Source organism: Erpetoichthys calabaricus, chromosome 7 (assembly GCF_900747795.2).
Source record: "Erpetoichthys calabaricus chromosome 7, fErpCal1.3, whole genome shotgun sequence".
Lineage (NCBI taxonomy): Eukaryota > Metazoa > Chordata > Cladistia > Polypteriformes > Polypteridae > Erpetoichthys > Erpetoichthys calabaricus.
Genome location: NC_041400.2, coordinates 68284920 through 68429098, shown reverse-complemented (window position 1 = coordinate 68429098; position 144179 = coordinate 68284920). Strand labels below are relative to the sequence as shown.

The 144179-nt window shown below is 37.5% G+C and overlaps 2 protein-coding genes across 5 annotated transcripts in view; both read left to right on the top strand.

Moving 5' to 3' along the window:
- Positions 1-32563, top strand: part of rasgrf2b (Ras protein-specific guanine nucleotide-releasing factor 2b) — a 511409-nt gene extending 478846 nt beyond the window's left edge. For all 3 annotated transcript variants that reach the window (XM_051929617.1, XM_051929616.1, XM_028804694.2), the window contains 8 exons: positions 3374-3434; positions 13737-13840; positions 15365-15449; positions 19810-20007; positions 23162-23241; positions 23718-23835; positions 25569-25637; positions 30458-32563. In XM_051929617.1, coding sequence (XP_051785577.1) covers positions 3374-3434; positions 13737-13840; positions 15365-15449; positions 19810-20007; positions 23162-23241; positions 23718-23835; positions 25569-25637; positions 30458-30550 — 808 coding nt within the window. In that variant the 3' untranslated portion in view covers positions 30551-32563. The remainder of the gene's footprint in view (positions 1-3373; positions 3435-13736; positions 13841-15364; positions 15450-19809; positions 20008-23161; positions 23242-23717; positions 23836-25568; positions 25638-30457) is intronic.
- A 41763-nt stretch (positions 32564-74326) lies between these two features.
- On the top strand, positions 74327-132968 carry LOC114654270 (creatine kinase S-type, mitochondrial). 2 transcript variants are annotated; one of them, XM_028804696.2, is made up of 10 exons: positions 74327-74445; positions 95365-95526; positions 101238-101436; positions 109617-109712; positions 110724-110945; positions 112569-112654; positions 124288-124411; positions 125170-125304; positions 128487-128612; positions 132732-132968. In XM_028804696.2, the coding sequence occupies exons 2-10, from the start codon at positions 95378-95380 to the stop codon at positions 132846-132848; spliced, it is 1254 nt and encodes a 417-aa protein (XP_028660529.1). In that variant the 5' UTR covers positions 74327-74445; positions 95365-95377; the 3' UTR covers positions 132849-132968. The 2 variants fall into 2 exon arrangements, with proteins under 2 accessions (XP_028660529.1, XP_028660528.2); XM_028804695.2 differs by lacking the exons at positions 74327-74445; positions 95365-95526; positions 101238-101436; positions 112569-112654 and adding an exon at positions 117924-118009 and having other exon boundaries at positions 109608-109712.
- The last annotated feature ends 11211 nt before the right edge of the window (positions 132969-144179 follow it).

The following is a 144179-nucleotide window of genomic DNA, read 5'->3' as shown; positions in this document are numbered from 1 at the left end:
AACAGTGCAGCAGATGAAAGACACATCAAGCTTATTACCCTTCGAAATCGGAAGATGTCCAGCAGTGCCATCAGCTCAGAACTGGTAGAAACCAGTGGGACCCAGGTACACCCATCTACTGTCCGGAGAAGTCTGGCCACAAGTGGTCTTCATGGAAGAGATGCAGCCAAAAAGCCATACCACCAACGTGGAAACAAGGCCAAGCGACTGGGGTGACGAAAAATGGCAGCAGGTGCTCCAGACTGATGAGTCAAAATTTGAAATATTTGGCTGTAGCAGAAGGCAGTTTGTTCGTTGAAGGGCTGGAGAGTGGTACAATAATGAGTATCTGCAGGCAACAGTGAAGCATGGTGGAGGTTCCTTGAACGTTTGGGGCTGCATTTCTGCAAATGGATTTGGAGATTTGGTCAGGATTAATGGTGTTCTCAATGCTGAGAAATACAGGCAGATACTTATCCATCATGCAATACCATCAGGGAGGCGTATGATTGGCCCCAAGTTTATTCTGCAGCAGGACAACGACCCCAAACATACAGCCAAAATCATTAAGAACTATCTTCAGCGTAAAGAAGAACAAGAAGTCCTGGAAGTGATGGTATGGCCCCCACAGAGCCCTGAACTCAACATCATCGAGTGTGTCTGGGATTACATGAAGAGACAGAAGGATGTGAAGAAGCCTACATCCACAGAAGATCTGTGGTTAGTTCTCCAAGATGTTTGGAACAACCTACCAGCCGAGTTCCTTCAAAAACTGTGTGCAAGTGTACCTAGAAGAATTGATGCTGTTTTGAAGGCAAAGGGTGGCTACACCAAATATTGATTTGATTTAGATTTCTCTTTTGTTCATTCACTGCATTTTGTTGATTGATGAAAATAAATGATTAACACTTACATTTTTGAAAGCAATCTTTGTTTACAGCATTTTTTCACACCTGCCTAAAACTTTTGCACAGTACTGTAAATATATATATATACAGTGCATCCAGAAAGTATTCACAGCGCATCACTTTTTCCACCTTTTGTTATGTGACAGCCTTATTCCAAAATGGATTAAATTCATTTTTTTCCTCAGAGGTCTGCAGACAATTCCTTTGACTTCATGCTTGGTTTGTGCTCTGACATGAACTGTCAACTGTGGAACCTTATATAGACAGGTGTGTGCCTTTCCAAATCATGTCCAACCAACTGAATTTACCACAGGTGGGCTCCAATTAAGCTGCAGAAAGGATGATCAGGGGAAACAGGATGCACCTGAGCTCAATTTCGAGCTTCACGGCAAAGGCTGTGGATACTTATGTACATGTGCTTTCTCAATTTTTTTATTTTTAATAAATTTGCAAAAATCTCAAGTAAACATTTTTCACGTTGTCATTATGGGGTGTTGTATGTAGAATTCTGAGGAAAAAAATGAATTTAATCCATTTTGAAATAAGGCTGTAACATAACAAAATGTGGAAAAAGTGATGCGCTGTGAATACTTTCTGGATGCACTGTATATATATATATATATATATATATATATATATATATATATATAGTAACAAAGGCTCTATATTGCACCCGACTTGACACAGATTGGACACGGGAGGCACGTATAAAAGTAAATAAACCTTTATTTTCTTCAGCTGGAGGGCACGTCTTCCCCATGTCCCCCAGCAACAACACAGTCCCAAGCACAAACTAACACACCAAAACACTTCTCTCTCTCTTCCACCCCAACTCCTCCTCAAGCTTTGTCCTCCTCCTCCTGACTCTGGCTGTTGAGTGGTGGTTGCTGGCTCCTTTTATGGCCCACCTGGAAGTGCTTCCGGTGCTTGATCACCTGTTTCCGGTTGCACTCCCAGGTGGGGCTGAAGATTTGTTCAGATGGACTCAGGAGCCCATGCAGTGCCCCCTGGCGGCCACCCCAGATCCCAATAGGGCTGTGGAGAACTCCATCTCCCATGGAGCCTTGCAGGAGGCTGAGGCACTGCTCCAACCCAGGGGGTTGGCCATTCAGCATCCAGGGGGAGGCACTGCACCGCCCAGGGCTGCTCCCACTGATGATTTATATATTTGAACTGACCTATATATTCACATGGATGTATCTCAACCAATTTATATATCTGAACAGATGTATATACCTAAACCAATCTATTTTAAACAATGTATATATCTCAACCAATGTATTTTGATGGACAGCTTTCATGTGCAGGCATCCTGGTCGGGATGAGTTCCAATTCTTTACCTGACCAGGAGACCAGTAGGATGTAAGGACAGGGAGACAACCTGGAAAGGCTATGGGCTCCTCCAACAAAATAAATGGCAACCTCCCTGGGTGATGCTACCAGTGTGGAAACCAGCAAGGCACACTGGGAACTGGAGTCCGATAGAGTAGACTTGTCATGTCCCATGGGTACCACCAAGGGGTGCTGTAGGTATATGTGATTCCAGCTCTCTGGTATTTTCAGTTGACCCAGAAAAGCTTCCATCAGGCTATGCCATGGCACTGGAAGTAGTTAAAATAAAAGGAACCACCCTGCCACTTTCGGGCAAATCGGAGTCGGAGGAAGGAACTAAGCTTGCCTGGAGGTGCGGAGAAGAGGAAGGAAAGAAATAAAAGAGGCATTGTGTGTATTGGAGACCCTATATATTATATATATATAATTGACAAATACAAAACAATGTATATACTGTATATCTCAACCAATATATCTGAACCAATGTATATATCTGAATGGATGCATTCAAACCAAATTATATATTCAAACCAATGTATCTGAACTGATATAAATATATATCTGAGCCGATTTATATACTTATGAACCAATCCTTTTTCCTGAATGGCCCCTCACATATATATATATATATATATATATATATATATATATATATATATATATATATATATATATATATATATATATATATATATTTATATATTCAATATCCTTCTTTTTGGAAATTTGTAAATGGCCACCCTAACATCCACATTCCTGCTCACTAAGCCAGTACAGAGTCATCAGCTTGCTATTGGCCAAAGGCAGGAAACGAGAGATACCCAGAGTAAAATCACAAAATAAAAAGAGAGAACATACAAATTCTAGCATGTTTCTGTTGTTTCTTCAAATTTTTAAACAATATATTATCTAATGAATTATACATTTAGCTCTATGAGTATATGGTCCAACAATATTTGTAATGAATTAAAGTATTTATGCTATGATACAGAAAGTAATATATCAATATATTTTGAAAGTCTTGAATGAAACTAAATATTAAGGGCATTTGGTGAGAGTAAAAGCCAAGTAATACTGGCTAAATAGTCAGTAAGGCAATCATGCTGGATGACCTTAGAGAGGTTAATTGTATTCCTCATTGATCCTTTTGTCAGTGCCCTTTCTCAGGAAGACCAAGATGATGCACAACTGAGAATTGAAGACATACTTCAAATGGTAAGTGTTAGTGGTTTATATTCCAAGAATGCCTTTCTTTCCCTTGAGCTCTGAGTGAGATTTTAATAACCTTTGGTGACAAAGGTCATGATCTATTTTTTTTTCTTTACATTTTGTACTTCCTTTATTTTTATTTTATGTGATCTTTGAAAAGTTAAAAATCCAACAGGTAAGCTGCTAATTCTATCCCTTAGAGTTTTCTTTATTTTAATGTACAGTTTGAAAGCCAATTAATAAAGGTCAGATTTGATCAAGAGGAGTAAAGCATTATCAAAATTGAGTATGCACAGAGGCCCCCAACTAGCACAATGTTGAATTGCTTAGTATTGATACTTCACAGTTCCACCAAACTGGAACCACATTTTCACATAGATACTGTACAGTATATGGATGTATCTTCAGGTACTCCAGTTTTCTTCCTACATCCTTAAGATATGCAGCTTAGTTTAAATGGCAATTGTTAACTGAGCTGGAGTTAGTGACTATTGGTGAATGCATGAGTGTGCTCTGTGATGGACTGATACCTCAATTAAGGTTTCATCATGACTTGAAATCAATGTTGCCAATATGAACTCAGGTTCCACAATCCAGAATTGAATAAAGAAAGTCTTTGAATGAATGGATTGATGCAGAGACCCCCCAATCTATACCTTATAGTCCCAGTTTATATAAAATTAAATATTTGAATTGAAAATGCTCTTTTGGTTAGAATTTATACAAGAACAATTTGTAGTTGAGACAAGGTAAGTGTAAATAAACTTCATTATCTCCGAGGGAAATAGTTTGCAGCAAAAATATCTAAACATAAAATACTGTAGCGACCCTACTGTAACAGGTTTAAAAAAGGAAGACACAGCAGGACAAAGAAGTGCTTGCAGAACAGTTTATTCTGAACAGTCAAAAGAAAAAAAAAAGGAATGCACAAATGTAAAACAAAACGAGCGACCTTTAACTTGTACTATTTACAATTATCTATGAATGTCTCATTGTTATGGCCAAGAGAGATGCCGTCAAAGGAAACTGCGGTTCATCACACATAGCCCACCTCCCATTCTGAGGTCATCCATCATCTATCTAACCCACACCTTTTCATTGTCCCTGAACCACCCAGAAGTCCTCGCCTTCATTCCCATCCCCTCTGTTCAGGGTACCACCCCTTTTCTTCCTTTTAACTTCCAATAATATCCCCGACGCCAGCCCTCCGCACCACTCTCCACCCTCCCTGCTAAACCCAATAGCCACCTCCAGGCCTCAGCCCAGCCTAGATGCCACAATATCATTCTGCAGATGCAAGATGTAAGTCAGAAGGAAAAAAAAAGATCTTTTTGTGCAATCAGAAGACAAGCCGTGGATTTCTAAGGGCTCAGAGAGTACAATGTAAAAACTTATTAAAATAATTATTAACTTAATCAATAATTAAAATTATATATTACTAGTGTATCAAACTTTCAGGTTAATCATATGATTCTTAAAATGATGCATTTACCTATTTTTAAATAGAATGTACTTATATAACCCTAAAACATATCTTATTCCAGGTGAAACTGAAAATATTTTTCATCAAAAATTATAACTCATTATTTTATGCATTAATAGCTTTAGGACTGAAAGTTTATCCAGATATTAGCATTATTCCCAAAAATGAAAGTCCTCTCACACAGATGTTATTGATTAAATGGCTTTCCAAGCGGTGATGCATGTTGAGGCTTTAAATTATAGGTTTCTAAGAAGATGAGCCTCTTCATTGCTTTTGGAAATTTGATTTCTCCATTTTACCCTAATTCTCCTAGTGCCTTTTTCAAGAAATGCAACAAAAGAACAAGAATATTTTAAAGCCTCATGCTTGGCTGCATACAATTGACAGACAAGGCAAATTTGTGATCTTTTAACTTCCTCAGTTCATAAAGGAGATGGCGCAGTATAATAGCCATCTGGTGTCGCCAGTGTTACTATGGCAGGAAAGATCATTTTAATTAATTTTAATTTATAATGACCATCACTTACTGAGTAACTTTGAACAGTTTGTTTTCTTTAATGTCACATTTGACTATTACTATCTTTCTGCGATTAATCAAATTCCTTACTACTGATTTAATATTGGTTAAAATCCCATAAATGCAGTAAATGTCAATCACCATGAAGGTAAGAAAGGAAAACTGAAAGTTGTGTCATACTATTGCTTCAGTGAGTATGATGTATTTGATATTTTACACCAATCCAATTGGTTTATACTAAATCAACTTGATTTCATTAAAATCCTAAAGCAGTGAAATTCTGCTTCACATTTCTGTAATATTTTATCTAATACAACACATTTTTCTCCAACCTACTCTTTAAAACTGAAGGACCAGAAAAGCTTCCCCTTTCTATACTTCATTATGGTAAGATCTATGTTTTGTGTATAGTTAGAAGTGATCAAAGTTATCTTCTAGTTAGTTTTTTTCTTTTCTGCTAATTTCCTTTCCTCCATTTTTTCATCCTATCTTGCATAGATACAATGTTCTCTTATGGTTTCATTTGATTTTGCATTGAAAACTGTGATGCATGATTTTACAAAGTACATATTCATTTAAAACCAGGTGAAGTTCTTTGGCAGAGGTTTAAAAGGTTTCATTACTGTTTGTTTAAGAAGAAGACCTAATAAACTGTTTAATAAAATAAACATTTTTTCATTCGTTTCTTAATTTTCTAGACCTGATTGAATTAATCTGGGTCGTGAACATTCACTCACTCACTCTCACTGGGCCAATTTAGATTCACCAGTCAGTCTAACATGCATCTCTTGGACATAGTGAAGGAACCACAGTGACCCAAGATAACTTAATTGTAGAAGGAGAGTCTGTGTATACTCCACAAACAGATGCCAAACGCTTCAGTGAAGCAAGAAATGTGGAAATCAGCACACGGATCTGGTGTTTCCCAGGATTGGTCTGTAAATTGTATGTCATATCATTCAGCCTGCACTGAGTGGATTTAGGATGCCATACAAATGAACTATTTAGTACTGTTAAAACTGCATTATTGTCCCATCCAAGTTGACCAAAACCAGGGCTTCTTCAAATATGTTTCAAGGTCTCCGTTTACCCATACTGCCCCTCTAAACATTTGAACTACTGTCTCAACCTAGTGTTTGTCCAGACACCATATTTTATCCTGGAAAGGTTTTGGGGTATCTTCTCCTTAAAACAAAAATCCCTTTAGAAATGCACAGATAAACCTAGAGTTAAATGTCATACCTCCATCGCTATTTTCATCTGCCTATTTTTACACTTAATAGCCTTTGGGAATATACAGTTCCCAGTTGCAATGTACTTGCACCTATGACTATTATCCAATAGAACAGTGTAAATGTGCAAGTGGGAAAGCAGGCTTAATAAGTTTGAACTATTAAGCATTAAATACCTAGTGCCATAAAGCAAATATAATGTGACAATTCACACCATAAAACCTGAATCATCCTGTGGTTCATATTACGTGACTTTTCCAGCAATTTTCAATCCTAACCTTCATTTACATAATCTTTAAAGCAATTGGCGGTGCGCTCCTGTGAAGCTGATCACCTAATGTGATATACCCAATGACTCACTGAAACTAGTCTGTAGCTCCCTAGGATAAAATCTGTTTGATTTTTAGAAGGGGTGGGCTGTATGTGCAGGAGAGCTGCTCATCTGAAAGTACAATGCACAGAATGTAGGAATAAAGGCCATGTGGTTTTAAACCTCACAAACAGAAGAGAAGCTCATTATGTCTGATTTCTCATATTTTACATGTTAAAACATAATGAAAAAAGAGAAAAAAGGGCAAAAATTGTGGCTGAACTTGCCACAGCCATTAGCCGTTTCTACAGTGCTGGCACAGCAGCAGCTCTGTCAGGCAGCATGCTATTGACTGTCAGAAAAAGAGGCGAACATGACTACGCTGGAAAGTTGGAGCTCGGTTGATTAATATGACATGGGCTTCAGTTTTCAGTCATGTAACTTGAAATGGTGCAATGACAAGATTAGCAAGTCTAACATACCTCATAACACAAAGTCATATAATGTGACATTGGCTTAAGCAGACAAAGATCAGTAACACATCAAATATATGTGCTGATTACCAGGGGCCTCATGCATAACGCCGTGAGTAGAATTCACACTAAAACATGGCATAAGGACAAAAGCGGAAATGTGCGTCCATAAATCCTGGTCAGTGTGAAAAGTAATACACGTGCGCGCGCCTGCTGCCACTCCACCGGACTCCTCCCAGAATTACGCCTCTTTGATTATGCAAATCAATATAAATACCCCTTAAGGTCAGCATTCTGTGAAAAGGCAATGACAAAAGCATGGGGGGGAAATAAAAGAATTTCAGCGAATACCAAGTGGAGGCAAGGAAAAACGTACTATTTGTTGGTTTAAACAGTGGTATAAACAACAAAAGGAAGTTGATCGAGTGACATAGAGTGTCGGAGAAACTGAAAAGCTCAAGTTCACAAAGTCGCACAGTGCCCGAAATAAAAAAGTTGTCAGATATCAAACTCGCCGTGAAAACACGAGTCGTAGCCCACCGTCTGAGTGTCATATGAAAGCTTATTAGGGTACAGAGAAAAAAAAATAGGCACACAGTGAGAAAAAAGCACGAAATATCAACTTTAATCCTGAAATTTCCACTTTAATCATGTAGTTTATTTTGTCATTAAAGTAGAACATCATAAACTTCATCTTAAAATCATTTAATTTCATAGTTTCTCAAATTCATTATAACTAAAGTAGCACGTTAAATGCTTTGTTTTGTATTTGATCTTCTATGTGCTCTATGTGTGTGAATCACTACTGCTTCTTAAACGGGCTTCTCTTCCTCCGACAGGACACAGAATCCATTACATTCGTGATATTACAGCTCTCTGAATAATTAAAATACTGAGAAGTATACGTGATATCATTTTCATGATGATAGGAGTTAAAGCATGTTATTAAACATGGGAACACGATGGCGCAGTGATTGTTCCTGCCTCACGCAAGATGCTTGCTGTGCCGTGCATGACCTTCGATGAAATAATTTATTGCAGCAGTACTGTCTCTTTCAAACATACTAACCCCCAATTCCTGTCCTTACTTTTCTTTCTCCAAATACCCAATTGCCACACAATCACCTCTGTCATAGACGTTAAGCCATCTGTAAGCTTACAACGCTGATTCTTCAAAACTTTTAAGGAACATTGAAATATCTTCGTAGTACATATTTAATTATTCTATCCATCTATCCTTCCAGTATCGCGCCAGTCCCAGCAAGAATACAGCGCAAGGCAGGAACAATCCGTGAACGGAGCGCCAGATCCTCGCAAGTGCTGCAGCACCGTGTCTTTACATGTTTAATTATTAACAATATAGATTATTTAAATGAAGTTCAAGTTTTATCTCTATAATATAATAAACATATTTTGCTGCATTTCATCTTAAAAATTATATCATCATCATATGTAAATACGCGCTTTATAAAGTGGCTCAGGTTGTGCAATATTCTAACTGTATCGCAAGTTTACAGTGAGGTAATTGTACTTATAAGTACAAAGCGTTATACAAGGAGCACTTGATAGACTGATTGAGTGCGTTTATAGTTCTTGGGATGGAACTGTTTCTGAACTGCGAGGAAAGGCTCTGAAGCGTTTGCCGTATGAGAGCAGTTCAATAGACAGCATGGCTGAGGCAGCGTGAGAGTAATATGGAAAAAGATGATCCACTGTGGCAATCCCTAACAGGAGCAGCTGAAAGAAGAAGGTGCAGTGAGAGTAACAACATTAAAGCAGCTGTGGTATTTAGGATAGTTTGACCATTCTGTGGACAATTATATTGTTACAGGTTAATTATAATCAGATGCATTAAACTAATAAACAATATGTGGTTAATTTCAGTGTATTTATGAAGTCAGGGAAGTGGATCTAAAAAAGAAAGGGAAACCACACTTTGAAGAGTAGCACTGCTTTGATGCTGGGTGCTGCCATTTGCAAAACCAAGCAGAGAGAACTTGCGTACACCAAGCATTTAGCTACCGTGAAAATGTGTGTGGCTTTACGCCAAGTTTAGGTTTTATACATTGTGATTTGAGCGTAGAAATGGGCTTACGCAACATTTTTGTGCATACACACCATTTATGCATGAGGTCCCAGGTGATATTTATCTTGTAGTTGCTTAAATTCATGGCAATGACTAAAAGCATTCTTAAGTTTGATTTCTCTCTGTAAACACCTTTTTTATCTGACCTTATATATACTTAGACATGTTTCTAACCTCATTTGATTGGGGCACATGAATCTAAGTCCTGCGTCTATCGCGCCATTTGCCTTTTGGAGTTCATAAGACTAAATTACATTTCACACATGTAATAGTACTTTAAACCCAGAAACGAAGGGTTGAGGTGAAGTTCAAAAGTGAAAATCACACAAAAGTGGAATGATACAGCAAAATGTGCCTGCAAAAACCTTGCACCCAGAAGCTTGTGGGTTTGGGTGATTTTCTGGTGCACTTGTAGTACTATAAACTTTGCAGTATATGTGCTTTGTGGCAGCATGTCACTTATTTATTTGATTTTACTTATAACATAACAGGCTGTTTTAACATAGGAAAGAGAAATAAGGTATCTTTTGTAAAAGTTCTCAGTGACACATTTAAGTGTTTTTGCTACTTCTTTACAAGTTCATCTCCTTTCTTATCTTTTTCCAACAATTTTTCTCTCAAATTCAAATTTTGTGAATGGATAATAGTTTAGAACAGAGGTGTGCAACGTTAGCTCTGAATGAAGGTTTCTGTTCTAATATGAATACACAATTAAAAATCAATCACTTGCCAAAAACAGATTTTATTTAATTGTATGGCCTGTTACTGTTTTCATTCTGCAATATCCGGTCATTTTTAAATCATGGATTTTTATCTTTCCAAGGCTTCTGAAAATCAAGTTAAGAAAATTTATAGATGGATATCATCCAAAAGATTTGTAGCCTGAATCTGATTAGTAATTCTCAGTCACCCTTTTTCTCTTCCATTTCCAAATATTTAATTAAGACAGACAGTTCACAATAAATACACACAGGTGTAAATGGAAACAAGTTAGACAGAGAACTTGCTGGGTATTTTGTCATGTGTATCTTATTGCTAATAAGCAGCAATTAAAAATAGTGGATGCGGCTGTTTAAGGTGAAAATAAGAATTTTCAGGGTGCTGAATATTAACAAATGTGACATCTAAAATAAAGCACGAAAAATATTACATGTACAATAAGTGCTTCTACAGCAACAGTTGAACAAAAACAGTCCAGGACCAGCTTTACAAACCCCTGGTTTAGAATAGTGACCACATAAAATTAAATTTATTGAGCAGATAGTGCAAAATGTTGCTAGGACAAGCACATTACTGGGTTGGCACAAGACAGAGTAGGTCTCAGGGTAAAAAGTGTGAGTCATACTAGCATTATCAAGAGAGATCTAGTCTAGATCATAGAAGATGCTTCTATGAGAGCTATGTTTGTAGGGAACATTGTGCCCTGTCTGTTTGCTGCATACACCAGAAGGGCATTTTTGGGGTCACAAGAATAAGCCTTACAGAAAAGAGAGCGGGGGAGAGAGAGAAGGAGAGAAAAAAGAAGCAGCTTGTACAGAAGAATGCAATTGCCAAAGAGAGGGTAAGGCCAAGTGTAATAATCCGGGTCAGAATTCTTGGTATCATGTTGACCCTTTAAGAAGTCAGACAGAAGAGTGTAATGCTTAGTGATTACGGCCATTCAAGGCCTACTAAAGGTCCTCTGGGCAAAGGGATACTACAGTAGGTATTGCTCAAGGCAGTTCTAGCCTGGTATCCCTGTACTGCCACCCCTCAGCCCAGAAGTTATTCAGAGACTTAGTCAGAAATTTTCGCAGGAAGGGGTTTAATGTCATCTCAGTGTGAAACTCAAATTGATTCTAGAATTGAGAGGCACGTTTATGGTGGTTGATTTTGAGTCCAGGAGCAGTAAGCAACTTGGGAAGCCAACCTACCAGACAGATAAAGGAAGAACACTTGTATTGTAAGGGATGGAGAAGTACAAGGTTATTTTTACATACTTTGATTTGGAGCTAGTTTTTTTTCTCACTCTGTTTCTCCCTTCCTATAGATCATTTAGTACAATAAAGGTAATATTCTAGTTTACCTTTTGCTTCCTTGGACTTATTTAGAAAGTAGATTCCCACCATCACACTTATTAAACAGTAACTATTAGCATTTAAGGTAAATATGAAGTTCTTTCTTAGCCATGGCTGCTTATTATTTTACATTGCATAAAATTTGAATTACAGTCATGGATGAAATTATTGGCACCCCTGGAATTTTCCTTGAAAATGCACCATTTCTCCCAGAAAATTGTTGCAATTACAAATGTTTTGGTATACACATGTTTATTTCCTTTTATGTGCATTGGAACAACACAAAAAAACAGAAAAAAAGCCAAATCTGACATCATTTCATACAAAACTCAAAAACCGGGCTGGACAAAATTATTGGCACCCTCTACTTAATATTTGGTTGCACGCCCTTTGGAAAAAATAACTGAAATCAAGTGCTTCCTATAACCATCAACAAGCTTGTTACACCTCTCAACTGGAATTTCCAACCACTCATCTTTTGCAAACTGCTCAAGGTTTCTCAGATTTGAAGGGCGCCTTCTCCCAACAGCAATTTTGAGATCTCTCCATAAGCATTCAATCGGATTTAGATCTGGACTCATTGCTGGCCACTTCAGAACTCTCCAGCGCTTTGTCTTCAACCATTTCTGAGTGCTTTTAGAGGTATGTTTGGAGTCATTGTCCTGCTGGAACACCCATGACCTCTGACGCAGACCCAGCTTTCTGACACTGGGCTCTACATTGCGCCCCAATATCTTTTGGTAGTCTTCAGATTTCATGATGCCTTGCACACAGTCAAGGCATCCAGTGCCAGAGGCAGCAAAACATCCCCAAAACATCTTAAAACTTCCACCATGTTTGACTGTAGGTACTGTGTTGTTTTCTTCGTAGGCCTCATTCCGTTTTCTGTAAACAGTAGTATGATGAGCTTTACCAAAAAGCTCTACCTTGGTCTCATCTGTCCACAAAACGTTCACCCAGAAGGATTTTGGCTTCCTCAAGTACATTTTGGCAAACTCCAGTCTGGCTTTTTTATGTTTCTGTGTCAGCAGTGGGGTCCTCCTGGATCTTCTGCCATAGCGTTTCATTTTGTTCAGATGTCGACGGATAGTTCGAGCTGACACTGTTGCACTCTGAGTCTGCAGAACAGCTTGAATATGTTTTGAAGCTGATTGGGGTTGTTTATCCACCATTCGGACTATCCTTCGTTGCAGTCTTTTATCAATTTTTCTATTTCGTCCACGTCCAGGGAGATTAGCTACAGTGCCATGTGTTGTGAACCTCTTGATTATGTTGCGCACAGTGGACAAAGGAACATGAAGATCTCTGGAGATTGTTGATATTTTTCCACAATTTTTGTTCTCAAAGTCCTCAGACAATTCTCTGCTCTTCTTTCTGTTCTCCATGCTTAGTGTGGCACACTCAGACACACAACAGAAAGGTTGAGTCAACTTTTTTCCATTTTAACTGGCTTCAGGTGTGATTGCTATATTGCCAGCACCTGTTTCTTGCCACAGGTGAGTTCAAACAAGCATCATATGCTTGAAATAAAACGATTTACCCACAATTTTGAAAGGGTGCCAATAATTTTGTCCGGCCCGTTTTTGGAGTTCTGTGTGACATGATGTCAGATTTGGCTTTTTTTCTCTGTTTTTTTGTGTTGTTCTAATGCACATAAAGGAAATAAACATGTACTGTATATACAAAAACATTTGTAATTGCAATAATTTTCTGGGAGAAATGGTGCATTTTCTGGGAAAATTCCAGGGGTGCTGATAATTTCGGCCATGACTGTATATAGAATAGAGTTTATTGCTGTATTACCTTTTTACAATATATTTAATATTTCAAGTATTATATAGACTCTGACAGTATCCATTTTATGCAATGCAATAAAACATGTTTGAGAAAGGAACGGACAGTATTTTGGTAGTACCCAATGAAGAGCATTTTGATAAAAATAAGTGGTAAAATCTTTTATGATTAATTTCTTTCAAGGATGAATTAATCAATAATTAATGAATTATGAATATTATGAATTAATAAATAATCTCAGGATATGACTTATTTTGAAAAGAACTAATAATGGAGCACAGAAATATACAAACTAAATACAAGTTGGTCTCTTTATTTCATAGGTAGACTAACAAGGATTTGTTCTGTACCTTTAGGCAGAGTATCCAAAAGCAGAATGTTTTGAAAGCCTATCTGCTATGGAGCTCGCTGAGCAGATCACTCTCCTTGACCACATTGTGTTCAGGAGCATACCATATGAGTGAGTATTTTTTTATTGTCTTTCTTCATGCCTTCCTTTATATAAATGTTTGTAGGAGCATTTGACCCTTAAAGGTGACAGATAATGTGAATAGTAATTGCCCAAGTGTGCTTCATGAAAGGAACTGGCTAAGTGGGTAAAAGAGACACTGCAGTAAAATTGATAGCTATAACTAGCTTAATTTCTGTTAGGCTATTAATAACTTAGAGATTTATTATTCTTTATTCTCCTTAGGTTCACTCAAGAACAAAAATAGAACATAGTAATATATAATTTATGTGAAGCTCTATAGTTTATGACAAAGAAATCAGCGGACTCATATATCTCAGAGAATCCTGAAGAAACAGATAAATGAAAGTTGAAAAATAGTACATGCAGTTTTAATGACAAAGACGTATTAGTTTATAAAAGACTTACATATAGACACGTCCAGTCAGAAAATTTTAATTTCTGTTAAAGAGTGGAAGAATAAACTTGAAAGAGAAAGCAAGAAGGATAATATTTCTATCTTTAGATGGGCACACAGAGGATTTTTAGATTTCTGTTGTTGTCTTACAATTATTCACTTTCTACCTTTGTTCTCATTCTAGTGTGCAAATAAGCAATGTGCTAGAAAAATAATGTTGAGCTTTTAATAAAAGTATTCTTTCAAACAATATTGTATGCCACAAAAGATGTGTCACAAACTGAATTTAAATACTTGCACACTGGACTGTATATATATCACATGTATAAAGAACACCGACAGAAGAATACAAAATGAAAATATGGAAACATAGGCTGACTCAAAAGTCAAAGGAAATAGACTAAGAAACAATCAGAAACATTCAGATAAGCAAATCACTAAAACTTAGAAGATTCCTGTCCTTATTAAAATATTGTATAAGACAATGTAATAGTAGTCATTGAGCAAACTGTCATCATAATATCAGAGTAATTGAATTCTGAGCACTGTAAATTTACTGATATATGCAAGTTGAATTATTTATTTGAGATATCCCCGGTACTGTGATGCGAACTATAGAAATTTAGCAAATTTCAAAGCAGAGACATTAAATCATAATTTTGTGAACTTATTCAAAATTTCTGAATATAAGTCCCATTATTGAAAATGCTTTTGAACTTAAGTCATTTTTCATAATTTCCGGATGGCTGTTGATATTTGTGTTGGTTAATATTTGCTCATTTTCTTTTACTGTTTCGAATTATCTTGAAGGAATAACTAGTGGTAACAAGGAGCTTGATCAGAGAAATACTATTGTACTTGAATTAGAATGATGAACTTTTATAACAGATAGAAACTTACAAATCACCTTAACCCAGCTTCATATTTTCAATGTATTATTTATCTATTAGGTCAAATTACAGTTAGTAGTAAGTCATAAGAAAAATGACATTCTTCTCCAACTGACTCTTTTGTGAAACCAGGATCATTTGTGCAGCCTTCCCATATTACCCTCAGGCTACCTTTTTCTGATAAAGTCAGTGCTAGTCAGAGCTTAAAGTCTTACTTTACATTTTCAGGGAATTTCTTGGCCAGGGATGGATGAAGGTTGACAAGAATGAACGAACACCATACATTATGAGGACCAGCCAACACTTCAATGATGTAAGTTTTTCTTTTCTTTATTTTAAATAATATAAGAATTTATCAAATAGTGTTGCCTCAAGGTCAATAAAATGTTCATTTGGTCATCCACTTGACCTGTGACCAAGGCCTTAATGCAATGTTACTAACCAGTTAATTTCATTATGTAAATTGTTATTTGTTTTGCCAAGTAGACATTGCATCTTTAAATATACAGTGCATCCAGAATTCACAGCGCATCACTTTTTCCACATTTTGTTATGTTACAGCCTTATTCCAAAATGGATTAAATTCATTTTTTTCCTCAGAATTCAGCACACAACACTCTATAATGACAAAGTGAAAAAAGTTTACTTGAGGTTTTTGAAAATTTATTAAAAATAAAAAAACTGAGATATCCCATGTACAAAAGTATTCACAGCCTTTGCTCAATACTTTGTCAATGCACCTTTGGCAGCAATTACAGCCTCAAGTCTTGTTGAATATGATGCCACAAGCTTGGCACACCTATCCTTGGCCAGTTTCGCCCATTCCTCTTTGCAGCACCTCTCAAGCTCCATCAGGTTGGATGGGAAGCGTCGGTGCACAGTCATTTTAAGATCTCTCCAGAGATGTTCAATCGGATTCAAATCTGGGCTCTGGCTGGGCCACTCAGAGACATTCACAGAGTTGTCCTGAAGCCACTCCTTTGATATGTTGGCTGTGTGCTTAGGGTCGTTGTCCTGCTGAAAGATGAACCATCGCCCCAGTCTGAGGTCAAGAGCACTCTGGAGCAGGTTTTCATCCAGGATGTCTCTGTACATTGCTGCAGACATCTTTCCCTTTATCCTGACTAGTCTCCCAGTTCCTGCCGCTGAAAAACATCCCCACAGCATGATGCTGCCACCACCATGCTTCACTGTAGGGATGGATTGGCCTGGTGATGAGCGGTGCCTGGTTTCCTCCAAATGTGACGCCTGGCATTCACACCAAAGAGTTCAATCTTTGTCTCATCAGACCAGAGAATTTTCTTTCTCATGGTCTGAGAGTCCTTCAGGTGCCTTTTGGCAAACTCCAGGTGGGCTGCCATGTGCCTTTTACTAAGGAGTGGCTTGCGTCTGGCCACTCTACCATACAGGCCTGATTGGTGGATTGCTGCAGAGATGGTTGTCCTTCTGGAAGGTACTCCTCTCTCCACAGAGGACCTCTGGAGCTCTGACAGAGTGACCATCGGGTTCTTGGTCACCTCCCTGAATAAAGCCTTTCTCCCCCAATCGCTCAGTTTAGATGGCCGGCCAGCTCTAGGAAGAGTCCTGGTGGTTTTGAACTTCTTCCACTTATGGATGATGGAGGCCACTGTGCTCATTGGGACCTTCAAAGCAGCAGAAATTTTTCTGTAACCTTCCCCAGATTTGTGCCTCGAGACAATCCTGTCTCAGTGGTCTACAGACAATTCCTTTGACTTCATGCTTGGTTTGTGCTCTGACATGAACTGTCAACTGTGGGACCTTATATAGACAGGTGTGTGCCTTTCCAAATCATGTCCAATCAACTGAATTTACCACAGGCGGACTCCAATTAAGCTGCAGAAACATCTCAAGGATGATCAGGGGAAACAGGATGCACCTGAGCTCAATTTTGAGCTTCATGGCAAAGGCTGTGAATACTTATGTACATGTGCTTTCTCAATTTTTTTATTTTTAATAAATTTGCAAAAATCTCAAGTAAACTTTTTTCACGTTGTCATTATGGGGTGTTGTGTGTAGAATTCTGAGGAAAAAAATGAATTTAATCCATTTTGGAATAAAGCTGTAACATAACAAAATGTGGAAAAAGTGATGCGCTGTGAATACTTCCCGGATGCACTGTAGTTATTTGTTCATAATTTGAGAGGGTAGTATATTAATTGATGTTGCTTCATTGTTTTTGCTGTTTATTCAGTTAGCAATGTGTGTCTTTTGTGTCATTGTACCTTGCACTGTGTTGCCACTAAATGTTTCTCTGCATGATTTCAGCTTCAGCCTGGTCAGTGGTATTGTTGTGCTGGAGGTATTCATTTGTATGAACTGCAAGCCCCATTTCTTTGGGCTGAGACAGGAACAGGACACGGTGCCTATGAATACCCCAATTGTTACAGCATTATTACCAAAAAATACTGACAAATAAAAGAAAAAGTGTCACCTAATATTCTTTTTTCTATAACTTCACCAAGTTTCACATTAATTATTCAAAGTGTTTTTGATACAAATATTTTGGGGGGTTTTGTTTTTCTATTGGGAGTGATGGGTTACCCCTAAATACTGATCAAAATGTCCTTTCTTAGTGGATACCTACAACCCTACATGCACTATGCTGCCAAGATTTCATTTTTTTAACTAAACAGGAAATTGGGCTTTTGTTGATGAGTGAATGAGTGAGTGAGTCAACTTTGTATGATATTTATCATTTATAAATGATAAATTAGGGCTCCGGTCAGTATGTTTTTCACTGTAAGCATCATGTGTAGTATTTGTAGATACTACTATTTTAGTACCAGCATGGTGTGATGTGACAAAAGAGCACCAACAAATAAACACTGGCAAAAGGGTAAAGTGGCAAATAACGTGAAACAGTAATTACTGACATACAGTATGAATAGGCAGCACATTTAGACTTTTTGCACAGGAAGGTATGTGATGTGCCACTATAACTTGTACAGTACAGTTTTTCTTTATTTGACATAGTATTGTGTTGTGGTTTCATTTGTGTGTTCTCTTTCACCTAGTGATATATGTTTTTTTTGGTCAAATTTTGTTTGTAGCACTATACACTGCACAGTACAGTGACCCTTTGCTTGATGCTCAAATTTTTGCTTCTGTACATTTGTCACAGCACATTTCTTGGCGTTCTTTTCTCCCACATGCTTTATTCAGTGCCAGTGACCACAGTTCAAACCACAACTGAACGAGAAAAGAGTATGTAGCATATGGATCAATCATAATAGCATGAAGGGAACCACAAATGAGGGAAATTTGCAGAGACAGTATATATATATATATACACAAAAAGTCATAGATTGAATGATAACAGTATAGTAGAACATAATAAATAAGTAAAATTATGTGAATAAAGTAGAATTAAGTGTTAAGATGCAATAGTGTAGTAATTATTGTGCAAAACCAAAGTTAGACTGGTGCATAGTTAAATGAGGCAGTTTGTTTGTTTGCGCTACTGCGATCTTTACTTTTTTATATTTTCTAATTTTCCTACTTTCATTTCCTTTAACTTTCTCCACATGTGTATAGCGCCAACGTTTTTTTTTTTTTTTTTTGAACCTTTCTAATTTCCCTGGTTTCATAGTCTCTAACCTGCTCTGCATGTGTTTAGCACCAACGTTTGTAAACATCTTTATGAAGTTCTACTTTGTCTTTTACTCACTGTCATTTAATTCTGAGCTGGATTGGACGTGCTTTTTTTTCAATTACACATGTTCCGGGCTGATAATTACTTTCCTTATTTTCTGAATTTGCACCTCGATTATTCTTTTTTGCTCTTTTTTCTGTCCAGCGCATTTGAGTCTCTTTTCTCCGCGCTGCTTTCTTCTTCGCTTATATGTTGACATTTAATTTATAACGTACTGTCCTTATACGCTTTATATGCGCTGAGTGCCCTGGATCTGTGTGTGCTCAAATCCTTCACAAGACTGAATGTTTTGCTGCCTATTGTCCTATTTGATAGATTGTAAGTAGGGTGTGTCTTTGGTCTCGCGGGTCTTTGAAATGTCTCCCGAGAAGATCACATATTGTAGACTTGCTTTTTGCTTTCCAGGACAGGATTTCTTTTTATAATAGATAGATATATATGTTTGAAAAGTTAAGTTAGCTGTGTTAGGGACAGATTCAACTTAGAACAAAAGTAATGTGTGCTGTTGTGCTGCAAGAAGTGTCAATTTAACCATGGTTGAATGAATTACTAGCTACAGACATGGTTTGAATTCTCCCGAAATGTATTTTATACAACTTTCAACTGACGGAACTATGATTCATGTATGTCCCCTCTGAAACTGATTCCTGGCTATGCCCTTGCTTCTAATATCCTAGTGTTCCAACTGTGAAAACATAAACAATACACTTGCAAATTGTAGGTCACCTAGTATGAAAGTATCAGCTAAATAAATACATGTAAATACATGTAAATAACAAAGATCCATGAAGCAATTATAAAATGTGTGTCCACACATTAAATGCATTGGAGCTTATTCTGTTTGTTTTAAAAAGATGGATGACTTGGACTTAGTGCATGAAATTCAAATACTGTAAAGTTACTTCATATAAAGTTATTTTTTCCATTACTTAAGATAAACAATGAGAGCTATGGTTTATTCTATCATCTCTTTCTTCCCCTTCTCTTAAATGTTTTACAGATGAGTAATCTTGTAGCCTCTCAGATCATGACACATGCTGATATCAGCTCTCGTGCTAACTCCATTGAGAAATGGGTGGCAGTGGCTGATATTTGTCGATGTCTACACAATTACAACGGGGTATTGGAGATCACGTCTGCCCTCAATCGTAGTGCCATCTATAGGCTGAAGAAGACCTGGCTTAAAGTTTCAAAGCAGGTACTTCCCACTCTGTTCTTTCTTCATATATCTGTTCATATTTCAACACTTGAAGGAGACTGCAGAGATCAAAAGTACTGAGAAGGGCCATAATGATACTAAAACCTCTAAAAGGAAGGCAAGTTGTGAGAAGTATGTACAGTATGAGAAATATCTCTGCACCAAAAATGGATAAAATATGGAAAAAAATGGAGATGCAAAATTATCCATCTACAGTATATACTGTATATATACCTTTAACAGCTCTGACATCTGAGTGTCTCTTATGTCTTCTTCAAGTTTAAATCTCTAGGAAGAATTTGAAGTTGCACTTTGTAAACTTTGTTACTTGCACCCTGACAGCAAACTGAACAGACTTCTCTGCTATTACACCAATCTCTACACAGAGGAGGATATCCTATTTGGACACTTTGCTGCCAAGTTAGCTGCACTGGAACTGGAATAATTGGAAGGTTCCTGAATCTACTGTATTTCTAAAAGCCTTACTTTTAAAGTCTAGTGTTTCTTGAGCTAATTTCATCACAGATTAATAGGTTATCTAACTCCAATATTCAGAAATGTATAAAGTGGATTCAGAAAGCATTCTGACTCCTTCACTTTATTTTGTTGTAGATTTAATTTTAAATGGATACATTTGTCATTTTTGGCATGAAAATCTACACGTACACTACTAAAATATGTTTTCAGAAATGTTTGTGCATTTATTAAAAATGAAAAAAAAACCTGAAATCTTTCAATCATATAAGTATTCATACCCCTAATTCAGAACTTTGTAGAAGCCCCTTTGGCAGCAAGTACAACTCTGAGTCTCTTGGGTTAGTGTCTACAAGCTCTGCACACCTGGATTTGGGCAGTTTATCGATTCTCTCTGGCAGATTCTCTCAAGCTCTGTTAGATTGGATGGAAACTGTCTGTAAACAGCCACCTTCAGGTCTCTCCATAGATGTTCTAAGGAGTTTTTAGTCTGGATTTTGACTTGGGCAGTAAGAGCTTAATCCCAAAGGCACTCCAGCGTTGTCTTGCCTCAATGCATTGGTCATTGTCATGCTGAAAGGTGAACTGTCTTTAGTTGTGTGCACTCTGGAGTAGGTTTACTTCAAGGACATCTCACTGTTTGGCTGCATTCATCCTTCCCTCAATTCTGATTGGTTTCCTTGTCCCTGCCGCTGAGAAGCATCCCCATAGCATGATGCTACCTTCTTCATCACAGGGATGGTATTAGGCAGGCAATGAGCAGTGTTTGTTTTCACCTGACATAGTGCTTGGAGTTCTACCTTCAGTTCAGTTTTTCTTTCATCAGAACAATATGCTTCTTCATGCTCTCAGAGTCTTTTAAATGCCATTTGATAATCTCCAAGTTGGCTGTCATATACATCTGATTAATGGAATGCTGCTGAGATGGTCATCCTTCAGACACTTTCTTCCATCTCAGCAGAGGACTTCTGAAGTGTTGGAGTGACCATGGCTCTTGGTCACCCCTCTGGCCAAGGCTCTTCTTCCCTGGTAACTTAGTTTGGCCAGATGGCCAACTCTAGGAAGAGTATTGGTGGTTCCAAACTTCTTCCATTCCACCATTGTTATTGTGCTCCTGGAAGCATTCAAAGCTTTACAAATTATTTTATACCCTTGCCCTTATCTACTCTTCACCAAAAATTTATGGTGGAAGTCTACACAGAGTTCCTTGGATTTCATGGTTTGTTTTTTTTGTCCTGACATGCAATGTGAATTGGGGTACCCTATATACATAGGTGTATCCCTTTCTAAATGTCCAGTCAATTCCGTTTGCTACAGGTGGACTCCAGTCAAGTATTAGACATATCTCAATGGTAATTAAAGCGAATAGGATGCAGATAACCACAATCTTCAGTGCTACAGCAAAGGTTCTGAATGCTTATATAAATTAGGCATTTCAGTTTTTGATTTTTAATAACTTTGCAAACATTTTTTGAAAACATATTTTCACTTTGTCATTAAGGGTTATTAAAGTGTAGACTGTTGGTCAAAAGTGCCAAATTTCTCAATTTTAAATTAAATCTACAATGTAATAAAACATGCAGAAAGTGAATGGGTCTGAATATTTTCTGAATCCACTGTATCTGCTGCACGATTGATGCAAGCTGAATGGTCACTAGATGTTGATATACAGTAGATATCTTAATATCTTTTGTCTCTCTGAACCTTTATTCTTGAGCCAGTGGTTGGTCTACAGTTTTCCTGTTTTCCAGGCCTTTTCCTAATCTATGTTCTTTCTTAACATCTTCATTTCAGAGCTGGAAGAGGATGAGAGCATGGGGGAGGGCGCCAATGGGGTGTTTCTGTTTTTATTTGTTGCTCTTTTAAAGTAAGTTGTAGTTGTGCTCTTCTGACTAGTATTTGCTAACTCAATAAGGATTTCCTCCCAAAAAAGAGAAGAAAATCAGAAGTAGTTCAGATGAAACTGGTGATTTAATTTCTATGCCCACTCATTTGTTTCCTCTACAATGCTCTCCAGGATATCTGTTTCACTGTGTTTTAATAGGTTTATTAATTCATATTGAAACTTGTTAAAATGGAGACATTTCTGCAGGAGATGCAGTGACATCATCATCCCTGTAATCTTCAGGGGAAGTAATATCTTATCACTGGACATAATATCTCCTATCACTGCACATAAAAAGTAAAGGGAAATAAATGATATGATCATGGGTTTGATCATCAGAAGGAAATGACAATCAGAATATACAGATTATTGGCGATTCCACACTCTCTGTTTAACGTCCCACTTTCATTTCCAGTACTCCTCCTATTACGTGACCACAGCACGTAATAACGTGACTGATTAATGGTGTATGACAACAAACACTGATAGGTGCCTGAATTTAGTCTACGTGCTAAATTCATGCATTACTTTTTAGACCAAAAATCTTTTTAAAAGCCACAACCACAATTCATTCAACAGAAAGGAATCATCCGTTTGGCTTCTGTCAGCTTTAAGAAGGATAAGATCCATAATTAGCACAGTATTAGACAACAATATATTTCATGATAGGAGGAGAAGGTTGGGAGCATGCGCTGATAGGGGAATAGTTGAAAATGTACAGCACTGCAAATCTGAAAGTAAAATGTAGAAAGCTATTAGTATACTTTAGATATTAACTGTTTTATGTATTTTCAGACAAAAGCTCTTATGGATAAGCTTCAGAAAATTGTTTCATCAGAAGGAAGATTTAAAAATCTCAGAGAAACACTTAAAAAGTAAGAATTCTTCATGTCTGTAGTAGTGTTAATGTGTGTTACAAGGGTGGAGTAACAGTAATTGTTAAATGTATTTTCAAGTTAAAAGGAAAAGTAAGACTAAGATATCTGATAACATGCATAGAATGTTTTTAATACATTCTTGTTTATCATGGTGATGTTACATGTTGTTCAGACATGCAAGTAAGAACTTCAGTGTACTCTATACACATGACAACTCTGCCATTATTAGTAGTTGTCATAGCTGGTCAAGTATAATACAAATTTCTGGACTTGACTGACAGTGTAAGATGGGAACCTAGAACTAGTGAAGGGGAGGAGAACCAAGAAGTGTGAAGCAATTTTTTTTCTGAAACTTTTCCCAGTATGCACTTCATTTTTAAGGTGTCAATGCAGTTGTTCTTGATAAAGATATAGCGAGTTTTCCTGCCTACTCCTGATTTTATTAAATTATTTTTTTCTAACATTTCTTGCAGTTGTAATCCACCATGCGTTCCTTATCTAGGAATGTATTTAACAGATCTAGCATTTATAGAAGAGGGAACGCCAAACTTCACAGAGGAAGGTCTTGTAAACTTTTCCAAGATGAGAATGGTGAGTGCAGCAAAAGGCAAACCGAGAGTCCCAATAAATGTATTCGTCATTCTCTCTCTGATAACAGCAATTCTTCAGGTTACAAATCCACTTAATGAGACATTAAGTTTCATTATTCTTTGTACAGAGTATCCATCAATCCTTCCATTATCCAACCCGCTATATCTTAACTACAGGGTCACTTGGGTCTGCAGGAGACAATCCCAGCCAACACAGGGCGCAAGGCAGGAAACAAATCCCGGGCAGGGCGCCAGCCCACCGCAGTGTACACAGTATCTGTGGATGCAATAAGCACCTTCTCAAATTTATATACTGTATATTTAGCAAATTGTTTTAATGATAATGGTTTCATCCTAATCTGAAAATGTGCACATTTAGTGATGATGAGTAATTTCCTGTTTAGATTGTCATTTGTATTTTTGTAGACCTAATATAGTGACCTACTGTATTTAGGAAATAGGTGTCTTTCAGGTTATGCTTTAACCCCTCTTGAAAATTTACAAGGAAACCGTTGAACTTTAATTATGTGTGATGTCATAACAGTTAGCTTCAAAAATTTCAGGATAATGGCAGAATCCGCAAGAATTATTAAAATTGTAAAAAGTAAATAACAACAAAAATATAATAAACCATACTAAAATGCTATGATTTCTGTTTAAATTGTTCCAGTTTCAGCTTGGGTCATCCTGCAGATCATTGCACCAACTCCCATGAGATACTGCGAGCACAATGTAAAAAAAATAAATGCACATTAAAAGGGTTAAAGAAAGACTCTGGGAAATAAATACTAAAGGAACAGGCAGGAATTAAAAATAGACAATAAACCATCTGACAACAATCCAAAACCATGAGCATAAATCATTGGTGCAAGGTCGCATTGTGCCTCTTAAAGCTGCACGTTATTAAAATTATCTAGCTGCAGAAAGAAATACTCAGTGCACAGCAAAGGGATGCATAGGCTATTGTGCAAAACTATGGATGGGCCACACCTGCCCTCTTGTTTACCCATGTGTCTACAAGCTCTTCCCATGTTTGAAGAGATACCCAAATTTACATGTACATTTATATTTATTTTGTAAGCAAACACTTTTATCCAGAGTGGCATACAAAATTGTAAACATTTTACCATTGTAGTATTAGTGTTTATGAGGATTATGTTGAAAAATAAAACTTTGGTGGTTTTTGTTCGTGTTTCTCTTAATAGACCAGACACAAAGCATTTTAGGCTATGCCTTGTATTATTAATGTTCAAAATATATCATGTAAATAACAACTGAAAACAGGAATCTGAGATCTATTTCATAAAAAGTGTGTTAAAAGTGTAATAGCCATAGATTAAATACACAAATAACAGTGTAACAAAACAGAACACAGTTTTAAATTTGAAAACTAATTACATTTTAAAACACACTTTGAAAATAAGACTAAATAATGTCAAAAATAATACCATCCATTATGTTTTTAAGATACTTAACACATGCACAAATGATTACTGAACACAAGTAGCATTATGGGTTTAAGCAAGTATGCAATTATTTGTTTCATTTGTGCATTCCTATGATTTATGAAGTTGTGTAAAAAAGTACAATGGATCAAAATATATGTGTACAATTGTAGTTAACTTTTTGCAAATGAAAGTGAAATACATTTTTCAAACTGCAGATTCTGTAGTTTAACTGAATGACAACATACTATTTTATTCATGCTTTAATATTATGTTTCATTGTTCACAGATATCCCATATCATCAGAGAGATTCGTCAGTTTCAGCAGACCCCATACAGAATAGACCATCAGCCAAAGGTAGGCAGCTATTCTCTGCCTAAACAAGTTGTCACATTCATGCTAAGATAAAATGATCTATGTGGCACAAGTAAAGAAAAAAAAGACTGGTCTGGTTAGTTTTGTTCAGTTTTCATTCCTTCTCAGTTACATTAATTGATGAAAGAATACTTACTGTGTCCTATTGGTACAATATTTGTGATACTTTTACTGCATGTTGTAAATAATGCTTGTTTCATACGGTATGTTTCACAGTGCACACCATCACAATGTTCTTTACATGTCACATAAGGATATAATTTAATGCTATAAAAAGAAAAATGTACAGAACATATGAAAAAAATATCAAAAATGTGATAAACGACAAAATTCTCAACACTGGTATAGACATGAATGATGATGGTGTCACATACCTGTTTCAGATCCTAATCTAAAAGCTTAATATAATTTCCCTGGATGCATTGTTCCTGCATTTTGCTTGAAAATGTTACGTATCAGGTTGAATGGCTAATGTTCCTCTATAAAATGTTACACTGCCTAGTTTGTAATTCTCACAAACAAAAGTATCGGTATCTATTATACTTATACCATAAGTAATTCAAAGTAGGGCTGTCTGTTGTAGACCTTCAGGTCAGGTCAGGTTGGGGAGCATGCACTGGTACAGAACATTGCCACACTCACCACATGACGAAATAGCTCAGAATCCTGGTTGACAACCCCCCAGGCAGACACCCAGTCCAGTCCCACCCTCCAGAAATCACCCTCTATCTGCCGCAGCCAGGGAATTGCACCACATGGCCATTGGGCCATAACTGATGCTCCCTCACGATACAGGTAATGTGCCTCATTCGGGACTCCATGAGCAACTGCTCATTCGACACAAAGTCAAACCAACGATACCCAAGGATTCTCCGAAGAGACACAGTACGAGGAGTCAGTCGGTCACTAGATAGCATCCATGTCTCACAACCATATAGCAAGGCAGGAAGCACTATGACTCTAAAGACTTGGACCTTCAACATTTTGAATAGATATGGGGACCGCCACACAGCCCTTTCTAGCGACATCATGACCTCCATGCTCTCGCAATCCATCTACTGACTTCATTGGAACAGTCACCAGAGACATGAATGTCACTCCCGAGGTAAGTAAACCTTTCAACAACGTTGACACTCTCTCTGCAGACAGACACACTGCTGATGGCTGTGCCCAAGAGGTCATTAAATGCCTGGATCTTCGTTTTTATCCAGGATACTCGCAAGCCCAGACACTCAGACTCCTCACTCAGTCTCTCGAGAGCCCTGATTACAGCCTCCATTGACTCTGTGAAGATCACAGCATCTTCAGCAAAGTCAAGATCAGTGAATCTTTCTTCGCCAACAGATGCCCCACAGCTACTGGACCCCACAACCTTGCCCAACATCAAGTCCATGCAAGCATTGAACAGAGTAGAAGCAAGAACACAAAACTGATGAACCCCAGAATCAACTGGGAAAAATGCAGAGGTTCTTCCTCCACTCTGCACAGCGCTCACAGTACCAGTGTACAGGCCAGCCATGATATTCAGAAACTTTGAGGGGATCCCACGAAGTCTGAGAATGTCCCACAGGCCAGCTCGATCAACTTCACCTGGACATAATTTCATAAAATCTTTGGATTACTACACTACACAGTGCAGAATCAGCATGGGATTTTAATATCCCAGCTTTGATTTTAAAAGCTGAATCAATAACATGTTAAAATGGAGAACAAAGTTTAAGTAACTGCCCAGATTCTTCATTTTGAGCTAGTAGTGGTCACCGAACTGTAAGTCATATGGCAGTCTGCCATTACTAAACACTATAGCATGCTGAGAAGCCAGAGTACAATACATTTTTTGTGAGATGAATGGTAGTGGACCTAGTGCTAAACTGTAAACCCAGAGCATCTTTAAAGACTTGCCAGTCACAGCAGATTGTCTGCACACATGTTCAAATATCAGTAGTGTTGCACTCTAATCTTTCCACTCTATTGATTGCAAACTCCACAGTGAGAAGACTAAGCAGCAGTGGACTGTTTGCCTGTGAGAACACCAGAAACTGTGCTGGGTGACATTGATTGACCAGATTCAACACATAACGACCCACTGTTTTGAAACTGCAAAGGGCATGCACCATTGTCATTACTTAGTCATATCTCAAACAGGTATTATGATTTATCCATGCTGTCATGTGCTGCTTACATCATGTCACACCTAATTACAACTGCACAGCAAGTCGCCATAAACTCCTCTGCTTTTCTGCTGTCCTGACTGCCAAGAACAAAGGTCCAGATGCACACAATTTTAAATTGACAGGCAGAGATTTTTTGAGCCATTACAGAATAGATGGGATGAAGCTTAAGTCAAAACTTTGAAGGTGAGGAAATTGTTAATTAAGTTTAAGGGACATCTGTAAAATCAATATTGCTAAAAAAAACAGAACTATAACCAGAATATTATAACTAGAAGAGTTCTCAGAACCTAATTACAATCTAATAAAAGGTTTTCTCAACAAGTTTTCCCTTATTTTTGCAACAAAGTTTTCTACATATTTAATGCCCAGGACTACAAGTATCATCTATATTGTGGCCACCATGATGTTACGCATCATGTGACGTGTCCATGATGAATCTAGCAACCAAAAAACATCATAATGTTCAGACATACAAAATGGCAGTGCCTAAAACAACTATCAAAGTGTGACAAAGCCACAATAAACTATAATTTTTCACTAAGAAGGGGTTGGATGTTATGGAAACCAGAATTCCTTGCTAAGCTTTTACTTTGAAAAGATTTCCTAGGGTAATATTAAGATAGGAAGCAATTTTATAGTGAAGCAAGGTTACAGGAAGGTTATCATCTTGTGGAAGGTAGAAACAAAAAGAACTGGAAAAAAAGGAAGGTACTTGGGGGGAAAAAAAGAGATCCCCCATCTTGGGAAACAGGCCTGTAAAGTAAACCTCTTGGTCTGATATTAAAGATTACAACTTGGTTGTGGGTTCTAACCTGTTCTTTTGTATTTCTTTGTAATTTAAATTTAAATTCTAAATATATGTAGCTCGGGCGGCACGGTGACGCAGTGGGTAGCGCTGCTGCCTCGCAGTTGGGAGACCAGGGGACCCGGGTTCGCTTCCCGGGTCCTCCCTGTGTGGAGTTTGCATGTTCTCCCCGTGTCTGCGTGGGTTTCCTCTGGGCGCTCCGGTTTCCTCCCACAGTCCAAAGACATGCAGGTTAGGTGGATTGGCGATTCTAAATTGGCCCTAGTGTGTGCTTGGTGTGTGTTTGTGTGTGTCCTGCGGTGGGTTGGCACCCTGCCCGGGATTGGTTCCTGCCTTGTGCCCTGTGTTGGCTGGGATTGGCTCCAGCAGACCCCCGTGACCCTGTGTTCGGATTCAGCGGGTTGGAAAATGGATGGATGGATATATGTAGCTTTGTTACACACTAAATCAAAGGGGGTAAAGCTATTCATTTTCCTTTTAGTATATAGTAGCTCAACTTGTCATAAGTGATGATAGTTACGTGTTACAAAGGTGTAACAAAATGGCATAGCTAAAATAATTAATTAATAAATAAAGGCGAATATCTGTGTTCTCCATTGTATCCACTGATATATACTAGCAAGAAAATGCATAAGTTGGTGCTAAAAGTACAATGAAAAAAAAAAAATCTCTAAATTTGACAAGGAGGCAAAATAATAATAAAAATGAATCCTACTTGGTTTGAAACCCGTAATTCACAATAGATATTTCCTTTTTACCTCACCTTTGGAAGCTGCTTTGCTCCACTTTGTACATTCATACAGCAAAACCAAGGAACTGGTCGTGGATTTTAAGAGACTCAGGTCCCTCCTGGAACCCGTGATTATCAGAGGAGACTGTGTGCAGAGGGTACAGACCTATATATACCTGGGAGTGCAGCTGGATGATAAATTGGACTGGACTGCCAATACTGATTCTCTGTGCAAGAGAGGACAGAGCCGGCTGTACTTCCTTAGAAGACTGGCGTCCTTCAACATCTGCAATAAGATGCTGCAGATGTTCTATCAGATGGTTGTGGCGAGTGCTCTCTTCTACGTGGTGGTGTGCTGGGAAGGCAGCATTAAGAAAAAGGACACCTCACGCCTGGACAAACTGGTGAGGAAGGCAGGTTCTGTTGTAGGCATGGAGCTGGACAGTTTGACATCCGTGGCAGAGCAACAGGCGCTCAGCAGGCTCCTATCAATTATGGAGAATCCACTGCATCCACTAAACAGTGTCATCTCCAGACAGAGGAGCAGCTTCAGCGACAGACTGCTGTCACTGTCCTGCTCCACTGACAAACTCTATCTATCTATCTATCTATCTATCTATCTATCTATCTATCTATCTATCTATCTATCTATCTATCTATCTATCTATCTACCTATCTATCTATCTATCTATCTATCTATCTATCTATCTATCTATCTATCTATCTATCTATCTATCTATCTATCTATCTATCTATCTATCTATCTATCTTACTCTTTCTCCTAATTCTTCTCTAAGTTCCGGTCCTAAGAAGGAATCTGATGAAAGTTTAGTGGTTGACATGTGTTACTAACTTTATTATTTTTCCTGTGTTACTAACTTTATTATTTTCCCGTGTTGAATTAACTTACACATGTTTTCATAAAGTAGCATTATTTTTACTGAAATAAATGCTTTAATGTAAGTTTGTCAAAATATACTGTACATTAGAAAGCAAGCATAAAAGAATGCATGCACAGTAGTGGTTTCAAACATCTTTTCATCATTACATTTGACAGGAGTAAACTAACTATGGTACTTCTGTTGTTTTGCAGGTCACTCAATACTTACTTGACAAAGCCCTTATCATGGATGAAGACACTCTTTACGATTTGTCTCTAAAAATTGAACCCAGGCTTCCAGCATGAGCAAGAGATCACTTTCAGTACTTGTCGCAGGAAGGGCGACAGTTTAAGGAATGCCTTTATGAAATGCATGGCCCTTAGTAAGAAAGGAAATAATGTGAAGAATCAAAGAGCATCTTGAAAGGAGCGCTCAACAGAGAGGAAGACCAAATCATTTGGCCAGAAGAAATGGAGGCGGATGGCAGTAAAGAACCAGGAGCACAGATAACGTGAATGGCTAACTAGTGAAAATTGTTGGCTGAGTCACAAAGAATCTTTATGGCTGAAGGAACGAAGGTAGAAGACCATTTTTAGAAATGGACAAAACCTGTTTGATGAAATATCTATAGGAGTGATGGTGACAGTTTTAGAAACTGCACTGCTTTAATACATTCCGCTCCAGATTTCATTTTTAAATCTCTTCACACTGTGACTGATTCATTTTCTTTTTAGTTCTTCTGCGCTCAGATTTGCAAGAAGAGCTCAGGTGATAATTTTGTTCATCCCACACTTGACCCAAATAAGCACTGATTTATGTTTGTAAATTGAATGTAAAAATAATTTTAGAATAATATTACTTGATTCTAATTTTAAAATATGAAATTAGGTGAGCTAGTTAACAGTTAAATATGGTTGATTATCAGAGTGACTGTTTGCTTTACACATATATTCATTTTGTAGAAGACAGGAAAACTAAACAACACCTTGAAATGTTTTTGAAACTTTGCATGATGATCCCTTCAGCCCCTAGTAAGTGCGATACACTACAAACTGCTCCACCTTTTTAGTTTTATCCAGGGTAATCTCAGTAAAAATAACACCATAGTCTTGAAGAGAAGGTTTTGTTGACTATGGAACACTTACAGCTATTTAATATGCAATGCTTACGTTTAAATAATCACAATGATTCATTTAGCATAAAGACAGAAACAGATACTATACTCTAATTGCCACTGAGTCGCTGGTAGAAACGAAAAATGTTTTTAGAAGTTTCTTACAAATGAAATAGATATTTTGTTTTAAATGATGTTGGTAGCTGTCAATATCAAGAAGCAAGATGGTTAGCAAAATGTATATTAAAATAAATTATTCTAGTCATAAACTACTGTGTAGATACTGTGCAGGGAAGACCAGCTGTACACCTCTAGGATTCCTCTTTAAAATGTAATGAATTCCTCATTTCCAAAATAGAAGTGTGATATTTTTAATCAGTAAAACACATTGCTGAGCATGCATTGTTTAAATATGGTAAATAGTATCGTATATGGGTACAGGATATAGCAATTTGATAATAATGTTTGATACAGTAGTCTGCCAAAGTATTATGGAAATAGAGACTCAGGTCCCTCCTGAGAAGTATGTTTCTTTAGAAAACAAGTGGGGAGTCTGTGATGATCTGACATGAACTTGGGGCAGGTATACTCTAGGTGGTATCCTGTTGCTTTATAGAAATAGAATCTTATCTACATAAATGAACATGTTTTATATGTGACACCCACTTTTTGATGAATATAACCTTAAATAGAGACACTTTCATATTCAAATTTTTAGGATGTCTCGATGAAACTAATTGCATCTATCCATATTGCATGTTTGTACATTTATGAGAAGGAAGAATACATTTGTGTTTTTATCTACAAGCTATATTCTGTACAGCTGGCTCTTTCCTTGTCTCAAGAATATGTATAGTTTTGACATAAATCTTAGTTCCCATCAAAATGAAATCTTACATGATTCGAGTTTGTATATGGTCATTACATTAACCCCTTGAAAAACATTCCCAAATTAATACATTTTGCACATTACAGGCTACTGTTTTAAATTTGCCTATGTACATTTTCTAATTTAAGTTGCCTCTATGTATGGAATGAATTAGCTATCAAGAGTACTAAATATAAAAGGGAAAAGAACTTCAGTAATGTTACAAGAGAAAGAGAAACAATGGCCTGTTCACAGACAATACATGCTTATTGCAGATACACAAAAAATATGTTATATTACAAAAGGAACCCATAAACCAAACTAATTTAACCTGCTTCATTACTATTAGTATCATAAAATATTGCTCTACATGATTTGTAAGCCCAAAATGATTTTAAAGTATTGGGTTAATTATCAGAGAGATAATCAATGGTACATTTAATTAATATGCATCGTAATTCATTTGTTTCTATTGTACTGTACTTGGAAGTTTTTCTTTTTTTCCCTTAGCATTAATCATCAGGTGTGTGTGTTTTTTAACTATAGTGACTGTGCAGTATTTAAATATTTCCGAATTTACAAAATAGCAGAATAGTTTAGAATTGTGCATACCCAGATAAAACCCATCTAACAGTTAAAATCTGTAAATATAAAATATATTTTTGGTCTCAAAAACATATATTGGATTATACAGCATTGAATTTTTCATTATTTCAGAGTCTAGATTTAGAAAATAATAGTGACCTTGCATGTGCTCTGAATTAATTCTTACACTGATAAATAGTTACTTAAACTTTGGAGTGGTAATTCTATCCTGGAAGATAAAAAGAATTAAAAATATATAACTCGGGTTTCATTGGCAAAAAAATGGGATTGAGTTGTAGAGGGTGTGGAGGTTTTTATTTCTGAGAATGATGAATTAAAAAGTAAAGACCAAGGGATGTGGTCACTTGAAGACATTGTCAAAGGTAGGGTATAAATCTGGGTAGGTTTTCCTCAGTCAGGAAAAACAGGTTTGATGTACACATTTGGACTGTGAAGAAGAGATTATCAAACTAAGGTTGATTCTCATTACTTATTTGAAATTCTGATTGTTAGATTGTGTTCTTAACGTCATCTCACATTATCTAAAGTTGTGTTGTTATGGAGGCTCTGGTATAGTTTTACCATAATTGCACTTTCAGGGAACACTTGTAATTATATCTCTTTAGTAGAATAAAGAGAAGTGGTAGAAAGAAAGTTATGTTCAGTTTGATAAAGTCTACATCATACGTATTTATATAGATTTCTTTTTGTTAGAAGTTATATTTGAAACAGAGTACATTATCAACATATCAGTATGCTAATGGGGAGAAATATATGGTTGTTTAATAGCAATGTGATTAACAGTTACACTTCTGCTTTAAGATAACGTGTACATTGTAATCAGTCTGAGAATATGATAACAGCAAGACCAGCATTTTTTAACCTCTGTTATTTCTCATTCCACATAAATAATTATGCTTGCTACAATTCATTTTTATATACCGAGACAGTGAAAGATGTTTAAGATTTTAAATACAGATTTAAGAAAGGCAACATTTGTAAATATATGTGGTTTGAGTTTCTACCTCTTCCTTAAGTCAGAGGGTTTATTATGAACTCCAATATGTAGAGTTGTCCAAAATTACTATGACATCATGACTGCATGGTAAACGTGAAAAAAATAGTTAATTTCAAATAAGTAATAATCACTTCTTGAATAGTTTTGATGTATTAAAGGAAAAGTTAATATAACATTGTACAACTGTAGAAAGTGACACAATGCAAAGATTTAGATACTGGTAATCTTCTTAAAGGAACAGACCATAGTGGGGTTTGAAACAAAAGACAGAAATATTTCCTGAAGGTCTGAAGGTTATGTATAAAAATATCAAATTCTTAAAAATGAAAACTAGTTGTAAGAAAATATAGTTAACATCAGGAAAATACAGCTACAGTCTATGAAAACACATTAATTAAATGCAGGAGAGGAGGAATGACACTGACACTTTTAGACCACAAATCTTTCTTCAGTACATTTTCAGCTCTCTCACAAATTGATGAAACACATGCACAACACAAACATATTTGCCAGCTTTAATATAAAATATGAATAAACAGACATAGTATAAGTAAAGATAACACAGATTAGATAAGTGAACCATCCACAAAAAATCAAGTCCATTAAAGGGTATGTAACATAAAAAAAACCTATTAAAAAGAGTGGGACATAAACATTCTCTTATAATCGAGACAAAAAGACAAGTAACTGCCTAGATGAACAAATACAAAACCAATGTCAAACCCACTGTTGCTGTGACACTCTACCGAAATTAGAAATCAAATTAAATTAACCATAAGTAAGTTTATCCAAGAAAGAATGGATATTCCAATTTATGATAAGAAACTTGAAACTAAAATCAATTTCACTTGAATGCTGACAACAAAAAGCGAAAAGGATATCAGGTTTTCTAAAGCTAACTGCAATCAAAAGTGAAAATGTAAGAATTTTGTCCTTAATGCTTAACCTGTTAATCCTTTGAACATTGAAACTGAACAAAGAGTACAAACATGTCTTTAAATGTAAATGTGGCGTGTTACGAGGCTTAGGGAATGTGAGAGCAGAGCTTGAAAGGTAAAACTAATAGAAGCTACTGTACTTTAGAGACAAACAAGGTTATAGATGTACTAGTCATTTAGCCCGTTACAATAACGGGCGCTAGAACAGTAGCGCATAAACATTAGTAGGAACAGTCTATATTAAATGGCAAGGGACTTTGACCTCATTCTTTCTGTTGGTTGTATTTTTCTTTCTTTCAGCCTTTCTTTTGTTGATGTTTACTTGCTGAGCTGACCGTTCTTCGTGGGCTGCCACCGTGCATTGTGTGTCTTTAATTTTCTGTGACAGTAATGCTGTCTTGTACGTCCGCTGGCTTGTACGTCCGTAATATACCTTTAATTTTCTATGGCAGTAACACAGGCATGCGTGTCGGTAATATGCCTTTAATTTCCTCTGACAGTAATACTGGCTTGTATGTGGCTGTAATATGAGTCACTGTATTGTGTACCTTTAATTTCGTCTCGCAGTAATACTGGTTTGTATTTCCATAAAACACTTGTAACTTTCTCTGACAGTAATATCGCGCATTGCACCGTGACCCGCGCATGTGCACTTCACCAGAAGACACACACACGGACACCTGGATGCACACAGGGATTTTATTAAAGAGGATAGCTTTTTTTTAAATGACGTTGGGAGCATGCATTGCTGGTCTCACCATGTGACAAACCACCTGGGTTGAGATCTAAGTAGAGCCGTGTAATAGCTGACACCTCAGCACCACACTGAAGAGTGTGAGTTTTTTTTACAGTGGCTGGAGTGCCAATTCTAGCACCAACCCCCAAATTTTTAAATGACAGCAAAAGTAAAGCATCTGCCCTATCTATCCTCACCTTAACCTGTATTTCTCTTAATATATCAATGGGTTTCCTGGATAAAATCAATCTAAGTATTCATAGAACAAAAGTGTGATAATATTTTCCTCCTATTGAATTTGTGGATCACCCTCAAGAAATAAGGCTTATACCCTGGTGTCCTGTTTAACAGTAGTGTATAATTGTGATATGTATACATATGATGCAACAGCAAGCAGTTATTTATCATCAATAAGTAAAGGAAATGCAGCACCCACATCTTATAAAAACAGAAAGGAGCACGAGAAATATTTAACAATCCTAAATCCATGCATTTCCCTAACCCCACCTATTTTGCGTTTCAAAATGAAGCAAAGACAGGACAGCTGTGCTTCTTCCTTCTACAGTGAGTTGTATTTTGTTGGTTAATAATTTAAGTCAAAGATTACTTATTCGTAAAGTAGTATGAAATTTTGCTACACATTTATTTTATGACTCAACTTTCCCTGGGGTTTAATTAGTGTTTTTATGAATGATTTTCTTACTTTATGTCAGCTATGTAATTACTACAAGGAACTGTGGGCTTTATGAGTCAATAACAAAAGTTGAGTAAGGCTAAAGTTGTATGATGTAAGGAATAAATTCATCATTTCTGGGACTGAAATGATGATGATGATGATGATGATATACTTTATTAATCCCCAAGGGAAAGTATTCAGTGATTTTTTATTTTCTTCTTTAGTTGAAACTGAATATCATCAAAAATGGTTTTAAAGAGCTGTCACTCTGAAATATACGAAATGGTACAATGCAAATGTCTTTTTACCACTGCTGATAAACAAACCTTAAATGTTTTGATGCTTCACCAATATTTTGGTAGATACTGGAAAAACCAGAATGTCTTGAGAAAACATAAGAACACTTTTTGCTAATTAACATACTGAGTTAACATATTTTACTTTTATTTTAAACATTTTTGTAAGCTTTCAATAATTAAAAATGTAATTATTTTAGACAAATTAAATACGGTAATTAAAATTTTCATAATATATTAAATTATTAAAATAATATATTGCATACATGCATATATTACAAAATGATGCTAGTCTTTTTTATTAGGATTATAAATATATACAGTATTCTTAATATCTTGGAAAACGTGATCCAGCTTGCCATTCCATTGAACTCTCAAGTGAGTCTCCAGCAGGTAATCAAGGAATAACTTCCTGATTAAGGGATTCTCTTGAAAAAAAATCTTTGTGTCATCCAGTCAGAATACCCTCTAGTAAATTCTGTGTTCAATTGATGGATCAGGTCACTATGATCACCAGCCATAACAGGCACTGTAATCTGCACTACATAGGGAGGATTTCATTTGGTTGCTTTTTAGATTCACAAAGGTCTTTCAATTTTCTGTTGTTCCCAAGATTTATCTTGTGGGGCCTCCACTGATAGGGCTTGTTGGTAGCACTTCTCCTCTCATATTCATGACTGGCTAGCCACTTTGAGTACCAGTGTGGTTTCTATGTGGCCCATATATTGAGGAACTGAACATGCTATATACAGTATATTTATATTTATACAAGTCTACAGTATTTTAATAACATAGTATATATATTGTGAACAAACAATGTTGAGCCAGCAAATAATACTGAAGTTTTAACATTTTCTCTGTTTAAGTAGTAAGAAAAACTAAATTTAATTTGAGATTAACAGTACTGCATGATTTGTGAAAGTTCTGGCTTTCTGCGTGAAGAATTTGTTTGGCACAGCACTAAATATATAAAATTATGGAATATTTGTATGATGGCATGGTCTTGCTCTGCACTGGCATGTCTTTTGCTTATCTAATATGCATTAAGTACCTGCTTAATAATTTACTTTTTTACATGCATATCAGAAATACCCAAGTACAGTATGTATATTTCCTTATCAAAATGGAGATACTGTATCTCTCTAATCATGTAAACTTATGGATTCTGAAGTTCAGCTCCTCATATGATTTTCTGGACCTGAAATGTTTGGAATAACTGAAGAGTGTTACTTGAAATGAATGCCCTTATCATAGATGTGTAATAAGTAGAGAAATAACAACAATAAACAGAGTATTCTCATCGTAACATACTAAGATACAACTACTTTAAATGCAGGTCTGATGACTACAGCTGAGGTCACTGTTCAACGATAACTGTGCATTTAAGTGTAAGTTTTGCATTATAACACTGTACTGTAGACTCACTGGCCACTTTATTAGGTTTGCCTGTTCAACTTCTCAGCCAATCACATGGCAGTAACTCAATATATTTAGGCATGTAGACATTGTCAATAAGACCTACTGAAGTTCAAACCAGGCATCAGAATGGGGAACAAGGTGATTTAAGTGACTTTGAACATTACATGGTTGTTGGTGCCAGATTGCCTGGCCTGAGGATTTCAGAAACTGCTAATTCACACACAACCATCTCTAGGGTTTACAGAGAATGGTCCAGAAAAGGAAAATATCCAGTGAGCGACAGTTCTCTGAGCAAAAAATGCCTTATTGATGACAGAAGTTGGAGAAAAATGGCCAAAATGGTTTGAGCAGGTACAAAGGCAACAGAAACTCGAATAACCACTTGTTACAACTGAGGTATGCAGAAGAGCATCTCTAAACACATTGAACCTGGAAGCAGATGGGCTACAGCAGCAGGGGACCACACCTCTCTTATTAGCTAAGAACAGGCAGCTAAGACTACAATTCACACAGGCTCACCAAAACTGAGCAATAGAAGATTGGAAAAACATTGCATGGCCTGATGAGTCTCGATTATTGCAACATTCAGATGGTAGGGTCAGAATTTGACATCAACAACACAGTCTTCCAGAGTATTGTTGCTGAGCATGTCCATCCCTTTATGTCCTCAGTGTTCCGATCTTCTGATGGCTACTTCCAGCAGGGTAACACACCATGTCACAAAGCACAAATCATCTCAAATTGGTTTATTGAACATGACAATGAGTTCACTGTACACAAATTGCCTCCACAAACACCAGATCTCAATCCAATAGAGCACCTTTTGGATATGGTGGAACGGGAGTTTTGTGTCATGGATATGCAGCCAACAAATCTGCAACCACTGTGTGATGCTATCATGTCAATATGGACCAAAATTCCTGAGGAATGTTTCCAGCACCTTGTTGAATGTATGCCATGAAGAAGTACAACAGTTCTGAAGACAAAAGGGGGTCAAAACCAGTACTAGAAAGATGTACCTAACAAAGTGGCCAGTGACTGTATATGTAAAATATATTACAGAATGAAAGCTTTGTCACTTGAAAAGGGTAATTTGCCAGCAGTAAGCCATTAACATCCTTTATGTATTGTGTAAGTTATGTATATTTGGAGAGAACAGCAGACAAAGGAGCTATGTAGTAGCTGACAAAGAAAATGCACCAAAGGTTCAATAGGCTTAATTAATCATTGAGGTAGCCCCTCCAGTTTTCCATCACTCAAACATTCTGATCTCCTCTTCACCCTCTTACATCTGATTGCCCATTTTACATTCACATTAAACAGTATTCCTACATTTCTACAACACATTTTTGCCAAATGCCTAATACAGCCCTGCTTTAAGTGGTATGGGAAGCTTGTAATTTGGGCATTCTCTGAGGGTCAGAGGTTTATCATCTAGATAAGGTTACCTCTGAGAACAGTACCTTATGCATGCTAGATACATTTCCATTTAAATGCATTCATTATTATAATCAGGAATTTATATGCACTGATTGGTCACTTTATTGGTGAAATTATCTAATATTGAGTTGGCACCCATTTTGCCACCACAAAGCCTAAATTTGTTGGGACCTGGACTACATTAATGGTGTATCCATTGACTGATGGGGAAAGGGTATATCTGTGTTATATTACTACAGTATGTGTCAGCAGGAAGTAGTATTTGCTTTTCCAATGTCCATTGTCTCTTTCACATAGATCAGCGCTATTAAGTCTTGATTTTAACTGATAGAAGTGAAACTTGGTTCAGTTGTAGACTGCCATTCCTTACTTATGACAAAATATGACAAGTTGTGAATTCTGAGTTGCCTGTTTTCGCTCTCCTGTTGAATATATTTCTATTGTTAACAATCATTCATCCACTGAGATAATTTGGCTTGATGTTTGTTTCTCTGAATTCCACACACACACAGATCTTTGGGCACTTATCTCCCTGCTTTAAAAAGGACTGTCTGCACATATAATTGTGTCCCTGACTGAACAGTCAAACATGTGTAAAGACCAGGAAAACATAATAGTGCCACTCATTGTATAATTAAGAAAATAATATTAGATATTATATCAGTGAAAGCCAGCATGGATTTTCCAGTGATTATCAGTTGGATCCTTCATTTACTTAATCTTATTGTATTAGGGACAGTCACAGTGCATGCACATACCTACCAGTCATGTAGTGTGACTCAGTCATAGCAGTCACACGTTTGTTTCATGGAAGTGAGAGAAAGAGTTGGCAACCAGTGAATGGGCAGATGGATGCAAAATGCATACAATGTACTCGCAAGGAAAGAAGAAAAGTCGGTGTTTTGGACCTTGTGCATAGAAGAGAGGATTGTCTACTTCATGTCTTTGTCATAATTCAACAGAATGGAAAAAGGACAAAAGATATTGCAGTCGAACACACCATATCTGTCAGTTGGCTGTTATAATGCAGAATACCTGCGATACTTAGGAAATGTGAAACTTCTGAAAAACTGTCATCCCTTGCAATGTCTAGTCATGTAATCTGACTTCCTTAAGGTAACTAAACCCAGCGTTCTCTCAGTTTGATATGCTGTTCAGATCAAAATCATGTAGTGTGCCTCCTGCCTTAAAATACATTTTGAAATTTTAGCCATTTGATAAAGCTAGTGATGATTATCTTGATATCACTGTGGATACATTTTTGATTCCTACATTCATTCATTGTCCCAACCCACTTAGCCCAAAATAGAGTGATAGTTTTTTTTTTTAAATAAAATTAAAGTAGAATTTTAAGAAGAATATTCAACTTATTGGGCATGGTGGCGCAGTGTGTAGCGCTGCTGCCTCACAGTTAGGAGATCTGGGTTTGCTTCCTGGGTCCTCCCTGCATGGAGTTTGTATGTTCTCCCCGTGTCTGCGTGGGTTTCCTCCAGGTGCTTCGGTTCCCTCCTACAGTCCAAAGACATGCAGGTTAGGTTCACTGGTGATTCTAAATTGTCCCTAGTGTGTGCTTGGTGTGTGGGTGTGTGTGTGTGCCCTGCGGTTGGCTGGCGTACTGCCTGGAGTTTGTTTCCTGCCTTGTGCCCTGTGTTCGCTGGGATTGGCTCCAGAAGACCCTTGTGTCTCTGTAATTAGGATATAGCAGGTTGGATAATGGATGGATGGATGGATTCAACTCATTAAGGGTGCAGTGGCATAGTGGTCTCAAAAACCACTCCTTGTTTATTTTAGGCCTAGATGAAGATGGATGTCAAACAATCAATACAATAAAGTTAATGATATTAATGAGTAAAAATGGTAATCAAAAATCATGTTTCTGGGTTCTACTTGCTATAAAATCCTTGGTGTTATATCTTTTGTGATAAACTAAAATTTTATTGGGTGGAGTAGTGGTTAGGACTGCTGCCTCAGAGGTTAAAGTTTTGAATTTGAATTCAGAACTAATTGTTATTTATATTGAGTTTGTACATTTTCCTCATGTCTGTCGGGGTTTCTCCCACATCCCAAAGATGTGTCTGTAAGTTTGAGTGGAAATCAGCCTCATGTGAGCATGTGAATGATTGTGGCCAATGATGACCTGGCACCATACCCGGGGTTGTTTCCCTGTCTTGAGCTCAGTGCTTCTGAGACGGACTCCACCTCTCCAACCTCAGATTAGATAAAGAAAATATGAGAATGTTAAGTAAAAATGATCTTTTCTAATAATTACAGAATTAAATGTCTACATTTAGCAATTTCAGATGCTTACTGCACTCACTGAATTTCTCTTTTTTGTATTGGTGCTTTTAATGGGTTAATTAATGTAACAATATAACAGGTTGTGGGATGTGAACTTAAAATTCCATAACCTCCATTGTGATCAAACACCTGAGACCACAATACTTGTTCTGACAGAGTTTGGTATTTTTAGAGTATCCAATACAACTGCAACTATGTATGTAAAAAGTATACCTTGGAAAATAACTATGCAGTGGATCACATTTCTGGCAATATGATTTTCCAAACTATATCATTTATGATTTTGTTTGTTTACAGCAAAAGTGAGAAAAAACTTTTTTTGTTTGCTCTTTTGATAATGGATGGTGACGCAGTTTGTCCTAACAGATTTTTTTAAAGGCAGACTGGTTCAGACAGTTTTGGGGCATTTTGTAAGCCCAAGTCATCAGAATATCAACAGCTCTTTCAAAGTGTAGAGTATTTAAAATCTTTAATGATCCACAACAACCACCAGAGGGTAGCACTGATGTTCATCACCTTCAATGAAAATCTTCAAGTCTTAATTTTGGTGCTTGTTGCTTTAGTTATGAATTGTCTTTTAACATTTCCGTAACCTCCATACCTTAACAATTTTGAAGCTCATAGCAATTTCTCCAGATCACATATGTTTCTCAAAAGAGCAGAAATGAAACAGTGTGACTAGAAATTAGTGTTATAGTGTTTATTTGCATGATATTTATTGGGTATTTTATTTATTTAACTTTTTTCGTAAAAAGCAGTTCAGAAAATTAGACTACTAAATACATTTTGTTGTTTTTTTCGTTGTTTGTTTTTAAATATTCGTCTGTTTAAATGTAAAAGCAGGTTTAGTGTTTGTGTGTTAAATGTTGCAACCAAAAACATGTAGCAGGTTTAATAATTTAAAAGTAAAAAAAGAAAAAAAGAAAAAACAGATACATTTTGTTATCTGAAAACCGCACGGCCCAGCATGCTGCGATTGCCAATCTTGAGAGACTGTCCTTGTTTTGTATATTTATGTATAAAGTCTTGTTTCTTGCTCATTTATTCTGGACTAAACTTGTACAGATAATTAAACTCCATACTTGTATGTAAAATAAAACTTTACTTTTAAATGAATGAAATCTCTTTCTCCTCTTTATTAATGTGGACTTAATTACTGTTACTGTAATAACACACCTCAACACCTAGAATAATACGAATATAAAACAAAGGTTTTTAGAAGGCTATGTTACTGAATGACAAACCACACAATGCAGGGATGAAAAAAGAGAACAGAAGCATCATCAGTTTTATGAACTTTACAGAATTCTGCCTTTAGCAGGAGAAGCCAGTGAAATCTAGTTAAGCTTACCTACACTCCTAAAAATAACGGTATTCTTTAATGGTGTTTTATAGTTCTTTACTGGGTTGTGTGGTTTCTTGTTGAACCTTTGCTTGACTAAGCACCATTTCATTCTGGAAAGGGTTCTTTGCATGTGGTATTTTTTGTATTTTGAAAAACTTTCTAATATGTAGAAAATAATCCTGAAATCTTTAATATATGGTAGGCTGCAGGGCACTAACAGATTAAGAAAACCTGAACTTAGCCGATGTTATTTTATGCAGCAAGAGTCCTGATGAAATCATGATCCATTGGTACTTCCTAAATCTGTTACTGTCTTTTTACTGTTATTTACTGTATGGAGTCTGCTAATAGATCTAAAGGTTCTTTCTGGAACCTTCATTTAGATGTGTCTTTTAAGAACCAAAAATGGTTGCCCTATGGCATTTCTCTAAACAACCACTCTGGCACCTTCATTTTTCAGGGTGTACTTCCCACTAACATATCGTTCTCAGTCACATTTAGATTTAGTTCTGGGCATCAATTACAGTTATTGGGCATGCCATCCCCTAATGACTTTATTTACCATCTCTGGTCTACTGAGATTTTCACCCTCTGCCAGAGAGGTGCCTCTCTCTGTCTCTCTCTCTTAGTGATCCTTAAACCTGCTGTTGCCTTCATAGAGCCTCACAACTCCTTATAGTTATCAACAGAGTAACATCAAGTTTGGGGACATCATGCATTTCCAAAGTTCTTTCTATAGCAATTTGTGCTGATTTAATCTCCTACAATTAAATTTTGCTTAGTTTTATCTGTATGAGGATCACGGTGGTAACATGCTGAGCTGGACAGACCAGTGCCCCCATCTGCACAACAACATCTTCCAACACGTTCTAGAGAATTCCCAAATGCTCCTAGAATGATCTGGGGCTTCTCATATTGTACTATGCTTTGTACACCTTCTGATAGAGACACCAAGTGAACATCTTAACTGCATTTGCAGACCACTTCAACTGGCTTCTCTCATTCCTAAGAAGCAGTGAGTCGGTTCCAAGGTCCACCCATAATTATTACACCCTAATCCTGTCATGGTGAGTTAGCTCAGCATCTATGCACATGAACTCATTTCAGTCACTACTACTTACAGTTTCATTGTTTTGGTTACTCACCAGCGATTGTGATTCAAATGTGAAGATGAGGGTGTAGACTGGGCAGTAAACTGAAAGCTTCATCTGAACACTTAGTGCTACAAGGAGCTGTGGCCAGAAAGACCTAAGATTTTGCACAGGGCCCATTGAAATTGTTTGTCTCTAACCTTCTCCAGAGATGATGGAGAAAATATTGTAGAAGTGAGGGTTAAATTCACCTTAAACAGAGGAACCTCCTGGTTGTTCCAAGCATATCTTCCAAGGCAAAGAAGAGCCATTCTTCTTCAATTTCAGAGACAAGTATGCCAGGCACCATCCCACTCTTACCAGTTGCCAGACTGATGTTGCAACCTGTTTTTATATTTCATCGTGTTGGTGGTGAGCTTAGATCGTAGTATCATATGAGTTTTTCATATTGAGCCTGACCACCAGGGAACTAGGCACTCACCAGCAAGCACCACTCCCAGCACTGACTCTAGGATTAAGCCTGATATAATTGTTTCAGTGAGGGTCTGTTAGTTTTAATATCATAAGACCTGGCCCCTCATTAGCATTATGTGCCATGCATAAGCATGTACGGAGCACATATCTATAAAAAAATATATCAATGAGTCACATAAACAATCCACCACAAAAATAGTGCAGATATTAATTGGGGGGGGGGGGGGGGCGTAATATTTATTTATTTAATATACAGAGAGAAGCAGTGCAGTAACTAAATGGATAGGGTTACTGTCTCATAAAAATTAGACCTCAGCTCAGTCATTCATCCAGGCTGCATCACAATAAGCTTCAAACTCGGTACCACAGTTTTTAGAGTTTGGTCCAGTTAATTAAAATTACATAAAAATCGTTCTTTCTAAGAATACCTGACTGACTTTAAAAATAAAAGTTGAACTTGGTAAAACATGGACAAAAGACCCCAAAATAGCAGTTGATATGTTACCATTGGGCAGAAGAGGTGAGCAAAGACTGTAAAGAAGAATGTCAATGTCAATTTATTTATATAGCACATTTAAAACAACATAGGAATGCTGTGGCCAAAGTGCCAGAAAGAAGAAAAAAGTAGAATAAAAAAAACATACAATTAACATAAATAACATAAATAGAAATAAAATAAATGAACATAAATAAAATGAATAATAAATAGAAGTAAGATTACATAATCACAATGAGGAAACCATCAGTATTACTGAAGGTCAAGGAAAGTAAGTGAATAGAAATGAGTCTTTTATCTTGTTTTGAACAGTTCAATTGTAGACAACTCCTTTATGTAATGAGGTAAAGAGTTCCACAGACGAGGAGTAGCAGCTGCAAAAGCCCTGTCCCCCTTAGTTTTACACTTGGTACGAGGGACAACAAGAGACAACTGAACAGAAGATCTAAACACTCTAGATGGCTGGTATAAAGCACACAATTCAGATAAATAGGCAGGAGCAAGCCCATGTAAAGATTTAAAAACTACCAACAAGATTTTAAAATCAATTCGAAAACTGACAGGCAGCCAGTGTAAAGTAGCTAATATTGGAGAAACAGAATCAGACTTTCTTGCCCCAACCAGAAAGCGAGCGGCAGCATTCTGGACCAACTGTAACCTGCGTATCAGGGATTTGCTAATCCCAGAATACAGCGAGTTGCAGTAATCAAGGCGAGAAAAGATAAAAGCATGAGTAGCTTTCTCAAGATCCCAAGAAGATAAAAAAGGCTTGATCTTACCTAATAGACGAAGCTGGAAAATGCAACTCTTGACTACAGAATTAATCTGTCTCTCAAAAGAGAGGTTACTGTCAAAGATAACACCAAAATTGCGGACTTGAGGTTTGCAAAAGACAGAGAAAGAGCTGAGAAGTCCAAGACCAACTTGGGCTTTAGCTGATGGACCCACTATAAGCACCTCCATTTTATTTTGATTCAGATCAAGAAAATTATTAGCCATCCAAGATCTTAGTTCAAAAAGACAGTTCTGCAGTTGATTCATTGCAGAGTTGCAGACGGGAATATAAACCTGTGTATCATAGCATAGCAGTGAAAAGAAATGTTATATTTCCGAAAAATAGCTCCAATAGGGTGAAGGTATTGTGAGAGGCGGCCAGCAGCTTATCCCGGCCAACATATCCAGGCCGCTAGATGGAGTCCTCCCTGCAGCATATTATTATTATTTATTATTGTGTATTGTGGTGGTGGTGCTTTGTGCATTTTATTTGAAGAAAATATTAAAGAATTCTTCTTGGTGCTTTTACAAGTGTGTCCTGGATGGCTGTCTGGCGGGTTTCACAGGGCAACAGCAACCCCTAGTGTCACAGTATATAGAGAATAAAATAGGACCTAAAATGGATCCCTGAGGAACACCACATTTAACAGGAGCAGTAGACGAAAAAGAGGAATTTAAAGTCACTGAAAAGTGTCTTCCAATTAGATATGACCTGAACCAGTTAAGAGCATCCCCTTTAAAGCCGCAACAGCAATATCTCATGGTCAATATTGTCAAAGGCAGTGGACAGGTCAAGGAGGACAAGGACAGCAATGCCACCTGAGTCATTAATAATAAATGTCATTGAATACTTTAAGGAGGGCCGTCTCAACACCATGATAATGCCTAAAGCCAGATTGGTAGATCTCAAATAAATTATTGGAGTTAAGGTGATCAACCAATTGATTATAAATATTTATTTCTAATATTTCAGCCCGAAATAACAATTGGGAAATCGGGCAAAAATTGGCTAAATTTTTTTTTTTAATTAAAATTTGTGAATTTCCCCTTGGGATTTGTGAATTTCCCCTTGAGATTAATAAAATATCTATCTATCTATCTATCTATCTATCTATCTATCTATCTATCTATCTATCTATCTATCTATCTATCTATCTATCTATCTATCTATCTATCTATCTATCTATCTATCTATCTATCTATCAAGTCAGCCGAGGAGAGTTTAAAAATGAATAACCTGATGGTACCAAGTCAGTAAAACATGAAGAGTCACCATTTATAATCCAGGTCTCAGTGATGAAAAAGAAATCCAATTTATTTGAGATAATAAAGTCTTGCAGAATAAAAGTTTTATTACACACTGATCTCACGTTCAAAAGAGCAGCCTTGATGGAAGTAGAAGAGCTCGCTGCGGGATGAGGATGGGTGAGCGTGCGAAGATTAGCAGCGTTTGCTCCCCGACAGCACACCGAGAAAGAGTGATGCCGCCTAGAGATGGAGAAATTAAATCTGGTATCCAACGCCCATGGACCATGGAGAAGATGGTTCATAGACGACTCGCAGACATTGGGAATCCAAACTCTGGGACTTGAGTCTGCGTTGTTTAACAGCAATACTGGCTCTTTTTCCATGGCGGTGGCAGGTGCGTTTGCGTCTCCGAGAGGCATTCAGCTCACTGATACAAGTGAACACCGGCATCCAGGTGAAGCAGGAGATGAATAAAACAAAGGTGGAGGTTTACATAATATCCCATCAGGAGATGAAAATTGAAACGAAAGCAAGCAAGAAAATATGTTAAGTAAAGAATTACGATCGTAGGACAGTGGCCGTTGAGATAAACTATCCATCCATCCATCCATTTTCCAACCCGCTGAATCCAAACACAGAGTCATGGGGGTCTGCTGGAGCCAATCCCAGCCAACACAGGGCACAAGGCAGGAATCAATCCCAGGCAGGGTGCCAACCCACCACAGCATTGAGATAAACTAATACATAAAAACGAAGTTAAAACATAGATTATCGAGATGAGCAGACGGCCAGCCACACCAGCCGGCGCCATCTTTATTTGAAGCAAGAGGAGTGTATTTTGTTGTTTAACAAAATGATACAGTAAGCTTTTAGATATGCTACATTTGTTTAATAATCATAATATTTAGTTCATCACAGATTATGTTTATTTGAGTTCTGCAAGTAATACATTTACACTATATGTTAAGTTTAACTTTTGTGACCTACCTTCTTAGGCTGTATTTTGATATTTGTTTGCAGGGTAGTGTGCATTAAATTATACTCAATAATCAAAATGGCTCTATGATTTATATTTTAAATATATGTGAATTTTTGCTATTTGTACATAATTACATATACAGTATCTTGTTTTCTTAGAAATATAATTATTTAGCTTTGTTATACCTTTAAACGGATTTGGGGGGCATCATTCCTCAAAACATATACCTTTATTTTCCTGCACAGATTCTTTTTAAAGTTAACCCACAATATAATGTCTAATTCTCTTTTACTCTGACCTTTAACAGTATCTGCATTATAAAGTCCACACTTTATTCTATAAAATGCTACAGTATTAATTCTACCTTGTCTTACTAGGCTAACCTTTCCAATGCATTTAGTTCCTGGTGGTACAGTAAATATAAATTCAAACAAGAAAATAATCCAGTATAATATTATAATGTAGATAGACAGACAGACAGATAGATAAATAAATAGAAACGTTATTGATCCCAAGGGAAATTTAAGTACCGATAGCCAAGGATTATATCAAGTTGGATGCAAACTTATAGGTACACACTATGTAAATAACATTAAGTAGGTACACTGGGGTTGTAATCTTACACTCCAATACAGGTAATGTAGATGGTGCATACAATAATGCTAGTGCAATGACAATTGTGTAAATAACGCTACTACCAAAGTGACAGGTGGCACATTATAATAAAGTGACAGATACTAAAGTGACATAATATTAAAGTAATAGTAAAAATAAAGTGGCACAGCTTGTGCTGATAGAATAACATGTTTAAAGTGACACATTATGAAAAAAGGTTATGCAGTAGTGACCAAGTAGTGAAATATCGGATGTAGTGCACAGCTAAAATAGTTAAGGGAACCTGCCAATACCCCTTAATCATATCTAAAGTAGTCAAGAATTTGGCATTACCTAGCCGTTCAAGGAGGTCATCCATCGGATAGGCATTGAATTGAGAGACTTGCTTAAGCCAATGGAAGTCATTACAGAACCTCCAACTTCCATCAGGCTTACTGACCATGACAATAGGACTGGACCAGGGACTATATCTTTCCTCAATCACACCAAGGTCCAGCATTTGTCTGATTTCCAGCTCCACTTCAGTCTTTTTTGCCTCCGGAATTCTGTATGGGTGTTCTCGGACTATAACCCCAGGTTTCGTCACAATGTCATGCGCAACCAGGGAGGTCTGTCCTGGATTTCCACTTACTACCTCAGGGACAGACAGGATATCTACTTCAAGCGCCTGTCGTTGTTGGTGAGTCAAATTATCTCCGAAATTTAGGTTTAATTTATGAGCAAAGAGCGAGCGGACTGTCCAGAGGAGGGCTCAAAATCCCTGTCATTCCACAGTTTCAGCAGATTGACATGATAAATCCGCTCGTTGGGACAACGATTCAGTTGTTTCACAAAATAATCGGTCAGTCCCTTCCTCTCCTTAATTTCATAGGGGCCTTACCAATGAGCCAGTAATTTAGAATGTGAGGTAGGAACTAAAACCATGACTTGATCTCCTGGGCGGAACTCTCAAAGAGACGTACCATGGTTATAGCATTGCACCTGGGCTGCTTGCGCCTTTTCCATGTGCATTTTCAATATAGGTCTGATCTTTTCAAATGTATCGCGCAATTGTGCAATATATTCTAATGTATTTGTTGATGAGAGGGCCTCTTTCTCCCAGCCTTCTTTTAAAATGTCTAATATGCCCCGGGGTTGTCGTCCATATAGTAATTCAAAAGGTGAGAACCCCATGGAGGCTTGTGGGACTTCCCAATATGCAATAAGGATGAGGGGGAGGAACTGATCCCAGTTCCTTCCGTCCTTGTTGATTACCTTACGTAACATTTGTTTGAGAGTTTGATTGAACCCCTCTATAAGACTGTTGGTTTGAGGATGATATACCAAGGTTTTTAAATGTTTTATTTGAAGTAGCTTGGCAGTCTCCATGAATGTCTGCGAGGTAAAAGGCGTCCCTTGATCCATCAGGATTTCTTTAGGGATGTCTTCTCTCACAAAGATCCCTACTAATTCCCGTGCAATAGCTTTTGAAGTAGCTGAGCGCAGTGGAACAGCTTCCGGAAACTGGGTAGCATAATCTACCAGGACCATTATATATTTATGACCTCTGGCTGAGGGTTCAAGGGGTCCTACCATGTCGACCTCAATACACTCAAAAGGGACTTCTATTAAGGGTAATGGAACTAGAGAAGCACGGTCCCTCCTAGGAATCTGCCTCAATTGACACTCTGGAAAGGATGTAAAAAAGTGGCGGACCTCCTCATTAATCCCAGGCCAAAAGAATCGGAGTTTAATCTGCTCAAGTGTTTTTTTGGGTCCCAAATGGGCTCCCTGAGATGGGTATGTGCTAGTTCACAGACTTGTTGTCGGTAAGTCTGTGGTACTAACAACAGTGACCTTATCTCTCCATCATGTTCTGCCACTCAGTACAACAGGTCATTATTTAACACAAAGTGAGGACCTTGTGGCATCGGATTTAATGTGTGTTGGCCATCTATCAGAATGACTGCATTCTTTGTAAACTTAAGGGAGTCGTTGTTCCACTGCTCCCTTTTAAATGATGCCGGGTTCTGCCTGAATTGAAACTGCAGGCGTGTGAGGGGATCGGATTCAACCTCAAGGGGCGGGGTTTCATCCCAAGTCGACCCAGCGCTTGTTGATGATGTATCTGGCTGAGATGTCCCGGGTGTTTCCCCGTCATCACCGGAGGCCAAACTCCCCAGCCGGCTGTATACATGGCGTGGAAGAAGCTGAGGGCGCTGATTCCGCGTGCATGACTAGACCTAGCGATCTTGGGAAAGAAGCATCTGTGTTATCGCTTTTAATTTCTACCCAATCTCTGCCTAATATCACAGGGAAGGGATGATTATCCATCACTGCCACTGTCAACTTTTTTAATACACCATCCTGACATATATAACAGTTGGCGGATCTATAATTCCGGACATCCCCGTGAATGCAGGTAATGCGGGTTTTAATCTTTAACCACTGTCGCGGAAACGCCAGATGGTGAGCAATAACAGAAATGTTACTGCCGGAATCAAATAAAGTTATAACTTTAATTCCATTTACTAGCACTTCCCCCATTTGTGAAAAGGCCAGAGGGTTAGCGAGCGCACACCACACCTCCCCCAATATCACTCCACAGACCCCGTCGTCGCTTTGCGGAGCAGGCCAACGCGTCCCAGGTTCCACTTGAGTATGCTTCGCATTGTAGCTTCGAGACTCTATATTAGGGATGCAAATACACCCGGGTTCACACGAGTCCCGTTCTGATACTCCCAAGCCAGTTTCTGCCCTGAGGTGTTCTATTGCCTCAGCTAGCGAGACAATATCAGTATAGCCCCAAGCCGGTTGGGCAATTTTTTCAGGCAGGGCACGGAGCAACAAAGCGCAGGCCACCTGCTCCGTTATTTGATGGCTCAGTTGTTTATGTGGTTGTAGCCACCTAACCACCTTAGCCCATAAAGCCATTGCCTGTTTTTTCACTGCTTTAGCAGGTTTACATGTCCAGGCAATTAGGTTTTCCACCTGCCAGCCTGGGTTTCTCCCACCTTTATCAAAAGGCTTGCCTTTTGTGGGATATTTAGGGTCAGTCCCCATACTCAAGAGACCATAATAAGTCCCCAATGTGTTCCCAGATGTACCAGGCTCTATCCTGTGGGTCCCATTTCTACTCTTCCCCGGACCTTTAACAGGATGATGGGTCGAAGCATACTCAAGCTTTCCCTGACATGCCCCGACTGACCCCCAGTCTTTGTTTTGGTCTGACTTCCGTTCTCTCCAGGAGGTCATCATCCTGCCGACTACACCACTGTAAAAAGAATAGATTCAACACACTTAAAAAGGTTTGGGGCAACCACCCGTATATTATTCCTGGCTGCAAAGGGTTCTTTAAATAGTATAGAGATGTTCTCAATACCGAGTCCAAAACAGGACTGTCGATGGTTTGTCAAGATGGCAGTTTTAAGGAACCGAACAGGAAGTGACGTAAGGGAATCAGACAGGTTTTCCCGCAGCTGGGGCCTCATGTATAAACGGTGCGTACGCACAAAAATGTTGTGTAAGCCCGTATCCATGCTCAAATTGCGATGTATAAAACCTAAACTTGGTGTAAAGCCACGCATATTTTCACAGTAGCTAAATACTTGGCGTACGCAAGTTCTCCGCTCAGTATTGCAAACTGGCGGCACCCAGCATCAAAGCAGTGCTACTGTTCCAGTGTGGTTTCCCTTTCTTTTTAGATCCACATCCCTGATGTGGCTTTATCAAATACACTGAAATTAACCACATATTGTTTATTAGTTTAAGACATCTGATTGTAATTAACCTGTAACAATATAATGGTCCACGGAATGGCCAAACTATTCCAAATACCACAGCTGCTTTAGCGTTGTTACTCTCACTACACCTTCTTCTTCTACTTTCAGCTGCTCCTGTTAGGGGTTGCCACAGCTGATCATCTTTTTCCATATTACTTTCACTGCACCACTCGGAGCAGCTGATCAAAAAGGGAATTATCGGTATACAGCATCAAGCACACGCTGCCTCAGCCATGCTGTCTATTGAACTGCTCTCATACGGCAAACGCTTCAGAGCCTTTCCTGTACTGACATCGCGGTTCAGAAACAATTTCATCCCAAGAACTATAAACACACTCAATCAGTCCATCAAGTGCTCCTTATAGAACTGTTTGTACTTATAAGTACAATTACCTCACTGTAAACTTGCGATACAGTTATAATACAGTGATCCCTCGCTATATCGCGCTTCGCCTTTCGCGGCTTCACTCCATCGCGGATTTTATATGTAAGCATATTTAAATATATATCGCGGATTTTTCGCTGCTTCGCGGGTTTCTGCGGACAATGGGTCTTTTAATTTCTGGTACATGCTTCCTCAGTTGGTTTGCCCAGTTGATTTCATACAAGGGACGCTATTGGCAGATGGCTGAGAAGCTACCCAACTTACTTTCTCTCTCTCTTGCGCTGAAGTAGCGGGGTGTGAGCAGGGGGGCTGTGTGCAGCTGCTTCCTGAAGGACATGCTGCACGGAGCTTCGCATACTTAAAAGCTCAAAGGGCACGTATTGATTTTTTATCTCTCTCTCTATCTCTCTCTCTCTCTCTCTGCTCCTGACAGAGGGGGTGTGAGCTGCCGCCTTCAACAGCTTTGTACTGGCGGTGCTTCGCATACTTAAAAGCCAATAAGCCCTATTGATTTTTTTTTTGACTGCTTGCTTTGCACTCCTTTGAAAAGGAAGATATGTTTGCATTCTTTTAATTGTGAGACAGAACTGTCATCTCTGTATTGTCATGGAGCACAGTTTAAACTTTTGAAAAAGAGACAAATGTTTGTTTGCAGTGTTTGAATAACGTTCCTGTCTCTCTACAACCTCCTGTGTTTCTGCGCAAATCTGTGACCCAAGCATGACATTCTAAAAATAACCATATAAACATATGGTTTCTACTTCGCGGATTTTCCTATTTCGCGGGTGGCTCTGGAACGCAACCCCCGCGATGGAGGAGGGATTACTGTATTGCACAACCTGAGCCACTTTATAAAGCGTGTATTTACATATGATGACGATATCATTTTTAAGATGAAATGCAGCAAAATATGTTTATTACATTATACAGATAAAATATTAACATCATTTAAATAATCTATATTGATAATAATTAAACATGTGAGGACACGGTGTCGCAGCGGTAGCGACGAGCTGTCGCCCCGATTATTCCTGCCTCGCACTGTATTCTTGCTGGGGCTAGTGCGACACTAGAAAGATAGATGGATAGAATAATTAAACATGTACTACGAAGTTAATTCAATGATCCTTAAAAGTTTTGAAGAATCTGCATTCTAAGCTTACAGATGACTTAACATCTATTACAGAACTGATTGTGTGGCGATTGGTTACTTGGAGAAAGAAAAGGAAGGACAGGAATTTAGGGTTAGTATGTTTGAAAGAGACAGTACTGCTGCAATAAATTATTTCATCGAAGGTCACGTACGGCACAGCAAGCATCTTGCGAGGGGGCAGGAACAATCTCTGGACGAGGTACCAGCTCGTCACTACCACTGCGCCACCGTGTTCCCATGTTTAATAACATGCTTTAATTCCTATCATCATGAAAATGACATCAAGTATACATCTCAGTATTTTAATTATTCAGAGAGCTGTAATATCAAGAATGTAATGGATTCTGTGTCCTGTCATAGGAAGAGAAAGCCCATTTAAGAAGCACATAGTGATTCACACACATAGAGCACATAGAAGAACACATACAAAAACAAAGCATTTAACGTGCTATTTTAGTTACAATGGTATTTGAGAAACTAGTAAATTAAACGATTTAAAGATGAAGTTTATGATGTTCTACTTTAATGACAAAATAAACTACGTGATTAAAGTGGAAATTTTGAGATTAAAGTTGGCATTTTGAGCTTTTTTCTCACTGTGTCCCTATTTTTTTTTCTTTTCTCTGTACCCTAATAAGCTTTCATATGACACTCAGACAGTGGGCTATGACTAGCCTTTTCATGACGACTTTGATATCTGCCCCTGTGCTTTTACCCTGTGCTTTTGCCATTATCTTTTCACAGAAGGCTGAGCTTACGGGCTATTTATATTGATCTGCATATTCAAAGATGCGTATTTCTGGGAGGAGTTGGGGTGGGACAGCAGGCGTGTGCACATACGTTACTTTTCACGCTAACTGGGATTTATATAGTGAAAGAACGTGGAAGTTGGCAAATGCACAGATTTATGCATCTGGATTTTTTTGTGCGTACACACATTTCCGCTTTTGTCCTTACGCCATGTTTTAGTGTGAATTCTACGCACAGCGTTATGCATGAGGTCCCTGGTCTGTAGAGATAACAGGAGAAGGTTATGTGACTCTCCGCATGGCTCCCATTCCGTTTCTCTTCCTTGTATGTGTGGCAGGTCCTGGAAATACAAGGAGCATTCAATAATTTGTCTATCTCAATAGGAAAAAAAAGAGTCAAAAATATTTGTTTTATGTTTCAATATTCATTTTTCCTGCAATGACTTGAACCCCTTTGAAAAAAAATCTTGTGTTTGACCTTCAAAACAAAACTGCCTTGACAGATTCATCATTTAAAAACCACTGTCCACGGAGAGATTTTTTCAAAACTAAGAACAGGAGATAAACTGTGGGAGCCTGGTCAGGATGCAGGGTGGATGGTTCCGATGTCAGAACCCACATTCTTGGCAGCCTGTGATTGACATGACATTTGAATCGGCGCATTGTCGTGAAGAAGCAATACATCTGCTGTGAGTTTTCCTCATCCTTTCCCCTTGATTGACTCCCACAAAGCGATCGTTGTGTTGGCATAACTCTCTCCAGTTATAGTTTTCTTATGTAGCAAGAGCTCCAGAAGCAAAAGTCCTTCAATATACCAGAAGACAGTTGCCAAGACTTTGCCTGTAGATTTTTCTGTCTTGAACTTTTTTGGAGTCAGGGATGACTTGTGCTACCAACGCATTGACTCCATTTTGGGTCTATCACAGATCTCTGTGATAGACCCAAGTCTCATCTCTAGTCACCAAATGATGAAAAAGATTTGCTTGGTTTTCACAGATCATCTCCAATTTCTCCTGACAGCACTGGAGCCTTGTGGCCTTTGGAGATGGTGTCAGCATTCTTGGAATCCATCTTGCACTGACCTTTGATATGCCCAATGTTTCATGAATTATTTTCCAAACTGTACCTGCTGAGATGCCCATTTCCAGTTACTCAGGAAACCTTAATTTGTCTGTTTGACAAAATTAAATCCTTGTCTTTCATGTACATTTCTGTGGAAGTTGCTTCCACAGGCCATTCAGTGTGAGGGTCATCTTCAATGCTTGCTCCAAAATTTTACTTTGTAGGATGATGGTGCAGACTCAACATAAATCTCCTTGGGCTTTTTCCCCTCTTTTGTGAGAAATTTTACCACTGAACATTGCTCCATATATAGCATTTTCTTACTTGATTCGCACAAATACTCTCCTGACATCCTGTATCTTAGAATGTTAGACTCGCACTGAGCCACAACTGTGCAGGAGTAACCTAGAGACATGTCACAATGTGCTCAGATTGTTTCAACATGCTTGCTACTTTCTTTCATACTCAGGCAGATACATTTTTGAACACCCCTCATATTTCCAGCCCAACAACAGCTGAAAACCCACCTAATGGCGCAGTAATGCAGTCCAGTGGATAATGCTGTTGTTGATTATGGGGAGTGTTTAGGTTCTAGACATAGTTTTGCCACTGTTGACAGTTTTCCAACCCTGGAGTTTTGTTAATGTCCACATCACTAAAGGAGGGGGGTTCCCGCTGGAGTGTTTCTGCTATCAACATTGAGTGTCACATATAACTTTAAAAATAGCCCAAATCAATTCAAAAATTTTGTCCACACAACAATTTCAAAACTGGTCCAATTTGACATTAAAACCGCACATCTGACAACCCTGCTTGCACTTCCTCCACAACCTGACCAATCACACTAAAGCCAAATTGACCAATAAGATTGTTCAGAGGGACTGGACACACAGAATTTAGTGTTTTATTATACAGCAGATATCTGAATAAGAGGTGCAAAAAAAAAAGAGCAGCAACCTTACCCTGCTACAGGCCTATTACAAACACTTAACATTTGACTTACGCCTTCTAGGAATTCATCAAGCTATCGTGTCTTTGGACGACTTTTCCAGCCAAACACAACTGAAGGGTAGGGAACTGAAAAGACAAGACACTATTTTCCCTGTGGTACTAGAGACTGTTTTTCTTTTCAAGAAGTTAAACCAGTAATAAAAGTCAATCTGCTATCAATATTAAAGTTTTTATTCCATTTTCATCTATTTTGATATAGAGGTGTGTGCAGAAGGAGGGTTGTGTGATAAAACAACCTGCCCCCTTCAAAACACACAAGAAGTTGAAAGGTACTCTGTGACTGAACTGTAGCCAAAATCTGATCAAAAACTAATTGGAGATGATGTTCTGGTTGACCTTGCAATCCTTCTAGTTATTTACATCAGCTTTTACAACATGTTATAAAACTGCACAAGCAACCTCTTTGCACACATAATCTTTCTCTCAAACGGTAATCTCTCTCTTTACTGTAGTTTCCCTCTGCCTTCTTTGTCCCATGTCCTTGGACTTTCCCTCTTTTCTGTAACAACTATATGCGAATGCTGTAAATGTCTAAGATACAAAAATGTTCTTAATGTCTGGTGGCCATTAAGATCAAGTGTCTAGCTATGTCCTTTGTCACTCACAATGTCTAGGCGAGACACCTTCACCCTAACAGTGGCCAGCTGACTGGTGTGATGGCTTCCATCTATAATAGATGTTGCCTTACATCCCTTCACAGTTGTCGAGCCACTACCTGAAATATGCTTATGGTTTGTCATCAAAATGTTCATATAATAAGAATCTCAGCTTGTGAGACTTTCCAGTCAGGCTTTCTAATTTTATTGGCACCATAGTTTATGGCATGTGCACTTCTTTTGGTGTGGATTTTTTCAACTGTGAAGTATTCTCACCCTATTTCCTAAAGCACTGTATTAATGGTCTCAGTGTCCCACTCTAATACATGAAGCATTTCATGCTTCTCTTTATCTCAGCAATGGATGCATTTTCTCACTCTCATGAAGTTTCAACCTTATTAATTCCCCCTTCCTTACTTGTGGTAGTGCACCCTTACTCTTCACTAGCTGTGGCACACTTCCCTCCTCAGTTCAGATTCCTCACAGATTCACTGATAGAGAACTTTTATAAATGAGGTTACACATTTTTCTCACTGGGAAAACACATACTTGTTGTGAGAGAGCAGCAGGCCATCTTCAGTTTGCGTCTAGTCTGAATGAGTATTAGTCATTTATTTAATCAGTTTGTTTCTAATGGTGTAAATGGTTTATGGCAACCATTCTCTGAGTCAAAACCATGAATAATTCATTTTCATTACATGTTTGTGTGTCCTGATCAACTGAATTGTAGTAATTATCCAATATAAGCAAATAATATTTATTTTGGAATATATTTTGATTGTTCTCTTATTTTACCATATATACACTATAAATACATAAAATATTATAGAATTTTACATAATTTAAAGCTTTAATAATCTAAAAGAAATGTTAACTTTCCTTACAGATTTCCAGTTTTTGTTTTGTATTTATGCATTCAATTTCTTTACAAGTTTCCCATGTGTTTGCCTGGGTTTGACTCATTCATTTTGTCTGTTGCATTATCTTTCTGTGAGAGGATTGCTATTACAGTATATTTTTATTTACTATATGTCTAGTTTCTGCTTTTATTTTACTTATCTGCAAGACAGGAAGAATAGAATCCACAGTGTGATTTATTAATTCTTGGTAATAAATAAATCTTGGAAACACACATGGTCTTGTAAAAAACAAAAGAATAATACATAGAATATTGTATGTTTTTCTGTAAGGTTCTGGTATCTATTATATCTACTGTCATGGTACAAGGGACAAAGTCCAAAAAAAAGTTGAGGTGTCGTCCTGGCCACCCTGTTTAATAATTATTCAACAAAAAATAGTCTTTCTTATCAACATTCATAGATCTACAGGCTTCAAATCATTATGACAGTGACAGAAATTCCTTTAGACTTATACTATCTTTTGAATTTTTTCCTATTAAATGTTGCTTAATCATAGAAGGTTTGTATTGTTAATTTGTATCCTTTCATTGTTTTATTGATTTTAATATATGAATAATACGTGGCAAGAAATGGCTTGATAGCTCCATGGGACTAGGCTCAAATTGTGTCCGACTCTTTGTCTTTGTTGAGCTTGCCAGTTCTCCCTATGTTTGCATGTCTATCTAGCAAAAAACACCAATGGGGTAAGCAAAACTGATTTGAATAGATTTCTTAAAATAAGATAAACAATCTTACATACAAATTTTTGGATAAGTCAGTGAATCTTATAATAATGAAAACAAGATTTAACAACTTAAATAAATGCTTTTTGCTTGTTTAGATGTCATTTTTTTGCAGTATTTCCAGATTCTCTGATTTTGCCCAAACATCCCAAAGATGCTAATTGTAGGTTATCAATTTTGTAAAATTTGCAACTGATTTTCAAAACTATTATTGTTTTTGAACAAAATATTATTTTTATTACTACACAAAAATTTAACTAAATATTAATTTATTCTTTGTTTTGTGGTGTGCTTCACTTGTGAATGTATCATGTACTGACGCTATCAGAGAAGACAATGTCACAATTGTTTCAAATTTCCTAAATTTCTTAAATACTTCTTTTGGTTTTCTTAGCTCCATGCTGAGGCATTCGTTATTTTTGCTTGTGTTGTGCAGCTCATTTTGAATCACCAGTTTTATTTTTGATTTTTCATTTTTTCAGCCTTTGCTATTGTTACTAGTGTAACAAATCAATCACAATTGACAAAAGCAGGTTGATCAATATCTCTCACCTTGGTAATCTGTAAGGCAATGACTATAATAACTGGTCAATATCACCTCACACAGCATCCTGCCATACAGCACCTTTTAACACTAGAATTACCAAAGCCTACAAAAAAACTTGTAAATCCAGCCCACCTTAAATCCCTTCGCACCTCTCTGTCAGCGTCTTTTGTCTTGTAAATGTGTCGATAAGCCCAAGGAGCAAGCAGCCTGCTATACCATCTCCCCTACCAACGCAGAAAGGTCCCAGCTTAAGCCTTGATTATCTTAAAGTGAAGTGCTGGAGTTTTAGAGGGGAAATAATAGTTTGTTATTTGGAATAGATAGATAGATAGATAGATAGATAGATAGATAGATAGATAGATAGATAGATAGATAGATAGATAGATAGATAGATAGATAGATAGATAGATAGATAGATAGATAGATAGATAGATAGATAGATAGATACTTTATTAATCCCAAGAGAATACATGCATTTCATGTGTGTTCCGTGTCTATAACAATCTATGTAAACACATCGTTAAAGCAGAAATGTTTTTCATGTTTTAGTAATAAATGACAAAATGTATACATGAACTGTATTAATGTGTGAAGCCTGAAGACCAAATATCAAATAAACACTTTCACAAAAGGTGCAAATGCAATATGACAGCTTCTGTGGTGCAGCGGTAAGAACTGCTGACTTGCAATCAAAAGGTCCCAGGATCAATCCTGGGTGTCTCGCAAATTTACTGTTTTGAGTGGTGAGCTGCTCTTATTGTTAATACTGTATTATACAATAAAAACATACATTTCATTTGCGTCTGTAACAGTGAAAAAAAAAATGCTAACTTTTACAAGTACTATAAATTTACACCGCGCGGCACGGTGGCTCAGTGGGTAGCGCTACTGCCTCGCAGTTAGCGGACCCGGGTTTGCTTCCCGGGTCCTCCCTGCATGGAGTTTGCATGTTCTCCCCGTGTCTGCGTGGGTTTCCTCCAGTTTCTTCCCACTGTCCAAAAGACATGCAGGTTAGGTGCATTGGCGATCCTTAATTGTCCCTAGTGTGTGCTTGGTGTGTGGTTGTGGCTGGCGCCCTGCCCAGAGTTTCTTTCCTGCCTTGCACCCTGTGTTAGCTGGGATTGGCTCCAGCAGACCCCTTTGACCCTGTAGTTAAGATATAGCGGGTTGGATAATGGATGGATGGATAAATTTACACCGGCTATATATAAACTGCTCAAAAAAATTAAAAAAACACATCAGAACTCAAAGGAAAATTAAATCCTGCTGGATATCTATACTGATATGGACTGGGTAATATGTTAGGAACAAAAGGATGCCACATTCATTTTGCCGAAATTTCATTGCAGCAACTCCAAATCATACTCAGTAGTTTGTATGGCCCCCACATGCTTGTATGCTTGCCTGACAACGTCAGGGCATGCTCCTAATGAGACGACAGATGGTGTCCTGGGGGATCTCCTCTCAGACCTAGACCAGGGTATCACTGAGCTCCTGGACAGTCTGAGGTGCAACCTGTCGGCGTTGGATGGACTGAAACAATGTCCCAGAGGTGTTCTATTGGATTTAGGTCAGGCAAGCATGGGGGCCAGTCATTGGTATCAATTCCTTCATCCTCCAAGAACTGCCTGCATACTCTCGCCACATGAGCCTGGGCATTGTTGTGCACCAGGAGGAACCCAGGATCCACTGCACCAGTAAAGGGTCCTTTTAATGGGTCCAAGGATTTCATCCCGATACCTAATAACAGTCAAGGTGCCGTTGTCTAGCCTGTAAAGGTCTGTGTGTCCCTCCATGGATATGCCTCCCCAGACCATCACTGACCCACCATCAAACCAGTCATGCTGAATGATGTTACAGGCAGCATAACATTCCCCACAGCTTCTCCAGACACCATCACATCTGCCACATGTGCTCAAGGTGAACCTGCTCTCATCTGTGAAAAGCACAGGGCTTCAGTGGTGGACCTGCCAATTCTGGTATTCTATGGCAAATGTTAATCGAGCTCCACGGTGCCAGGCAGTGAGCACAGGACCCACCAGAGGACGTTGGGCCCTCAGGCCACCTTCATGAAGTCTGTTTCTGATTGTTTGGTGAGAGACATTCATACCAGTGTCCTGTTGGAGATCATTTTGTAGGCTCCGGCAGTGCTCATCCTGTTCATCCTTGCCCAAAATAGCAGATACCAGTCCTGCTGATGGGTTAAGGACCTTCTACAGCCCTGTCCAGCTCTCCTAGAGTATCTGCCTGTCTCCTGGAATCTCCTCCATGCCATTGAGACTGTCCTGGGAGACACAGCGAACATTCTGGCAATGGTACGTATTGATGTGCCATCCTGGAGAAGTTGGACTACATGTGCAACCTCTGTAGGTTCCAGGTATCGCCTCATGCTACCAGCAGTGGCACTGACCATAGCCAAATTCAAAACTAGTGAAAAAACAGTCAGAAAAGATGAAGAGGGAAAAATGTCAGTGGCCTCCACCTGGTAAACCATTCATGTTTTGGGGTTGTCACGATCACTATCACAGGCACTTTCAAGCAGGATCTGTGACGTGGTTGGCACCAAGTGGTCTTTATGTTCAATAAAAATAACAGCTCTGCCAGAGTTATCTGAAAATGGACCATAAATAAATATGCAACTATATAGTTTTTGAAGTTGTCACAATGCACAAACTAAAACTATACAGTGATCCCTCGCTATATCGCGCTTTGCCTTTCACGGCTTCACTCCATCGCGGATTTTATATGTAAGCATATTTAAATATATATTGCAGATTTTTTGCTGGTTCGCGGATTTCTGCGGACAATGGGTCTTTTAATTTCTGGTACATGCTTCCTCAGTTGGTTTGCCCAGTTGATTTCATACAAAGGACATTATTGGCAGATGGCTGAGAAGCTACCCAACTTACTTTTCTCTGTCTCTCTTGCGCTGACTTTCTCTGATCCTGACGTAGGGGGATTGAGCAGGGGGGCTGTTCACACACCTAGACGATACGGACGCTCGTCTAAAAATGCTGAAAGATTATCTTCACGTTGCTATCTTTTGTGCAGCTGCTTCCTGAAACGACATGCTGCATGGTGCTTCGCATACTTAAAAGCTCGAAGGGCACGTATTGATTTTTGACTGAAAAACAAACTTTGTCTCTCTCTATCTCTCTCTCTCTCTCTCTCTCTCTCTCCATGCACCTGACGGAGGGGGTGTGAGCTGCCGCCTTCAACAGCTTTGTGTCGCGGTGCTTCGCATACTTAAAAGCCAAATAGCCCTATTGATTTGTTTGCTAGAGATTGTTTTCTCTATCTATGTGACATTCTGTGCTCCTGACACGCACTCCTTTGAAAAGGAAGATATGTTTGCATTCTTTTAATTGTGAGACGGAACTGTCATTTCTGTCTTGTCATGGAGCACAGTTTAAACTTTTGAAAAAGAGACAAATGTTTGTTTGCAGTGTTTGAATAACGTTCCTGTCTCTCTACAACCTCCTGTGTTTCTGCGCAAATCTGTGACCCAAGCATGACAATATAAAAATAACCATATAAACATATGGTTTCTACTTCGCGGATTTTCTTATTTCGCGGGTGGCTCTGGAACGCAACCCCCACGATGGAGGAGGGATTACTGTACATATGAAAAATCAAACCATATCAATTTCAAAAATCCAAGTGAAAATGTACAGATTGAAGTGCAATACCTCGGGTACAATATAGAGGACTATCTAATCCATCCCCAAATCGACAAAATGGCCGCAATCAAGGATTGTCTGCACCCTGGAACAAAAAAGCAGGTCCAATCATTCCTTGGTTTGGTGGGGTATATCCTCAATTTTTCTAAGATTGCAGCACCCTTCAACGATCTGTTCAAAGGATCTGCACTACGCAACATCAACTGGAGAGAGTGATGTGAAAATGCTTCTAAATCATTGAAAGAAATATTCGGTAAGAATGTTGTATTGCATTGTCCTGACTTTGCAAAATGTTTTATTTTGCAGGTCGATGCCTCAGAGGAAGGTTTAGGAGCAGCCTTGATGCAGGGGGAGGGTGACAAAAGGAGGCCAATTTTATCTATCAGTAGGAAGCTGTTTGACCGAGAGAAGAAGTACGCTACCTTAGAGAAAGAAGGATTAGTGATAAAATGGACTGTAGAGGGCTTAAAGTACTATCTTCTTTCCAACTAATTCATTGTGGAGAGCGACCACAGAGCTTTGCAGTGGATTCAAAGGATGAGGCATTCTAATGCTCAAGTGGCCGGCTGGTATTTGGCACTCCAACCATATAGGTTTCAGGTATGTTATGTTGCTGGGAAAAAGAAAATCTAGTGGCAGATTATTTATCCCGCACAAATGACCTGAAATCTTAAGAGGGAGGGTGTGGTAATGTGCCTCACTGGCATTACAAGCAATTAAAAAAAAAGTAGTTTTGTGCCCTCTGCAGGGTTATGAGAAGAATTTGTTTGGGGGTAAAAAAAAATAGGTATAAAGGTAGGTATAAAGAAATAAAGCTTGCCTTTTTTTCCCATTTAGAAATAACTTATGTAGATTAATAATACTTTTTGCTAACGGGTTTTACCAGGGAAAAAAATCTTTCTTTTTCCCAGTCCAGCCTGCTGAAGTTCAACTCTTTCACCTGGCATGGGTATTTTATCATTGCACTGTCCACTCAGGCAGAAAACATCTGTGAGAGTATGTAATCATTTTCTTGAAGGTCTTGAGTGGAGTTTGCCTTTTCACAGCTCCAACCAAAATAACGGTACAGCGGGACTATGGGGAAAATAGTCTTCACACTTCTTGTACATAAAGTAACACCAACATTAAATGTATCATTGTGGTTCAGATGGTCTAGAATATTTGATTGCTAACAGTATCTACCATGAACCCCTCTCTTGCTACAGAAGTGGCTCACAATTCATTGAGCGTATGGTTACGGGACGAGGCATTGACCCAACTCACATCAACTCTTGGTTTATTAGGGAAGGGTAGCGTGGAGGTTGGTCACTGTAAGCCATTGCTCTGGTCACGTTACAACACTGCCTCAGCCTCTTGTAACAGCTTGAGAACTCACTTTGCCATTAGCTAGCTATCTAATACTCGTTGAGATAATGTGGTGAGAACTTAAGCGTTCCTGGGGTAGTGTCTGTCATAAATCTCAAAAGCCCAGAATCCTTTGCACCTCAAAATCCCAAAGTTCTCTGCACTTCAGTCTTAAACAAAAATATGGAAGTAAACCTGTTGTATTTTGTTAACATTGATAGCGATTATGTATTTGATTAAGTCTTATTTAAACTATATGGTGATTACAAGTCATTTCATTCATGACATGACAAATTACCTTTTACAAGGTGGTGTAAATATTAAAGCCACCAGTGATCTAAAACACACAGATCTTGGGGTAATGAATGGCATTTAACTGATGGACAATAGACGATGAAAAGAGTGCAGTGCGGATAACTCAGTTGTAAACTCTGTCGGAAGCAGCCCGGACACAGACAGATGGACATCGGTTAAAGTCCAACACATGTTTATTTACAATAATAAGTGCCACACAACCCAGTGCCACAGCACCAATCACCCCAACAGTCCAGGCCTCTTTCCACAATGCCTTTCCTCTCTTCAGGCCGCCTCTTTCCTCTCCCAGACCTCGTCCTCTTCCACCCAACTCCAGCTGTGAATGAAGGGAGGCAGCCCCTTTTATGTTCCCCCGGATGCTCCGGCAATCTTCCATCGACACTCCCCAGTGTGGCGGAAGTGCCGACTGTATCCCCGGAAGCACTCCGGGTGTCCCTGCTCCTCTTCCCCCCAGCACTTCCTGGTGTGGCGGAAGTGCTGAGGTCCAGGGCTCTACGGGCATTGGCCGGCAGGGTACCACCCCCGGCCGCGTGCCACAACTGTTACCTAAATACTTTTCATTTCAATTTAATGCAAGTAATTATGTTGTTTGCACCAAGCTGGTTTCTATTACAATGGTTTTAACACTTCTTATTAAATATATAAAGAAAATGAATACATTTACAGTAAATTTAGTGGAAAAATGTAACAACAAATACTAAATAGGTAATTGCATAATCATGTTAAATATTACATATTTATCAAATGTCTTCTTTGCTTTAGTACCCTTTAAATTTCTAGTTGAATTACCTGTAATTTACCTTCAAAATTTTTAAAAGAAGATACAGCACTAGAACATTTTGTTTTATGGATGTGGAATTTGCCTAAAATAACTAATACAGTTATTTTAAATAAATACTGTTTTTTTATCTCTCTTGTAAAATTCAACATAATATCAATATCCTTTAAAGAAGATTCACTCTTTAAGCATCTTCAGGTAACACTTTGTAAATCAATTTAAAACAATTTACAGAATACACAACTAAAAAATAAATGCTTCAAACAGTTTTTTTCAGTTTCATCAAAAAAAAAAAAAAGTGTTAACTGGGATAAAAAAAAATGATTTTCTTCCAATGCATTCCAAAAAATATGCATGAAGGGTATAAAAAGGAAAACTTCTACTTTGTGATTATTACCACTTTTTTTTGCTTAAACATCATTAACTAGCCAACCCGCGGCGTAGCATACGCCGCATAATTATGTATTGATGGGTGAACACTTCCTGAAAGACACAGTTGTCCAAATGGGGTTGGTTTTGAGGATACGACTGTAGGTGAATGAAAAGATGTTACTCTGGAGAGGGCAACATACAATACAGCGTTTTACACGCTGCATACAGTGATTCACATCTGCGACAAATATGATTCTTCTTAGATGGTGCTGTCGCGTCCACCCTTGCTCTCAAAGCAAACACACTGCCTGGTCATGTGCCAGCTCGCAAGAGCAACTGACAGAGACCTGCCCACCAACTCTAAGACCATGGCATGTAAAACAGTTTGCGATGGTGGACGCGGTCGTGCGTCATAACCGAAAAGAATGCAGTGGAACCTCGGTTCACGACCATAATTCGTTCCAAAACTCTGGTCGTAAACCGATTTGATCGTGAACCGAAGTAATTTCTCCCATAGAATTGTAGAGAAATACAATTAATCCGTTCCAGACCATACGAACTTTATGTAAAACTATATTTTTGTAAGTTTTTAAGCACAAATATAGTTAATTAAACCATAGAATGCACTGCGTAATAGTAAACTAAATGTAAAAACATGGGCGGCACGGTAGCGCTGCTGCCTCGCAGTTGGGAGACCTGGGGACCTGGGTTCGCTTCCTGGGTCCTCCCTGCGTGGAGTTTGCATGTTCTCCCCGTGTCTGCGTGGGTTTCCTCTGGTTTCCTCCCACAGTCCAAAGACATGCAGGTTAGGTGGATTGGTGATTCTAAATTGGCCTTGGTGTGTGGGTCCTGCGGTGGGTTGGCACCCTGCCTGGGATTGGTTCTTGCCTTGTGCCCTGTGTTGGCTGGGATTGGCTCCCGTGACCCTGTGTTCGGATTCAGCGGGTTGGAAAATGGATGGATGGATGGATGTAAAAATATTGAATAACACTGAGAAAACCTTGAACAACAGAGAAAACTAACACTGCAATAGTTTGCGCTATAGCAACAAAAAATGAACATTTGAAAAAATCCATAATTTAATAAACCACCAAGAAAAGTAACATTTCAAAAATTCACACTACGAACCGATCGCTGTAAACAGAAGTAAAAACAAAATCAAGCCCAGTGCATTCTTTAACTGCCTTCCTACCTTATGAGTCCAGCCCTCTCTCTCTTGCGCTGCCTGTGTGTGTGCGCGGCTCTCTCTCTCTGGCCCTGCCTGTGTGTGTGCGGCTCTGTCTCTCTCACTGCCTGTGTGTGTGCCTCTGTCTCTCTCTCGCGCTGGCTGTGTGTATGTGCCTCTGTCTCTCTCTCGCACTGCCTGCGTGCGTGCGTGGCTCTCTCTCTGGCGCTGCCTGTGTGTGTGCGCGGCTCTCTCTCTCTGGCGCTGCCTGTGTGTGTGCGCGGCTCTCTCTCTCTGGCCCTGCCGGTGTGTGTGCGGCTCTGTCTCTCTCACTGCCTGTGTGTGTGCCTCTGTCTCTCTCTCGCGCTGCCTGTGTGTGTGCCTCTGTCTCTCTCTCGCGCTGCCTGCATGCGTGCGTGGCTCTCTCTCTGGCGCTGCCTGTGTGTGTGTGCGGCTCTCTCTCTCTGGCGCTGCCTGTGTGTGTGCGCGGCTCTCTCTCGCGCTGCCTCTGTGTGTATGTGTCAAACAGGAAATGCACAGGGAGAGACTGAACCTCGCAAGAGCAACTAACAGAGCCCCGCCCACCAACTGTAAGACCATGGGATACCCCTCGCAAACTGTTCTACACGCCGCATACAGCGATTCACATCCGCGACAAACATATTTCTTCAGAGGTGCATGTGGAGTGTAGCAGAGACGAACGCGAATGACGCCCCGCTCTGTGAGTTGCTGTGTCCGAGTTGGTGGGCGTGGCTCTGTGAGTTGTCGTCATATCCAATGGTCTTAGAGTTGGTGGGCGTGGCTATCTTGCGTGCTTTCCATGGGTGTCTACTTGTCGGCGGCTTAGTGAATTATATATATAGATACTACATCTGGAATATTCTCTCAGAATAACCAGAATCAGTAGATTTAAGCAGCTCAGCTTGTTTGTTTAATAATTGAGTGGCTTGACAACTTTTGTCCCTAAACACTCTCTCTTTATTTCTTTAATGTCTTTGTTGTTTGACATATAATTAGTATGTGGTTAAAAACTGGCTTTACATTTCAGGGTCAGTAAGAACACTTGTTTGTTAAAATTAGAGAAGGTCATTGAGACTATATTTCTGCCAAAGTTACACTTAAATTAAAAATCAAAACCCCTCTCTTGCACACACATATCAAGTTAGGAATAAAGTTCCAAATCGTATTCTTCTTGTAATACAATTTATTATTAAACCTGTGTAGTGTAAAAATGTAAAACTTTCAGCCATCCCCGATTTTAAAACTCAGCTGCAGTTTTCTTTTCTAAAATAGTGAAATCTATATTGCCATATGATTGTATAAAATAATTTATCGAACTTGTCAATAAAATACAAGGGTACATTCCATGAAAGAGCATAAAACCACCGAGGATGAAAATTACATTGTTTTTGAGAAGTGTGAGAGTGAATGCAGAATGGTAACAAATTGTTTTTCAGTGTACGACTTCTAGAAATGTCACAATTGTGGGCATGATTACAGCTACTGTTCCACAACTGAAGTGAGAACAAATCATTTTGAAATATATGTTGTCACAAACTTGATCACGAGCCATAGCAAGGTTTGGGGCAGCCACCTGTATATTACTTTCCTGGCTGCAAAATTGCAAACAAAAAAGATAGCACTGGTGTGCACAAATAGAACTGTCCAAAACAGAGTCCAAAACAGAACTAAGGGAGTAGGGGAAAAGTGGAGGTTTTTAGGTCAGGATAAGAAGTGACATCAAAGGGGCCGGGATCGGAAGGGTCTTCAACTATAGGCTCGGCCCCAGACATGAAATCAAGGGGGCCAGAACCGGAAAGGTCTTCATCTATAGGTTCGCACCCGGAAGTGACATCACCAGGGCCAGATGGAATTTCCCGTGAATGGTCTGCAGGAAAGCGAGAAAAAGAATCAGTGCACTCTGCCACATTCCGGTCTGATTTGGAATTGCCCTCATTCAAGCCCCTTAGCTGCCTCCCATGTGCACATGTGTGACAATGTGCAATAGGGCACCTGGTGTCATCACTAAGGCATTGATACATCTCACACCCTGTCAACGTACCTCATCCATGTCTATTCCTGTTATTGTGCCTGACCTTAGCTTACCATGTCATCCTGTACCTGCTGGGTCAGTAGCTGTTAGTGTCTTTCACTAAACGCCCCTGCAAACATTGTATTGTTTTTACCAAATGAGGCAGAATAAAAAAACAGAGGTTAAAAGCTTACACTACATTTAAATACTCCTCATGGAGCCCAGATTATCATTTCTAATGACACAGGCAGCAGTACAAGTTCTTACAGACGTGAAGTCTGTGTCCCTACAGGAAGTAAAGGAGCAATATCAGAGCTGGCCAAAATATATTTTAATGTAGAATGAAGATTAAAGAGATTATCACATCATCTACCTCATTATTACCCATTTCTCACTTGATTTTTTAGATATATGACTTTACCAATGGTTTTGCTTTACACTGTTGTCAATTTTTTGACAATAGAAAAAGGTTAATTATTATTATTATTAAGATATTTACACAGTATATGATATTATAGCAGAAATGTTTTATAAGTGTTACTTTGTGTATATAACGATTAGTCATTTAACTTCTTTAAATTGTCAAAATGATTAAATCATTAAAGTCATATTTCTTGATGGAATCATCTGTTGTTTTGCTGACTTGATTGCATTCAATCCATTCAGTCCCCTATCTTCCACAAATCTTCTCTGTATATTTTTTTTTGCCAAGTAGCTACACATTTAGCAAAGGTAATTAAATGAGACATTACAAATAAAGCACAGTGTGCAACAAAGGATAAACAAAAATGATAGCCCCAAATACAGATAAAGAAAGTTTCAAAATATCCAAAGGACACAAAATGAGATCTTCTGTTCAGTCATAGAATACAAAAGCAATCTGTTAAGTATTGCGGTGTTAACTAAAACAGTAGATTTTTTTTTTTTTTGCAAGTGAAAGAGATGAAGAAAGGTAATGCTCATTCATCAAATAAACATGTAGTCTATACTGCCTAGAACATTTGATTGAAAACTAATGAATCACAAAAGCCAAGTGTATAACTAAGGGAATCTTCTTCTTCTTCAACTTGATGGACTGAATGGTCTTCTCTTGTTTGTCAAATTTCTTATATTCTTATGTTCTGATGATGGGAAACATAATTAAAACATTGAATGTCATGTCTTCATCTTCCTTCTGCTGCTCCCGTTAGGGGTTGCCACAGTGGATCATCTCCTTCCATATCTTCCTGTCCTCTGCATCTCATTCTGTTACACCCATCACCTGCATGTCCTCTCTCACCACATCCATAAACCTCCTCTTAGGCCTTCATCTTTTCCTCTTGCCTGGCAGCTCTATCCTTGACATCCTTTTCCCAATATACTCAACATTTCTCCTCTGCACATGACCAAACCAACACAATCTCGCCTCTCTGACTTTGTCTCCCATCCGTCCAACCTGAGCTGACCCTCTAATGTACTCATTTTTAATCCTGTCCTCATCACATCAATGCAAATCTTAGCATCTTTAACTCTGTCACCTCCAGCTCTGTCTCCTGCTTTCTGGTCAGTGCTACCATTTCTAGCCCATATACAGTAACATAGCTGGTCTCACTACTGTCCTGTACACCTTCGCTCTTGCTGATACCCGTCTGTCACAAATTACTCCTGACACTCTCCTCCACCCATTCCACCCTGCCTGCACTCTCTTTTTCACCTCTCTTCCACAATCCCCATTACTCTGTACTGTTGATCCCAAGTATTTAAAGTCATCCACCTTCACCAACTCTACTCCCTGCATCCTCACCATTCCACTGACCTCCCTCTCATTTACACTCATGTATTCTGTCTTGTTCCTACTGACGTTCATTCCCCTCCTCTCTAGAGCATATCTCCACCTCTCCAGGGTCTCCTCAATATGCAAAGCAAATTCTACAAATATCCATTGTCTAAGCAAAAAAGTGGCCAACAGGAGGGATACTTCAACAAAGACAAAAGAATAAAAAGCAAAAAAAAAAACCACAAACCTAAAGTTTTACCCAGTATGATTTCCCAGTTCATGATTTTAAATAGCAAAGAGCAAAATGCAATACAAACAAAGTGATAATTCTATATGTTTTCATTACTTTTAGATCTTAAGTATTCATAAAAAAATTAAAGAAATGGGGTGTCACGGTTTGCTTTGCCTACATCAAAATCCTAACAGTAAAGAGACATCCAGCTTCTAAAAAGTTTATAGAGGGTTGGCAGTCCATGTTAACGTGCATTATCATCATTTACTGAATTCAATTAGTCCTGAATAGAAGTATTTTCATCATATACAGTATATAAAATGGTACTCATTACTGTACACCACCTACCAAAGTCTCCTTGAACCTATATGTTTTCCTACTCATTGTATCCAATAGAAGTATTAATCCTGCCCACTGGCCCACATTAACCTTAACTAAAAACAAACAATAAAAGCATGCATGTTGCGCAAAACAAAGCTAATGTGATTTAAGCCTACAATAATTGCCTGACTCAACGAGAGAGAGAGAGGGTACGTGTGAAAACCCTGGCCAAAACAAATAAAACTATCAATATTTATTAAAATGTATTAAATAAAAAAGGAGAATACAAAAGAAAATATATCAAAATTGCAAATGATTCGAAGTAAATCACTATTATGGGCTCACTGCACCTGGACCTGAAGCTGCTGGTAATGAAATGCCAGCTCAAACTGCTTCTGACTCAGGACAGATGTCATCCCCGGCTGATGCATGAGTCAGCACTGTTACAGCACGATATTGACAACAATAAAAAATGCATTGTTGCAAAGTGTGCCTTTACCATTCCTCTTGGTAAATGGAGTCTGAGTTCATTTTCTACTACCTTTGGTAATACTCATCCTCAGGGCAGTTTGACACATAAATTGTGGTATAGACAGACATATATGCTTAAAGTTGATAAAGCAGATGAATAATTAATGTTAAATCCTTCATCAGGCAACATGATCACATTTGTTTTAATATTTTGAGCTATAACAATATCAAAGTTGAGGTATGGTAAGGGCAGTGGCCCCCACATTCCCAACTGGATTAAGTGAAATGGAGAATTTTATGTTATTCTCAGTTCATATTGCTTAATGTTTTGGCTTAATCAAAATAAAAACAGAATAAACACTCCAAAATATAAGAAGTATTTTTTATCTAAATTACAAAGTGAAGGATTTTCTGTGTCTATGGAACAGCACTCACATGAAATCATTGTTCTTAATCTGTATATTTAAATAAAAAAAGGTTGGGAGCGTGCACTGATACAGCGCATTGCTGCACACACCACATGACGAACCACCTCAGAATCCCAAATTAGAACCCGAGTGCAGCTGTGCAACAGGTGACACTTCAGCAACACTATATTTTGAATGTGGCTGGAGTTTACTGTGGCTGGAGTGGCAATCCTGCCACCAATCCCTAAGTTGTCCTTGCAGGTTGGAGGACCTATTTACAGGTTAACATCATACCCAAGATGGAGCAATTGCAGGTTAAGGGCCTTACTCAAGGGCACAACGGAGTGGAATTACTTCTTTGATTTACAGGGTTCGAACTGGCAACCTTTCCCACTGCCTTCATATCAAAATGAATGAAGGAAATCTCCACTCGTAATATTCAGGTGTTTTTTCACTGTGGTTTCTTGTACATAGTTTCCTTGTTGTTACGACTTGATTTTCTTTTTATAATTTACTTGTAATGCACAGGACCAATTAAACTTCTTATTATGAAGTAATAATATTGCCTTGGCCTTAGCTTAGTTTGCTTACAGTCAGGTACAGCTAAATTATAGAGATGACATGTGCCAAGTTCACTTTGGTACATCTGTGCAAAAAATGATTAATATTCTCAGATTATTTAATAGCTTTCTCTGGTTTTAAACAATTATTACAATGTATGTAACCTCTGCCCACCTACTCTATGGCATACACCACATAAGCCATCCTGAGAAAATATAAACTACCCTTTTATTTTAGCAAACAAGCCTACAATTGGGATTAAGTCACTCTAATGTAAATTTAATTCATTTACCCTAAGTGAAATTTAAGTAATATGTTGTGGATGCCATGCTGGATGGACTGGAATCCCGACCAGGATGACAGCTGGTTCCTTGCCAGTAAGGGAGGTCATACTAGAAAGACAGGAATGGACCAGTGACCTGACCCAAATGAAAGCCAATTCCCTGTCAGGAAGGGAGACTGCAATGGAAGGAGAGGGATGGACTGGCATCCCACCCAAATGGGTGTGTGTGTCATTCCTGGAAGGGAGCCCTGTGCAGGACAGAGGGTGTCTGCTTCCCAAGGGCATGGTTTCCCCACCATACACACAGTGGCAGCATCCCACTGGCAGAACACACATACAGTATGTATACCTACATGTATATTGCAGGCTGGAAATTGCAGTCACATGGGACAACCCTGCCATAGTTCTTTGGTGCAGCCAGGGAGAGTTGCAGGGGATCGCCATACCCTCTTTGAAGGGCTTCTACCTGATCTGGAAGTGCTTCCAATGTGCAATGCTGTGACACCTTAGGTACTCCCAGGTCTGGCATAAAAGAAGCTGGGCTTCATGTGTGAGTGGTAAGAGTCGGCAGGAGGTGGATCAGACCATGTTGGAGATGTGCAAGGAGAACGAAAAATGATTACTTTGTTGTGAAGATTGAAAAGGAGGACATTGGAACCTGTGTGGTTATGTTGAATAAACACTTTATTTTTGAATTCAGGACTGTGTTATGTAGTTGTGTCTGGAAATTTGGGGAGCTGCTACGTGCCCAGGGGGTCACGATGTGCTATAAAAACATCGTCACAATCATACAATTGACAAATTCAAATTTGACAGGGCCCAGAATGTCAGTAACTTATATATTGTAGTTCTGACAGAAAACAAATGCAAGCTTGGGATTTACTGTATGCCTTCTTAGTGCTGGCACACTCCAAGTCTGAAAAAAATCTCATCCAACAGTATTTCTCTGGAGTGACGACAGATGCACATTCAGGCTTCGACAAAGCTCACTGTTGAAGGTCAGTGTCAGGCCGGACAAGGTGATTATCTCGCTGTCAACAGAAATCGGATTGGCTGGAGCAATAGCCTGTAATCCTACTCCAATAGAGACACGCAAACAGTTTTACAGTTCTCTGATCATCTAACTGCAGAACAGCCTATCTTCTTTTCCAGGATACTCATAGTGTGGTGAGTACAAACCCTGAAAAAGTTAGTAATTACTTGTTTGAAGTTATTTTAAAAGTAGTAAGGACATAGTGGAAATATTTGTAGTTTATTTAGGAGAGTATTTTATACTTCTTTTTTCATCTAGTTTTTGAGCAAAATTCATTTAAAAGCATTTGCAGCTAGAAGCACATTGATATGTTTCTTAATGAACAGATCATTGAAATTAATAAAAAAAAAAAGACCAAAGAAAATACAAATCAAAAAGTTCTAAATAGGATAAAGTTTAAGTATTTCTATCTATCTTTCTATCTATCATAGGCAATCATGACATAATAAATAATTTTTTTTTGCCTGAAAGAAGCAAAAAAGTGTCATTATCATTAAAATTAAAGTCACAGAGTAATGATTACTTAGGAAGTCTCATTTAGCTCAACAAAGACAAATCCTGTTCTTGATAAAGCTAACTTTCACAGTAAAAAAGCTTTCTGTATCACGTAAAAAGTAACAAATCATCAAAATGCAACACTGAAGATCAACCCGTACAAGGCTAATTGAATTATGGTGTATTTAAGGACACAACATGCTTTAAGGGGCATTTTAAATAAAATATATCACAGATAAGAGGGGAATACAATTCCATTTCACTCAAATCTTGGGAACAGATCATTGTATTTTAATCATGACAATTTGATAATCTTAAATACAGTAAAAAAAGGCATAAAATAATGTATTTTCATTGAAGGACACTTTAAAAGAAACTGTTAAGGGAGGTGCCACGAGACATTATTTCTTTTTATCAATAAAAAGTATTATTAGTGGTTTATCTTTTGACATTTTGTCAACTGATGACCTTTCAGTATAGTGCATCCCATTTTTACTTGTCAGTGCTTGCAGTCAGCATTATTGTTGCTATTTATTGATTATTCATACAATTATTATTATACTTTTCTGTACTGGATTATGAGTGGAGTAGGCTAATAAGGGCTAATAATAGATTATTCCTTTTCAAACCTAGCATCATGAATTATGCTGCTAGGAAAAATCTAACTGCCCTGTGACAGAAGAAACTTTTAAAAAAATTATGGAAATTATTAAAGTGTACGGTTTTCATCAATCATTATTATTCTGGTAACAATATGCAAAAAAGATAACGGGCATAAGCCATGTAACATATTGATAGTGCAACCTAAGAAATTTACTTGGCCAAATAGATCAAATAAAGCTGTTATAAATAACATATTAATGAGTAATGAGTAATAGAAACATACAGAGCATTTTAATTGGTGGAATGGCTAGTTATGAGTTGTGAGGGTTAGAAATGACATGATGATGACACTGATCAGGGGAAGGCTGTGATAATGACAAAACAGTCATTGGAGATCCTCTCCACAATCCAATGCAGTTATACATTAAGAGGGAAAGGCGCTATATAAATAAATTGTATTATTATCATTATTACAAGGAGACAGTGATCCATGTAAATCAAGGTGTTCCAAAAAAGGATTCTTTAGAAGGTCAAATTGGATATCTGATGGCACCAAGTAAATCCAATAAGGTGCAGAAAGAACACTGTGGATGTTGGAGGATCATAGTTAGCTCAAAGGCTATAATAAGAAGCTACATCTTTAAGTAAACACAGGCATTGGACAGCTTCTCTCCAAGACAATGTGGCTGTATGGTAAAAGAGATTACAAGGACATAGTAATCTGTGTAAATGAAGGGGTTCCTGAAAAGAATTTTCTGAGTTGTCCATTGGATATTTAATGGTATCAATTAAATCCAATAATGGCAGAAAAAAAACAAAACTGAAGATAATTGAGCATCATAGGCAGCCCATGGGATATAATGAGTAGTTTCATCTTTAAATAGAGAAGACTCATGATTTTAGTTGCTATCCCCTAGCAGCCCAGAATTTAGCAGGAAGTTCCTGATCATAAACAACATTTCCAAGATGATCCTCAAACACTTAGTATGCAGAAGCAAACACTTAGTGTGGCAGGCAGTGTGGTGTAGAGGTTAAGGCTTTGGACTTCAAAGCCTGGTGTTGTGGGTTCATATCCCACTACTGACACTGTGTGACTATGGACAAGTCATTTAACCTGCCTGTGCTCTAATTGGCAAACCAAAAAAGAAGCGTAACCAATTGTGTCATAAATGTTGTAAGTCACTTTGGATAAAGGCATTAGCCAAATAAGCAAATGCAGAGAGTGCAAAAGTTGAAGAAAGGGAGAGACTAGAAAAGGGAATCTATGGTGGCATTTGGAGGAAAGCGAACAGACCACCCCTATCGGCTACTCTAGGAATGAGCTATCATTAAAGAAAATGTTCTAGTTTAGAATGATTTCAGATTTTGTGTTTTCTTTTTGAAGTTGACATGGTAGCACAATAGCTAATTATATAATGCACTACTGAGGCCTCGTGTGGAGTAATGTATACAGTTTTGGTCTTCAGACTATAAAAAAAGGCATTGCAGTGGTAGAAAAAGCCCAGAGAGGAGCAACTAGGCGGATTCCAAGACTAAGAAGTATTAGCTATGAGATTAAGAGGTGACATGATCGAAGTGTTTCATATTATGGAAGAAATTAATATAGTGGATTTCAGCTGTTACTTTAAAGTATATTCAGCAACAAGAACTCAATTGGAAATTTTTTATGGGCAGATATTGCACACATGTTATTTTTCATCATGCAAAGAACTTTAGAAACATTTAATAAATAGTAATATGGAGGAGAGAAGGACTTTAGGGACCTTCAAAGCTCGATTTGATGTTATTTTGGAAAATCTAGGTGAATATTATAGAGGAGCTCGTTGGGATGAATGGCTTGTTCTCGTCACAATTGTTCTAATATTCCATACTTTCTTACTGGGGGCTTTGTCTGTGTACCATGTTTCTCCCAAATCTGAAAATGATGTGAATTATGCTAACAGGCAATTCTAAACTGGCATGGTTTGAGTGAGTGCTTAAATGTATGTGTGATACATGTTTAAGCATATCTTGAGATACACTTGCATCCCCTGTGGCTATGTGGTCCATTCAACAGTCATAGGTTGTAACTCTTTACTACACAGTAATGAAAAAATCTGTCTTACTAAAAAGAATGCACGAATGAATACAATATTACAAAATTCTGTATTTAAAAAAGGGCTTGTTAAAGGGAAGCAGCTCTTGGTGAACAGATTTTCTGCATGTCTGCATGCTGCATTTTACTTAGCAGAGACACATTTTCATTGTGAAGAGCAAACATTAGTTATACATGCACAAATATATAACTTCCCCTCATTGTGAAAGGGACTCTTCAAAACAGCTGATCTAGACATCAGAGAATAGATCAAGAAACATGATCACAGACTCACAGACAAAAGGCGAAACCATTCCAGAACTTATGTGAGAAAATAAGAACCATCTAGGGGATAATTGTACCATGGGGTGTAGGTAAGGCACTGGGATCTTCCTGGTATATATCAGGTCAGGCCTTGCACTGTAAAAGCCTCTACTGCATATGACTACTGGTGTCTGTGCAGTGGACACTGCTGCAAAATGGTAATGCTGGAAGGAGGAGCTAACTTACAACTTCCTTCTCAAGAAATAGCTGTCAAGAGTAGCAAGAACGTATCCGTACCCTGGTGTTATTTCTAAAGGGCACAGAGTCTCAGAACAATTATGGCGGATATGCCCTTTATATAGGACTAAAGGTTTTAAAGGACAATGTGCCTGGAGACCTTCAGAAGTAAGTGTGATGTACGACATCTGAATGATTTTTTATTGCAGTCCATAAAATAAGAATAAAATAAACATCAGAAGGTGAAAATTGAGAGAGAATGATATGAGACTATCAATGAATGCTTGTTATCACAAAACAAAAGATTAACATATGCAGGCAAATATACGAGGTAGTAAAATATTAGCAGGCTGAAACAAAGAAGAAATACTCCAAAAAAATCACAAAGTGTGTAACCTTAAGCAGGTCAGGTGGTTATTTGTTTTAATTTTGGGCACATTCTTAATTTCCATTAATCTGTTAGGAAAGTTTAAATCTTTAATTACAGGGAGTGACGTTCTTCTTTCGTTAGAACATTAGTTTTGATTAAAAAAACCCTTTCTAATCTGAATGACAGCTGTGTAAATTAAGTCTGGAGTGCAAGTGATTAGAAATGGCAAAGGAAATTCTGTCATATTTTAAATCCCATTATACCAACAAAACAAAAAAAAATGATAATCTGTATCACTTAGTTACATTGGTCATATTCTAATAAAAATTATGTAAATACTTTTTATACTTTATCCTGACTTTGTATACTTTCTTTTTGTATTGTTTAAATGTAATAAAGGTAGCCTGTGGAACAAAAGAATTCAATTCCAATTTAATTTTATCCTGACAGCAAAATGATACTGGTTTTTATTTTTCAATTTTATTAAAATTTCTTTCAAAAAGAGACAATTGTGTAGTACTTTATGGGTTTTCTTCTGGATTCTGCACTGTCACCCTGTATCTCAATGACAAGCATGGAAGTTTTGTTGGCATCTCTAAATTGTCTCAAAGATAGCGAGTGTTAATGTGTAATGTTTTACTTCCTAAGGACTGGCACCCTGTCCAGGGTTAGTTGCTACCTTGTGGTAGATGATACCGAGAGAGATTCCAGCTTTTTGCAACTCTGCAACAGTACAAAACTTCTTGGAAAATGGAGGATGTTCCACAAATGTTGTCTGAGAATTTCCATTTTCAACAGGCCCATCCATTTTATTAAATACTTTTCCCATTTCAGGGTGGGCAGGAACAAAATACAAACTAAGAATGAATCCTGGATCCTGGGCAAGAAAAAAAGCTAATTCCAGGGAACACTATCACATACATACATTAACATACACATACTAGGGTAATGCAGAATTTCCATTTACTAAACATGCATAGGGCGGCACAGTGGCGCAAGGGTAGTGCTGCTGCCTCGCAGTAAGGAGACCCAGGTTTGCTTCCCGGGTCCTTCCTGCGTGGAGTTTGCATATTCTCCCCGTGTCTGCGTGGGTTTCCTCCGGGCACTCCGGTTTCCTCCCACAGTCCAAAGACACGCAGGTTAGGTGCATTGGCAATTCTAAATTCTCCCTAGTGTGTGCTTGGTGTGTGTGTGTGTGTGTGTGTGTGTGTGTGCCCTGTGGTGGGGTGGCGCCCTGCCCAGGGTTTGTTTCCTGCCTTGCGCCCTGTGTTGGCTGGGATTGGCTCCAGCAGACCCCCGTGACCCTGTAGTTAGGATATAGTGGGTTGGATAATGGATGGATGGATGGATAAACATGCATATCTTTGTGATGGAGAAATCAACTGGTTAAGAAAAGAGTGCTGCAAATCCATTGTACTACCATGATTGGGAGATACCATAATCACAAAGGTGGTATCCCATTCATTTTTGCTAAAAAACCTAGATTGAAGCTGTCAGAATTATGTTCAAACATGATATTGCTTTGAAAGTATCTCTCTCTATAAATGCACATATTTGATCCTGCCTGTCTAGGAGCTCTTCTGATACTGTTTATATACTTCAGTACTTGATACATACTTGCTACACTGCAATCTAGTGTGCATACACTAAACATAAAATAACATTTCTTTAACATAGATCATTAAAAAATATATTTTTTTTTATGTTCAGCCTGTTTTTCAGGTGCTTTTAAGATGTATTTGCATATAATACGAAAAGCACGTACTCCGATTGTCACGTCTATCTGTCCGCATAAAACAACTCTGCTCCCAGTGGGCCAATTTTGTATACATTTGGCCCAGTTATTCTTCTAAGAAATTTCTCAGGAAGTTCAATTTTCATTGCAGTGTTCCAAAATTAGCGTGGGGTACAACGGTGTGAAATTTCAAAATCTCTCATTCAAAAGCATTGATGAATTTGTGAACTCATCTGTCTTTCAACTGAGAAACATCCTGTGCAACTTCATTGACAGAATAAAACATAGCTTCCTTGAGAGAAGTCACTTCCATTTTGTATATTTTGCATGTTTTTACTCTCCTGACGGCGAAAGAGATTGCAATTAGTAAACAGATTTAGGTTAATTAAATGCAGAGAAAGGCACACATATGTAAACCGCTTCTATACCTGCAGCTTGAGGCAAGTTGAGTGTAAAAGTTAAAAAAAAAACTATCTATCTAATTGAATTCTCTTATTGCCTTTATTTGAATATTACACACTGATACAAAACATTTGAAATCACGTTTTTTTTTTAATTTATATTAGTCCACATTCCACTCTAAAGCTGTGTTTTCGACAACCAAAAACATATCCATCCAGCCATTATCCAACCCGCTATATCCTTACTACATGGTCACTGGGGTCTGCTGGAGCCAATCCCAGGGCACAAGGCAGGAAACAAAACCCTGGGCAGGGCATCAGCTCATCAAAGGACACACACTAGAGACAATTTAGAATCGCCAATGCACCTAACCTGCATGTCTTTGGACTATGGGAGGAAACCCACGCAGACACAGGGAGAACATGCAAACTCCACACAGGGAGGACTTGGGAAGCAAACCCAGGTCTCCTAACTGCAAGGCAGCAGTGTTACCCCTGCACCACCATGCCACCCACCAAAAACATATAATTTTGAAAATGCTCTCCCTGGTAAATCCAAAAATATCAGGTGCTGCGTGTGGATAGAAAAAACGGAGCATTTCAAAAAGGCTGGTGTATAATTGCCATGTAATCAGACATGGACTTCTGTTTGTTTTGATAATTCCCTTTGTGACCTCATTTTCACTGTGGAGATAGTCGTTCCATACGTTTTTTGCATCCGACTAAAGATACTGTGCCTTCAAATACTCAACTATTTTGCTGTATTTATGTTGACATGACTCTCAGTCTGTATATTCCAAGGCTTTGGAAGGCTTTGGAAACCTTATACTTACAATTAATTGTTAAGCAAACTGTATATCATTGTTTGCCCAGACAAAGAAGTCAATTTTATTTTTTACTCATTCTTGCAGCATTTTGATTTACTTTGGATTTACTTGGCAAAGAAATTGAGCGCTAAACTGATAAACCATGCATGCCCAAACGCGTTACTGCCATTTCAGTGAGGATGACAAACTTTTACAAAATAATCTGAAAATCCTAGTGTGGGCAAAAAAACAAAAAATGAAAATGGTGTTTTCTAATTCATCCATGTTACTGTGGACTAAGCCTGACTCTTTGATGAAGTAATTTTAAAAATTTTAAGTTCTCCAGTTTTCAAATTGGTTAATTAAGTCATGAAGTGCACCTGAATATTATACTATGCGTACATTTTCTAAGTTTGCTTTTCTTTACAATGCAACCTGGGATCCACTATGTTTCCATGACAAAATCCTTTATTCTCAAATGTGGGAGTTTCTCTCTTTGTGTAACAGTTTCTTAAAATGTTATTTTTTGTCTTTTTTTTTTAAATAGGTTATTTCTGGTACTGCTGTTACTACCACTACTAGAAGTACTTCTTAGCACACTGCAGGTTAAAGCACACCTCTGTATACATGTCAAACATGCTTGCACATCTCCTAACTAATAAACTTTTTAAAGAATTAACCTTCAGGTGGCATGTCTTTAGTATGAAAGGTGCTAAACTTTATGAGGGATAACTAATTTTCCATCAATCCCATTAATATTTATTTAATCCAAAGAGTTTTGTTAAATGAATTTTTACAATTGGATTAATAAGAATGTAAAAGGATTGCAGATGTATAGTTCTTTTTGGGCACAGCCTTCTTACTTATGGTGGAATTGGAAAGAAATAGTTTTATGTTTTTATACAATATATTCTGGTCAGAGGCTTAGAAAAGTTTTTGAATTTGGAGGGGCAAGCTTATAAGTGGGCCTCCCTCTTACACCCCCTCATTTTTTATTGTGTTGGGGTGGTCAGTTGTGGAGATTGATGCACTGGGGGTTCTCTTCATTTAGGTGTGACACAGGGAAAATCCTCTCTTGCCCCCTGCTGGATCTGCCAATGACCATGGTAGTCTATAAGATGCAGCAAAAATGCATATGAAAACACTTGAACAAAGTTAAAACCTATACATTCAACAGGTCTCTTCATCTAAAAGAATACTTTTGATAACTTCTTTACTTTAAAAGAAAAATTTTTGGAAAAATCTGCTCTATTAAATATTAGCCTACATCTTTAAAACCCATCTATCAAAAGCCACTGAAATTTAAAAATACTTTAAGAAAATTTGGCAGCACAGTGGTGATGCCTCAGGGAACCAGTACTCTAGGTTCAAATCTCATGCGCAATTGTTGTCTGTATGCAGTTTACACATTCTCTGTGTCTGTGTACTCTGATGTAAGTCTTACATCCATAAGACATGCAGGACAGTCTGGGCAGAAATTTTAAATTAGGCCTGTGTCAGTTTGAGTGTGGATGTGTGAGTGAGAGGGCTGGTTGATTAATTTGCACTCACTACCAGGAAAGGCTATGGATACCTACAAAAGTGCATATAAGAATTTTATATTCACGAAATGTAATACTTTTAGGTTTTACACCGCTGTATTTTTCTTGTTTGACTGGCTTGTACTAAAAATAAAACATTCACAGTTTTATTAAACTGCTTAACCCTGTTTTCTTACTACTTTCATGGATTGCTTGTGATTGTCCAACAGTGTATCTAAATATATTTAAAACACCAACATTGTCAGATGTGTCAGCAAATTGGCAAAAACAGCATGGAAATACTTTTAATCTTTGTCTATGTTATTCAGGACACTCCCATATCATTCGACTTTTTTTGGAATGCAAAATTGCTGTGCTATCACAGCAGCAGCTTGGATTATACCATTAATTTTGGAAAAGCAGACATGGTCATTTTCAAATTATGTATAGGTAGACACTCATGATTAGGATTAGTTAAGTGAAGCAAGTCCTTTCGGGTTCTCTTATAACGTAAGCAGTTTTGCTCCCTTTTAAACCAAGCATTCTTCCTTTGTTTTGTGTCTCCTTATTTGTCCATCTGTTTCATATACTAATGGACATGGATTTGATTTTCAGTCTGATAAATTATGTTTTTCCTGTGTCTAAGTAATTTTTCCAAGGTTATATGTTTTCTTTTCACACCCCAAACATAAGCCTGATGGATTTAATTGCAGGTTTAAATTGATGCCATATGACAGAGTGTGTGTATGTGGGTAAATTTGTCCTGCAATGCAGGTGTATTCTTCCAATACAGAACATAAGTGTACTGACTGAAAAAGGGACAGTAGGATTAAAAATAAAGAGTGAGGAACAAGAGAAAGAATGGAGTGAAGGTCAAACCAAAGATCAAAAGATAAACGCCAGAGTCAAGTCATAAACCAAAAAGTAGAGTAAAAATACTTTGTTTCGAATAGCCACTAATCAAGAGTAAATAGAAGTAAGTCACTAGTTTTGGTCCAGTCTTGAAGCCCAGAGGGTGGTCTTTATACTAGCACACCAATGTCATCACAAACAGTGCATCCTCAATGCATTATGGAAAAATTCCCATGGACATGGGCTACACAAAAGCCACAAAATGGTGGTGCCCATAATCAAAACAAAACAGCATTGGGAAAGACAGTGAAAAATAATTAACTTTTAAATTGACGCTCTAAATAAAATTCTGCTTGAAGAATTAGATACTTTGGATTTTAGAACCCCAAAAACGACACTGTGATGATTTTTAAAGCTTCAGGCAACCCAGAGGAAATATGAAAATTAACTTGGATCATAGTAGTAAGTTAAGAATATGAATTAGTGGTTGCATAACTCTAACATAGTTCTCTTTGCTCATTCAATGTTCATTTTACAGCACACTGCCATTTCCAGGGCATAAATGTAGGTCCATACCACAAGTGGAGTGCAGAACATTGCCTAAGCCAATTGAGGCAATGGAGAACACCATGGATATTTCCTGTTCTCAGTAGGCTCATTCTATTTCTCCTTCAATAGCATTTTTATAAAGTTTTTGTTAAAGGAGTAGTGCCATCAACCTTTCATTTGCAGAGGAGTGAAACATAACTCAAAGTACACCTCCAGAATCTTCCATATTCTGCCAACCACAACTCATTTTGGACTAAACTGGGGAAAAAGTTGAAGACTTTGAATCTTGAAGCTCCCATCATGGACATCCTGACCATCAGACAGCAGTTTGTGAGGCTGAGGAACTGTATGTCAGGAATGGTGGTATGTAATACTGGAGGACCTCAGGGAGCTGTCTCGCTTCCTTTTAACCCCCTACACAGCAGTCTTCCAGCACAATACTAGTGCTTGCCATCTACAGAATTTTTCAGATGACTCGTCCATCATAGGCTGCATTAATAATGGAGATGATACAGAGTAGAGGGATGTTGTTTGTCTTACGGTGCAGGGACAATAACCTGCGAATCAACATCAGTAACAAATGTTGGACTTCCGACATGCCAAAAAGTCTCCAAGACCATTCAGGCGGAGGACATTAAAGTGCCTGGGGGTTCGCATAAATAATAAACTGGACTGGTCTAATAACACAGTGGTACTGTACAAGAAGGGCCAGAGCAGACTGTACTTACTAAGGAGACTCAGGTGTTTTGATTTGTGCAGCAAGCTGCTGGAAATGTTCTACCAGTTCATAGCAGACGGTGTGGTGTTCTACACTGCAATTTCCTGGGGAGGCAACCTGAACTGAAAAGAAGCACAATGCCTGAACAAACTTAACAAGAAAGCCTGCTCCATCACTGAGCACACTGGAAGCTGTTGTGGAAAAGGGGATGGTGGCAAAACTGGATGTCATCATGAAAAATCCCCCCATCCCCTCCAGAATATGCACTCTTGGAACAATTTTTGTCACAGACTCATTCCACCACAGTGTTTAGAATCAGAAGTTTAGATATCAGTCACAATTTTTATAAGCTCACACTTACTTGATCTACCTGTCAGGGGTCATCCTCCAATAACATACAGCAATGTTTCTTTCCAGGTTAAATGATACTTACTACATAAAGAGCCTTTAGTTGGCTACAATATAAGCAAAAATAGTTCATGTTTAAATTCTACACAAGTACACATCCATTATATACTGGGTAATGAATAATATTATTTAATTAAGTAGGATACTGTAATACTCTTCATATAATTGAATAAAATCCTAAAGCAATATCAAATAGAGATGAGCTGAAACTCTAAAGCTGAAATCCCACTGGTTGACATTACTGAGGCAGGCCAAATTGGGCCTCCAGAAAGAAAAAAAGATTAACTCAATAATGGTGAAGCATGAGTGTCACTGACATGATTCGAGATATCTGATGAAGTGATGTCTAAGGCAGGTAATTGGTTGGGTTACTCAATTTCTCCAAAACAATGAAGTAAATCAGAAGCTGGAACACATAAATGAGTATTGAAATTAGTTGATATATGTCTACAGGCACTCTTTCAATGCTGTAACATCTACAGTATATTTATCATACTTGCAGCATAACAGAAAATTATTTTTTTGTGTCTAACAGATGTGCAATAACAATAGTGCATATTAGGATCCATAAGCTTCTGGTCTGGGCTAAATATTTTATTAGATGGTATAAAAGATGAGACAAGAGCCACAAAAAGATTTGGGGCAGCCACCCGTATATTTTTTCCTGGCTGCAAATGCAAGAATTTTTAGTACAGTTGTGTACCAGTTTGAATCCAAAAGAGAACTAACTGGTGAGGTTGAGATTGTGGGTTATTAAAGTGCGGCAGAGGAAGTGAGGTAATTATGACTGGAACTGGAAGTGACGTTATCGGACTCATGACCAGAAGGGACGCCTTCTGGACCGGAAGTGATGTCATGGAACCAGGTGGAATTTCCAATAATGGGTCTGCAGTGGAAAAAGAGAAAAGATCAGTGCACCTCGCCACCCCCAGGTCTGGTGTGGAATTACCTTCCTTCGAGCCCTTTAGCTGCCTTCCATGTACACTTGTGTGACAATGGTCATGTGTTATAATGCTTTTATTCCTTTTATATTTTAGTAATGCAATCTAAATGTTAACTGCTTTCCTTATTGAACTGCTAACATTATTTGAAACTCCTATTGGTCACTAGTTGCTCTCTACCTTATAATGATGGTGAAAGTATTTTTTTAAATGAATATGAAGATGACTGCCTTTTTGAAAACGAGATTATCTGACTTGTGAACAATTGAATCTACACAGATTCTCATTGCAGTTATTCATTTTCCTAAATATGATCTCTTTTCACATGTAACCTGTATTAAAAGATTTAATTTAAAAAAAATAGCACTAGTATGACATCACTCACTGGGGTGTACTGTTTTCTGAAGTCAAAGTAAAATGGTTATAGGTTAAGTTCAGTCTTCAGTCTGTTGCTTGTGTTGAATTTGTGCATACTCTCGGTGTTCACATTAGTTGTTTCTGGATACTCTGTTTTTTCCCACAACTTAAATCCTTACAGCTCCAGTTAATGGGCATATTTCTCAAGGCAGTCGAGTTTATATGGCACAAACAGTCACCTGACCCTTACATTCTATTTTTGGCCCAAGTCAAACAGTTTGAAAGGGGTGTGATCTGCTTGGCAGTGTGGTATATTGATTAAGGCTTTGACTTCAAACCCTGAGGTTGTGTGTTCAAATCTTGCTGCTGATACTGTGTGACCATGAGCAAGTAAGTCACTTTACCTGTCTGTGCACCAACTAGAAAAACAAAAGAAATGTATCTCAAATATTGCATATTTTTTTTGTTCTTTATTTCGCCTTATACAATTTCTTGTATTAGGAATTTGTTAGTTTTCGCATACCTCTTAGGGTCAGAGCGCAGGGTTAGCCATTGTACAGCACCCCTGGAGCAATTACAGGTTAAGGGTCTTGCTCAAGGGCCCAGCAGAGTAGGACCTCTTTTGGCAGTGACAGGGATTTGAACCGGCAACCTTCTGGATACCAGCACAGATCATTAGCCTCACAGCCACCACTCTGTCCCAAATATTGACTTGGATAATGGCATCAGCCAAATATGTAAATGCAAAAACTTCAAAATGAAAGCCAGGAATTGTGTGTTTTTAGTAGGATTTTATTATAAGATTATATTTTGTACAGTGCCTTTAGATAGCTGTCCTATCTACAACCTTCAGCCTATTTGAAATGTCACATTGAATCATGAGATGCACATGCTGAGTCCCACTAGAACAGGAAGTTGCCGCTTAATCTAATTTGTTTCTATTTTAAAAATTTTCCTGGCACTAACGTTTCAAAATGACTTCTCACACTTTTGCTGCGAGCAGGCAGGGAACTATTTATGGAGGCACAAACCATTTTATAGGAAGACAGAAAGAGACAAAGAGTAATGTATTAAAAGTGACTGACAAACAACAAAAGAGTCAAGATAAATATAAAAGCATGAATAAAAGACTCCTATCTCCAAGCAGTGGTTTTGGTGGTATAGCAATCTAGCCACCTAGATCCACCAGACAAAAACATTAAACACCACTGAGTTGGAAATTAATTCAATTACACATGAAATGTAGAAACTGGATGAAAGTTAAATGAATGATGTTAACCAAGTATTTCTATTGTAACCAGAAACACTGGGAATCAATATAGTTTTCTGAAGTTTTATTAACAAGAAACACCATTTTAGTTAAACATAATATGACAAAAATGTTCATTATTACTTACTGTAAAGCAATCATTTAGAAATTCTTTGAAAACATCAAAAAACACCAGATACTCAGATATCAGTAAATATTATGTTAGGATGTAGAGAGACCTAGAGTCCATTGTTTTGCCTGATTTACATCTTATATTGTATCCTCAGGTTTTGAGTATTTATCTAGTTGTTGTAATATCACAACAGCAAACTTTATATGTATATGTAATTTGGTATTTCTCAAATACTGGGCTGGAATATTTGGTATGGGGCTGTCATGCCTCACTGCAGGCAGAATTCTTGCAGTTCACTGAGTGATCACGTAGTCAGTAATATTCAGGATGTATGATGAAACTTGACCTATCCTATCACTCTAGGACAGATGGCCAGACGCTAATTTGGGAGCTTACAATTGCCTGCTCTGACATTATAATCTGCTGAGATCTTGCAGTAAGGAGTGTATATTAAATGTAGTGTTGACTCCTGTTTGAAAGCTTCTGCTTGAAAGTTTCTTCTTGCAACCATTTAACACCCATAAGTATCCAAATAAAGTGAATGAAACACACCTAATGAATACTGATAGGTACTAATTCCCATATCAAAACCATTTGATTTTTTCATGGCAAAGGTAAAGCAATGGTATTTTGAAGAATTAACTCAGAAATAAAAAATATTTTTTAAAAACTAATAGAAAAAAGTAACTACTGCTGTTAATGATGACAGCTCCAGAGTTTGGACATTCTCATAAATTAAAAAGGTATAATTTAAAAATAGATGCAAAAATCACTTTACAATACAGAGAATTGGTGTCAGAGCCATAGGTGGAGACACCAAAGCTCTCCTCACTGGATTAATATGTCACACCTATTAAATAATGCTGTGAGTGATGTGGTGGTAGAACTTGAAAGGACACCACAATTTTGAAGTGAGGAACATATGTCATCAAAGCTTATAATTGTTGACATTTGTAAATAGTGACTAAAATCAAAGATGCTTTTCAGTCAACTTTTATTTGTGCTAACATACAAGGCTAGCAAGACCTATACAATTTAAGTGCCTTGAGCATGGGAAAGGCACTATATAAATACAATTTATTACAATTGTCTCCAGTACACCCTGTATGTCACATTCTGCCAGTGGCTGTGTCCTCACTTGTGCAATCCTGCAAACTCTGATGTACATAACAAAGTCATGTAAATAAGCTACAAAAAAAATCACATTAGTCCTAACAGATATTTCTCCATGTCTGAAAGAACTTAAAAAAAAATTTTTAAATAAAATTGTCAGTGTACTCAAGTTAGGAGAAACTGAGGATGAGATCAGTGTGCAAAGGTTGTGAATGTGAAAGTAACTTAAATCACATTAGTGACACAGGTACACTGATTACTGTACGCTGTGAATGCATGTAATCAGCATCAGGCTGCTGGGTCCAAGAGCAGGGAGAGCCAATAATCCAATAATCATCCAATAATAATCCAATTATCATTCACACCAACAATTAATCTAACTTAAAAATCTTTTGCACATACCAGAAAAAATACATGATCACAGGGGGACCACTATTTGGTTTATTGTGTATCTAGGCAGAAAACCTATTTCAATATCCATGGAAGTGGATGTATTTGCTAAACAAAACCTATATAACTTTTAGCTTACATTTTTTAAATGCTGTTATAACATCAAAATTGTCTAAAAGTATGTGGACAAAACTAATATATGAGAGAAGTAAACTCTGAGAAATATAATTTTTATTATGAAAATCTGTCAGCCTTATAATAGTCGTTTATTTAAAGGGAGCCAAGATGCTGAGTTGTCATATTGAGAAAAGAAGTCTTGTGATGAGTAGTTCCCAGCTAAGTCTGGCTGCTCATTTTTGTTCGGCTATGTCCACAGGACAGTCAAGGTGAGGCAGTACTATAGGGGTAAACCACTGTTAAAAGTCTATGTGCTTCACAATCAATTCAGGCACACACAAGACATAGCAAAAATGCATTTCTGTTGATGTAATATTTGACATACCTCTCTTATGGTATTTGTGTGGGGGAAAAAAATCACATATCAAGAGCAGAAATTTACATATTAGATCAAAGTATAACATACCTTTTGTAGCCAGAAAACTCATTTGTTGGCTTAGATATAATCTTTTGTATATTTCATGCAAACAACCTCAAACAAGCTTCATGAAATATAATACAGTTGAAATCTACATTCTGGAGTTTTATGTTAAGACAAAGAATTTTGAAGCTGATACCAAGTCAAAAAGATTTCAATTTAATAAAGTGAGCTGGCGGGGACCGCCTGGCGCAACAAGATACTAAAGCCTATAGTATACTTTTTCTTCAGACTTTTATTCCTCAAGTCAAGTCTCTAGTCCAGGGGTCTCCAACACATCACTCGAGAGCTACCAATAGCTCACAACCCCTTTCCAAGTAGCTCGCCAAAGGGTTAATGAATCCTACATAAATTTGAAAACTTGATTATTCAAATTAGGCGCGGGCGATCTTTCCAAAAAATCATATCACGATCCACTATCTGAATTGCAATCTATCTTTTTAATGTGGTATACACTTAAGAGAATATCCAGACTCAAACTCATCAAGACCTAAGTAACACTTTATTTTAAATATCAAACAAAGTTGAATTCACTTGTTCTCTCGATCGCTAGCTAAGTGTAGTTAAGGAACATGTCCCTAAGCTGGCGAGTGAGTGAGGAAGACCCCTCCCCTCGGCCCGCTGCATCTCTCTTGGATTTGTTCAAATAAATTGATACCGCAAGCGAACTATGATACATAGCGAAATGAGAGAAGTCGCAAAATCTACCGGAATGTTCAAGCAAATTATAGAAAAAAACCCAATCTAAATCCGTTAAGTAGTTCTCTCATGAAAAGCGGACAGACAGACAGACAGACAGACAGACAGACAGACAGACAGACAGACAGACAGACAGACAGACATTGGATTTTATGTACTATATATTAGTAAACCTTCAAAATAATCTTCAGTTAAAGTCTCAACGGCATTCTCAACATTTCTGGAGCTTAGTAGAGCCAGATAATTATAAGAATCTTCACCCAAGCAGCTCTGAAAATGTCTGCTTTGTTTGGGTCTACATACCTCTGTGAGTCTGCCTTTTCTAACATGAATGTCATGAAAGTTCAGAAAAAGACTAACAGATGAACATTTAAATGACTCCAAAAGAGTGAACCTAAGTGGCTATACTCCACCATACATCTCTCTTGTTGACTCCATGCAGTGCCAGTCATCTCACTAACTAAAAAACACATCACACATGCAACTGGACATGTGAATACTCTTGTGAAGTAAAACAGTGACATGTAACAAAATGACAAATGAATAAGTCATATCTGTGTATTTGTAATTGCATTGTTTTGTTTTAACAGCTTTCATGTTTTAATTCAATAGTGTGAGATACACTAGAAAATGCATACAGACATACAAAATGCACTTGCAGGAGAACTAAATATTTTTTGTGATGTTTTAATGCAAAATGTAAGTTGTAGACATCAACATTTTGTAAATGTTCAGGCAAAACAAGCTTATTCAGTTTGTTTGGGTTGAAACAAGCTATGAGAATAAACATTAGAAAACATGAGTAGCTTTCGGCCATTTTCATTTTGCAAAAGTAGCTCATAGGGGAAAAAAGGTTGGAGACCCCTGCTCTAGTCCCATTTATAAGAGAAGAACCATAGGAAAATTAAAAGGCAGATTTGGCAAGACAAAGGGCAAAATGTCTGTTACTAGAATATATGTATCAGAACCCATCCATCCATTTTCCAACCCGCTGAATCCAAACACAGGATCACGGGGGTCTGCTGGAGCCAATCCCAGCCAACACAGGGCACAAGGCAGGAAACAATCCTGGGCAGGGTGCCAACCCACCGCAGGACACACACCCACACACCAAGCACACACTAGGGCCAATTTAGAATCGCCAATCCACCTAACCTGCATGTCTTTAGACTATGGGAGGAAACCGGAGCTCCCAGAGGAAACCCACACAGACACAGGGAGAACATGCAAACTCCACGCAGGGAGGACCCAGGAAGTGAACCCGGGTCTCCTAACTCCGAGGCAGCAGTGGTACCACTGCGCCACCATGCCGCCCTGTATCAGAACTATTTTGACAAAAACAGGATGTTAAGCCCAACAAAGCTTAACAATATTACTCATCTGAATGTTCCAAAATAACATCAAGCCAAATTCTGAGAGTCCTGCTAAAGTCCCTTCAGTGTTGTTCCCAAATTAGAAAAGATCTTTACATCGTAGGCACTTCACCCAAAGTAGCCTTTCAGACAGACCTCTGATCTCTTTAAGTAATCATATGTGCACAACCCTTTCTCTGAGCAAAAGTGACTGGAATGGACATTTTTTTGCCGTTTGAGTTAGACTTCCTTTTCTGCACATCCAGTCTTTCCTTGAGAGTGTGATCCCTCAGCTGAGGATTCCCTTTCTCCAAAGAGAGTACAACATACATTGGGGTATCTTAAGTTGTCAGACCCCTTGCTAGTGGCTTCCACAATGTTTCCAAGGTTGTTTATTTAAAGAGGTACAAGGTATTCTACAGAGACAAAGACAGACTTTTAGACATTTGCAGCACATCTTTTCTAATCAAACCTTGCATCTGTGTTTGAGATGTGTGGTATGTCTACATGGACTGTTTATAAGCATTTGTAAAATGTGTTATGTTCATGAACCTTTCTCAGTGCTATAACTCAGTGTTAGAGTTTCTTAAACTGTAGGTTGCCACTCAAATGTGTTTGTGATGGGTCGCCACATAATTATGTAGTGAAGTTAGCCATGTTCTTCCAAGTGCAAATTCAGTGCCGAATGATATACCGTAGCTCCCTTTTTTTGTGTGCCATTTATTGCAGTAGTATGCGAAACTACACCATTAACAAATCATAGAGAGCCAGCACTTCTATGGCACAAAAATATTCCACATGGCACAACCTCCCCCTCTCAGAATTTGTGAAATAATCAAACTGAGATGACTAACAAGTAAAGATGCATATAAGAAAGGAAGAAAGAAAATGAAAATAATGGATGTGGCACGTGGATTTTCATGGTTTTATGAAGGGATGAGTGAATAGTGTGGGTGTATACAGGTATATAGTGCAAGGACATTGTTGTATACTGAAAGCAGTTTCAGTGGCCATGTACAACTGGTCAATCCTTTATCACATGTTCACTGTTAAGGCATAGTGCTCAACCTAATTCTTTAAGCAAAGTACAGAGACATTATCACATTAAGTTTAATGTTCATCAGCAAGGAAGATTTCCTTCTCATGACACTACTTTAAAGTGGTTGGATATCTTTCAATCTATTGACAATGTGAAGCAATGTTTGGACTGTTGAGAACTACAAGAACACAAGAAAATATCCAAAGGTTGAAACAAACTGTAGACATTCAGCACAGTGTCAATCAGTATCATTAAACATTTCACATGGGACTGTTTGCCGAATTCTTCATCAACGTTTACCCTATCACCCATATAAAAAAAATAGTACTTGCATTTTTTTAGAAATAATTTAGCTACTTTTTTACATTTAACAAAATTGTTAAAAGAAAACTATACTATGTTAAAGTATTTGCAGACACATTTAGAAAACTGTATCATTATATTAATGGTGGATACAAGCGGCTGAAATGAGTTTCCTCCGCAGGGTGTCTGGGCTCTCCCTTAAAGATAGGGTGAGAAGCTCAGTCATCCGGGAGGGGCTCAGAGTAGAGCCGCTGCTCCTCCGCATCGAGAGGAGTCAGATGAGGTGGCTCGGGCATCTGATCAGGATGCCTCCTGGACGCCTCCCTGGTGAGGTGTTCCGGGCACGTCCAACCGGGAGGAGGCCCCGGGGAAGACCCAGGACACGCTGGAGGGGACTATGTCTCTCGACTGGCCTGGGAACGCCTTGGGATTCTCCCAGAAGAGCTAGAAGAAGTGGCCGGGGAGAGGGAAGTCTGGGCATCTCTGCTCAAGCTGCTGCCCCCGCGACCCGACCTCGGATAAGTGGGAGACAATGGATGGATGGATGGATGGATGGATGGATGGATGGATGGATGGATATTTAAGACAAGGTAAATGAAGTGCATTGATTAATTTTTTTTAACAACTATATTCCTTATCTGGTGCCATAAATCAGGTGACATAGTTAAGTTACTACACTTACTACTCCTTCATTTCTTTTTTTATCAATTCATCTCTTTTAGCTTTACTGAAGCTTACCTAAAGCATTTACATTGGCAATGGTAAACTGTACCTCAGATTTTTATTTCCTGTTTTGAATTAAACTTATTATTTTATTAGCATTATGTTTACTTTCCACTTTTCTGTTTTAGTAGAATTCATGTGAGATACTAGAAAGGAAACAAAAATATCTATTTTTGGCTCCACTGTCAATAAGATAATAATCTGCTTTTTGGAGCTTGTTTGGTACAGATGTTCTTATTTGTGTTCTCAAGTTAAAAGGTTTAAGAATCCCTGCTGTACGTTATAAGGTGGACATGAATTTGGAGGAATAGCTGACCAAATAAAATAAATATATGTATTGTGAAATGTGACAGTAAATAATAAAAAAAGAATGACATGTGAAAATAAATATTTAAATATTTTATAAAATATGTTTTTATTTAATATTTTTATGTATTTTTTTTGTTATTCATTTATTTATTCCAGTGACATGAAATATGGCATGAAATGAAAGCTGTATTTTTCATCTGTCAAAGTTAAGAGGGTGGGCTGTAACTAATACTGTTTATCGATTCGTGAATCGTTATTGAAGTACATACTCACATGCAACTCTGTGGCGAATACAAGGGCAAGTAACATTGGCCAGTATTAACACACAAAGGGGCTACTTTAATATGAGAAGCTCCAAATTCATCAGCAGGAGCAGTTTGCACTTGAAATGTCGGCTGAATGTACTGCCTTTGATGGCTGAAGATTTACAGTATGTCCACTCTACTGAAGATTCACCAGGTAAAATGCAATACTCGTAAGAACCCACCCTCTAAACTTTGGAAGTTGAAAATGACAGTTTTCATTTGATTGAACATTTCATGTTGCATACAGTTACACTGAAATAATAAATAAGAAGCAAAAACATTTCATGAAACATTTGATTATTCCTGTTTCACATATCATTGTTTTTCATTTATTTACTGGCATATTTCACTATACAATTATTTATTTGCATATTTAATTAGTTTGTTTGAAATATTCTAAAAATAAAAGTAGTTCACTTATTCTGTTCATTGGTTGAAAGTTGGGCCAAAGATAGAATGGGAATTGAATAATTGGTGAATTCAGTATACTGAATTTATTATGTCTGTTCACAGGTTTACAGTAAGGATGGCAAGCACCTTCTCTAGAATGCTGATGGGCCGTAGGACAGCCATGCTTCTGGCCAGCCTTGGAACTGGTGCTCTGGCCACTGGTTACCTAATGAGTGATGTCAACCATGCTGCAGTTATTGATAGGACAAAACTGTTTCCTCCCAGGTCAGTGACAAACCTTGGTAGACCTGTAGGCACAAATATAGCCTATTGGCTTGAAAAATATAATACTGAAAATAAGAAATGAAAGAAAGCTAAAAAACAACCTATCTACAGGTTTCATTATAAATGTGTGTGCAGAATCATGGCATTTGAACTTGCATTACATTTTCAGTATTAGAATTTCCTATATACACTATGCAGAAGCAAGGTGTAAAAAAAATTGTAACAATGTCTGTTTTGAGTGATTTTTAAAAAAATATTACTTAGTATAGGATATATAATGACCTGGTTTGACATTTGTTTTATGCATATTGCATTAGTACCTCAGAGAAATTTGGCAATTGTCTATAGTGATAGTAGATGCAAATCGCTGAGTGTTCCTGGTTTGCTTTCACTGTACGTGGAGGAAAACTTGGAAAAGATTTTTTAAAAAGTCACATATAGATGCCTGCTATATTGCATCTCTTACATACGGTACATTTCCTGTCATAAATAATCTAACGTAATTCTTATTTGTTTAACATATGTTTACCTAAGTGCCTACTAAGATGGAGAAAATGGTAAATAAATGCACAACTCTCTATCTGTCTGTAGATCACACTGCAGATCTATTAAAATCAAGTTTATTTTGGATACTTTTTTCAAATTTATATTAATAATAAAAATTCATAATTTGTTCATACATGTCCCATACTTCCTCATTCCAGTATAGGGCCATGGAGGGTCAAAATGTATCCTGGATAGGACACACATTCAAAGTCAATTTTCGATTTAGTGAGATTAGCAAATAGATGGATGGATATTTTTTTTATATGTCTATTCAAAAAGTTGGGCAGACTAGCAACAGTCCATATACTAATAAATAATACTATGCAAATAAAAACTCAACTTTATTCTTTACACATAACAATACTACTACTACTACTATTATAATCCTAATTAGGGGGCTTACCCACTGTTCGCTTCGCTCGCCCACCCCCCTTGCCTGTGCTACACACCAGCCACTTCGCTTCTCTGCCCCTCATTTTGTGAAGAGGGGGGCTGAACGCACCCCAAAGAGACGCAGTTGCTCCTCCGAAACACCCTCTTAAACGGTGATACAATGGGAAACAAATACAGTTTTTTTTTACCTCCTCTTTGCTCGATCAGCTGCTGGACTGCTGCTGCTGCTACCGTGCTGCATGATTTGCATCTCGCACAGTGCTTCGAACATTTAAAAGCCTGTACAGCACCTGTCCTACTCTTTGTCTTTTATTTCCGGTCCAGGGTGTGGTTAAATCTGTTGGCACAAAGTCTCGTCTCGTGGGACGTGAGTTCTTGATATTATAGTTTATAATTTATTTATAATTTAAAAACAGAATAAGAATCTGAAAATCTAACAACATCACATTAAAGATCGATACATTCTGAAAAGAATGATACTAAAAATATATATGTACGTTTTAAAATAAGCCCGATTTAAAGCTTGACAAAAAACATGACATAAAAACGTCATATAAAATCGCTGCACTTTTAGGCGCATGTTAAAGTTGTCTGTGAAGGGCTCCCTGTTTAAACACGGCTGCCAGTCGTGAACTGGGCCCTTCGTCGCACAGCATTATGATTTTTTATAAGGGAAACAAAATTACAAAACAAAACCCTTGGACATTGATTCGATAGGAATGGCCTACTCGGAATCAGTGTCCGAATAGTAATTAGGTGGTGGTGGAGAAGCATTTCTGCTTCTCTCCGTTCACAGTCCATCTCGTTTTCATGACGCTGTCGTTTCCCCTCACGATCTCTTCTCAACCTTTCTCCAATCTAACAGGTTGCTTTGTGGCAATCCAAAGAGTAAGGAAGAACCAATGCTTCTTTCTTGAACTCCAAACGCCGGCTGATGGAAAATCACAGAAGAGTGTCCGACTTATATACTCTGACTGCCGACTCCAAGAAGTGGGTGAACATTCGATTTGGACGAAGTGCTGCCAACGACGGTCGATAGAAACACAAAAAACCACAGTCTCAACAACGAAGCAGGTGTTGACGCCAGATCTAAACACAAAGAGTGGTGTCAACGCCAGATCTAAACACAAAGAGTGGTATCGACAGTGTTTGTAAACAAAAGTAACAACCAAGGTGTTGTGTATTCAGCCAGTACAAACAGCACGTAGTCTCCTTTAGTTCAATCCTCTTTAATCACCACACTCCAACCTCATCCAACGATCCTCCTCCTCACTTCCTCTCCTCCTCCATCACTACTGCCCTCTACTGAACACAGCAGGAACACCACACAAGGCAGAGAATTCGCGGACAAACAAAGATCAAGATCCAGATGAACATTATATATAAAGACTAGCAAAATACCCGCGCTTCGCAGCAGAGAAGTAGTGTATTAAAGAGGTTATGTAAACATATATATACATATACATATATACATATATATACATATCTACATATACACATATCTACATATACATATATATACATATATACATATATATATATACATATACACATCCACATATATATACATATATATATACACATATTAACATATATATACACACATACATATACACACATACATACACACACACATATACATATATACATATACACATACATACATAGTGCGTTGTAACATGGGCTGTGATTGTTACATGGGAGGGAGACGACAAATCACAGCTTCCCGCTTTCTAATCGGGCCTGTGATTGGTGCTTTGACTGATGCCCAGATCCCACAGTATCTCCCCTTAGGAGAGGCGTTAGGCAAGTGTAATTGAATAGCGGTGCTGCAAGTTTAGCTTTACACCTGTTTTTAAGGCTTATTGACTGAAAGGGGCTTTCATGAAAAAAGTTAGGGCTTTGCTACAGGATACACCCTCCACAAGTTAAGGAAGTAAAAAATAAAGGTATATATTTCTGTTTTATTTAAACCTTTTAAGTTTGTATGCGGGCGGCATGGTGGCGCAGTGAAAGGTGCCAGTTAGGAGACCCGGGTGTGCTTCCCTGCGTGGAGTTTGAATGTTCTCCCCGTGTCTGTCTGGGTTTCCTCCGGGTACTCCGGTTTCCTCCCACAGTCCAAAGACATGCAGGTTAGGTGCATTGGCGATTCTAAATTGTCCCTGGTGTGTGGGTGTGGTGTGGGTGTGTGCGCCCTGCGGTGGGCTGGCACCTTGCCCGGGGTTTGTTTCCTGCCTTGTGCCCTGTGTTGGCAGGGATTGGCTCCTGTATTTAGGATATAGTGGGTTGGATAATGGATGGATGGACATTTGTATGCATAGCCCCATTTGCCCATTTTCATTTTTTTTCTTTCTTCAGTAATATTTCAGCAAACCCGGAGCTTGTCTGTTCAAATCCTGGTACTGACACCACTGTGTGACCCTGAGGAAGTCACTTCACCTGCCTGTGCTGCAAAAAACAAAAGTAATGTAACAAATTGTACCTCAGATGTTGCAAGTTGCTGGAATAAAGGCATAAGTCAAATAGATAAATATGTATTATACACATAGGAACTATTAATTTATTTTCAGTTAAGTCATCTGCAGCAAACCTTTATAAATGAGGGTTTCTCCTTTTTAGATAGTGCAAACTGTTTCATCTTCATTGAGGTTTTCTCTTGGAGAGATTTTTTAATTTCATTGAAAATGAAAGCAGCAGCTGGCAAAATATGTAGCTTTCTTATTAATTTTTCAACATTGTGTAAAATAACTTTATAAAGTAACATAAAAGGTTTAAATACTGGTTATCCTTTTACACTAAAATATTACTAAAGAGATACAAAAAAAGTAAAATGCATATGTTGTTTTTCTTTAAGGAGATTAAATATTACTGAAGAAAGAAAAAAAAAAAACTAAAACAGCCAAATGGGGCTATGCATATGAATTTAAAAGGTTTAAATAAAACAGAAATGTATACCTTTATTTTTACTTCCTTAACTTGTGGAGGGTGTATCCTGTAGCAAAGCCCTAACTTTTTTCGTGAAAGCCCGTTTCAGTCAATAAGTCTTAAAAACAGGTGTAAAGATATTGACAATAAGCTACGCAAACCCACCAAGACATGGAATCGTTTAAATCCCCCAAGGCGTTCATATTTTTCCAAAGCAGTTCTGGTCTCCATCGGCATCTGTAGCTGAGTCGAAAAACACCATCCCATACTATTAGTTAACGATTAACACATTTCTATATGTTTTGTAAGCATACAATACAACTGATAATATGTTGCACTTATTTATCTGGTGTACCGACATTTTTGCGCATTTAACGGTTGAAATCCAACGTGGTTTGTGCCCTTCAGAATGAAAACAGTTTGCATTTACCTTTTTAATAAAAGGCGAGCTTTTAAGCCTGAGAAATCACCCCGTAAATGCACACGTTTAATTGCACATGTGTTAATATGTATGCTTACACAGTATTAAAAGACACTCAACAATTAACGTCATTTACCTTCGTTCCCGCGTTTGAGTCGTGCTGTAAATTCTTACTGTGAAATATAATTGACAAATAATTTGGTGAATGAACTTGTGAAGAAGGTGGAGCTGGAGTATTACGTCACTTCATTAACGAAAATGCCGTGATGTGCGGAAGAGCGGGGGGGATTGTGGGGGTTGACGGAGAATGTTTTCTTCAGCGCTCTTTGGGGCTCTTCCTTGTTTCAGTTCACGTGATTACGTAGGAGGTGTGATGACGCAATACGCGACTCCGCCTCCTCCATTACAGTATATGGACAAAAAAGAGGTTCCAGTTATGACCATTACGCGTAGAATTTCGAAATGAAACCTGCCTAACTTTTGTAAGTAAGCTGTAAGGAATGAGCCTGCCAGATTTCAGCCTTCCACCTACACGGGAAGTTGGAGAATTAGTGATGAGTGAGTGAGTGAGAGCTTTGCCTTTTATTAGTATAGATATATATATATATATATATATATATATATATATACTGTATATATATATATATGTATACATATATATATATATATATATATATATATATATATATATATATATATATATATATATATATATATATACTGTATAGAGAGAGAGTAAATAATCCTGTTATTATTATAAGTATATTAATAATAATTACTGTTATCTTTCTATCTATTTTCTAATGGGCTCATTCAGTTCTGTGTCGTGGGAGATGAAATTTTTGCCAGCAGCACTGAATGCAAGGCAAGAATCAATCTTGAACCAGACACAAGTTCATCACAAGGCACATTCACACATAGCACCACACATACAAGATGAAATTATATGGATGGATGCCCTTTGGATATTAGGAGATTTGGAGTCCGAGTATGAAAGTATTGAATCTTTTTATTACATTGCCGTTGCAAAACTATGACCTAGTCTGAGTTGGACTGTGAAAGTGGACCTGCTGCTGAGGTTCAACTTCTCAACAAATGCTATTGACTAGAACTTTTGTAGCAGAGTTAGTGTCAAGACAAGGGAGATATATTTCAGGCCACTGTGATTCAAAATGTCTTTAGTGCATGTGGATGCCTTGTTTAATGACTGACTCAAACTGCAGGGTTATTTGCAGATTAAAGCATACTGTATACTGTAAATGACAGATCTCACAGTAATAAGTTATTTTAATACAGTTAAAACCTATGATTTTATCTTTTTTTTTTTTATCTTTGGATTTTCACCTTGGAAATTCCTTCTAAATGTACTGTCCCCACCAACTGTTTTCCTGATTAAAATAATGTACTCATCTTTCTGTTTCTCTAGCTCTGACTATCCAGACCTTCGTAAGCATAACAACTGCATGGCTTCTCATTTGACACCTGCCATATACTGCAGACTGAGGGACAAGCTCACACCCAGTGGCTGGAGTCTGGACCAATGCATTCAAACAGGAGTGGATAACCCAGGACACCCATTTATCAAAACTGTTGGCATGGTTGCCGGTGATGAAGAATCATATGAGGCAAGATGTTTTTTGTTTGTTTGTTTGCTTTTTATTCAGTTATAACAAGTCCAATTCTGTATGCTCTATCCCAGAATAAAATGGTTCAACATTGATATTTAAAATTTTAGTTTAGTATAAAACCCAAGGACGTGATAATTACAAGGAAAAAAGTAAAATGTATTCGGCTATAATGAGTGACACCTACTCAGGATGGTTTTGTTGTTTGCATGTGTTTTTTTTATTTCAGCATGTACATTCTTTTAAAGGGCATCGAATTGTGTGAAAACCCATGTACATAACATTCTACAGAAACAATCTCATCTAATGGTCATTAGATGTTGGTCAGTTACCCTGAAGTTCACAGGCAAAAAAATGTTCCAAATAATCATGCACCATCAGGCTAGCAAAACAAACATGACCACAGGTAAACAGAAAAATGTGAATGCACTATGTGGTGGTGCTACCTAATTTCGCACCCCCAGAGTTCTACAATTTGAGGGGGCAAAATTAGGTTTAAAGCTGGCCACATGGTCAGTATCTACAGTATAATAAAGTCTGCACCTGCACCCTTCTGTATACAGAAATCAGATTGTATCCATTTAGCTGCAAGCTGGGGTAAATTTTTGTAAAGCATCAGATGGTTGTACTGAATAGAAAAGGTAGTCAGTTAAAAAACAAATTATGAGCTATGATTAGGAGAAAAGGTTATGGCAATGGTCATTACTGGGAGTCAGAAAGACTTCAAAGCCAAATCACTAACAAAAAATCAAAGTCATAAATTGTAGAGTTAGTTTCTCTTGCCAGGATTCACAAAAAAAAAGACTTGAAAGTATTGCTATTTTTATCCAATCTTGGATAATCAGGGACTGCATATTTATACGTTCTCAACAGTACCATCACCCATTGAGCACTCCTGTTGCATCATGGGATAAATTGCTACAGCATCAGGCATGCAAGCCATCCCAAAATGGCAGCACCCATGGCCAAAACAAAATGGCCGTGAAAACATATTAAAAAATTATTACCTTTCAGAAAAATCTCTGATCCTACAGTATAGATCAAATTTGAATTCCTTGGATTGGAAAAGCCACAGAAGGATGTCAGATGGAATTTTATCCAGAGAAGCAGATGTACAAAAGAGGCTATGGTATCTAACTATCATGTGGGATGCCAGCATGAGGCCTGTGATAAGGAGTTATAAGCTGCAACAGATGAGATTTGTGAACAGAGAGTTTGCCAAAAGGCACATGGGTGACACTGAAGTAAGCTGGAGGAAGTTTCCAAGGTCTGATGGGATCAAAATTGAGCTCTTTGGCTAACAAACTAAACGGCACATTACTGTAAGCCAAGCGCTGAATATTATAATATTATCAAAAACGTGAAGCATGCTGGTGGCAGCATCATGCTGTGGGAATACTTCTCCGCAGCAGGCCCTGGAAGGCTTGTGAGGGCAGAGGGTAAAATGAATACAGCAAAATACATGGAAATCTTGGAGGAAAACCTGAAGCAGTTTGCACGAATCGTTTTGGCAAAGATCTGTTTTCTAGCAAGTCAATGACCTCAAGCATAAAGGCAAAACTACACAGGAATGGCTTAAAACGTTAGTTATTTAGTGAATTAGTGAATTTCCCCTTAGGATTAATAAAGTATCTATCTATCTATCTATCTATCTATCTATCTATATATCTATCTATCTATCTATCTATCTATCTATCTATCTATCTATCTATCTATCTATCTATCTATCTATCTATCTATCTATCTAAAAACAACAATGTCGGTGAGTGGCCAAGTTAGAGTCTGGATCTTAATCCAATTATGAATTTGTGATTAGACTTTAAAAGGGCTGTTTATTCCCAATCCCCATGCAATATGATAGAGTTTGAGCAGTTTTGCAAAAAGGAATTGAAAAAAATTACAATGTTCAGCTGACAGAAACCTGTAGTCACAAACTCAAAGGCTGTAAATAATGCCAAAGGTACATCTAGTAAATACTGACTGATCGCTTAGAAGAGGTCTGTTTTTACTATAATCTCATTGGTGTTAATATAGAATGTGACACAGGCTCAGAATTCTATTTTATTATGGTTAAGCCAGAGTGAGACTCAAGGTGAGTGTAAGGATTCACTTTACAGTGTTAATCCCAAATAATTATTAGGACAGTATTCTGCTGCCATCTAGAGGATGAAAAAACATCATGGTGCAGAAAATCATGAATATTTCTATACGTTCTGACACTTTACAGTAACTCTATGGTAACTCATTAATATTCACGAGTAGGGCAGAGCCTTCAACCAAAAACACAAAGAAAAAGCTGTAAAGCCAGTTTTAGAACAAGCTGAAACTAAGCCATTGCTTGTGACGATGATGTGAATTAGTTTTCAGAAGCTGACAAGAATAGTGAAACTGATGCATATGCCACTGTACAACCAAACCACAGTAATATGCCTGATGACTTTGCTCTTGTGAAGCTCCACCATGCTTCAACAGCAGCTGTGTGGCAAAAAGGCAAAATAATTAAAATCAAGTGCAAGGACAAAATAGAAGTTATCCCCTGAGCACTGTTCACAATGCAGCAATTGTCAATGTTCATTTCAGGGGGGAATGTGGAAGTCATTAAGCCTTTAATGTGGTAGCCTACAATAACATAACGGGTCCAACAATCGGGCGGCTCAGGCACTGACATTCTACCTGTGCAAGCAACAGAAAAAATATTATAAGAAAAGAGTGAAAAGAAATACACTTCTACTGTAGCGATTATAATGTCGGGTGTTGGTGACTGTTTCAAAACATATTACACAAAGTACAGTATGTGTATTAAATCTCTGTCAGTGCAGCTGTGGACACTGGATATACCTTTCCTACTGTATTTATGTTGACATGTTGGCATTTACATGATTCTGTTACGCTTAATACATTTTTTTCTTGTTGAAAAAGGTTAAACTTTTTGGCTCATTTTTCTGAGGGTAAACATAATACTAAAGATATATTTCACCATGTTGACCATTTACAAATACTTGTATCTGCTTCCATGTTATAAAAGAACTGAACCAGGTTCATTAGCTGTGATATTTCTCTCCATTACCCCTTCTCCCTCTCCAAACTTTTGCTACCTAGGACATTCTGTTACTCATTTTATTCTGATGTCAGAAACACAATGTTTATATTTAGTTTTTAGGTGTTAATCTGTTTTAAAATACACAAAATGCAAGTGCTTGTATCAAGTTCTAAAGAGTAGCATGCACTTTTGCCTCAATTAATTTTAGTTAGTGGGTTAAAGCCAATGTCCTTGATCTATGTCACTATCTTTGTACTACAAAGCCTCCATGGAATGAACTGCAGCATGTTTGCCATTATTGTCTCAGAAGATTTTATAACTTACCTGGCTTATGTTGGGACACTTCACTGACAAGGAGAAATGCCACTCTAGAGGTAACTAGAGGGCTTTAAGAAGCAAAGATTTTAGGAAGAAAGCACGAAATAATAATAATAATAATGCAATGAACTGATGGAAAAATCAACTTTGTTTCTACTCACAGTTTCCTCCTGAGTATCTAGTTTTCTATTTAGCCCTTTTTTGTCTTATTTACATATATTGAAATCACCTACTTCAGTAGCCACATCTGTCTGTCTATGCTCTCATGAAACAACTTGTCTACAGATTGTATTGACGTTTAGCACACTGATTCTTCTAGGAAACTTGTCTAGACAGTTGAATTTTCATCGAGATAAACAAATAGAGCATGTACAAAGTTTTGAAATTTCAAAATCTCATGTCGAAAAGCATTGGAGAATTTAGAATTTCGTCTATTTTAAAAAAGGGAAGCATTCTGTGCAACTTCAATTGTGGATTATTTTACTGTTGCAAATTTTCTTTAGAAGATGTTATTTCACCTTGTACATTTTGTATATTTTCCCTTGAATAGTCTGGTATAGTTAGTCAAAACTCTGGCACAAGCTGTTCGTGCACCAGCTCACATCCTCTGCTGCTTGAGTTAAGTTAAATATGAATTTTAATAAAAACTAAAAGTAATAAAGATTCTTACCTTTAAGTCAAAGGAATGGGAAAGGAATTATTTAAGGATCACCCTATAAGGGCTTAAAAAGACAACTGCAGTTGATGCACGTGCATAACATCTGATCTACCGGTTGTGCAACAAAGACTGCACTGTGATATACAGTTTCTATGGTGCATGAAGGGGCAGAATTGTAGTTCTGCTCAATTCTTACTAGTTGTGGCACAATGGGGGCTATGGTGGTAAAGCTGTTGAGCAGTAAAATGTACAAGAAAGGCTGAGTTGGAGCTACTTTTATCCGTACCTGAACAGCATCTTTTGCTTCTGTGCATCTTTAAGAACAGCGTCATCTTTGGTACTTCTATTATACAATAAATGAGTTCCTTTCCAAGTTCTTAGTTATTGGGAAGAACTAAATGAATTATTGGGCTTTTACTAATATTAAAAGCTAGACACAGAACTGCAGTTGCTTTTCTCCTTTCATGGGGTAGTATTGATTGTGATTTATGCTAGTATTGGTAATTTTGCATTTATAGTTTTATTTCTTTTGGAAATTCACTTTATTTTTAACATTTAATGGGCATCTGAGTGGTGCTCTATTACCACATATGAGAAATGGAATATTATTTACTGCACTAAATAACTGTTGGGGTGGCTATTGGGATTTTTTGAGATCTAATTTCTTATTAAAAACATTTTTAAGTAAAATAAATCCTTATATTACATAATAATTCAATATTTCTCCAACACTTCACTTTATTAGCAAAAGCTAAAGACCTGGGGCCTCATGCATAATGCTGTGTGTTGAATTCACACTATAACATGACTTAAGTACAAAAGCAGAATGTGCTTACGCACAAAAAAGTCCAGATGCATAAATCTGTGCAAACGCCAGCTTCCACATTCTTCCGCTACATAAATCCCGGTCAGCGTGAAAATTAACGCATGTGCATGCGCCTGCTGTCCCATCCCAACTCCTCCCAGAATTACGTCACTTTGAATATGCAAATCAATATGAATAGCCCTTAAGATCAGCCTTCTGTGCAAAGACAATGGCAAAAGGACAAGGGAAAATAGAACAATTTCAGTGAATACCAAGTGGAGGCAAAGAAAAACGTACTATTTGTTGGTTTAAACAGTGATATAATCAACAAAAGAAAGTTGATCGAGTGACATAGCGTGTCGGAAAAACTCGAAAGCTCAAGTTCACAAAGTCGCACAGTGCCAGAAATAAAAAAGAAGTTTGTCAGATATCAAAGTCGCCGTGAAAAGGCGAGTTGTAGCCCACTTTCTGAGTGTCATATGAAAGATTACAGAGAAAAAAAATAGGCACACAGTGGGGAAAAAAGCACGAAATGTCAACTTTAATCTTGAAATTTTCACTTTAATCACGTAGTTTATTTTGTCATTATAGTAGAACATCATAAACTTCATCTTAAAATCATTTAATTTACTAGGGTCTCAAATCCCATCGTAACTAAAGTAGCACATTAAATGCTTTGTATTGTATTTGATCTTCTATGTGGGTGAATCACTATGTGCTTCCGGGCTTTCTCTTCCTCCGACAGGACACAGAATCCATTACATTCGTAATATTACAGCTCTCTAAATAATTAAAATACTGAGAAGTATACGTGATATCATTTTCATGATGATAGGAGTTAAAGCATGTTATTAAACATGGGAACACAGTGGCACAGTGATTGTTCATGTCTCACGCAAGATACTTGCTGCGCCATGCATGACCTTCGATGAAATACTTTATTACAGAAGTACTGTCTCTTTCAAACGTGCTAAACCCCAATTCCTGTCCTTACTTTTCTTTCTCCAAATACTCAATCGCCACACAATCAGCTCTGTAATAGACGTTAAGCCATCTGTAAGCTTAGAACGCTGATTCTTCAAAACTTTTAAGGAACATTGAAATATGTTCGTAATGTTTAATTATTCTATCCATCTATCCTTCCAGTGTCGCGCCAGCCACAGCAAGAATACAGCACAAGGCAGGAACAATCCGTGAACGAAGCTCCAGCTTCTCACTAAGCGCTGCGGCACCGCGTAGTTAAAGTTAAAGTTTTATCTGTATAATATAATAAACATATTTTGCTGCATTTCATCTTAAAAATGATATTGTCATCATATATAAATACGCGCTTTATAAAGTGGCTCAGGTTGTGCAATATTATAACTGTATCGCAAGTTTACAGTGAGGTAATTGTACTTACGTATAAGTACTAACAGTTCTACAAGGAGCACCTGATGGACTGATTGAGTGCATTTAGAGTTCTTGGGATGAAACTGTTTGTGAATCGCAAGGTCAGTACAGGAAAGACTCTGAAGCGTTTGTCGGATGAGAGCAGTTCAAATAGCGAATGGCTGAGGCAGCGTGTGCTTGATGCTGTATACCGATAATTCTCTTTCCGATCAGCTGCTGTACAGCTGTGATTCACACTCAGATAAAGTGATATAAATACTCCAAGTGGTGCAGTGAGAGTAATATGGAAAAATGATGATCCGCTGTGGCAACCCCTAATGGGAGCAGCTGAAAGAAGAAGAAGGTGCTGTGAGAGTAACAACGCTAAAGCAGTTATGGTATTTGGAATAGTTTGACCATTCTGTGGACCATTATATTGTTACAGGTTAATTACAATCAGATGCATTAAACTAATAAACAATATACGGTTAATTTCAGTGTATTTATAAAGCCGTGTCAGGGATGTGGATCTGAAAAAGAAAGGATAACCACACAGGAACAGTAGCACTGCTTTGACGCTGGGTGCCACCAGTCTGCAAAACTAAGCAGAGAACTTGCGTATGACAGGGTATGAGCTACTGTGGAAATATGTGTGGCTTTACACCAAGTTTAGGTTTTATACAGTACATCGTGATTTGAATGTGGAAACGTTCTTACACAACATTTTTGTGCGTACACACCTTTATACATGAGGCCCCTGATCTCCACTCTGGTCTGAAGAAGCTGACAATTTTACCTTTTAACTCTCTAGTAGACAATAATTTAAAAAATGTTATGTTTAAGAAATTTGAACAGCAGTTAGCCACAAACCCTCCACAACTAATAACAGCACATCAATTGATGCTATTTTTACATCACTTGCATTGGACACTACTGCTGTCTTCAAAAACTATTGAGCCACCTCATGCATATGTCGTATATCGGCTACATTTTTATCTACATAATATTGTAAGGTGCTCTTAAAACACAATGGTTTAATGTGGTCTACTAATTCATGTATTTGCATATATTATGTGACTATAACTTATTGTTACAAAAATATTTAATATACAGTAAAATGATAACTAACTGATGAACTAAAAAATGTGAAATGCTCCAACTTTCAAATCAGTTAGCTAACTCCCAGAATGCACCTGAATGTTACCTCATGCATAAATATCTAGCGTGCTAGTGTAAATCAACAGGTTATGCAGTACTAGTCATATGCTGATGTCATCCACTTCTCAAGCCCAGGTATATTTGCCATTCATAACTAGTATATTTAAGTGAAAAATATATGAAATTTGCAAAGCAGTTGTGAAAAGATAGCAGTCAAGCAGGTTTGTATGAGCTTGGATGTTGTGGTATCATAGAAATAACAGTTTATACATAATGTTTTATTATGGTACATACTTTATTTTAGACACATTTATCAGATGTCCCATCCTGTAATTTTTTTTTTGTGCAGGTGTCACGACTCCTTGGATGATCATTCTGGCCTTCATAGTTTTGTTAGTATGGAAAATGGTAATGCCACCAGTGAGAATATTATCTTATGGTAGCATGTTATATTCAGGTATATTATTCATATTGCATTTCTTCAGCTGCCTCCAACAGTAAAAAGCTTTTTCATTATGTGTTTAATTTTCGGGGCTTGACCCAGGTCAATGTATCTAAGTAACCTGAAGAACCTGAACCATTTTACAGTTTCCTTGATGCTAGTAAAAATGTGGCTCTAGTTTTTTGACTTTTGAAAAACAAGAAAAAAGTATTTTTACCTTGTAAAATAGATTGTACCTTCTGCCTGATCTGCCACCTCCTTCCTGTTCACAGGCACATCAATGTGGGAAATCAGCACTGTGATTGCTTTACTAAAATCAGAAAAAAATATAATTGTTTAAAATTTAAATCTTTTTAAATTGATGCTTGATTTGCTTTATTTTTTTCAGATCTTTTCTGACATTTTTGACGCTGTGATAAAAGAGAGACACAATGGTTATGATCCTCGAACCATGAAACATCACACTGATCTGGACAGTTCAAAGGTATAATCTTTTTATATACTCTAGTATATATATCATGTTATTATGTTTAATTGACATTTTTTCAGAGGCCAGGAATTTTCTTTTCTCATGAATGCTGTTTGAGCAGAAGTATTTAAATTTGAGTGCCTTTTTCCACTTATGGAATTGTAAGGGATGGCTGCTTATGGTTATGAATTCTAGGGTGAACGTGGACATGTTATATCATTTTGCAGGCAATGGTAGACACCTGAGGAATATGTTAATTTAAGTTTACTGTAATAACTTATTATTAGAGCACATGTGAAAAGAGGAATGTTAATACTACTACAGAAAACACCAGTAGCAAATTCGGGTAACTTTGGTAGAATTGCTCTTTAATCACAACTTTGCAAAAAGTAAAGCTAAAGCAAAAAATTAGCAGACCATTTGTCACTTTTTAAAATTTTTCATGGAAAGATGCATGGAAATTAAACCGATACATACCTTATATTTCTGTTAAAAATAATTTTGAAAATGAATGCATACAGAATCCAACCTTTTTCTCTACGAGGATGTTACAGCACCCTTAGCTCTCATCAACTTCTATATGTTCTAGGTGGAAATCCAGCACAGGTGAATATTTAATTCTGATCCCGGCAGAATGCAAGGAATCAATGTCAGTTTCAGTAGGTTGCTAGCTTCCTAGCTGCAGCTAATATTTTGTGAATCAAAATCATTAATTCAATCAAAGCTGCTTTCTACAACAAATTGGCCATTATGTAACTGCAAGCCATTCTTCCAGTGAGCATAATGCCATTATCCCTTGTGCAGGTATATGTAAGCTTGATTCTACATTCTAGACCAGTGAAGGCTTTTTCTGAACAAGATAAAAGGCAGCAAGAAACTTCTACTTACAATTTATTATTTCTAATTTCTCTTTGGATTAATGTGTTAGTTCACCTGTCTATTGTCAGAATCATAGCTGTGGTAGCGTGATGTTCTCAGAACCCATTCTGACAGCATAAGTTTGAAACATATTTTTGACCATTGCAGGTAACCCATGGGCAATTTGACGAGCGCTATGTGCTATCTTCTAGAGTGCGCACTGGCCGCAGTATTCGTGGCCTAAGTCTGCCACCAGCCTGCACTCGGGCTGAGAGAAGAGAAGTGGAACGAGTTGCCACCATGGCCCTCTCTGGACTTAAGGGTGACTTGGCTGGCCGCTATTACAGACTAACTGAAATGACTGAACAGGAGCAGCAGCGTCTTATTGATGTGAGTATAAATATTTGCGTTTAATTTATTTCATATATTCATATAGCTTTCCTTTACATATTTCCACTGTATTATGATATGAATATGCAGGTATGCAGGTTGGTTTCCTCTGAGATTAAAAGAGGGTAACAGTTTAAAATGTTCATAATTGCAGAAAGTAATCAAGAATGTATTACAATTTAACCTTTATTGCTAATAACATAGGTGTTAGCAACACCTCAGGCATCATTTTATCACAAATGCAGTAAAAAGGTATTACAATGTAACCTTTATTGCTAATAACGTAGGTGTTAGCAACACCTCAGGCATCATTTAATCACAGACAGTAAAAAGGACAACCAAAGCCCTTGGTTTAAGATAATCTGCCCCAGCTTTTTTGCACAAAACAACATTTAATAAAAAAAAAAAAAAATCTATGACTGATAGATAGATAGATAGATAGATAGATAGATAGATAGATAGATAGACAGACAGACAGACAGACAGACAGACAGACAGACAGACAGACAGACAGACAGACAGACAGACAGATAGATAGATAGATAGATAGATAGATAGATAGATAGATAGATAGATAGAGATAGATAGATAGTTACTTCTACTGATTAATCCATTGAGAGATACAAAAGAGATGCACAGGTATACCATCTTATAATGGAGCAAGGTTTATGTACATATTAACCTAACAACACGTACAACTTCTCTTTGGGCTATGAAAGGACAAGGAACAGTTCTGTCAAAGGGCACACATGTGTATGACATGGCAATATGAAAGCATCACCAGAGATAAAACCAGATGTGATATAACATTATTGAGAAGTGAATGTTGCAGTTAACCTACATTAAGGCAGCCATAGAATTTAATTGGGGGTGTGATAAGCTCCTTTAAATAATAATACTTCTCAAATTCAACTTGAAAGAAAACATACATGAAAGAGCGTACTTAAATACAACAGATCAAGCTCTCCACTTTTACCTATTTATCATCATAAAATGTTAAAATAACACTGTGGTCACAAACAACGAAAATTAGATTCCCCCCTCAGTTTTGAAGAGCTTACTCCACAAGGTAGGTTATAGATCTCAGAGTAGAACTGCTACTGTTATGACATAAGAAGCGCCAGATGTAGTGGCTGTACATCTAGTGAAAATGTCACCTGGGTGTTTTCCACAAGACTCTCAGGAGATATGACCTTTTGGGAAGTAAATTAATGTAGATCAAAGGCATGCCAAAAGAACAATATCTCTCAGATGTTCTGTAAGTTCAGAAGGAAGTTAATGCAGTTAGAAATAAACCAGGATCTACTATGACTTTTCCCAGGGAAACTGGAAAATGAAAATTAAGTAAAAGTTTGTGTACCTCTTCATTACTCTGTATTATTGGGCAAATACACTGTAGACAGACCATAAGGAGATGTGATAGAAGCACCCAGTATTTCAAGTGAAATGTGTAAACCTGAAAAGTTTGCCCAGAATGGGTATTTTAACAAATTCTTAGGTTGTAAAAAAGAAAAAAAGCCCAAATAGTGACCATGGCTAATGACCATTTAGCCACACCATGCTTCCTATCATTGGGCCTAATGTTTCATAAACTGTCTCTTCTTTTTCGATGTTGTTCCCCAGGAACATTTTCTTTTTGATAAGCCTGTCTCCCCACTGTTAATTGCTTCTGGAATGGCTAGGGACTGGCCTGATGGTCGTGGAATTTGGTAAGAATGTAGATTGAGGAGGACACCATTCCCTTTGTGCCCTATTTGTATTGTATATAGAATAGCTATATCCTTAGAAGAACTAGATATATTTCCGCTGCTCCCTGTGCATGTTTAAATAAAAATAAAATATATACCTTCTTTAGCTGATAATGAACAATTTTGTCAATTTTTGAAATTGTTACATAACCATTAAAGATAGCACTTATGTTAATGTATATAAATAACATCTTAAGAAAGTTCTTCCAGTAAATATGTTTATATTTGCCCAAAAAAAATCAAATATGACTAAAGTGAGATGTGTGACACTCATTCTCATTAGATGTTTAAAAGAATAAATTACATTGCTTTGAATGTACATTGTAATAGTATTATCTACATAACTACTGCGTAATTGTGCCTTGGTATCTTGTATTGCTATGTAAACCGGAATAGGTGGTAATCCAATCAGGTAACACATAAGAATGTAATCGTAGTGATATCATTACTCAGGTTACACGGTAAGTATGATGTATTGAAATGATGCCCACTAAGGTTATGCAGATTATTTCTGAGTAATCAGTACAAATGCACACTATAATTAAAACACTTAAGGGTAAACTGCAAGATTAAAAATGAAAACTTGATGTTTCTGTTTAAGTCCAATGTATTGTCTAACTGCTCATACAGCAATTATATCTGTGAACATGGCAGTGCCAAAATGAGAGATGCTGATGAAAGATCAAACCCATTTCCCTAAGGGAAGTCACTGAGGTAGTTAAGCAAATCCACAGTGACAAGGCCCTGGGGGCTGGATGATATCCATCCAGAAATTCTGAAGGCTCTGAACATTGTTGGGCTGTCATGGCTGACATGCCTTTTCAATGTTACGTGGTCATTGAGAGCAGTTTCCCTGGGATAGCAGACATGCAGTACACTCTCCATGATTCAGTCCTCTTCATCTTGTAGTCTTTTTGTTTTATTATTATTATTATTACAGTATTATTATTAATAGTAGTAATTCATTCATTTTAGTCAAAGCTGATGTTACATCATTCTCTATTGTAATAATATATAATTATAATAAAATTATATACTCACTGATTAAATCATTTCAGTAGGACATCTTTACGTTCTTGTCTTGTCAGACCTGGAGGATGTCATGGTGAGACTTCAAATTATTGAGCTTGACAAAAGCTTTTATTTGACAGTTATCATAGACATGCAACTAACTATATGAACAGGGATTAATAATAAATTAGCTATGCAAAAAGCTCAATTGAAGAGTGATTATATGATTTATGAAACTTTTTTTTACATGTACAGTACATGGGCAGTTTTCCTTTTTGTTTTCTGGACTGTTCTTTATATCTACATATAGCAGCATGAATTATATAATGGAATCCAAGCCAAATCACTAGATTCATGTAAAATTTACTGAAAAGTGAGCAACAGAAAAAAAAATTATCTCTAATGTGGCAATAATAGACAAAATACATCCTGATCTGCCAGCTTGTCAATACACTAAAAAATAGTTATTAAGAACCAGAAAATAATATAATATTAAGACTTTTACAGGCTCTTTTTGGCAATTAAAACTGAACCCAGAGGCTTGCCAAATGAATCGAAAAGTTGGTGATCTCCCTTGAATTTTAGAGCGTTCATTATAGTAGAAATCTGATTTCAGCATGGTGCCTAGATAGGTTTCTTTTCATCATAACACTGACAGGAAAACATCACCAGCAAATATTAACATTCCAATTAATGTTCTTCTGTACCAAACTGATTAACTATGACAACTGTTGAATACTCATTTGGAAACTGAGGCTTCATTGACCATTAGTTTTGAAGAAATACATTTCATACAAAAACTGATAAGCCAAAAACCAGTATGACTCCATTTCTTTCAAAATGCCAAAGTATGCTTGAATATATGAGAATTACAAATTACAAGGCAAGTGTGACTAGAAGACATGAATGTTTACGTAAGATCACATAAACCATTACCCTACGAAAATAAATTTACCCTTCCATTCATTCTCAATATGGTATGGATGGATAGATATTTGATGTGATATGGTATTGATAAATGCATGATGTAGTGTATTGATAAATGACTGGTTCATTATAATAAAATTACATACTCACTGATTAAATCATTTCAGTAAGACTACTGATCTTGTGAACTGGCTGACTTGCAAATATTTCCATTTATAACGCTATGGGGGCTTATAATTTAGTTCCAATTCCAGAATTCTAACATTCTCTAAGTGTGTACTAACTTTCAAGAAGTGAGAACCTGTTTATTAATTCACACTGTGATTTTCTCCATTGAAAAATAACAGGACAGACAAAAGGACCAATGTGATCGCACACAAACAACTGCTAGAAAAAAAAGCTATTCCCAGAGAAAGCAGAAAGAAACATTTTGAAGCTGTGTAGATGACTTCAAATATGGGGGTGTAGATCCTGCAAATTCAAGCTATCAGATGTAGTGTGCAAATGACTTTAGATCACCACATAAATCACACAGCCTTCATTCCACTAACTGGTAAAGTGTTATACTATAAATAAATACATTTTGTACTTATAAGCACTGAACTTGCATACTGCCTAAAGAGGGATATCATTAGACTACCAAGCAAAAAAAAAAATTAAACATAATTGTTAAAGCAACAAACGGTCTAACATACGAGAACATTTTAATTTCTCTATTACATCTTGCCTGAAGAAGGGGCCTGAGATGCCTAAAAAGCTTGCAAATTGTAATCTTTTTAGTTAGTCAAAAGAAGGTGTCATTTTGCTTGATTTTTCATTACATCCTAAATTCCAGACATTGTCAAAACAATATCTTTTGTTCTGACAACTTACATTTTAAAATCAATGGAAAATTAAAATAAAATAGACAAATACTATAAAAAACAATAGGAACTGCTAGATTTGGTGCATCACCTTCAGATTTAGCTCTATGTTTCCACTTGACCAGAAGCCTAAAGCAGAGCAAGACATCTCTGCAAGAATGCAATCACAGAGAAAAAGACAACATGCAAAATGCGGTACTAGGATTTGATGTTTAAGCAGATAATTAGGATAAGACCATTTTCCATAAATTTGTTGTGATCCACTAGAATTTTTTATTAATGAATCAGTAAATCATCTAGAAGAAATACTGAATACCAGTTACACTTGAATGTTATTAAGTTTTATGAAATAGTTTCTGATCAGATCATTCTGATTCCTTCCATGCAAAAACAGTGTTACTACAAAGGTGGTGAATAAAGTTTTAGAGAAGACATTTTGGAAACAGAAATGAAAATACAAAAAAATTTCCAAATGGTTTTAGGTAATTCCTAAACTTAACTGTGTGAAATAAGATTGAATTACCGAATCAATTCTCCTGAGTTTTAGAAATATTTTGTTCAAATCTATAAAAAAAACATATCAATAAGTGTTAATTACAAAACAATAAAAAATAATGGTGGTGTTGATTAAGATTATCTCACCACTATCCACTATCCCAGTTTACCTTCAGTGTGGGTACTTGGGTGTACCCTGTTAATGACTGGTGCTCTGTTTGGAGTGGATATCTTCAGAATGTATGATGTTACAATTAAAGACTCAAACTCTACATGCCATGCAGTTTGGATGAAGCAGGTTAGGAATGGTAGGTTGGATGGAAAAGTAATAAAGTACAGCCAGCCAAACCAGATTCTAGCAATATAGAACAGAACAAATTAGATGTAAATGGTTCATTAAGTTATGTCCACACTACTACGTTTTCAATTTAAAATGGCATTTTTAAATGGAAACAATCTCCGTCCTTACTCTGTCCTACGCTAGGCTGGAAAAATGTATCAAGTGATGGTAATGCCACCAGACATGGGATTTATTATGAAACTGTAGCAACCAGTAAATTATTTGCCTTTTGGACTGTACAAAATGATTTTAGATGCAAACAGGTAAATAACATAAAAGTTGCCATGGAAAGCAACCCTTGTGTGTCTGCTACATTGGAATATGTTTTTCTTCTGTGAAGGGTGACCAGTCAGGGAAAGAAACATTGTAATGAGCAGGATCCAATCACAGAAGGGCTACATAATAAGGAAGAAATAAATCAGAGTATGATTAAAGTCTGCATTTTTGCTCATCTATACCACAACACCGAGGCTGTGTTTTCAGAAGTATATAGCTCTGAATAGAGTTTCTAACTCTTTGTTTTCAAGGGTTGATAATGGTGGAATAGTGTAGGCGAACGGTTAAAAAAAAAGAGAGAGACTAATGTCTGCATTTTAAATAATATTAATATTTATGAGCTAATAATATTTCCAAGTTCTTTAAAAGTTTTAAAGAATCTGTGTTCTAGAATTGCAGCTAGCTTTACTTTGATGGAGACTTTTTCTGTATTCAGTTGGCTTTGGAGAAATGCAGAAAGAAAGAAAATACGAGGCCAGGACAGTTTGGGAGTTTGTTTGCGGGTGACTAAAATGTGAAAGCAGGCATCCCTTTCATACATGTCTGTTAATACCTATAGCTAACTCAGTGGCTGTACAATGAATGTACAATGAAGTACATTTGCAAGCCTCCAGCACAGTAGTAAGTAAGGTATAGACACAGTTTTATGAAAAATGTGCTTGTGCTGTCTTCATAAATCATTGAATGGCATTAGGCTTTCACCTCAGCCTTGCACCATACAGACATGGTGGTGTGATGGTTGGAAATGGACTTCCTTATCTTAGGGCAAGGGTTTATTTCAGCCTGGTGTGGTGCAGGCAATCATAACTACTGCTCTGTCATAGTCATTTTGTTTAGTTCTCCAGTTTCTTGAGTTACTCCCTATATACACAGGTACTTAAGAAATAAACACATGGTGCACAATCCAAAGGAATGAGGGAATTTTTAACACATGGTGTAATTTATTTAATTCATGTAAGGACTGTGGAAAGATCACATAAATAAAATATATTTTATACAAATTAAACTTATACTTTAAAAATTGTCATCAGGCTGTCCAGTTGGTATCTATGTGTCTTAAAGAGAATGGAGTTAGGTCATAATGTGCAGTGCAGGCACTTATTCGGTTTTATCTCACCTTTGATTTTTCTTGTTTTTGAAAAAGGTGCTACATGCAGGCTTCCTGCTTGGCATCAAACTAAGACAAAAAAATCAGACTGTACAATAAATATCTACATAAATATTTACCATGTAGGAATTCTGCAGGTATGACTTTTGGGTTTTTTTCTGAATAATCCTAATGATCATGTTTTTATTTTTGAAAATTTTTGACCCATAGGATCACTTCTTGTTTGATAAGCCAGTTTCGCCTTTACTGACATGTGCAGGGATGGCACGCGATTGGCCAGATGCCAGAGGAATCTGGTATGAGAAACAGGCATGCTCAGTGGAAGAACAAAATGTGTCTTAAATGCATGGTCTATATTGCCAAAGTTGTTTGTAAGTCGAAAGCTCAGGCATTTTTACAAACTATCAATGACATCTATTTTAAGCTTTGCTAGCTAATTCTATTTACATTTTCTATACTAAATAAATTATTGTTGTATTATTAACCACATTTGTTTTGGATTGAGGATTAATTTTATTTCTCCTTGCTAATTAATGTCAAAGTACATTACACTAATTAGCTTGAAATGCTAACATGCACGACACTTCTTAAATGCAGTAGTTTCAATTATACAGGTTGTCTTGATTGATATCATTGTAGTGTCTCATGTTTTACAAAGAGTGCAACAGCATTTTAAAATAACTACATTATCTGTAAAAGGACAAGACTTTGTTCCACAAATTGCACTGTTAGCTTGACAATGCAAGCCAGAAAACTATAGCCAAGAAAGCAAGAGGCAAGAGACAGACAGACAGATACAGGGAGATTCACTCGAAAGAAGCCCCAAATATTCTGTAATAACTCTCGCTAGGACAAAGCAATCTGAACAAAACAACGTGCAATGTACTCCTCAGTATATGGAGCTTCGAACAAGACAGAATGCGCTTATGTCTGAGCGATGAGGTAGGCGCCAGACAGCCGTCACAAAGTTTAACCCATTCACTCAGTCACTTGACTTCTCATCAGGATGGTGGTGTACAGTATTGAGCAGCGCGTCTTCATCATGCAAACTGTGACAGATAGGGGGTGCTATCACTCCCTTGAACCCTCGGATCAGACACCAGACACCAAATATAAGTACAATAATTATTTATTTTATAATAATACTGTGCACCAAGCACCCTCCACTCCACAATACTTAAACACTACAATTCTCAATAACAATAAACAATCCTCCACTCCCAGACGTGTTGCCACCCTTCCTCCCCACTCAGCTCGCACGTCTGGGATTTTCCAGAGTCTTTTATAGTCCATGACCTGGAAGTGCTTCTGATCCTCCAGTCCATGTGATTACCCAGCACTTCCAGGTCAGATGAAAACTCTTCTTCTTTATCCCGGAAGTATGTCATTTCCTCTAAGACGTACTTCCAGGTTATAGGGCAAATAACAGTCCCTGGGCCTCCCTGCAGCGACTCCTGGCAGCCCCCATGGTATCCAGCAGGGCTGTGCATTAAAACTCCATTGTCCACGATTCCCAGCTGGCATTCGGGGCACCTCCATGCTGCAAGGAGGGCTCCATCTGGCGGCCTGAGGGTATTGGCCGGGATGAATGGCCGTCCATATCTCACAAAACCTATTGGGTCACCAGTTCATTTAAGTGATGTCAGAATCAACTAGATAAAAGTGAGTTAACAGAAGGTTACTTCCAGCAAGATGGAGCAACATGTCACACATTGGCAACGAGCATGGCAGAAACTGAGTCCTTCTTCAGCAACAGGGTAATTTGAAAGGGGCTTTGGCCACCATGGTTGCCGGATCTGACACCATCCAGACTTCTTCCTTTGGGGTATGCTCAAAAGAAAAGTCTATCAGAACAAGCCTCACACTGTGGAAGATTTGAAGGAAAACATCCAATGTGAAATGGCTGCCATTCCCCCCTGAGACGCTTGCCGATATGTTCAGGAACGTGGAACGCCGTGTCAACATGTGTCTGGCAGAAAACGGAAACCACTTCCAGCATTGCATGTAATGCAATCGATTACATGTATGTCAAGGTATATAATATATTTTTTTGCTTCAGGTTGCTTCCTCCTAACGGGAGTTACAACAGAATATTTGGGGCCTCTTTCGAGTGAATCTCCTATGTAGGTAGATAGGTAGGTAGGTAGGTAGGTAGGTAGACAGACAGACAGGGGTACTTTATTTGTCCCCATGAAAAAAAAATTACTTTAAAATGAGTTCAATAAGAACACAGAGGTATGGTTGGAAACTTGTTATAGGTAAATATTGCACAAACTTTAGAAAGTTTTTCTTCACAAAGAGAATAAGCTGCCAAGTATTGTAATTGATAGGAAAACTTTATGGACCTTCAAAACCAGACTTGATGTTATTTTGGAAGAAATTGGTGGAAAGGACTGGCAGGCTTTGAATGGGAATGGCCCATTCTCATCTAGATTGTTCTAATAGCTAGTACTAATGGGTTATATTTACAAGAGATCTGTATTGTAGCATATGCTCAGATATGACTAAGTTGTTCCAGTCAAATTAAATAAATAAGCATCACAATGGTCTTCTTGCAAGTAACACAATAAGTTAAGAATGACAGGGATTCAGTACAAGCTACTTTCAAGAGTGTTTGTCACAGACTCTCAGTGAATAGCATTAATCAAGCTAAAGTAATTGTCCTTTAGCCAAACAGAATAACTGTTTGCATCTAGCACCCCAAAGAAGTCATACAGCAATGGGGCACAGTTTCTATATGAAGATTAACTATAGCAAAAACTCAACTGACATTGAAAGACAGATAAAAAATGCAGTACACAAATATCCTGACAAACAAGACAGTATAGTTTAGTTTTCAGAAAGTACATAAGAACTTTTTTGACAAAAACATGTCATTCAATCAAAGGAAGCTTGACTGAGTGTTTCACTCAGTAGGATAAAAATGAGATAAAAAAAAGTCTACACCACAACAGCTAAACCACAGCATTGAGTCTCCTTATAAATAACTCAGAAGAGTATCTGCAGTACGTTACATCCACCATATGTGACATGGCCAATGTATTTCAAGACCATCTTTATTAAGGTTCAAAATTAAAGCAGACCTGCTTGTAACAATGAAACAAAATATTGAATATGTTAAGTTACCACAATAACTACATTATGCTCTCAATGCAATCGTAATAACTATGTACACTAAAAAAAAAAATCTCAAGAGCAAACACATAATTTGCAAACACTAAACTTTATGCACTCTTGCCTCTATGCTTCTGTTTAAATTCTATTCATTTAAAATTGACATTTGATGTAACTAATCCTATTGATGCCACACCTATGGAATAAATAGAAAGATAGGATTTTATTTGTCCCCAGAGGGGAAATAGCTTTTTACAGATGTTCAATAAAGAAATAAATAAACACACACTATGGTCTGAACACACACTATAATGACTAAAATGAAAAAAAGCTTCTACTTTGGTAATCACAGTGAGCCGTTTTACAGGCATACTGCTGCTGGAATAAAGGAGCCCCAGTTGCATTTCTTGACATAATTCTACTGTATGATTCGCTGGATGAAAGTCCTCAGCATTAGTGTGTCAGAGAGAGCATGTGCAGCATTGTTCATAATAGCACTCAGTTTTGTTTTCATTCTTTCCTCTACTACTACTACCTACAGGGAATGTGTCCCCTTTAAATTAGCTTGTTGATTCAGTGAGCATCTCTTGAAGTTATGTTACCAGACCAGCACACCATGGTGTAGAAAACAACACAGACCATCACAGAGTTGTAGAAGATGTGAAATATGTCACTCCCCACATTAAAGGGGCACGGTCTCCTAAGAAAAAAAGGTCTGCTCTGTTCTTTCTTACATAGTTCCTCTGTTTTATAGTTACACTCTAAATTCTTACATTGATTTTTAGACAATCTTTTAACAGAACCTCAGAAAATCTTACACGCTGATGTATTCAGATATGTGCACATGATTATTTTTCTTATTTTGTCACTAAATGCTGCTGTCTGGTTTAATTAATCTCCTGTCTCGTCATACAGTGTGTGTGTGTTGATTCTGGTTTGATGTATGGAATTTGCTGGAATACAGAATCATTCATTTTTGAAAATATAATACATTTCCTCACACTTTATTTAGAATGAAAGGATGAATAAAAATTAAATTCTAACAATTTGGAAAGCACAGAAATGGAAAGATTGTGATCAAATATGAGTGTTTTAGAGATATCTTCCAGGAAGTGTTGACTTAATTTGAAAACTGTTAGACTAGCAAATTCAACTCTTCACCGACTACAAGCTTACAGCACTAATTAAAAGAACTTAAGCTTAAAGCTGAAATTAAATCGAAAATAGCATAGTCGGAAATTACTTGTATGCACAGGATAATACACTCAGGAAATATACTGTATATGATGTTGCTTGTGCACTAGTTTCCTTAGGGCCCTGCTCAGTTCCAATGACCTGTAAAAGTAATTCTATACAGCTTGGTGTAGAGTGACCAGCCAATCTGGCGTTAGTGGAACAATCCTGATTTTGAACTTTTGCTTTGGTTTATGAAGTCATCAGAAAAGGTTGAGTATCAAGTTCCTTCATCTACCATTAAGTGGCAAGAACAACTGCTGCATAGCCCTTTGCATCAATAACATTTGAACTTTGATACATATTTTATCTTACTGTCTTAATGTGTAACATACTTAAATTAATCTTTATAGTATGGTTTGTTCATATTATTATAATGCTGCTTTACCCAGTATATTTTAATCTAAGGCATAAATACATCTATAGTTCTTTGCAAAAACTTAAACCAGCTTAATTGTTTGTATAGCATGCTATGTGATTTCAAAGAATGCCTTTGTACAGAAAACCTAGGCTACAACTGATTTAGAATAGCATGTCCATGATTCTTCACAGATCTGACTTGATTCACTGGGATGTGGCTACCACAGGAAAATTGACAGTATTAAATTAACACTTAAAGTATTTATTTGGAAATACTGTTGCTTTAACACCCTAAGGGAGGCTCAAATGTTAGCAGTTTTCAGTTAGTGACAAACCATGAAGTCAATGTTTTTCAATTAAACAGTGATGGAACAGTCTCCCTTTGTTGGTGGTGAATAATGCTTTTGAAAAGGTAAACTTCCATCAAAAGTTCAAATTTTGCAACATTTTCTGCAGCGGGTCATACCAGTTTTTGTTTTCCTTTTTATATTTTAACATGGTGAAGCTCCAACAGCTAGTTTTAATGGAAGCACACCCTGCGCTATTCAATAAACAGCTTAAAACCATGGAGAAGGAATGCTGCTGAACTTAATATAACAGAAAAGTTTCTATTTGCAGAAGAGATGAGGTACATTTGTTACAGTTACCAACATAGCCTATCTGTTAAAACATGGGAATAATTTTGATGAGAACAGGCCATTCAGTCCATTAGCAAAATGTACTATAGGATATAAAAAATTCTAATGTTAGCATTTTATCTTGGAGGAAGAGTTTACAGAAAGTAATTAATTGTACATGATATAATGCTGACATTACAACAATATGGCATTATGATCAAAATTTTGTAATGTGGCATATTTGTGTGGCTGTATTTTCAGGATGTAAAGCATTATAATATTGGCCTTAATGTCCATGAATAATAGTGACCATGAAATATTTGTTTCTAATTGCAAATATACTTGCATTGTGGTGCTAGTTTACAACTGCCCTCCTACTGATGGAAACTACCAAAATCCCACCAAGTCACCATGGCAACATTACTAGGTTGTATCCATTCCACTTTACCACACAGTACAGTGTTTTTTTACTGTCAACATGGACCCAGCATAAGAGTTAATGTAACATCTGAGATTTTTCTGTGAACTTCACGGCATTTCGCCAAACAACCACACTTTCCTATAGTCCTGCTTACTGCAATGTTTTGATCATTTTGCAATTGCTACTACTTTCCAGTTTTGATCTAATGAGACTCACATCACTTTTTGAAGATTTATTTTACATATAACAAGGAAACATTTTTTTTTTCAAGATTTGAAGCAAGAATTAGTACTCCTGAAAAAGATTAAGATTTTAGGGGAGTCACATTGCAGAACTGTTGTTTTATAAGCACTTTGGATATTATTATTCTAATAATTATAATAAAAATGCAAAAGCGTAAAATATGATTTTTGTAGATTTTTTTTATTTTGATGGGCTGAATAAAAAATAAATTCAACTTAAAAAAGGTAAAAAAAAGTATTAAAGTTAGAATGGCAATAGATAAGTAAATCATGCAAGCAAGTAGCAGTTTTTCCATTGTTTCTATTTACATCGTTCTGTTTCAGAATGCACCAGTAGTGGATTCAGCAAGCATGCAAAACAATAAAATAATAAAGTAAAGAGAAATCTTACAACATGCATTGTGAGCTTGTGGTTGTGCATGGTCCAAGGTATGTCTGGTTTGTTAGTCTAACTTATACTTATATTATGCTTGTTTGAAAAAGACCAATTTAATATCAAAGCAGCTCTGTTGCAAACTGGAGGTCAGAAAATGTGTGTTTCAAACTAGAACACACTCAGCTCATAAAATGTCTCTTTTACCTAATAGGCACAACTTTGATAAAACCTTCCTGATATGGATCAATGAAGAGGACCACACACGGGTAATCTCAATGGAGAAAGGTGGAAACATGAAGAGAGTCTTTGAAAGGTTCTGCCGTGGATTAAAAGAGGTGGGTCAATATTAAACTGTGTGTTTATGCATTATAAAATGTGTTTTTTATTTAATTTTTGTCCAAGCTGACACCTGACAAACAAAATATATTCAGATATTTAAGCCATATAGTTACAGTAAATGTAATATAATCTCAGTATAAGATAAAGTGAAAATGCACCCTTCACTCGAAACATCTTACCTCCAGCAGCACAATTTAAATCATTTGTCAGGGTCTGTTAAAGGAAAACAGTGAGGAACTTGGGCTAAAATGATATACTGTAGGTTTATTGGGTTAATATTGTCACATATTGTATGGTCTTTGCTAGTTTAATGGCCATTTTTGGGGTTGACATTAAGGATATAATGCACTTCTCAAATTGCATCTAGGCTTTGTTTACTAGGTACATTCTGCTTTAAATTCTCTTTGCATAAACTTTTCATGCACAAGTGTACTATAATGAATACATTCTGTGGAGAGATTTTTTTTGTTTTGCTGTGTTGGCTAAGGGAACTGGAATATGATCAGTTAACTCCACTTAAAATGAAAAGAGCAATACAACAAATTGGAAGTGATCAAGATGTATCAAATATAAAGATACAGAATAGACCTCTAAAGAGATTTTGCTGATTTTATAGTGAAAATGAAAAAATCAAACTTCAAGCCTCTCTTAAGGATGACTCTAAGTTTGGCCACACTTGTTAGAGTGAAATAATACATTATGTAGGATTTCACATTAATAGTCCTAACACCAACAGTTTTGGTTTCTTTTACAGGTTGAAAAGCTGATTCAGGAAAGAGGCTGGGAGTTCATGTGGAATGAGAGGCTGGGATACATTCTGACCTGCCCTTCTAATCTTGGAACAGGACTGCGTGCTGGTGTGCATGTCAGGCTCCCCCACCTCAGTAAAGTAAGATAAGTGAAAAATAAAGTAACACCCTTCATTTCATATGAAGCATTTTCTACGATTAGCACCATCCCAATACACTTTACAATTATGGATATAATGTAGACATATTTATATATTTTTTACAATAGGAGAACAGGTTAATTGATTTGCTCACAGTGAGTACATAGTAAGTCAGAGATAAAGACTGAACCAGACAAGCAAGTGGACTTGAGTATTAGGTCCAATACTTTGCCACTTGACCATTACACCTCTGGTCAAAGCAACTGCTTTATGAGAAAATAATAGACTGTAGCACACATTGGTATAAGGACATTTATTGAATACACATCCATCCATCCATTTTCTAACCTGCTGAATCCGAACACAGGGTCACGGGGGTCTGCTGGAGCCAATCCCAGCCAACACAGGGCACAAGGCAGGAACCAATCCCGGGCAGGGTGCCAACCCGCTGCAGGACATACACACACACACCCACACACAAAGCACACACTAGGGCCAATTTAGAATCGCTAATCCACCTAACCTGCATGTCTTTGGACTGTGGGAGGAAACCGGAGCGCCCGGAGGAAACCCACGCAGACACGGGGAGAACATGCAAACTCCACGCAGGGACGACCCGGGAAGCGAATCCGGATCTCCTAACTACACATTTATTTATTAAATACACATTTTATTGAATGTTTTATAGAGGTTAATGAGAGCAAGTGTATGCATGAATAAATAACCTGCTTTAGTTTACGGTCTTTCAACCATCCTTATGTTTAACTTAAATTGAGTCATGTCTGGACTGGACTCCTTCCCTTTTTTTGGTAATTGCCAAGTTTGTAATAATAAACACACAAAATGAATCTGTTCACCCTGCAGGCTCACCCCCTCACAAAAACAGTGCCACCTCTCAACTGCTCACATAACAATTAAGCAAAACTTCTCTGAGTAGTTAACTTCAGTATCACTCAAAGCTCTGATCACAAAAGCAATCAATTACTCCGTCCCATATTTACATCACAGCACTGAGCCTCACATTGTATATTGCCTATGTTCAGTGTTTTTAGATTACTCTTCCTGTATTGTGCAAACAATAAAAGGACCGCATATAAGTTTGGCAAAAGTTTGGGAAAAAGTTTATGAGATGAAAAGGAAGAATTAAATCCAGTGAACAGGTGTAGGTGAGAATACAGGAAGGAAATCAGGAAATATGATAATCAGAACCAAAAAAGTCAAGCAAAAGTTGAAGTCAAAAAGCACAGCCAGGAGTCTTAAATCTTCCTATTAGCCTTTCCCTATCTTCTGAGAAAGTTTGGTTCTTAACAGTCATCCAAAGCTTGAATGTTAAGGACAGAACACTGCCATTTTAAATAATGCTGACAAGATGATTTCTTGCACAGCAACATCAGCGCCTCACTTGACCAGCCAATACTGTTGTCATAGACAATATGGATGGAGCCATAAAAACAAGTCACAAAATGGCAATGCCTAGGAGAAACTTTCACTGCAATGATATCAAAAACAGGATAATAAATATGAATGAAAAGAAGAAATCCAGAGTAAAACGTAATTAAAATGGTTCAGGCTAAATCTAAAAGTAACCAAGATTTGTGACAGTCTGTTTTGTCTGCCATTACATGCTTTGACCTCCTGTCAGTTTCAATTTACACTTTTTGGATTATGACCTTTAATAAATACACACAATATATATACCAATATAAATACACACAATTGTTTGGTTTCTTCCTTTCTACATTGCTCCTTAACCTAATCTGTACAAACAGTTTGGTGTGCTACCAGAACACAGCAATATTGTGGCATTTTATTCTCCAATCTCAAGCCTCAGTTTTCAGGCTGTGAAAGCCAGTGTCAGAAGGTAGCACTGAGTGTATGATCACTTGTCAAGGAACAGTCACTTGGTGTGAGCCTGTCTGGGAGTTTGTGTACACCTGGACTCATTTTAAAAAGCCAATACTGCATATTTCTTACATATCAGAATTATACAGTAAGTAAAATGGTTTAAACAGCTCATTCTTATTATTCAGAGGATTACTATTTTCTCAGTTGCAGCACTCTCAATCACCTTTAAAACTACAGACTAAGGGCACAAATTGGTAACATAGTTTATAATACAGCTTTTCAGGTTGTAAGCCTAATATGTCCCACCAAAAAATGATCAGTGGCAGAAATGCTGCTTATTTAGAACACAATTTTCCCATTTTGTAAATATCTGCAAAAAGGCAAGATGAGGTCACTAAGTAACCTGAAGGCATAACTAGTAATTTTGCTACTGCTTCAGATCTTGGGACAATGTGCAAAGTTGACACATTGTGCAAAGTGCTTTTATTTCAATAAAACAGTCTAGCGGTCAAACCGCAAAGTGCAAACAGTTCAAATCCATTAAATACACATGACAAAATCCACTGATCATGGGCAGGCTAAAAACCAATAAATCCACTAAGAAAACAAGGTCTCCTGCAGCAATTTTTAATCCATTCGTAGAGGCTCACTCTGTCTCCCCCATGCTCACCTCAATGGGTCTTCCCAGCTGGTGAAGACATGGATAGCTACAGTCATTTTCTCCAGACTCACATCCTATCTACGTCTTCAGGAATCAGCCGGACCTCCATCATCCCATCTGATCACACTTCCTCAGCGCTTCTTGGATATCTCAGAACCTCAGCAGGGTCAACCCTCACAGCTCCAGTGGCTTTGCTCCCACACAGGGGCCAAACCACACAGCCTCTGGTTTCCTTCCAAAAAGCCTCTCTACCTCCAAATACTGCACAAACTTCTTTTAAACCACATTTGCACATGAAGGTCACGTAATCACAAATCCCTGGGTGCAAATGAGGGAACTGGCCATTGTGCACCGCTCACATGTACAGACTTAGCCAATGCCTCACCCACTCCCTGGAGCTGCACTGCTTTACTACCCTTCACCTACACCACACCTGACTCATAAGTAGCACTATATTATCTTAAAACTTGTACTGCCACATACTTATCACATACTACCTTTCTGGGAAGGCTCAAAATTCTCAGTCTTGTTAGTGCTTCAGTAAAGTGCAGTATTTGATTTAAATGGCCTCTGTGCTTTTTCAATTTTTTTTCCTTTCTCCCCGCAAGATGAACTCTGCATCTTACTTTCAAGTAGTTAACTTCAGTAAAGATTAATCTGCAACTTCTCCTAACAGGATCCTCGCTTCAATAAGATTCTGGATAACTTGAGACTTCAAAAAAGAGGTACTGGTGGCGTTGACACTGCAGCTGTAGGGGATGTGTTTGATATTTCTAATTTGGACCGCATTGGCCGTTCTGAGGTGAAATTTACTTTCTTCATGTATTTTACATTTTTATATCAATCTCAGTGTATGTTTTAATAATCTACAAAACTGTAAATTACATAGCCAACTGATAGAGCAATAAATAATCTATATCTTCAGTTAATGTAAATGTTTCTGAGACATTGTATACTAAGAGCAATTTTCAACTTGACTTTTACTTAAGTGTGAAAACACCTTCCTTTAATTTCACTCTGTACTCACAGCACACATATTTATGCATGATGTAAAAATAGAGAATTGAAAGTTAGATGTCATAAGTCTATGTATTGTACAATTATGCTTTATCTTTAGAACAAAAAAATGCTAGGTGGATATAAACAATGGCCTGGAATTGAATTTCATTGTAATTGCAATTAAAGTAAAATAGCTTGGTTCTTTATTAACTTGTAAATTAATATTACTTATTATAAAACTGAAAATTCTAAATTGAGATTTTCTTCATAACAAATGTGGAAACTTCAGAAAAATTAATCAATCTAAAGAAGGGGCTCTATGAGGTCACTGGAAAAGGGTGTGTGGCACTCCTAATATCTTTGCAAAAGGATGAAATCTGTTAGAGTCCTTGTGCTTCATGTTTTGCTATATGGGTACAAGACATGGACGCTATTCAGTGACCTGAGACGAAGACTGGACTCCTTTGGAATACTTGGGTACCACTGGTTTGACTTTGCGTCAAACGAATGGTTGCTCACACAGTCCTGAATGAGGCACATTACCTTCATTACGAGGGAGCATCAGTTACAGCACTACGGCCATGTGGTGCGATTACCCAAGGGTGATCTAGCTTACAGGATCCTCATTGTTGGGGACCCATGCAGTTGGACCAGGCCAAGGGGATGCCTATGTAACACTTGGCTGCGGCAGATAGATGATCATTTCCAGGGAGTGGGACTGGACTGTGTGTGTCTGCCTCGGGAGTTGCAAACCAGGATCCTGAGCTGTTTCATCATGTGGTGGGTGTGGCAACGTGATATACCAGTGCCTGGTCCCCAACCTGACCTGACACCTGGATTCTTACATGGGTTTGTCTAAAATGGTATAACAATTAACCTGCAAGGACTGCTTAAAAACTAGTATAGCTTTCCTACAACCACTACTAGAACCAATCTGCCTAGTTCTTTGTATTTTTACTACTTTTTTCCCCAAAAATAACTGAAACTAATTATAGGATATTAATGTGAGAGTAATTCTTCTTTTAGCATTCCTGTTTTTAATTGAAAAATATATTAAACAAGAGATCAGCTTGATTCTGGGTTTTGATAGTTCTGAGTGCTAGTATAAAATCAGTTTACAAGTAGAAAACCTGCAATAAATAAGATGTAAAATGAAACTTTCCAGAACTGACATTAGTTTTTAACTGTTTTTGTACATGACTTCACCATTGGCTGATACATTTTTGAAGCATTAATCATACACTAAAGAAAGTGTACTGAGGAAATTTGAATTTTCATCACTTTTATTGGGTTTGGTCTTTTGTATTAGTGTCCTCTGGTACTTGGAGGATAATACTTTGACAGTAATGATGAAAAATGCAGATGGTTTTGTAACTTCCAATAGAATTCTTATGATAATTGTCATATCACAGTAGCCAAGTAACAATAGGTTACAAGACTATGTAGAAAGCATTTACGATATATCAATATATCCTTATGTTAGTTGCATCTATGGCATGATCAATATCTGCCATTTATAATACCCACATATTTCTAGCTGTCGAGGGCGAGAGGTAGGACATGTGCCTTTCAAACTGAATTAACAGAGACACTGTGCAGTTTAAATTAAAAGGATTCACTAATCCACTATGTATCCAACTGATATGCAGAGACAAAGAACAAACAGGTTCAAAAACATAGAAACTACTAAGAAACAAGGTAACACTCTATGATCCATCCATCCATCCATTATCCAACCCGCTATATCCTAACTACAGGGTCACGGGGGTCTGCTGGAGCCAATCCCAGCCAACACAGGGTGCAAGGCAGGAAACAAACCCCGGGCAGGGCACCAGCCCACCGCAGACACTCTATGATATCTTCCATTAATTAGTCATTAACAAACATGATATAATGCTTAACAGATAATTGGTTAGTGTATATTGAAATTTTTAAATCATTTGTAATAACTTTCCTTAAAAATTCATTATCAAAAATTGTGTAATGCTTCTTACATCTGTACAAATCAGGTATTCATTAGTTGTAGATGTTTTTTATCTGTATCTAACCTAAAGATGAAACTACTGATACATAGAAATAGCATGTAGAGATTTATTAATGAAAGTAATCAAACTAATTTTAAAGTTTTAAAAAAAGCCTTTAATTACAATAAATAAACACTCAAGTAAAACTTTATAATGCGAAAAATACAAAAGTAACAACTAAAGGTTGATTTATCAGAATCAGAATTAACTTTATTGGCCAGGTACACAAATGTGTACTAGGAATTTGTCTTGATAGTATTGGTGCAATATACAAAGACAGCACAGAATACAAAAGACAAATATAAGAAGATAGCTACACTCAAAAAATGTGTTGATGCTGACCTTAAACAGGCCTCTACAACTCCGATTGGCCAGTTTGGTAACTACATAATTCCTGAAACAATAAATGATAAATGTGTCTAGTGCTCAAAGTAGGAAAAAGATTGATTATATAATGAATATGAAAAGCTAGACAAATTGAAGATCTGCCATCAAAATCAAAGACACGAATCAAGGGCCTGAGACTTACAGGTTTTTATGTTCTAAAGATTATTTCATACAAACTGAAATCTATTTTCTCATTTATTGTAAACCATACCATGGGACGTTTTGACAACGGGGATAAGACAGAGTATGGGAGTCAGGTGGGGAACTTTGTTTCTTTGTGCATACAGAATTGTTTGCAGCTTAACATCAGTAAAAACAACAAACTGGTTATCGACTTTTAGTGCACAAGAAAGCCTCTATGCCTCATTATTATTCAGGGAGTGGATTTAGAGGTGATGTAGCGCTACAAGTACACTGGGTTCATATTAAGTGAAAGGCTGGACTGATCTAGTAACACAGAGGAACTACAGAAGAAAGGATAGTGCTTAATCCTGTTTCTGCTTCAAGAGCCTGTAATCTCGTAATAATATCCCTCACGTGTTCTCTTTGTGATTGCAAGTGTGATTTTCTTCTCTGTGGTATGCTGGGCTGGTAACATCACTTCAAGCAAGGCCCACCAATTTAACAAGCTAATTAAGAAGACAGATTCAGTTATGGCACATACTGTCCATCTGTTGGAGGCAGTAGTGGAGGAGAGAATGAAAACAAAACTAATGGCCATTATAAACAATGCTGATATGACACACTAACATTAATTACTTTCAGCAGAAGTGGGTCATAAAATGCTACTGGGGCTCATTCATACCTATGCCAATACAGTATGTCTTTATAAAGACACACTGTGACTATTCTTTTATCTTTAACTAAGTCAAATGTTTTTTTTATTTTTGTAATTTGTGTGTACATTCAAGAGCAGTTGTTAATGTTTTTTATAATATTTCTTCAGCTTCTGTAAAAAGCTGAATTTCCTTCTTGGGAGAAATAAAGATCATTCATTCTATCCATATAAAAAGAACAAGACTCCTAAAAACACAGAGTCAAGTTTATTGTAAAGTGTCAGTTGGATATCATGATCTTTTAAGACACATTCATGAGTTAATAGCAAACACCTGTGATATAACCAAGACTAGTAACTTTAAAAAGGATAAAACAATAAATATGATATAGTAAAGTAATAAGGAACAGTCAACCTAATGTGTCATGCTAATTGTTATCCTAAGGTAAAGGCATATGCACAGCTTCAAATTTCCATCTTGAAAAGAATAGACTATACTTTGATATATTAATACTGTAGCTCTGGAATAAACTGTACTATTTGTTACCCAACATGTCACAAAATGTTTCATGATAACCTGTGCCTTGTGAGGAAAGGCAACTGTAAGATCCATATCATCACAGTGCAAAACTGTTTTTTCATACAGTATGCAATTAGAAAATCCAATGTAAATTTAACCCTATATTTTACCATACTGTGCATTTAATGTGATTCTCTTTGCTATCTTGTCCTTTAGGTTGAACTTGTGCAGTTAGTCATTGATGGAGTTAACTATCTGATTGACTGCGAGAAGAGACTTGAGAAAAGTCAGGATATTAAAGTTCCTCCTCCTGTCTCCCAGTTCAGAAAATAAGCTACAACTGTGTGCCAAGGAATCACACAATACTTCCAAGCATCTTTGGCAAAGCTGAAGGTCTTAAACTTTACAGTATGTATAACAGTATAGTGTAATAATAAAAACAAATGAAACTTATGATCCTGGAACTGTGATTATTTCCATATATGTGAGACTATAATTTCATGACTTTGCTGTATTCAAAAAACAAGAGATGCTGAAAAAAATACAATGTATTCATATTACATTAAATGAAAACTGAATACCCTATTATTCATAATGTACAAACAGGTGCTGCACCTTATGCTTATTGCTGTGAATACAAAAACCATGGTTAAAACATTGTAGGATGCTATTTAGAATCTCTCTTCTGTGAGCTCTGAACCCAGATGAGTTGGCATGTAGTTTTATATATTTTTATGTAAAGCACCATTTCTATGATGATACAGAAAAGCTATGAAGTACTTAAAAGTACTTTACAGACACATAGCCCCTTTTCATTATATCATGAAAAAAGCATGTTTTTTGTCAGTTTACTCCAGTTTTCATTTTCTCCTTCACCCCTCACAAAACTCTAATGACAGGTAAAGTGAGTTTACAAAGAGTATGATGAATAGGCTTAACAAGGTCTTGAAAATAAAACAGAAAGATGTTGGCTTATGTTATCAGGTTATCTGCTTCTCAGTTTCTACCCCATACATCTTATTCTATTTCACCTTACAGATTTTTGATCAGAGATGTGGTAACTGAGAGGTCAGCAAGTTACAATGAATTCACAGTTAAATTTCAATTACAATTCAAGAACTTTCATAGCCTTGAAACATGAAACATTATCCTGATGACAAAGCTACTTTCCAGATGAGTATATTGCTGTCATGAACAGATGTAACTAATTTGTTTGACACAAACACATTCAACTTCTCTACCATCCTGGATCATTGAAACCTTTCAGAACAGTTTCATAACTCTTACATATCTGTGGCCTCACTTCAGTATGAATCAGCAGGAATTCTGAATGTGTTACAAAAGAAAATAAACATATATACAGATTAATGTTAGCTACCTTCCTGTTCTAAATAGAATTATCTACAAATGTAATGCCCGTATTCATTGAACAGCTGGCTTTGTGGAAAGATAAATGTTACCAAATAAAGTGGAATACCATTACATAAATTAAAAGCAGTTACTGCAAACCAAAGTAATACCTAAAGACTAGAGGTTAGACAGCTTTGTACTGTTGCATAAAAAGTACATAGTGCTGATCTGGAAAAATACAGGTTAAATAGTTTAGCATATCTAAAAAGGTAAATTTGTGGAAATACCAGATAGGATAAAAGCTATCTATTTAGAGGAGCAGTGCAAAAAATATATACATAACTTTGAAAGCTAAAGTTGTTAAAAAGCATATTCTTTACTGCTATGAGATGAAAAATGTTGTAAATGCTGCTGGTGACTATAAAAATGTTCTTGTACCTTTTCTTTCTCCTCAACTTTATCGTCTGTTCTGTCAGCAAGGTGAAATGTGGCAAGCTACTTGGACAGGAGTAACTAGACCAGATGCTACACATTTGTTGAAGAAACTGTTGCAAGGGTCAATACAAAAATCAGAGACATCATTGACAAAACTGAAATGCTAAACCTTGAACAAAGTCAAAAGGAGAATACCCAGAAGTTGATAACCAAATGATGTATTGTGACCAGAAACCTACATGCAAAAACATCTAACAAAGTTAAAAGGGGAATGGTATGAATTAAAAATGAAAAGGTGTTCACACAAACAATTAAGTTATTTAAGGTTTGAATTTGTAATCTCGGATGCTGCACTGAATGTGGTTTGGGGTTATAAAGGGATATTTCCAGTGACATAGCACATCATGCTTTCTGGCAATAAGACTCCTATCAACAGTGCACCGTGTCTTGACAATACAGTCATTACATGATGAAGTCTACAAAAAAAAATGGCAATGTGATAAACTCAAAAAATATCAATTAGAAAAAACTATTTACTTGCAGTTAAACTGTTAAAGACATCCATATATCAACATTCACTGATGTTTAAAGCCTACAGAAATCAGGAGAACAGTGAAAATGTATTTAAGACAAAACAAATTAGACAGCTAGCACAATCTGTAACACTTTCAACTTTAACCTTCAGTTATTGAGATGAGTAGTATAAACAATCAAAGTTTTGATGTTGGTTATGCATCATGTATGTTGTGAAGATAAAACTCCCTTAACAACAGTGTAGTTGTATATTTGCTCTCACCAGCTTTTTGCAGGACAGTATATAATTTCTCCCAGAGGTGTCCTGCTGACTATAATTACCTGTGCCCTTTTAGTCTTCAGTATTATAAATAAATTAGCGAAATGGCACATACCTGCATCCTTTTAGGTGCACATGACTGAGTGTAGGATGATGTCAGGGCCACAAGGTGATGCATCTTAGGGGGAATTTGAATAGTACTGTGGGTGTCTGTCCTTGAAGGGCCCTCAGGGAGCTGTATCGACCACCGCTCGTCCGTTTCTCCCGGAATCAATTACTTGCTGCCGCTGGTTTGGAAGCAGCATTACATGGAAGTACATCAAGGTTTTAAGAACTACATTTTGGTTTTGTGACTTTTGTTGCCAGTTGAAGGGATGCGCTTGATCAGGCAGAGGAAGCGGTGCACAGGAGTCGGGAGGTGTACAGTAGCGTGAGCAAGTGCCATCTTCTGAGCAGTTGAAAGCACGTGTGGTTAACTCGCTTGTTTAAAGGGGCATGGGACACTTTACAGGAGAATGCGTGACCTGGGGCCTCATGTATAATGCCGTGCATAGAATTCACACTAAAACATGACGTACGGACAAAAGTGGAAATGTGCATACACACAAAAAATTCAGGTGAACAAAATGGTGCGTAAGCCAGTTTCCACACACGTGAACCCCGGAATTATGCCCCTTTGAATATGCAAATCAATATAAATAGCCCTTTAAGTTGAGCATTTTGTGAAAAGACAATGGTAAAGGCACGGGGAACAAAAAGAAGAATTTCAGAAAATGCGAAGTGGAGACAAGGGACAACATACAATTTGTTGGCTTAAGCAGTGTTATAAGCAATAAAAAGGAAGTTGATCGAGTGATGCAGAGTAGCAGAGACACCAGAAAGTTCAAGTTCATAAAGTCACAAAGTGCCCAAAATAAAAAAAGAAGTGGTCAGATATCAAAGTCACAGTGAAAAGGTGAGTCGAAACCAACTGTTTGAGTGTCATACGGAAGCGTGTTAGGGTACAGACAAAAGAAAAAAAATAGGGACACAGTAAAGAAAAAAAGATCAAAATGTCAATTTTAATCTTGAAATTTCCACTTTAATCCCATAGTTTATTTTGTCATTAAAGTAGAACGTCGTAAACTTCATCTTAAAATCGGCGTTTAATACAGTAGAGTTTCTCAAATACCATCATAACTAAAGTAGCACGTTAAATGCTTCATATTCAATGTGTTTTATGTATGTGAAACACTACGTGCTTAAACTGGCTTTCTCTTTTGTAGACAGGAGCATGCAGACACTGAACACACAGGATATATTACATTCATGATATTACAGCTCTCTGAACATTTTAGAATACTAAGATGTATTCTTGTTATCATTTTAATGATGAAATACATTAAAGCATGTAGTAAACATGGGGGAACGGTGGCGCAGTGGTAGCGATGAGCTGGTGCCCCATCCAGAGATTGTTCCTTTCTCCCGGAAGATACGCACAACTCTTGATGAAATCATTTACTGCAGCTGTACCGTCTCTGTCAAACGAACCAATCCCCAATTCCTGTCCTTCCATTTTCTTTCTCCATGTAACCAATCACCACAATATATGCTCTGTAATAAATGTGAAACAAGCTGTAAGCTTGGTACGCCTATTATCCAAAACATTTAAGGAACATTGAAAAAACTTTGTAATATGTGTTTAATTATTCCATCCATCTATTCATCCAGGGTCACACCAGTCCCAGCAAGAATACAGCGCGAGGCAGGAACAATCTCTGGCCGGGGCGCCAGCTCAACGCTACCACTGTGCCACCGCACCCCCACATGTTTAATTATTAACAATATACATTATTTAAATGAAGTTAACAAATTATCTGTATAATGTAATGTGCATAATCTAATGCATTGTATCTGGAAAATGATATTAAGTATACATCCTAGTATTCTAACAGCACACAGCTCAAAGAGGATAGCTCTTGGAAATCTAAATCAACTTGGAAGCGAGTCATCATTATCTGTAAACACGTGCTCTCTTCTATTGAATTGAATTGAATTCCTTTATTGTCATTGTATGGTACAATGAGAATCAATATGCAAATCCTCCATTAAATTATTTTCCTATAAAATGATAATAATAACATGATAAAAAACAATGAAAAATATATAGATTGAAAGCATAAGTACAATATACATGTATATATTTTGCAAATGGTGCAAATGGTTAATAAAGTGGATCAAGTTGTGTAATATTACACCTGTAGTGCAAGTTTACAGTGAGGTAAATGCAATTATAAGTACAAACAGTTCTACTGGGAGCACTTGATGGACTGATTGAGTGTGTTTATAGCTCTTGGGATGAAGCTGTTTCTGAGTCTTGAGGTCCATGTGGGAAGGGCTCTGAAGCATTTGCCGGATGGGAGAAGTTCAAATAAGACTGTGCGCATAGCTGAATGGAATCTATGCAGATGTTGGTGGCTTTCCTTACACAGCGTGAGTTATAAATGTCCTCCAGGGCTGGAAGCTGTATCCCGATAATCCTCTGTGCTTTCGACACAACCTGCCGTAGAACTTTCCAATCAGCTGTTGTAGAGCTGTGATTCCACACTCAGATACAATGGGTTAAAATACTCTGAGAGTAACAACACCAAAGCAGCCGTGGTATTTGGAATAGCTTGGCCATTCCGTGCACCATTATATTGTTACAGGTTGATTACAATCAGGTGCCTTAAATTTGTAAATGATATGCACTTAATTTCAGTGTATTTGATAAAGCCTGTGTCATGAATGAGAATATAAAAAAGATGGGAAACCACACAGGAACAGTAACACTGCTTTGACACTGGGTGCTGCCAGTTTGAAAAACCGAGCAGTAACGTACGTACACAATGGGTTGTGCTGCCACGAGAATGTGTGTGGGTCTACGCCAAGTTTAGTTTTCATACTTCGCAATGTAAGTGTGGAAACGGGCGTACGCAACATTTTTGTGCATATTCACCATTTATACATGAGGCCCCAGGTCCCTTGGCAGCTGATGGCAGGAGAAACTTATAAAAGCCTGTTGTGAATGCAGGCAGTTAAGGGAGAAGAAAGATAAAGCAGAGCTAATTTTAGGACTTCTAGGATTGCATATGGCCATGAGCTGGTTTTTAGATATCTATTGCACAATAAATTGCACCAGGCCTCGGTCTCTCTATCAAGGACCTGGGGTCTTCCTCATTTATCTGTTAAGGACCCGAGGGCCTGACATACGTATGTACACTGCATTTTGCAGTAAATAATGATATGTTGATGTTGGATAAGTTATATTTTGCTACAATTTGAAATGACAGTTGTTGTTTTATTAATAATGGCATAACACTACTTCAGACAATTATACTTTATATCTAAAACTAATTTAGTTGGTCTGGTCAAAAAAAAAATACTCTGATCAATTTAAATGCTTTGTGCAGTATTCAGCACGTAATAGTCTGTATTAAATAATGATTTGACAAAATGCAAGAAGCTTTGTAGCTTTTGTGACTATTAGCAACAATAGCTTTGACCATTTCAAGAGCATAACCTTGTACAAATATAGTAGCCTAATGAGCTTAGGACAATCCATGTTATTAAGGCACTTACAGAAGTCAGTTAAGCTCTTCTCTGATGACTTGCATTTGACAGCAGCTCGTTTTTGCAATGATTGTACCCAGGAGGTTATGTTTATCTCTTTTACTGACGTTTCTACCCTGACCTTATGCCTGTCTTCCTGTTACATTGGTAAACATAGATTTGACAGGCTGCATGCTGCATAAAGCTCATTTTGTAGATCTGAGCAATGTTCAATGAAAAACTTGTTTAAATTTAAGGAAATAACAAGCCCTTATAATATTATTTGAAATGAACAGGAGTAGGGCAGCATGGTGGCGCAGTGGTAGCACTGCTGCCTCGCAGTAAGGAGACCTGGGTTCACTTCCTTGGTCTTCCCTGCGTGGAGTTTGCATGTTCTCCCAGTGTCTGCGTGGGTTTCCTCCGGGTACTCCTGTTTCCTCCCACAGTCCAAAGACATGCAGGTTAGGTGCATTGGCGATCCTAAATTGTCCCTAGTGTGTGCGTGTGTGTGCCCTGCGGTGGGCTGGCGCCCTGGCTGGGATTTGTTCCTGCCTTGTGCCCTGTGCTGACTGGGATTGGCTCCAGCAGACCCCAGTGACCCTGTGCTAGGATATAGCGGGTTGGACCCTGACTGACTGACTGACATGAACAGGAGTAGACACACTGGTGTGGTACTCTCCTTGCTTTCAGAAGGTAGTTTAAAAAGTTGCAGCTTTCAATGCTTGAAATATATTTGTTAAACTATATATTAATATTAATTTACTTTAATGTAAATAAAACAGTATTGGTGTATTCATTTGTTTATAAAATATTTTGTAAAACAAAAAAAAGTATGTAAACCACATCTCCTGTTTTTCAGGGGTTACCCTCCTATTAATAAAGTGTGAATGCCACCTGTATTAACTTTCTGCTTAAGAGTGTCTAATTTCCTGAATTACTTTCTTTTTATAAATATCAATTTTATCACTCACATTTTTCTTTTAGGTTTATACGGTCATTATTGTCATGTGTACAAAGTACAGTGAAATTCTTCCTTGCATGATTACACAGCAAAGTAATTTGGGAACACTTTCTGTAAAATCTACCATAGCCCCCATTTATTCTCTACTAATCCTCTTTCATTTTCTCATGGAAAGTCTTCCTGTACTGCTACAATGGACTTGTTAGTTGGAAAGAAAAGTGATCAAGAAATAAAAAGTTAATTAGACACAATCCAGGAGTAGTGCTCCAATGATAGCAGTATCATTCAAGTGATAATGTTACCACTTCTGGGTGTCAGGTGGTAGCAGCAGGTGTATGTTGCCCACAACAAAACAGCCATCTGACCTGAAAATATCATAAAAAGGTAGCAGCCATAATTAAGAAAATGCTTTTAAAAATATAAGCTAAAATAACAACAATAATAACAATATGAAAATAGTAAAAATCAGTACTGAACATAATAAAAATAACGTGCAGTGTACAAACTACAAAATCATTGCATAGCTCCTTTTTGTTTGATGTCTGGATGTGACAATATGTTTGGTAATTGAAAAGTGAAATTGACTCAAGCACCTGATCCTCCAGATCAAGACCATACGAGTGAACCAAATAAAAGCCCCTGGAATTGCATCAGCAAGAATCCATAATCTTCTCCACATTAAATTTTCCTATAAGGAAAAGTATGAATATGTATGAGATTGGGAACCATGGAAAGAGATTTTTTGTGTTGAGAACAGAGATGAAAAATTTCATGACAGATGGCAGAATGGATGTTCCTGAGTTGGAAGATCCACAATGGGTCATGGACCTTGCTTTCTTAGTGGACATTACACAGGAGCTGAACATACTAAACTTGAAGCTCCAGGGCCCTGATGAGCTCATCACAGCAGCTTATGAAAGTGTGAAAGCCTTCACCACAAAATTGAAATTATGGAAAACACAGCTTTCTGCCAAAAATCTCACTCATTTCCCAATATGTAGATCTCTTGTGGAGGATGGCACATCATTCAGGAGTGATACATACTGTATAGTATACATCTGCTATTGAAAACCTACTGCAGGAATTTGATCACCGTTTTGCTGACTTTAGGTCACACTGCAACACCTTCCAGCTGTTTGCAGACTCCTTTTCAGCTGATGTGGAGAGTGTTCCAAGTTTGTTCCAAATGGAACTTATTGACTTGCAGTGCAATAGTGAGCTAAAATCTAAGTTCAGAGAGGGACAGGGAAAAGCAGACAACTGGACAGTTTCTGAGAGAATTACCTCCATCCTTTCCAGAGCTGTCCAAAGTGTTCAGTCAGGTAATTTGCCTTTTTGGAAGCACATACTGTATCTGTGTGAAAAACTTTTATAATAAATGCAAGTACAGATGCAGGTTTACTGATGCTAATCTTGAAGCTGTACTCAGAGTTTCCACTGTAAACTCGATTAGGACAAATGTGGCAAGGCTGTGTGAGCAGAAACGCTGCCAGGTTTCTGGACAGAAATAGAATGTAAGTTCAAATGTATTCATGTATTGCATATGTTAGGTTAATGCAAATTTTTGTTAATTTATTTAAGTTAATTTTATAAAAAAGAATTGCACATTTAAAAGTAATGTATTAGAGTACAGTTTGCTTTTTGAAAAAATACACTGCCTGGCCAAAAAATAAGTCACCACCAAAAAAAAAGGTCACACACTCTAATATTTTGTTGGACCGCCTTTAGCTTTGATTACGGCACACATTCGCTGTGGCATTGTTTCGATAAGCTTCTGCATTGTCATAAGATTTAGTTCCATCCAGTGTTGCATTAATTTTTCACCAAGATCTTGCATGATGGGTGCATCACTTCATCTGCCTCTCTTCTTACCCTGATGCGCCCATCACTCTGGAACAGGGTAAATCTGGAATCATCAGACCACATGACCTTCTTCCATTGCTCCCGAGTCCAATCTTTATGCTCCCTAGCAAATTGAAGCCTTTTTTTCCGGTTTGCCTCACTGATTAGTGGTTTTCTTACAGCTACACAGCTGTTCAGTCCCAATCCCTTGAGTTCCCTTCGCATTGTGCGTGTGGAAATGCTCTTACTTTCACTATTAAACATAGACCTGAGTTCTACTGTTGTTTTTCTTCGATTTGATTTCACCAAACGTTTAAGTGATCGCCGATCACGATCATTCAGGATTTTTTTCCGGCCACATTTCTTCCTCGAATACGATGGGTCCCCACTATCCTTCCAGTTTTTAATAATGTGTTGGACAGTTCTTAACCCAATTTTAGTAGTTTCTGCAATCTCCTTAGATGTTTTCTCTGCTTGATGCATGCCAATGATTTGACCCTTCTCAAACAGACTAACATCTTTTCCATGACCACGAGATGTGCCTTTCGACATGGTTGTTTAAGAAATGAGAAGCAACTCATTGCACCAGTTGGGGTTAAATAACTTGTTGCCAGCTGAAAGATAATTGCCCATGCAGTAATTATCCAATAGGAGGCTCGTACCTATTTGCTTAGTTAAATCCAGGTGGCGACGTTTTTTTTGGCCAGGCATGTTAATAATGGAAATTAAAATAGATTTAAAGAATATTACTATCTCTTGTTGTACTTGAACATTCATGTGGCCCCTGTATGACATGACAATACCAGCAGTGGCCCAAAGCCAATTTGAGTTTGAGACCCCTGCTATAAAGGCTTGTCTAACAATGAATTTTTAGCACACTCATGTTTAAATACATGAAATACAAGGGTACTTTGAAGGTGTTACTGTTAAATAAATCTCATATATTGCTGCAGTCCGAAGTAACTTGTTATGCATTAATACTAAAGTATTTTTCCTAACAGACTCCATTGCCGATAGGACATCCAATAATAGAAAACACTCATGGTTTTAAGCATAATGGTGTACTGGATCAGGTCTGCTGTCACTGACAGCTGGTGACATTTTCATATAATAATGGGGCCCTACAAAACAGTGTTTGGTTTCTCCTTCCCTGATAATTATAGGATGCCACATTTATAATATCAGTCAAAGTGGCAATTACATTGAAATCAAAGTCAAACATGAAAGACAAGATTGACACATCTTTGCACAATACACAAACACAAGACAGCCATGTCACAAAGTAACAACACAAACTACAATTATCAGTGCCAAAGTAATGAATCTGACCCAATGATATTTTAATACATAACCTAGTGAAATTAATTCTTAGAGTGAAAACACAGTTTAAACCACATCTTTCAAAGTCTGTCCACATTCTGTCCACTTTCCACTCCTCCAGGATAATCCTCTAAGCTTGCCTTCAGCAACAACTTAAATGTTCCTATACCTGCTGAAAATACACTGTATTTTCCTGGTACAGAATCAGTTTCTCCACACCAATGTGGTCATGGTGATCCTCTGAATTCAAAATTCCTTCCTTCTCCCAGAAGTTCCTATTTCCTTTTGAACTATTTCCTGTTCTTTTTCATTGGTCAGTCCTCAGTACTTCCCTCCTATAACTGTGGTGTCCCCATTACACATTGGGTAAGTAAACAGTATCAAACAATGAGACAAGAAATAATGGGAGATGACAACACTAATGTGGTACTGCTACAATGGGAGTTTATGTACTCTCAACAAGACTATTAGGGCAGAACTAGTAAAACTCCCTGCAGCCTCTGAATCAGTTAGAACCAAAGGCTCTGAAAATTAATTGTAACTGGAATCATTACATTTACCAAAAATATTGTGAGGGACGGCCGGCATCCTTACCTGGCCAGGACACCATTAGGATGGAAGGACATTGGGAGACAGCTTACACAGGGCTTTGTCTCCTCCAGGACGCTAGATGGCAGCGAGCCCAGGCTTGGATCCCCACATCGGTGTCCACAGAGCATGCTGAGTATTGTAGTCCCAGGGAACAGTACTGTTGGGTCCTATGGGTTAGATTAAAGGAGCTGCCTACCTACATCAGGGAGCCTGAGTCGGGAGGAGGTGGACAAAGCTTGTGTTGGAGGTGTGGAGGAGGCAGCAACCGAGAGAGAGAGGGAGAAGAGAGAAGACAAAGTATTGTGGCTTTATTGTGCTTGTGCATACTTGTGGCTGTGGTGGGAAACGCTTGATTCAAAGAGTTTCCCATGAAATAAGACTCTTGTGCTTTGAAATTGTGTCCTGAGCCTGCTTGCGTTGGGTGTTTGGGGAGCTGGAATGCCCCCTACTGTACACAATATAAAAATATATAAACCAACAATTGATCAGGCTTAATAATTACATTTTGACAGTAAATCATTTTGTACATCACCTGAATTGTTTTCTTTCTGCTTTCAACCATACCAAGTGTATGATAGTTTGTAAGATTAAATCCAAAAGAAGAAGGATAAATACATTCAGAGTGTCAAAGGGATAAACAGTGAGTTCTAAAACAAGATGGAATACTCCAAAACTAGCAATACTATAGGAACTATTAAGGTATTTCTGATAACTTATACAATACAGAAAATAATAATCCATAAAAATAAGCTCATACTTCATTATGTATCCAACTTTTTTTAAGTGATTAGTTTTAAATAAA

Excerpts from the sequence above, each read along its gene's own strand:
- LOC114654270 (XM_028804696.2), top strand. The coding sequence starts at position 95,378 with ATGGCAAGCACCTTCTCTAGAATGCTGATGGGCCGTAGGACAGCCATG. Across the intron at positions 101,437-109,616 it reads GTGATGAAGAATCATATGAG|ATCTTTTCTGACATTTTTGA; the intron begins GCAAGATGTTTT and ends TATTTTTTTCAG. Across the intron at positions 110,946-112,568 it reads AGCAGCAGCGTCTTATTGAT|GAACATTTTCTTTTTGATAA; the intron begins GTGAGTATAAAT and ends GTTGTTCCCCAG.